The sequence below is a fragment of the Telopea speciosissima genome, chromosome 1 (assembly GCF_018873765.1).
Source record: "Telopea speciosissima isolate NSW1024214 ecotype Mountain lineage chromosome 1, Tspe_v1, whole genome shotgun sequence".
Classification (NCBI taxonomy): Eukaryota; Viridiplantae; Streptophyta; class Magnoliopsida; order Proteales; family Proteaceae; genus Telopea; species Telopea speciosissima.
In genome coordinates this window covers 16,438,784-16,573,620 of record NC_057916.1, presented here as the reverse complement: position 1 = coordinate 16,573,620, position 134,837 = coordinate 16,438,784, and the positions used below count along the sequence as shown (strand labels likewise).

The 134,837-nt window shown below is 38.9% G+C and overlaps 3 protein-coding genes and 1 non-coding gene across 6 annotated transcripts; 2 read left to right on the top strand and 2 right to left on the bottom strand.

Moving 5' to 3' along the window:
- The first annotated feature begins 2,144 nt into the window (after positions 1–2,144).
- LOC122644563 (probable methyltransferase PMT23) lies at positions 2,145–17,158 on the top strand. The gene is made up of 9 exons (XM_043837944.1): positions 2,145–2,875; positions 9,265–9,414; positions 10,112–10,382; positions 10,517–10,627; positions 10,871–11,042; positions 11,499–11,744; positions 15,605–15,799; positions 16,339–16,544; positions 16,910–17,158. Exons 1-8 carry the CDS (start codon positions 2,342–2,344, stop codon positions 16,541–16,543), a joined length of 1,884 nt encoding a protein of 627 aa, XP_043693879.1. The 5' UTR covers positions 2,145–2,341; the 3' UTR covers position 16,544; positions 16,910–17,158.
- Positions 17,159–20,461: 3,303 nt separating this feature from the next.
- TRNAA-UGC lies at positions 20,462–20,534 on the top strand. Its single transcript has one exon. It is a non-coding gene; the product is annotated as a tRNA-Ala (tRNA).
- Positions 20,535–25,724: 5,190 nt separating this feature from the next.
- Positions 25,725–26,505, bottom strand: LOC122660042 (protein LIGHT-DEPENDENT SHORT HYPOCOTYLS 6-like). The gene has a single exon (XM_043855220.1). The coding sequence runs from the start codon at positions 26,503–26,505 to the stop codon at positions 25,840–25,842; it is 666 nt and encodes a 221-aa protein (XP_043711155.1). The 3' UTR covers positions 25,725–25,839.
- Positions 26,506–46,134: 19,629 nt separating this feature from the next.
- Positions 46,135–129,842, bottom strand: LOC122671490 (rab3 GTPase-activating protein catalytic subunit). 3 transcript variants are annotated; one of them, XM_043868737.1, is made up of 22 exons: positions 129,707–129,840; positions 124,291–124,334; positions 124,134–124,197; positions 121,117–121,231; positions 120,956–121,023; positions 120,351–120,448; positions 119,815–119,986; positions 100,988–101,210; positions 100,026–100,152; positions 88,591–88,700; positions 88,410–88,502; positions 87,188–87,322; positions 86,905–87,038; positions 85,808–85,879; positions 85,612–85,685; positions 72,415–72,589; positions 72,242–72,313; positions 69,195–69,234; positions 54,694–54,959; positions 48,098–48,275; positions 47,784–47,995; positions 46,135–46,522 (listed from the first exon to the last, which is right to left on the bottom strand). In XM_043868737.1, the coding sequence occupies exons 1-22, from the start codon at positions 129,761–129,763 to the stop codon at positions 46,232–46,234; spliced, it is 2,820 nt and encodes a 939-aa protein (XP_043724672.1). In that variant the 5' UTR covers positions 129,764–129,840; the 3' UTR covers positions 46,135–46,231. The 3 variants fall into 3 exon arrangements, with proteins under 3 accessions (XP_043724672.1, XP_043724681.1, XP_043724689.1); XM_043868746.1 differs by having other exon boundaries at positions 124,291–124,342; positions 129,707–129,793; XM_043868754.1 differs by lacking the exon at positions 47,784–47,995 and having other exon boundaries at positions 46,347–46,522; positions 129,707–129,842.
- Positions 129,843–134,837: the final 4,995 nt, after the last annotated feature.

The following is a 134,837-nucleotide window of genomic DNA, read 5'->3' as shown; positions in this document are numbered from 1 at the left end:
ATGCAATAAGGATCTAGATCCATCCATGTAACCAATTCTATTAAGTTGGGACAAGGCTGAGTTTATCGTAATGTTCACGTATGTAAGCGTACGTAAATAATTCACAGTCATTCAGATGAAATCTATAATGTGGGAATGTTCCATCTGAACGACTGTGAGTCGTGTGAGTCGTTCACATACAACGTGAACATTCACCCGTTGTAAATAAGTACATGACAACTGTCTACCCAATCTCCCGAGTTTGGATCCATATCCTCTACTTCCAAAGTTCGTACTTCCATCCTACTTCCATCATCTCTCACTGCGCCACCTGGCCTGACAACCATCCAATGGTTGAGATTAAAAAATCTCAAAATATTTTGAAAATTTTATGACATCCTACTTGAACCACCTTAAACCTCAAACCAACCCCACCCGATCGGTTCAAAACAAACCAAACCGAAACCATTTCACTCAAACTCACACTCATTGGCTAGGGTTTCAAATCGATTTGGGCCATCGCCTTCTTCCTCCCTCTCAGCTGCTCTGCTACAAGGTTTCTCCACCGAATTCACGGATGTAGAGCACTGTGGTTAGACTTTAAAAACTAAAACAAAATCAATAGGGTCGTTTTCCATTGAAAGAAGGGAGAGGAGATTTCAATTTTAATTTGGTCTAGATTTTTCAACAATCTCCTGCTACGGTGAACAAAATAAGTAAAGAATAGAGGAGAAAGGAGAAAATTGGGAGACTCACTCTTCACTCTAGTCTCTATATATCTGTGTCTCAAAGATTTCTAGCAGGTACAAGGCCATGACTCTCTTCACTCGCATTGAATACCAAAAGCAAAGTATTATTACACCACCAAGCCATGAATATGAAACCCAGAAGCCTCTTTTCCCTTCCTCTACTCGACTGCTCCCATAACAACTCAAACCCACAAATCATGAACTCAAATAGAGGGGAAAGAAGTATCTTTATTTTTTTTCAGTCGATTTCCTTGAAAGAAAATTAAAACATTAAACATGGAAAGAGAAAATGGGAAGAACACATTTAGCTTTTGTAGCATAGACTGAATAATGGGAAAGACAGGAAACAGAGGAGCCAAAAGAGAACAAAAACGGAGATTGAAACCCATTTTTGTTAGGGTTTGGGTTTGGATTTTTGGGAAATGCTGGGTTGGGTTTGGGTTTGCAAATTGCGAGATGAAAGGTGCCATGTTCCACAACGTCCTTCGAGCTGTGATTCCCAACACCCCCACTCCAACACATATGCCTGCAAACAGGCGCCAAGTACTACCTGGGCTCCTTTGAAGATTTGATTCCAGGCACTGCTCGTCCTCATGATCCTCCCTTCGACGACGATCTCCCTCGCCTGCCTACCCTAATTTCTACTACACTTTAGAGGATATTCTCTTAGAAGAGGTCGAGAAAAAGGACAGCTTTACATGGTCTGTCCTTCGCCCTGGTTGCATCTTCGGCTTCTCACCTTTCAGCTTGATGAACATCATCGGAACTCTCTGCGTCAATGCCACTATCTGTAAACACGAGGGTAAGCCTCTCAGGTTCCCTGAGACTCGATCTGCTTGGGATCTTTACTCTGAGGCTTTCGATGCCGATCTGATCGCTGAGCATCACAAAAGGGAGCGATGGAGAGGCATCGTCGGCAGAGAGGAGCGATGGAGAGGTTCAGATTTGGGAATTTGCATAAACCCAAGCAGATGAGTGAAATGGATTCGGTTTGGTTTGTTTTGAATCGGTCGGGTGGGTTGGTTTGGGGGTTAAGGTGGTTCAAATAGACCTCATTTGCTTTTTAAAATAATTTGAATTTTTTAAATAACAACCGTTAGATGGTTGTCAGGCCAGGTGGCGCAATGAAAGGTGAAGGAAATAGGATGGAAATACGAACTTTGGAAGTAGAGGAGATTGATCCCCCGAGTTTCACGGTAGCTCTTCTTTGGAAAGCGTGACGAGCATGACGAGTGTCACGAGCCTAACCCAAAGTTAGAGTGAGTTCAATTTCCTTTTAGTCGGTCATCTCTTCTTCAGCAATTCAGTTATGTGATCGTCACTTTAACGACATTTCAAAGTCGCCGCCGTAGCAGTGTGCCCCAACTCTCTCTTTACTTCACTGTCTCCAACTCTGGTATGTTCTTGTATTTTTATCACCGACAATCTCAAGTACTATGCCTCAGCAGCAGATTCGGTGGTGGAACAATCTCTGATTCATCAGTTTCTTCGTCCGTGGAGTCAAGGACCCATGCTTGAATCTTGATCTTTATCTCTCCCCATGTTTCCTGCTCTTCCGCTCTGTTTATTGAGAAGAGAAGCTAAACGATCCGATCTTTCTTCAAAGAACGTGAATGATGGAACCATCGATTCAGAGTCTCATAAAGGAGAGGAAATACCCCTTTCTCTTCGCTTTCTTTGTCCTTCTCCTATGCGTCTCTCTTCTTCTTCTATCCATCAACAACCGTTTCTCTTACCTATCCGTCACTGATCTCCAGAAATCTAGTCCGATCTCTTCCTTTTCTGATGATGCCTCGAATGCATCTCCTCCACCTCGTCGTCTTCCTTCTCCTCCTCTTACTCGCACCTCAAGCTCTGACAAGAAAGAGAAAGCACGAGACGGGCCAGCAGTTCCTTCTCCGCCTGATCGGACTTCCAACGGCGATAGAGGATTGGGTTTAATGACGTGGGAGCTATGTAAGATTGAGGGATCGGTCGCTGTTGATTACATACCCTGTCTTGATAACATGAAGGCAATAAAGGCGTTGAAGTCGAGACGGCACATGGAGCACAGGGAGCGCCACTGCCCCGATCCTAGCCCCCGCTGTTTACTTCCTCTTCCCCAGGGTTATAAAATACCCGTTCCCTGGCCGAGGAGTAGGGACATGGTGAGATTGCTACTTTGGTGAGTCTGGGTTACTGTATTGTCATAGTCTTCGGTTTCGTTTCTTTGTCTCTTTTCCACCTCCCTTTAATCTATTGAATTAGATTATTTTTTGTCGAAAATGCTTTGGATTTTAAGAAACCAGAGCAGTTAACTAATCAAACCAACAGTTTAAGTTTTTCTTGTTTGGTTTCTGATTTAATACTTTCCCGGACTCTTTATTGGTTTGAAAATGTGATGCATTATAGCCTTTCAAGATCCTTGATTAGATCAGGTTAATCATCTGCAAATGTACAATCTTAGAAAGTATTGCAACACTCACATTTATCACACTGCCCGAATATGAACAGAAATGTCTGAACTTTGTATGAGTAAAAAATACGAAAGAGGATGAGATAGATTACTCATTATTAATAATTTCTGTTGCGGAAGCAACATGAAACATGTTGTAAAATACTTTGACATAAAAATGTTCAGAAAATTAAAGTTTATATAAAAAAGATCATTGTTTTGAGGGTCAGTTCATGAATTCATGAAATGTTCTTTCCATTCTCAATAATCTAGGGTGGTAGAAGAGAGTCATGCTCCAGAAACTCTAACACTGGGCTAGGAAGCCTTGAACTGGCTGTCAAATGGATAAGAAAGCTTAGAAATTCAAATGAACTGATCCTTTGAGATTATTAAGATTTAAGCAATATAAATTCAATATTTCTTAAATCAGACATGGTAAAACAAATTACCATCTGAAGTGGATGGCATGATTTTGATAGTGAATTTTGAGGATTTATCAAGCATTGCATTTGATCATTAGTAAAAGTTGTATAAACTAAACTCTTGTGTCACCAGGTTGATTCATTTTGATATTGTAAATTAGGAGTTGCACAATGAACACTCTCAAATTATATACAAATTGTCAGGGATTGCTATATGATGAATTCTATTTCACTAATTACAAGATTTACAGCATCAAAGCAAAGATTAGAAAACCAGGAATAGTAGCCATACAAAGAATTGCGTTTTTCTACCAGCCATTTTAGGCCATACTGGATTTTGCATATGCATTTAAAGAGAATTTCATATACTCCCGCCGATAAGGAGGGGAGGGGGGTTGTCATAACATAGTAGGCCATCCACCACTGTTTTTGGATCCCTTCCAAGCAGACCTGACAACTACTTTTCAACATCAAAGTGAAAATTACGGAACCTAGAAGAGGATTCACTCAAGGTATAGTCTGTATAAATGTGAAGTCCTAATTTCAGAGGAAATCGTTGCACAGAAATTGGATGTCTTATATATTAGACCAATCTGCTCCAATAAGGGTGTGCACAATTTAGGAGGCTTTCCACCAGCATTTTTGAATCCACTCCAATTTCAAAACAAACCTGAGAAGCATCCAAGATTTCTGCTTTATAAACCCAAGATTCTGCTGCTTAAATGGAGCATCAAAGAAAAAGTTTTCTTTGAACATGATAATCCTTCCATAGAGTTCTTGACAAAACACCCAGAACTTGTCATGCTTCCGTTTGAAACTGAGGCATAGATATTCTCATAGAATGTTGACGTGGAGGCTTCTATTTATATGTTTCTTTCTTGGATGGAAGAGTTGGGGGGGGGGGGGGGCTAGTAAGAGTTCTAGTCCACCAAAGTGCTGGATTTTGCTGCAGGGAAGATTAAGAAAGACTGTGATTGGTTGCAGCTGAAATGGCATCAAATGGGTTGTTATAATACCATTGTAAGTTGTTCCTTTTCTAAATATACCCAAGGATACTATGTTCCCAAAGGAAAAATGCAATGTTCTGAGGGTGGGTTAGACCTCTCAAGGAGGTGGCTGAGATTATTACTGTGTGGTTGCTAGGTGGGTGGTTACTTTGGAGGCTTTCAATGGATACCAATTGACTATATTATGAGACTTTGGTCTTCATTTGCTTTCTATACAAGTGGCTATGCATGAATCACGAGTACATTCCCTCCCCCCCCCCCCCCACTTAATGGCATAAAAGTAAATTTTGATGGCATTTCAGTGGCCCTAGTCTGGCTGGTATCTGAGGTGATTTAGAGACCAAGTGGTTATTACTCTGTGGGTCAAGTGTGGTGATTAAGGGTGCATTTGGCGTTGGTCATCGAATGGTTGAACTTGGATTTAGGGGGTCCTTGTGTTGCATAGAGGTTGTCATTGTTGGCAACCATGTGCAGATCAGTGATGAGGTGGTCAGTTCTGAGATGATGCGGCAGTTCACAGTGTTCACAGGCTTCAAAGATGGTTGCGCAAGTGTTTGGATGTGTTCCATTTTGTTTGAGGGGTGTTCTGCAGTCTTGGCAGTGATTAGGGGTATTTTAGTCCATCTACAGTGATCAGGGACAGTTCAGAATTTAGCGCACCAGCAGGTCCAATGGCCATGCCACTTGAAGATATAGGAGAGAGAAAGAGGAGAGAGAATATGGAGGTGGGCCCATGGTGCCACGTGGCATGGTAGAGCAGCACAATGGCTGAAGTGGCAGCCACATGGCACGGGCACATATTGAAGTGATATGATGCTTTGGGGCTGGCTGGCAGGGTATTGTGGCCAGGCCTACAGCAGATGCAGCCACGCCCGCAGCATGGTATGGCCATGGCTCTAGGCCATGCGGGCACGCCCACAACAGGCCCCCAGCCGCACGCCCATGCGAGTAGGGCCATGGCACATGGCTTGATCTTGAAGAACTTCCCATAGTGTTTTTGGAAGCCCAAAATCCTAAAGAGCTACTGTGAGTTACTTAAACTTTCAGGGGTTTTCAATGGTGATTATTAAAGACTTCAGTCTACAGGGGCATGGCTTTATTGGGTTGAGGGCCTCAATACAATTAATGTATCTTTATCACTGCACGAACCGCATTAAATGGGTCGTTTCGAATTTCGTTTAATTCCAAATGGTGAAATCTGATTGGCCCTCCAAAAAGGCGTTGCGTGCACGACTACACACGACATCTCAAGCCCTGCGAAGCTTTGTGCGTTTGTGCAGCGCATGTACACCAATGCCTGCTCCAAGATTCCAAAAGTCGGTCTCACATTCGCCGTGATACCTTCTCACATCTCAGATCATAATCCAAGGGTGAAGGGTTTTTCCCGCCTTACCTGATAGCATCAACGGCTCAACGCATCTTGTGTCGTAAACAAATGAGAAGCTGAAACGTCACCGGACATACTGTCGGGTGACGAGACGACTTTCATGCCCGATTGTCTCTATGTGACGCACATGCATACCTTCTTTGAGATTTCAGAAGCAGAAACCTCATTGGCCTGTGCCCCACACCTTTTAGGTTTGACGCGGTTAGACTGTCGGTCTGACGACCAATTTGACGGCCACTAAATGGCCACACAAATTTATTCAGATCTGACGGTCCATGAGATTTGAGAAGCCCGTGCACCCTGTGGTCCCTATGTTACAGTGTTGCATGCATACATGTACACCACCATCGAAGATTCGATTTCTAATTTTCTCGTTGGTCAAACTTTAATCGGCCTTATCTTGGCCGTCCCATGTCCATTTGAGATGAGCCACATATAAAAAAATTTCAAAAAAATGAGAACAAATGATCCATATATCAAAATTCTCAGAAAAATGAGAACTTTACACCTGCAACAAGAGAAGATACTGGTTATGCACGGAAAATTTGGAGAAAAACCAAGAAGAGGAGAAAGAGAGTGTGTGTGCTTGGTGAGATGCATTGAATACCATCCAACTAATCTTGTGGGATTGTTTGAAGGCACATTGAAGTGCATATGTTGGTGGTTGAGCTCCATTGAAGAACAAGATGATGCAGTGAGTGAGTTTTGTTTAAGAAGGACAAAAAGGGAAGATAAGGAAGGAGAAGAGTATTGTGGTCCCCCCATTGCAATGTTTACTTGAAAGCTCAAGTCTCTCCATCAAGGTCAGAGTTGATAGTTCCGGTGGGTTCAATACATCTCTGGGACATCACAGAGCAAGGGTTGTAAGCATTTCTTCACTGTATTTTGTTTCAAGTACATCCCTATTATAGTTGTATGATACAAATAGGTGGTTTATTGTTGAAAGACCTATTCTAGCTTATGCTTAACTGTAGGGCATTGGTATAAGCCCCAAAACCTTCATTATTGTAAGGGTTATTCAGTGGGTGCTGAATTCTGGGAGGGGGTTCATTTTTAATGCCCTCTCACTTCTATGTTGAGTAAACCTGGGTGTGGGTGCTCCCAACTGTAGGTGCAGCAAAAGTAGAGCATTGAACAAATACGAAACCCCAGTGGCATTGCTCCATGGATGTTGGCAACTTGCCGAACCATGTACATGTTGTGTTGTGGATGTGATTGCTTGCACTGTGTATGTAACAGATTGGAAGTGTGTGCGTTGTAGGATGGGTGTACACACCTGGTAGAGCCTTTGACAGTCAGGCTGGGATGTGTACATGATTGTGTGATCATCAGATAAGCTCCTAAAGTGCATACCAGTTTCAGTGTGGGAAGAAAATTGGAAGAATATTCAGTCACTGATTCACCTCCCTGTCAGTGACAGCCATCAAACAACACCTTGGAGGTACATGCTTCTAATATTTTAATCAGGATAGTTAAGTCCCTCAGAAGGCCTAGGAACTTGACATTTAAGTAGAGGATGTGGTTGGCTAATGCATTGGCTGATGAATTACCTAAGGCGGGCGTTGGTAGACATCATCTTTTTTTTGGATGAATTGGTAGACATCATCTTTATTTGGGGCATTATCTTGTTTTATAAATGTTGGGGTTGTGTGGTCTCTTGTTGCTTTTTTCTTTGGAGAAAATGTTTCTTGTTTTCTTGATATTTGAAAAATTCATACTTATCATTGGGATGTTTTCTGGGGTTTGTTCCCATAGATGGAAGTTTTGTTCTCCAATACTGGGGAATTAGGCAATATTGCTGAACGATGGCTTATACATGTGGTGTTTGTGCTCAGTTAGAGGATCTAGCGGCTCTAAAGTTCTTGTTGGAACATTTAAAACATTTGTTTCGACGAAAATATTGTAGAAATTAAGTCCCTATATAAGCCATTACACATAAAACCACATTTCATTTTGAGTTGACTATGAGAATAACCCCACATGCTCATACATACCCTCTTTGTAGTTTTCATTTGGCGTTACTTTTCTACATGTATGTTTAGATGATCTGATCTCGATTTATTAATCCAAAGTTGAATTATGAACAATCACTGTTCGGAATGATAGTATTAGTTGGATTGTTGTGAAATTCTTTGGGATGGAAATTAACCATGGCATGATGATTCCGGAGGAGGTGCGATTGCCTAGAAATCGAAGTGCTTAAGTTATCTGCTATTCTTCTTATTCCCCACCCCTTTTTTTTACTATTTTCTGGAACTTTATATTTATTCCCTTGCTATTCAATTGAGTTCCAGGTTAAAATATTCTACTGATCTTGAATTCTCCATTCCAAAGCTTAGCCCTAGAACCAATTATCATTGAACAGTATAGACTTAGAGAACTAATTCAGTGGCCCTCCATTTCTGGTTTTCCATATTGCGCTCAGTAGATTTTGTTCTTGGTCATCACAACCTTCTTAAAATTCCATCTTTCCCTTGCCACTTTCAATCATTTCATTTTATCCTATTCTACAACTATTGTAATCCCTTTATCATTATCCAACCTAAAATCTCAAATACCATCCATTGACCTTAGCCCTTCTTTTCCCTATCTTTGCACATCTTTTCCTGTTCGAATTTGATTCACATATTTTCAAATACGTATTTCCATTAAACTAAACTTTAGTTTCATAATTTGATAGAAGATATGACATTAGTTTGTCTATGTCAACTTGGTTTGCCATTGCTTTATATGTTTCAGATTATTGCTCTACTTCCCTTAACCTTATTTGTGTTCTTCTATCAATATGATGCTACTTGTCTATTTTTATGGACATGATGATATTCTTGAGTTTTGATTACATGTTTTTGTTTTTTGTGTCATTTAGATTTATGATTAGCTGACGTGGTATATTAGTTAAGAAAACAAAACATTTTCTATCTCACTTCCATACAGTGATTACTCTGTTATGATTTTTTTTTTAATTTTAAATCTCATCATATGAGCTCTTGATGTCTGATTCAACGATAGTACTGTGTCTTCTATCATATGCTGACAAATTTTTTTTTCCTCCTATACAAAAAGTTAATTGTGTTCAAAAAAGTTATTTCCAAGCTTGTATAGTGCTTCCAAGATAGGTAAGTAGAAGACAATCTGAAAGTCATTTGCTTCAAAGAAAGCTTTGTAGTCACCCCTCACATGGCTGGAGGCATGAACTCCCTTAAGGAAGTTATAACTGTTGAACTTACTCTCTTCTTTGCTCACTTGCCTAGTAGATATGGTTGACTGGTTGCTTTCTTTATTCCAGATTTGGTTTGGCAACGTCCCTCATCCTAAACTTGTTGAATACAAGAAGGACCAGAACTGGGTGCGGAGGTCTGGTGATTACTTTGTTTTCCCTGGAGGTGGTACTCAATTTAAAGGAGGAGTGAAGAGCTATGTTGAGTTTATAGAGAAGGTAAATTTAATATTGACTCTCAACACCTGAAATGGTTCCTGAAAGACTACATATAAAATTTCATCCAATGGATGTCTAGATGGGATGATAAGTTGCAGGTTTCCTTGTGACAGTGGGTGAATGGTGATTTTTCATCTGGAGTAATTCATTACTGGTGTAGCTACTGGTGTTGGTTTTTCCCCCTATAATTTCTTGTTCTAATTGGACTGATCTGTTTTGGTGCTTCTTTTGATTTTATCATTTCAGTGCTAATGAATGAGAGGAAAAAGAAAAAAAGAAAAGAAAAAAAAACCTAGTTGCATTACATCTTATATCATGTAGAAGATTGAAGAACAACTTTTGTGTGATCCTAACCTTGGTAGAGCTAGTGTTAATATTTGTGTTTGAGACATATACTTATAACTAGTACACTTCCAAAATAATAATGGTTTCACATGCTTTAAAAGATATTTTGATACATCTTTTTGTAATATTTTATTATTAAAGAATTTAATTGAATAAGGAGAAATTAAGAAGGCACAGAATAATGTATGCAATGACAAGACAGGTCACACTCAATTGATCAGAGTGCAATCTTTTTCTGTAGTTCTTATGAATAATTGTGCTTATTGATTTACTTGGATGGCATTTTGCTTTTAGTTCCTTTGATATTTGGTGGTTTTTATTTGAGTTTGAACTGGTCTATTGATTTCACTAGACTCTACCAAGTATTGGATGGGGAAAACAAACAAGGATTATTCTAGACGTTGGTTGTGGTGTTGCAAGCTTTGGTGGCTACTTGTTGGAGAAAGATGTTCTCACCATGTCATTTGCTCCAAAGGATGAGCATGAAGCTCAGATACAGTTTGCTTTGGAGCGGGGTATTCCTGCTGTTCTTTCTGTCATTGCGACGCAGAGGTTGACCTTTCCTGATAATGTCTATGATTTGATTCACTGTGCACGATGCAGGGTCCACTGGGATGGAGATGGTAAGTTATACTTCCTCATTTTTACTTGGGTAACCATGGTATCTATATGTAGTTGTACTTGATATGGTCACTTTGTGTCTGTTCCTTTAGTTAATTATGTGAAAGTCTTGAGGCTTTTTGGGTTAAAATTATAGGTGGAAAGCCACTAATGGAGCTCAACAGAATCCTTAGGCCTGGAGGATTTTTTGTATGGTCAGCTACACCTGTTTATCGTGATGATTCAAGGGACCTGGGTGTCTGGAATTGTAAGATTATATCTTTTTCCTCTATCTATAAAATAGTATAGACCTTCATGTTCACTCCTCCCACACTTAGCTAAGTGTAAGTGTTGGTGGATGCTTTTGAAAGTTGAACTGTTTGGTCCAGCTCCCTTGATATTTCAGTTTTTATTCCCCTTATAAAATAGAACGTCTAGTAGAAATAGTTGTGAAATTGTGGGTTTTTTTAGCATGATAGTAAATTGAGGTTTAATTTGGTGCTTCTTGCAGCTATGGTAGCTTTGACAGAGTCCATCTGCTGGAAAATGGTAGCTAAGACTGTAGACTCAGATGGAATTGGGCTTGTAATATATCAGAAGCCTATCTCGAATACTTGTTATGAGGAACGCAAAGAAAGTGATCCCCCATTGTGTGATCAAAAGGATATTCAAAACACTTCATGGTACTTTTATTCAGTGAAACTCGATTTCCACTACTATGGTCATTATCATCATCATTGATAGTATTAGCATGTGTAAAGTTTCACAGGTCCCACCTCCACCGTATGACTCACTTTGTTAACTTCTACTCTTGTATCTTCAACGTTGAACTGGAGGTGCCCAAATTTGCCGAAGTTGAATTTTCAACAAATTTCTAAAGCCTTGTATCTCCATGTTGGAGAACTGAATTCAGCTGAAACTTGCCTGATTTTATTGATTATAATGGATATTTGAGAATATTTTAGTGATAATGAATTTACCACATGGCTGATATTTTGGCCGTCATGAGACCATCAAAACTTACTTTTTTCCATACTATCATCATTACCATTTTTATTGTTATTCTCAGGTTGTTGGTGTAACTAATTTCCTTTACTTTTAGTTTTATCGTGATGCTCTTGCCTTTGTTTGTGAGGCAGGTATGTACCCCTTCGCAGATGTCTTCCCCCTCTTCCGCAAAGGGGCTCAGATAACTGGCCCACACCCTGGCCTGAAAGGCTCAGCAGTATATCTCCAAGGCTATCAATGGAGCCAAAAGTTGAAGAAATCCTTTCTGAAGACACAAAACACTGGTCTTTACGCATATCAGATGTTTATTCGGGTGGCCTGGCAATCAACTGGTCAAGCACACGGAACGTAATGGATATGAATGCTGGTTATGGGGGGTAAGATGCATAGCTAAATGAAATTTGTTCATCCATGTTCAATTTCCTGGTTTTGTAAGGTTTTTTTGCTTTTCATTTTCCTTTAACATATATGGGAAATTAATAGAGGGCGGACCTCGGCGCAACAGTAAGGTTGCTCCATTGCGGCCTAGTGGTCATGGATTCGAGTCGGGAAACAGCCTCTCCATGAAGTGGGGGTAAGGTTGCGTACATCATGACCCTCCCCAGACCCCGTAGTGCCGGGAGCCTTGTGCACTGGGTAATGCCCGTTTCATATATGGGAAATTAATAACTACTAGTCCACTTTACTAAGCTTGGTTGGCAATGGCCCTTGCTTTTGAGCCATGTGGAGGGATCATGTGGTTGCTCAACTGATTGAATTATTGGATATGTGTCTCTGTGAAATAGACAATTTTGGTGGCCCTCCCAGTTGAATGGCCTGCTGTATACTGAAGTTTCTCCATAATATGGGTCGATTAGCCCTTTTTTTTTAATCTTTAATAGAATATTGGCTTTTCAACCATTTTTTAAATCTTTATACCACCATGTGATGAACATGGATTTTGCTTAAAACTTACCACGAGTAGGGGGTGATTTGTACAACATGTATACCTTGTTTGGGTGCTTGCTGAGGTTCAGCTTAGCAGATTTTTCGTTTATGTACTTGAGCTTGGCTGTATGACTTGGGTTGTACAGTGTTCTGCTATTTGTGTTGGACATTGTGTTGGGGAATGTTTCTACACGTTCTTGCCTTTGATAGGTTGGTTCCCCGTAAGATGGAAGTATTGAACATGAAACAAGATTTGGGGCCCATCTCAACCGTTTGACATTCAATGTATTTAACTTCTCTTCTTGTATTTTTGGTCATTATCTATCCGAGTTGAATCTCTACCATTTCTTAGAACTTGAAATGGCCACATGAGAAAATATGTTTGGATTGAGATTTATGAGCATATAATAATATATACAATGTGTCCATGCCCAAAAATTGGAGCATCAAGCTGTCACATGTCAGTCTATGAAGCAAAAATGCTTTGATTTGATGGGGCTTTAGTGAGGTATTCTAATCACCTGAGGATTAGGTTTTGAAAACTTCATTGAATCCAGAATTGTAGGTGAGTTAATGAACCAAAACCGGCAACTGAGATCTAATTAAATATGGGAAAGACAAGTCTGACTTGGTCAAAATTCTGGTTGAGTGAGCTAACAGGGAAGGAGAATAAACCCTCAAAGTTTGAAATGGTCAGATTTGAGCTTATTATGAGATTGCTAAAATAGTAAATTCTTGGAAAATTGGAATCAGATTTAGAAACATTAGTGTAACAGAAACTAGAGAGGGCGGGCCTTGGTGCAACGGTTAAGGTTGCTCCATTGTGACCAAGTGGTCATGGGTTCGAGTTTGGAAACAATCTCTCTGCGAAAGCAGGGGTAAGGCTGCGTACATTATGACCCTCCCCAGACCCCGCAGTGGCGGGTGCCTCGTGCACTGGGTACACCCCCTAGTGTAACAGCAACTAGAAGTTATAATAGCAAGAGAAACCAAAATAGAATGTGAGTTAAGGATTTAGTAACTAGTGAACCAACATGGAAATTGAATTTAGAAAATTGAAACTATCAAAACAAAATTAGAAACTAGAGAACATCAGTAAATAACTCACAGACTAGCAACTAGAACCAAAATAGAAACTCGAGAAAGGAATTAGAAAATAGTGCAAACATAATAGCAAGTGTGGTGCAAAATAGTAACTAAAAAGAATGCTAGAAACAAGGCAAAGAATGATGCTGCCACAAGATTCAAACTATGACACAATACTGCTATGAATGAGGAAAAGAGAAGAAGATTATATAAGATAGAAGATGAAGGATACGAACTAGGCTTCCTACCTAGAACTTGACTAGCTTCTCACCAGTCCAACTTGCCATCCCACCAAGGGCTTCACTGCATCTCACAGCAAAGGAGTTCTGAATCTCATAGAAATCAGCAAGTGCATAATAAATTGTTCAAATCGTTGGGGTAGTGTGATCCCCTACACTTTATTTATATGTTCAATGAATAAGCAAATAGAAAATTCCTACGTATGATGGGGAGAATCCCTTACAAAATAAAAACTACAATTAAATAAAATAAATTTGACACTAATCCCGTATAGGACTCAAATCCCTAATATTTGTGCTTATAGAATTTGCACATTACAATAGAAAACCCAAAAATACTGAGCCCATGGCCCATATAACCCATTGGACACTCAAAATTAAACATATTGGTCCATTGTTGGTCCAGTCTAATGGCCTGGTTTCTTGCTGGCCATCTTGTTCTTTTGAACTGCATCATTCTTGAAGGAACTATTTGCCATAGAAATATTCCATGTGGCAGGCTAGTCTGGTGGCTCCGAAGGGCTTCACATGTTGATCATGTCAGCCTCTAGTTGTGGTGTAACTGATATGGACAAGGGAGCGTTCAAAGTAGGATTCCGGAACACAGGGACTACACATAACTTCATTTGAATATTTAAAATTAATTTTCTATCGTAATGTTATTAAATGTTGTCATAAATAGAATTATAAGCCTTGGAGTACTTATGTTGACATGTCCTGACATGGTATGGATATGGGATGTGTATGAGATGCACCCAAAAGTCAGACACTTGGACATGGGCGTGAAGAAGAGGATTGATCCCATTTCTTTTGATACATAAACCTGCATTCACCCTCAATCTTGGAACTTTTTGCTGAGTCCCCGTACCCATATGCATTTTTGGAGGGGGCAAGTGGATCTGACAACACCACAAATACCCATATCTGATTCCCTTAAGGGAAACCATGCAACATAGGTTACAGGAATAAGACCCTTGCATGCTTGCAGCACTGAGTCCCAGAGGTCAATATGCTATTGTAAGCTTGGGTTGCGAGCTTGGTTTATAGCCAACTATGTAATCTAACTCAGTTCAGCTTGGGTTTTCTATTTTCTATGAACAGTTAGTGGTTACAGTATTTGAATACTAATTGTGGAAGATTCAACTCAATATTGTTATCTAACAGCACTTAAGGATTAACTCTTTACTTCATTCATATTACTCTTAATTCTATGGGACACCCTTTAATCTTTTTTCCTTACAAATGATGGGATCAAGGTAGATATGGTGCTGTGAGGCATCTCTTTGCTACTGATCGTGACTATTCTCTTCTTTCTACTCTTTTCTTAATTTAAATTGCATCTTTATACTTCTATAAGCTAGAATGTTGTTTGCTTTTGTCATGATGCTTCTTTTAATCAATCATGGAATACACTTAGAGTTCTCTATGCCATTGATTAAAGTTTCCAAAGGTTTTCCCAGGGTCTTTGAGCATATAGGGTTGAAAAATTGTTAAATACAATGTAAGGATTATCCTATCAATTAATATTACCCTAGAGAATCTTGAATTTCTGCATATTGATGAGAGGCCAGATGTGTTGAAATTTGAAATGATGTGATACACCTTCAAGGAGTTCGTGAAATTTAATGTAGCAGCTGTTATTGTCTGATGGATAAAGTTTTGTTGAATTTGATGAGCCTGCTTCCAGAACATATAAAATGTCCAACCAAGTTTTCTGAACTCGCACATCCAAAGCAGTATTCAAACTTTAAGACAGTTGCTTCTTGATCTGACATGATTCATATGGACCTGTTAGATGCTTTCAAAATCTTATGTATGATGTGTTGCATTGTGGGATTCAAAGTCTCTATATGCAATCCCCAGTAATGAGTTTGTAACTCTAAATTCTATCCATTCCATTTGTTAACTGTATATTATTGGAAGTCTCTTATAAATTTGTTTCCGTCCCTCTCTGGATCTTGATAATGAGTTTCTGCAACTTGCAGATTTGCTGCAGCACTTATTGACCAACCTCTTTGGGTGATGAATGTTGTACCCATCAATGGACCAGATACACTAGCTGTAATTTTCGATAGAGGGTTGATTGGAATTTATCATGATTGGTGTGAAGCTTTCAACACGTATCCTCGAACTTATGATCTCCTGCACTCCAGTTACTTATTTGGAAATCTAACACAGAGGTAGGACCAATATTTCATCTAAATCAATACTTGTTAAATATGGAGACTTTTCATGAACTAGTTGACCATGGAATATAACACCCATGTGGCAGCCTAGTCTGCAGCCCATAAGGCCACAGGGCAAATGAAGCCCCTTTTTTTGTTCTTATTTTCATTTTTCTGAATTAAAAATAGGAGAGGTTTTCTTGGATGCCCACTTAGGAAGGACTTTTTGTATGGCCCAAATATCTAGCATGTGGCAGGGTGGATGGGCTGAAATTTTGTGGATGGCTATATCCAAGGTTCCTTGCTCACATGTGGAAGTTTCGGACTAAATGGAGTTGGCCAAATGGCAAAAAGGAAATTTGACGATCTGGTGGAAAAAATGGAACTTGTGAGAAACGATTAAAAAGGAATTGATGGCTGAAAATACAAGGGACAATGCCAATACATTGGAGGGTATATGATTGAATAGAGTTTGAAATTTGACAACAGTTTCCACTGTTTGTTAACCTAGTACTCTACAATGTACCTGAGCTTTTGCTTCCTTTTTTGGTCAGGTGTGACATTGCGGTGGTGATAGCGGAGATGGATCGGATATTGAGACCGGGTGGATGGATTTTGGTTCAAGACAAAATGGAAATGATTCACAAGCTGATTCCCATTTTTAAGTCGCTGCACTGGGAGATTACTGCACAAGAGGAACAGTTCCTTGTTGGTAAAAAGGGTTTTTGGCGTCCGGTGGATAGAGGAGCCAAAACATGATTTGAGGTGCCTCTCCCCTCCCCTCCAACCCCTCAAACCCACAAAGCACAAACTTGCACGTAATCTTTATTCTTTTATTAATGTTAGAAAGCATTAGTTGGCCTTGTTTTACGTAGCTCAGTGATTATCAATTCACATTTATTCTTTTGCTTGTTGAGAGTCTGAGAGTCTGAGAGTCTGGAGACAGTTTCAAATAACTACAAAATGGTCCTCTTACGGCAAGTTGTGCGTGTGTATGTGCAGATGCTGTTGGCTAAATCTGGGAATATTGATCATACTTGAAGGATTATGGTTTTTGTCTTGGCTGGTAATTACTTTATGTAAACTGAATCTCACAGTGCCATGCAATTCAGGGAGACCCACAATTTGATAAAAGTCATTCATGGAACATCTTGTAGTTCAAATGCCAGTGATATGGAACAATTACACCCGAAAAATACATGGCCTGTTTTTTCACCATTGCCCCGTTGAGTTATGATTTGTTGGGTGTCATCTCTCAGCAGGACTCCTTGGATGGTACCTGCATGTGGGCCATATCACCTTCCTCCTCTGTTATTGATAAAGGGTTAATCCTGAAAGTTGCAGAATCAATTGGCCGTGGCATTCTTTATGTAGCATAAGAAAAAAGCATCCCAGTGCATGAGGCTCCTGGTACTGCAGGGTCTGGGAGGAACAAATGTGTCCAGGCTTACCCTCAGGAGAGGTTGTTTCCAAGATTCACCGATTCCTGTGTGTGTGTGTGCCGGAGGGGGGGGGGATGTCATGGAGTTATTCTGCAACTCCGATGCGACAAAAGGAAACTGATTACTAATCAGTGTTAGTTTGAGAAATTCGAACCGATTATAAATGGTTCGGGTTTGGTTTATGTTCATTTCATCTTGAATAGAACCGATTTACATCCTTAGTCCCGATTTTTCTTAGAACAAACATATAATTGTTAGGACCCAAGGAAAATGATTTACAAAGAGCAACCGCCCCTTCCGCCTTCCCCAACACAAATAAAATAAAAACGAAGGAAGTAGATGCTAACAAATCACAATGGGACCTAACTGGCCCAAACTCACTCAACGTAGTAGTACTTGTATCTACAATCTCTAAGTTATTAACTAAGAAGGGCGAATAGATACATTTATTTAGTTTTACATTCCGTGCACTAATTATATACTTAGAATTTTTAATTATAGGTTTCGGTTTATAAGTTGTAAGATATCTTTACAATTTTTATAATAATAATAGGTAAAAATATTAAATAATTTAATCAAGGTATTCATTCTATGACAACTTTCAACTTACCCTCAATTTTTGTGCCTTTAGTAGGCCAAGTATTTCCAGCAATTGCAATGGTTTCTTTATCTCTTCATGTTCAAAAAAACAAGATTGTCTAGGTACAATGGACAAAATATCATCCATTTTTCTTTTTAAGACTTAGATCATAATACAGATATCTATTTAGTGGAATATGGGACAAGATGTGGCTTCGCTTCCTCCTAGCACAAAAGAAAGAGCCGTTACAATGCCACCGTTAATTGCCATTGTTCCCTCTATATATAAATATACAACCCACCCTTGTTATCAACAATAATTTATTTTAGGTGCATCTTGTTATAACTAATGTGGTGAAAGAAATTGTAACCTTCTTTTGATTTTTTCTTATTGTATTTCAAGATATTCTTCAAGTTATGGGTAACAAAAGGTTTTCAAAATAATTTGGAAGTGTTCTAACCGGGATGTTATTTCAAGAATTGTCATTGCCTCACATGTTTTTTCGCACACGTACTGAGGTTATGATTGGATGCTAAGAAAAAAAAAGAAACATATTCAGAAAAAGAATTTGAGGAGAGAATATCAATCATTGCATCATCAAGATTTTTATCTTATTATGTTTTTTCTATTCTTTTCTTAGCATCCAAACATAGCCTTATAAATTGTAAGATTTTACTAGAAGAAAAAGTGCATTATACTAAAAGAAAAAAAAAAGACAAAAAAAGAGATTACAAATTATTTGACTCCTGAAGGGGTATCAATAAGAAAATCTCTTTTATAAAATACCAATGTTTTATATTTCATTACAATATTCGAAGGAAAGATGAGAGAGTGTACATGAAGACAGGTCATAGTTTAGGGGGTGTCCCTATATTTTTCCCTCCCAAGTTTTCTGACCAATCTTAGACACACACCCACGATAAAAGAAAGTATTAAAACTACAACAGAACATTTAATGAAATTTTTGGATATTATTTGTTATAAGATAGAATGTATGAGGGAAAAAAATGTCCATTGATTGATTATTTTGTAAGTATGTTTCATGTACAAGAATACCTTAAAATGCATGGTATGTATGCATCTTCCCTATTGGTTGCTAAATTTGTCCGACTTTAATGACAATTTGCATTTAGGTAACTGGAACTATCATATTAAACATTGAGATAACTTTCCAAAAAGATTTCTACCAAAAAAAAAAAAAAAAGAAGTAAAAAATGCTATAAATTGAGTGGAATCTTTCCATCATAAGACTAGTGTGGATCTAGGCAAGGAGTTTTCATTCTTCCATAATACTTGGTGGAAAATCGCAAAAAACCTTGCTATTGCGGTGGCCGGTGGAGTAAAATCTCCGGTGGCGGTAAATCCTCTCTACCTTCGCACACCTTCCTTCCTCAGCCAAATTCAAAGATGGAGCCAACAAGTTTCGTCCACTCTCTCTCTGCACTCTCTCTGCAATCACTTCGTATCAAATACCCCTCCACTGCTCTCCAAATTACGTAGCTGAACCGCTCTGCACTCTCTCTGCAATCACTTCGTATCAAATACCCCTCCACTGCTCTCCAAATTACGTAGCTGAACCGCTCTGCACTCTCTCTGCAATCACTTCGTATCAAATACCCCTCCACTGCTCTCCAAATTACGTAGCTGAACCGCTTTGGAAAATTGGAGGGTTTCTGAAGGAACAAACTACCCGGTTGTGATATTACTTGATTACCCTTAGGATATAATAAAGTAGATAAATTTAAATTCTAGTTCATGACCTTGGTCCAGAAACTCCATTACTAGATTACAAAAGTAACCCCATATGTCATCCACCTAAAACATTTATGTAAAGGACATAAAAGTCCGGTTAGATATTAACAGGCAATACACTGAATGATAAATGATAATGACATGTAAAAAGTGCAAGTGGGAGTGTGGGACTATCATCTGACAAATATTTGGACTGCCAATCATCGCTCATCTTTAGAATTTTGAATATCAATTTTTTTACTGAGCAACTCCATCATTCTGCATTCGGATTATGTTGTTGCTATGTTCACTAGAGGAGAGTGCTAGCATTTCAAGGAGTGTTTAATTGAATCGTTATCACCTTCAATTCCCTCCAATTTTTCACATAGGAGTGGAAATGACCATCCTACCTCTTGTTTGAACACACTGTCCAAGGTGGGGTAGGGTGATCATTCTGCTCCTATGTGAAGAATTGGAGGGAATTGGAGCGGACAATGAATTGGAGGTGATAAAAATTCGTGTTTAATTAGGGTAATTCAACCATTCAGTTCCCATTGATCAAAATAGCTTTAGACTCTACTTGTTTCAATGTAAAATTTTCAGGGATAAACTAAAGTTAAAAAAAAAACGCTAGCACTATGTCTGCCTCCATTCTCTCCCACGAAAGAGTCTCTCTGCCTCTTCCATCCTAGTCCCTCATTGGTTGAGCCGTTAACTCTAGGAAAACTAGTGACGTTAAACTGCAATTCAACACCCCATATGTTTGTTTTCGATGAAATTATCTCTATAATTAAAAAGAGAGTTTTACATTCTTCCCTTAACTTCGCAATTTATGAAGGTTAACCTTGCAGTGTGCAACCTAAAGGATCTTTTCATCTTTTGCCATCACATCCTCTCCCTACACAAACAACAACAACTTCAATTGGGGATGTAGCTCAAATGGTAGAGCACTCGCTTTGCATGCGAGAGGTACAGGGTTTGATCCCCTGCATCTCCACGATTTAGTCCTAGTAGTTTTCTTATTTTTGGGGTTTTTTTCTTCCTTCAGGCTTAGATCAACTACTTTTGAGTTGTAATTGTTTTCTTTCTTTTTCAATAAATTGATATTACCTATAAAAAACAACAAAAATAAAAATATATTATTATCATCATAAAAGTTTGTTATTTCTTCAAATGTCACAAAGTATCTACTCTACCACGTGGACAGATGATATATAAGCCCATTTCAACCATTGGATAGATCAGACATGATTTAGATTAACCATATGTCAAATTTTATAGTCTAATTCAATTAATGGAAAGGGTTGGAAATGATACCCATTTTTTGTAAACTATTGGCATGCACCAATCACATGGCTTGACACAGGAGGGTAAAGAGTCTTTTCCAAAGGGAGATAAGGGAGGGTGACACATGTTGGGCACCCAGGTGGCATGCTCAACCTTTTCCCTTCAATCAACCATGCTCTTTTATATTGACACACGTCCCATGTATGCCCATGCATGTCTACTAATACTCTAGAAATTACCATGCACTCACTTGATTAGGAACAAACATTTTAAATTAAAAAAAATAAATTGAAAAAATGAATAGCTCAAGTTTATCTTGCAATTTTTCAAACGAAAACATCACCTTCCATTGTTATGTGGATACTAACCTAAAAAAGACGCACGAAAGGTAAAATGACTCCTCCCCCTACCCCATCCAAAACGAAAAATCAAACTTGTTGGATTTCCCTGCATGATCTCATTGGTTTCATGCTGATTCAAAAGCCACACAGCTTGGCTACAATCCCCCTCCCAATACACTTTCATTGGTACTCAAACTGGTCCAGATTACACGACCAAACAACAATCTCTTACCCATAGTACTAATACAATACCACAAGAATCAAGTTGTCCAACACTTGTTTCTTTTCTTAAATTTGTTTTTGGTTATTGAAAACTAGTTAATTCTGAGAGAGATGGATTTTCATTTATCCATCTATGTACAAGGCTAGGCCTAGACCTAGCTGCTATTTTAATTCTAACATATTCTCTAAAACCATGGGCTATTCCATATTATTTTAGTAAAAAGTATACCCTCCTCCATTGAACTATAAAGTATGTGATGTCTATTCATAAAAAAAAACATAAAAAAGTATGTGATGTCTGATGTCACAAAATGCATGATGTTTTGTGCCATTTGATCAAGGCCAAACAAATCTTTGGCTCATTGAATTGCCCCTTTGGGGCTTTTTCGCGCTAAAAAAAGTGGAATCGGTCCCACTATTTGATCCAGATCAAAATCAGAATCAGTTGGAATCGGTTAAAATTGGATGAAATCTGTTCTAACCCCAAAATTTTAGAAAGGGATTGGCCAGAGTCACTCTTGAATCCAAGCATTTGATACAACTCTCCACAAGATTCAAAATGTCCAGTGAAGGCATTTTTTATATTTTTTGGCGATCAATGAAGGTATAAAATTATCCTCTGTTCTTTTTGGCATCCTTCCAAATTTGGTGCACAAATTCCTGTCTACGACCTTAATCTCTCCTTATGGGTGCAATCGGGTGTATGCGAGTAGGCCTCTAAGATACAATAGCCTAGTAATTGGTTTTCGGTAGTAAAGTGCACTCCGCAACTACAGATCCCATCGAGAACTTCAGAATAGTACTCGGGCCACACAAGTATGCAATGGAATCACGGAAACAATATAGTCATATTTAAGTGAGAGAGACAGAGAGAGAGAGAGAGAGAGAGAGAGAGAGAGAGTAGCATGAATTTTGGCATTGGTTTTAAACTTTGAAGGCACCCACTCCTTTATTTATAGACATGGATGCATCTTTTCAAGGCACCCCATGAAATGGATGTGTCCATTGATTTGGACGGATTGGATTAAAAGATTCCAATCCATGTACTAGGAAGTCAGTGTCCTTTGAAGGTACCCAATGGAGTAGGTGTGACTCTTGGTTCCTACGGATTGGATTACAAGATTCCAAGCCATGTGCTAGGAATGTATAGGGTATGTGTTTATGTGTCTACACGTATGAGTATGTATTCCTTGTCTTATGGGTTTTGAAGGTATACACTTCCTCTATTTATAGAGGTGGATGCATCCCTTCCAGGCATCCAAAAAAATGAGTGTTTCAATTGATTTGGACGAATAAAATTAAAAGATTCTAATCCAAGTACTATGAAATTAGTGTCCTTTGAAGATACCCCATGGAGTAGATGTGACTCTTGATTCCTATGGATTGGATTATAAGATTTCAATCCAAATGCTATGAATGTGTGGGGTATGTGTTTATGTGTCTATACGTATGAATATATATTCCTCACCTTATGGGGTAGACCCATTTAAATCCAAAAAAATAATTAACATCGTCAAGCCCAAAACTGACCCAACAATTAACCGAAATGATAATAAGGGTTGGCCACCACACCTCGCCATGACCAAACCAGGAATGACCTGACTCAATGGGTGTGTGTGTGTGAAAAAACACCCCAAACCCTCCGAACACATGAGTGAAAAGAGAGAATCTCTTCTCTAAGGGGCCTACACTCCTATAAAACCATATTATATATCTATGTATATATATATATATAAACACTCCACAACAAAAAATGCAGTGCCCTGCCCAAAAAAAAAACACGTGAAAATAAAAAGTGCAAGACCAAAAATTGTGAGAAGCTAGACTGTCGCCCAATGTGTGTGGCGGTTTGGGAATTAGCCGGAGGGAGGGAGGGAGGGAGGGAGGGAGGGTGCAGAAGGGCTATGAAAGAGACGGATCGGAGAGGGCAAGATTCCAGAGGTTGCAGTGGGAGGATGGGTGAGAGAGATAGAGAGAGAGAGAGATTTTTTTTTTCAATTTTCAAACTTTTATTAGGTAACTTATTGATTTCGGAGCCAATCCCATAATAAAGTGGATTGGTTGGGGGTGAACCGGTGAAGCGGCTGATTCTTGCCGATCTTAGAAGCTTGTGTGTGAGGCCAAATCAGGTCATTCGGCCACAAAAGATTCTGATTTAATGACTTTATACCTTATGGTCAACTGACTTTTCTAGTCTTTCCCTTCTTTCTTCTCAACACTGACATTCATTCATTCCTCTCACATTACTTGCAAGAAATGTACATCAATCATAGGGAGAAAGTTTCCTCCACATAAGGAAGAATCTCTTCAGCCACCAATGCAATCTCATCACTATTTTCGCTCCATTGTTGAATGTCTGAATTGAAATACGTCTTTTCACTATTCTAGAAGTTTCATCCAAGTGTTGGATGAAAGAGAACTTGGTCCTCAATCATAAGACATCAACACAAGTTCCCTTCAGGCTTTAGGGTTATGAATCCTTGGTTTTGTATCATTTTTAGAAAAAAAAAAAGATCGAATTTCTTTCCATCCATGATGAATGGGATCTCATTCAACGAAGGATAGAAGAGGATGGGAATGAGTATCAAGAGGATATTTTGAAACATACCATCACCCTAAGAAGGGTTTGTGAACCTTAAGATGGTGGGTGAACCATCTTTTGTGGGTAGAGAAAAACTTTGTTAAAAAAAAAAAAATTTGAAAATATTGTGCATGATGGGCCCCAAGGATTTGATGAAATGCTTTGCTTAGGAGATATGAAAGGCTGCTTCTCTATTGTCATTTAAGTAAAGTAAGAAGGGAGGGAGGGAGGGAGGGGAGAGATTATTCTTTCAAAATTTCAATCATGTTTAAAGAAGAGAATCCGGATTACAGCTTATACTTGTCTTGTCATATCACAAAACAACAGCAAGGTAAGGAACATACAGCCAGGACGAGAAGAAAGGATCTTGTTCATTCAGCAGTGTCTTTCTGACTTTTGTTCTGCCTTTATTTTATTATTCTTTTGGTTTTGAAATGCTGATGACAGCATAATGAAAGGGAAGAAAACAATAAAATGGCTTCTCTCCCAAGTGTGTTGGGTGTGTAAAATTTTAAGCAAAAAACTAAAAACCCATATGACAAAAGAGTCCCAAAAAATAGTTAGGTGAGAGAGAGAGAGAGAGAAGCCATGAAATTCCCTGTAAGCTAGGATTGCTACTTGCTTGGGAGTTGGGAGTGATTGGTTGGGTTTGAGGGTTAATATATAATGGAGCTATACAATATTAGGGATTATGATGGGTGGAAGAGCCGGCCAATGGTCATTTTCACATGGTGGTGGTTGGTTAGTGAAATAAACTAAGAAAGAAAAAAAATACCTGAAATTTGTATTCTATTTTATTTTGCTTTGGGTGGGTTTTAACAGTTTTCACTTTTCATAGGACCAGAAAAAAAAAAAAAAAAACTGCTGCTTTCATCATAATAGAAGAGAGAGAGAGGGAGAGAAAAAGAGGGAAAGAGACAGAGACACAGAGGAGTAATCCTCTCAGCTCTCGCCAGTCTCTCTCTTCCTTCGAAGTCCAAAATCCAAAATCTGCCAGACCTCCAAGAATCTCCCAAAACCCAGATATCCCAAATCAGGCAGAGAGAGGGCACCTGAAAGGCTAAAAATTAGAACTGAGTGGGTCAGTGGCGCACGTGTGTTGTCAAAACTGATAAAAAGGCATACATATATAAATATATACTACCCCCCTTCCACTCTCAGGAAGGGCAGATGGTCCGAGACGGGACGGGACGGGACCATTAGTATTATAGATTGACTAGAATCCCCAGCAGGAGGTACCATACTAGTATTGCCTTTCTTGAACCAACATGCAGGGACTCTCCCTTAGTCCTCCACTGTCTTACCACTCCTACCCAATTCTTCCAGCTGCTTGAGTTGAACCCTAGAGAGCGAAAAAAAAAAAAAAAAAAAAAAAACCAAGAACCTGAGCAGAAGGAATAAATTGGAGGAGAAAATTAAATCAAATGTGATGGGTTTTTTTTTTTTAGGGTTATTTGAATGTTAATTTGGAGTCTCTATAAAGATAACAAAATAAGCAACAATGGTGGTGGAACTTTTGCTTCCTTTCAGTTATTAGTTGGCTTGATTGAGTCCTGAATGATTCACTCAAGAACAAGGTAACAGTGACCCATGTTTGGTACTGAATGAGAAATTATAATTTCTGTTTTGGTTTGATTAGTGGGTTTTGATCCAAGATTCAAAATGGATTGAAGAACTTAATTTTATGAACTATTCCAAGACTAAGAAAGAGAGAGAGTGAGAGATTGTGTGTGTGTGTGTAATCTAAGTAGTTTGATTCATGGATGGATCATGGATAGATCAAATCATTAGGGAAAATTGCCACATATAATAATAAGAAACTCAAAACTAGTAGTGAAAATATACAAAAGATGGGAAGAATTTAGTAGAAGCTATACGGTAGTAGTGGATGGAGCAACAGTAGAAGCCCCAGCTTCTGAAGAGCCACCAGCACCACTAGTACTATTATTACCACCACTATCAGCGACCCCTTGTGCCGGTGCTGCTGTGGAAGCATTCGCCGTCGCCGTCGCCGTCGCCGCCGTGGTGGTGGTGGGTCTTTTCCGCTTCTTCTTTTCATAAGGAATCCCTCTAGCCTTGGCTTGCCCTTCCCTTACCTCTCTAAGATATATCCTCACGGCTCTCGCACCAAAAGGGTTCGACTCAGGTCTTCCACCGTTCTCCTCGTAAGCCGCCCTAAGCCGTCCGATGAGAGCGTCAAGGCTGCCCCATGCTTGCTTGAGAGGACACGCGCAAGGGGCAGGTGGGTTTGGATGACCGAAGTAGGCACAGCCAGATAGGTGCACTTTTGTCTTCCCAAACTGATCTAGGTACTTGAGGAACTCGATTACGTGAGCTCCGCTACACCTTGCAAGTGTCAAAGGGGGCTTGTGGTTCTTGAGGTACTGTAGGAAAGTGTTCCAATCTCTCCGCTTCTGTGACTCATACCGACTCGGTGGCGCTGCCGACGATCCTTCACCTCCTCCTCCGCCAGTCGCCGACGGACCCTCCCCGGAGCTAGGCTCTGATGCACCACCTCCACCTAATGTTGAATCCATTCTCTTGGTGAGTCTTAATCTTTGCTATCTTCTTTCTACTTTCTGGGTTTCTAGATTTTGTTGTTGCTGCTGTAGGATAACGTAGTGTGATCGATGAATTCAGGTAGGGATCTATCAGAGATTGAGAGATTTGATATGAGTTCAAATTTTGGGATCTTATGAGAGGGAGGGGTTGGAGGTTTTGTGAGATGGCGAGGGTTTTGGGGGTAAGAAATGAACAGTGAGGTAGTGAAACTTAGAGAAGAGGATGAGTAGGAAGAAGAATGAAAGTGAGGAAGATGGCGACGTAAAAAGGGCTGTAGGGATGAATTGGAATTGGAATTGGAATTGGAATTGGAATTGCAATTGGAAGGGGTCTCTCAACTCTTTCAACTCTGAAGTGTGTGAGACTTGACTCTTCATTGAGACACAGAGAGAGAAAGAGAGAGAGAATGGTGAAATTGTAAATGCTGTCATTCACGTGGTGGCCCCTCTGAACATGACCCCGTTCCCCATTCCCTTTCTTCCTTCCTTCCTTCCTTCCTTCCTTCCATTCTCCAAAGAAAAATTGTCCTTTTCTGGTGCTTCCGTATTTATACGAAGCATATTGATATAATCATATAAGATATACAAATATAAATGACGTCATACAAATGTCAAAACGTCGAAACACGGATCCGGTACTTTTTAAATTTTTTTTTTGTTTTTTTTGTTGTTGTTATTGTTGTTGTTAGCTACCTGTGCATAAACTAACCAATTATCAAACTAGGCTCCCTATATTTTGCGAATTGTTGGTGCTGTGATGCAGGTCTTTTTTTGTATATTTGCCTTTAGGATATTTTTGTTTATGGGCTCTTATTGATATAACTTTCTAGAATGATTCATTATTTGAGTCATGAGGCAGGATGCATGATATATGGCAATTTTGACCATTGGATTGATGATAGGTCTACGGTTTGAATTAATTGATTGTCTAATTTCATGATCTATTTAAATAGCGATGGTTATTATTACCATAAAATGTATGAAAATCATTGCTATAAGAACTATTGTTCTTTTTTTTTTTTTACTTGTTGGGAATCATCGATAAACAATCAAACGGTGAGACTTCGCTACTAGTATAGAGATGTATGACAAATAAGTTTGGACTTCTGTTTCTACTTGTGGATGATGATTCCTCGTATCCTCTTTCTGCTTATAAAGGAAGGTCCATTAAATCGATCGTGTTTAGAGGGATTCAAATCCTCTACTGTCGAGTTGCCCGGTAGGACCGTTCTGTCTAGACACGGCGAGGTGTGTAATGATCACCTTATTCTGTTCAAGCGCCTTGCCTGAGTAGGAGTAAGGCAGTCATTGCGCACCTCACCATGTCTGGGCAGTACGATCCTGTCGGACCGCTCGACAATAGAGGATCCAAATTGGTGTCTAGAGTGTTTAGCAGTTGTAAATTTTAATTATCGTTGATAACAATCATATAGAGGCAATAATTACTGCCTCGAATTTCCATTATTTTATACTAAAAAATTACACATAAGGATTTACTTTTATTTGTGGCCACTAAAGTAAAGTATTTTTATTATTACTGAAATATTAGTTTTATTAAAAAAATTTAACAGCTGTTTTATATTTATCCTTCTTGATTTTTATTTGATAGATAATATCAGTTTATTAGAAAAAAAAAGAAAAATATTTACAAGCCGAGGGCAACTACCTAAGCATTCGTAGGATCATTCCAGAAGAGGACAAGGAGCACCAACACAAATCCAACAGAGCAAGAGAAGATCACAAACTCGGCTAGCCAAGAAATAGACCCCTAACTCCTAAGCAACCAAAAGCGGCATGAACACAAAGAAGAATTTTACTGCCACAAAAACGTAATACTTTATTTAAAAAAAACAAAAAAAAACCCACCTTGACACACCCCTTCCAGCTCCGGCATCCCCACCCATCTCTACTCTCTACCATGCACCCACCCCTGCCATGACCACTAGTCACTTCCCGCCGATGAAACTTCCCCCCCCCCACCATAGGCCACTACCCTACCCCACCCCTCTAGCTAGCTCTGGCACCACTAGCCCCTCTGTACCATGCTCCCACTCCTGCCACCAACACTGGACGCCTCTTGGCTCTTGCCCAAACCCCTCCCACCCCCTAGAACTCTCAGCCGTCCCCCACTACCCTGCCCTACTCCTGTTACCACCCAATCGCCTCCACCCTACTGGCATCCAACTCTTCCCGCCCCTTCTCTCCCCTTCAACATAACCCATAACCCATCCATATCGTGCCCCTCTCTCCCTTGCTCGCGCTTTTTCAGAACCCACTCAACCCACACATCCCCTCTCTTGAAGTGCCATTAATCCGGTCCCACTTATGACACGATTATGTTCATTTTGATAGGTGGATCTCATGGTTTTAAAACATTTTATGCCAAGTAAGGAGACCATAACATATACATTTTCAGACGATGTGAGATTATTTTTCGTGGTTGCATTTTCACGCTACCACCGTGGTTATATTCTCAATAGTCAAACCCATCCCTAGCACTGATACCAATGATCTCAATATTTTCTGCTTGAAAATACAATTTTAAGTGTTTAGTTCATTTATTGTACTTCATAATCTTTTTCACTACTTTCCAATAGGCAAAGCCAAAATTAATTTGGTATCTACTTCCCAAATTGATTGAATAGGTCAAATCCGGTTATGTACACTTCATAGCGTATATCAAACTACCAACTACTTGAGATAAGGTCCATTCAACTTTTCCAGTCCTTGAAGATATTGATTTTTTGACAAAGTTTTTCCCAATACAATTGGAGTTGATTAGAGATTGCTATTTTGCATCTTGAATTTTTTCAACATGGAGTTCAAGTATTTTTTTTTAACTTAAACACAACCTACATTGTGCTTTATCTCTACAGATTTAAATTCTTAGGATATAAGATGCTTCCTATATCATTTCTAATCTATTATTGAGTTTATATTTGATCTTATTTATCGTCTCTATATCATTTCTAGTTAACAATATGTTATCAACATACAAAGAGAGAATTGTAAAACTATTTTTCGTCATTTATAAAAGCTCTTTTCACATCCATCCCGTGTCTCTCTATAACCCATCGAGAACACCCCCCCTCTCTCTCTCTCTCTCTCTCTCTCTCTCCATGAAAGACAGAAACCCGCCCTAGAGATGCCAACACACTCTCATTGGCGGCTGTATACGTAACCCCTGCGCTACCCCACAGAAAATGCTCCCCCAAATATAATATCTCTTTCCAATTCCTACAAAAAAAAGGAAACTCATCTCTTCAAGTGTTCTAATGATTGCACCCCCCAAAGAACAATGTTCTAATGAAAATGAGACAGCCCTTAGTGGACTAACACAATTCAAATAACTATTGAAGAAATAAATTATTCATGTTATTGCTCCCTGAAAGTCTTGATAATGTATTCTAATGTTTATTCTTGTAATAATTATCTTGAGAAAGGTGGATGGAAGTTGATTAAAAAGGAGGGCAATTCAATTTGTGCAAGGGTTGTCAAGCAGGCCTTTTTGTGCTTTGGTGTGTCACATATTTGGTGAGAAAGGAATATGCGTAGGTGGACCATTTTCTCTCGTAATTTCTCTCAATTTTGAAGCTCTATTGACTTTGATGTTAAAACCACAGTCAGTCACCTTTAGGTTGCGGATGTAGATTGTATTAGCTAGGAATCGATATATTGTTTCTGCTTGGGGCCTTTAGATCGGCTGTTTTGATTAGTTTGTTTTGTTGTCCTTGTTTTGGGAAGGTCCTTCATCCCCCTAGTTCCCCTAGGGGGTGTTTTTATATAGTTCTTTTCATCTTAATATATTTCGGATTCACCTAAAAACAAAATTACCTTGAGAAAAAAAAAGTTATTAAATAGATTTTAGAATTTTAATATCCAGTGAAAAGTATAGAAAGACAAAAATTTGTTGTAGTGAATCGAATTTTGTGCAATTGAATCAAGGTGGATGGTTAATCCATAGAATTTACACTCAATCTCGTATATTTTCATATTAAATTTTATGTTATTTCTTTATATATTTCCTTGCAAGTATTCCTTATTTACTTTCTTTCTTTCTTTGTGGTTCCACTACCATTGATTTTTTGTTTTAAATTGAATACTTTTACTCTTAAAGTATTTAATAATTATGAACGATTGAAATGTATCAAACCTTTTGCCGGATTAGATGTTGACAACAATTTGAAAAAGAAAGCAAACATGATTATGAATGATTATATAATGCATATTTTTGTTTTTTTTTTTTATGGAAATAGAACTTTAAATAAAATTAGAAAATACAAATATCGTCAAAGACCAAGTTTTCCTTCAGTTATTCCCATTCACCGAGGATCTTTAGATGCGTGTGTTAGGAAGGTATATTGGAAAAGATACTAGAATATACTAAAACTCTATAGGGGTTTATGAACCCTAAGATGATGTGGTGAAGGAAAACTTTCTCCTATCGTTAGCATTCTCTATCTTACGACCAAGATAGCCTTAAAGTCCTAGCTGAAGTAGAAAAAGTATATAATATTGTTAATGCATATTTGAAGTTCATTTATGCTGGCCTAGTAAAAAACTAGAGGATGCTACACAAGGTTTTTGTTACATTGTTTAGTATAATGATGGCTTAATGAATAATAATTTCACACATAAGAGAGAGAGAGAGAGAGAGAGAGAGAGAGAGAGAGAGTTTGTTTTTGAAGCATAAATAAACATTATTATGATTGATTTAAGTATGGAAACCAAATATTCGATGGCATTCTTCCCAACGATTCTTTTAGTTGTTAGGAACTTATAAGGATGGCTCCACACTTAAACTCATCTTAGCGTGGCATTTTGCCTTTTAAAAAAGAGAAGATTATATATGTTTTAGTTTAACTTTCAAAAGATTAACTTGTGAGATTTTATTCTAAACCTAAGACGACCCATTTATTAATTTCATATTTGCTATTAATTAATTAATTCATTCCTAATATTTGATTACAGCAATGTTGGCGTGATGAAATGAACAAGCACAAGCACCATAAACATAGTTGTATGCAATTGGTGCTTCTATGGTTGGAAAGATCCCCATTTGATGGGTGGGTCCCTTTTACTTTCTTTGTTTTTTTATTTTATTTTATTTGATTTGAGATGTAATGGGCTTAAACCGAAATCAAATTGATTATTGATTGGTTGTAATTAAGTGATTATCAAAACTAATTATTAAACGGTTTCAACAGTTTTGAGGAATTTGATTTATAAACATCAAGATATCTATTTATATAAGAAGGTCATGAAGAAGGAAAACAAAATAAAACTGTAAATGAAATGAAATAAGAAAATAAAATAGAAAAGTAATTATAGTATCCCCTAAATTGTGCACACAACTTTGGAGGCCCGTTGTTATACCCTTTTAATTAAACATGTGAATTTACTCCGAATTAGATGATCACATGACTCGAAGTGTCGTCGTATAGAGCACTAGCTAGCTTTCGGATGGATTCTTTGGACAGTGAAGATCGAGAGTAATTCTTTCACCCTCTAACCTTTATTGCTGTCGGAATCGGATGGATTCTTTAAAACAGCAATTCAATTTTGGACTTCTCATACAATAATGGAGGGACCCTCGATTCTCTTCTCTTTTACTTCCCTGACTTTTTTTTAATCTTGTTCCTTTCTCTTTTACTTATTGCCTTCCGAACGAGGGAACCCTCTCTGCCTTTTGTGTTTCCTGAAGGCGAAGGGAACTGTTTGATCACTGATACGTGTCAAAAGCAGATTGATAGAGATGACCCTTTCTTATTGAAATGACACATTTAGGCTTAGGAGATTGTTCTCAACTTATTTCATGCAAATCGATCCTTTTATAGCAAAATTTCAATGAATTCTGCATGGAACGTAATAAAAGGTTTGATTTATAATTTTATGGGGTGATCCGATGTTTTTTGTCTGGGAGCATACGGGGATGCAAGACACATGGAAGGGACAGGATAGTCATTTTAATCATTTAGGGGAGTAGGGTGGTCATTTCGCCCACCCTCATGTGTCTGGGAGCGCAACCAGACCACATTTTCCCAGCTAATTTTATATCCAGAGACATAAACCATTTGCAGCAATCATTGGAGTGAAATCCTTTGCTTAAATACTTATCATCACCCTCCCCTCCCTCTTGTCTGTTTTTATTTGGCATATACATATAGTCAAAACTTTTTAACATGTTTCACTGTTATTTACGTCAGTAATTAACACTTTTGTTTGTTTAAATAATACTTACCCACTATGGAAACGTATTAGTTAGTCACTTAAGGGAAAAGTTAATTTCATGGATTAATGCTATGTGTCATCATCTTTTTGTAGATGCCTCCTTATGTGGATGGCAAAGTCTATTGGGGCGAGTTTGGTACCATGCACCTCTTGCCTTGTTTGTGCTTCTTATTCCATCACCCATGATCGATCTCTCTCTCTCTCTCTCTCTGTCTCTCTCTCTCGTCTTGTCTTGTGAGGCCTAGCTACACTCTAGCTTAGGTTCCCTGGTGGGCGAATCTTTCTTAGAAAAAGAATATTACATCTGATTATAGGTTATTACTTTTTTATTTTTTTTGATGAAAGGGAAATCACAGAAATCACACACCGATCTCAAAAGGTTAACCCACTATTAGGATTTTGAAATGTCGGATATACACAACACACACCCCCGATGTGGGACGAAACCCACCCCAGTTTTTTTTGATGAAAATGTAATCACACCAATCTCAAAAGATTAACCGACTTTTAGGACTGTGGAATGACGGATACACACAACACACATTCTACGCATACACCCGTTGTGGGATTAAACCCATGCACCTAGTGCACACACCGCAAATTTTTTTATTTTTGATTTATTTTATGAAATGTAATCACACCAACCACACACCAATCCCAAAACGTTAACTAACTTTTAGGACTGTGGAATAGTGGATATACACACCGCACACCACACACACGCACCTGAGGTGATTCTAGGTTATTACTTGGATCTTATAGAGATTGAGCTGAGATGTGTTTGGGAGGTCAACTATAGGATATCCTCCCATGGAGCGATCAAGCTCCTCTCCAGGGAGTCTAGCGCCTAGGGAGTGCCCAGGGGGCATCCAATAGTTGGGCTATGCCGCACGTATCCTGATGGCTGACTGGGCACATGTCGAGATGTGTGCGGACACAATCCAACCCTTGAATGCCCCCTGGACACGCCCTGAACAATGGGCTCCCTAGAGAAGAACCGGAACCCCCTCGGAGCTATATTAATAAATTCAAATCATTTATTAAAAAAAAAATTACTAGAGCAGCAAGAGTTGCCTTTTTTTTTTTTTTTGGTGGCTCTTTCAGGGTAATCATAGAAATGGTGGAGAGCACCAGACAATTTGAGAAGGACGATCTGGGTCTCTTTCAAAGACACTGAAAACTTAACTCATTGTGCCTTAAGTTACAAATTATGAAATGAGGCTCAAGAGACGTATCCTTGAAGCTCTTTTTAGTGTTAAATCTTTTATCTTGATGCACAAGGTTTACAAAATTTTATTCCCAATCTATCCCTTAATTAAGAAGAAATAAAGAAAGGACCAATCGATTGTTTAGGAGTGTACCCAGATTGTCCTCCCTAAGAGATTACCCATCACTCTTTAATGCTAGATTCCAAAACTTACGAGGAAATGTAATGGTGATTTTCATCAAATATAAAGAAAACAAAAAACAAAAGGTGATGATGATGGTGTTGAGATAATTAGGTCCATTAGAAACAAAAGCCTCTCAAATGTGACTTTAATACAAATCTGTCACTAATTTTATTGTTCAAAAATTAAATCATTTTTTTTTGGAGGGGGGGGGGGGTTGTTTAATCAAATTTCATTCATAAGAATATGGAGAACACACAGTTGTTGAGCACTATGGCTCCTCCAATCATCGGGTGAAATTTGGTCAAACAGTCGTACACGTTATTAACTGGACCTTTTTTTTCTAAAGAGTCGGCAACAGAATTGATCTCCTTAAAAATACAATGAAAAGAGCATGTTCTAAAATAAGATGACAAATGTAAAACGTCTTTCACAATTAGTTGAACTAGACTATTGCCATGAAGAATGTTAGTTTTACCTAAATACATGTAACTAATGTAAAAGATAGGTCTAAAAGTAAAGATTTAAGCAAAAAAATTAACTTTTTGAGAAACAAACCTTTTTTTGTGGAATTTTTCTTCAATGAATATATGAGCATTGATCTAACCAAATTGCAGTTTGTTTCCTTAATTTGATTCGTTTTTCAGTAAGAAATCAAAGTCCTAAGCATTAAATTTGACAGAAGAGATCACAAAATTGAAGTTTTTGGAATCACGATTTTGAAATCATATGTGCCTTTTAATGTGTTTAGCCCAATGTATCGATAGTATCGTGCTGTATCGGCCGATACAATGAATTACATACTGATACTTATAATATTTTTTCAACCCCTAAATCAGTTGTGTCAAGAGCCTCATATCAAGCCGTATCAACCGATACAATGCGATACTAATCGATACCATTTTTTTTTCAAAAAAATAGATACATATCAACCTAACTCTTATCACAAAGTTGTGATACTAATACATATTGACTGATACGACTGGTCAATACTTTAAACCATGGTAACTAGGTGTAAAAAATTAGCCGCTGGAAGCTTTCTTTCTGTCGTAGATGCCCGTTTTTCTTGTAGTTTCTTTTCCAAACATGAGCCTCCAAATAACAAGAGTTAGGAAAACATTTTCCTTTTAATACCCTCATCCATAAAGCATATCCCTATTATGTAACAATATCCAAGACTATAGAGACAAAAGAGCGAAATTAAAGCACCAAAAATCCCCAAATCCCAATCCACCAACTCTTACTTCTACAAAATTTTTATCATTTAGAATTTTTTTTTTTATTAGATCCATCTCAAGGGTGAATGTTCACTTACGTCACAGTCATTCAGATAAAACATTCTCACAGATTGGATTCCATCTGAACGATTGTGAGCCGTTCATGTACGTAAACATTCCTTGCCCTCAAAGACAGGGAGACTAATTGCAACAACCTAGCTTAATCATGATTTCTTTCCCAGGTAGAGAGAGAAGAGCACCTTTCCGGCCAACTAATTTATTATGTACACATTCCATAATACTAGAAAATCCTAACTTCTTGGACTTACTAAAAGCAGTGGGGAATATCGAGATATTTATTACCATGATTAGTAACCTCCCTTACCCTACGCAGTCTAATGTTTTGCTTGAAAATAGGATTAGTATTAAGGCTGAAACTAACACTGGATTTACCAACACTAACTTCTTGGCCAGATACCAAACTGTAATCATGAAGCAAATCATAAATAACTTGACATTCCTTCGCCTCAACTTTAGAAGAAAAAAAAAATCCACAAAGAACAAGTGAGAGATACTAGGGCCATTCTTACTAGTTTGAACACTAGAAATAATAGAGGGAAGGTTCACCTTGGTTGAACTCATTAGAAAGGATTACTTGTCATAATATGAATAATAAATAAGGACTGAGAGGACATCCCTGCCTAAGTCCTTGATGACGAGTAACTTGTCCAAAAATACTGCCATTAAATTTGACATGATATTCTACAAAGTGGTGACACACTGCATAATCCAATTTATCTAAATACATAAAAACTCAATTTCGAGTGAGCAAATGCACTCTGTATTAATATTATCGACCGATTCCATATCATATCATATCATATAGTTAATGGAGGATCTATGATACCCCCCCCCCTTGTGTAATTAAGTATCAACTCCAAACCCATGACTTAATTGGACCACATTAGACTTTGAGATTTGGACATTGTGGTCCATCCTAAACTGCCCATGTTTTATAAGCAAATTATAAGACCAATATGAATTTAAGGTTCTCAAATGGTGTTATCAATTAGTTAATTAGTCTAAACCAATACAGTTTTCCTTTTATGTGTAAAGATCTAAAAGATATTATTTTTATATCATTGAGTTCTCTTTATATTCTTTTTGGAAGCCAATGAGAGGAGGAATATTCCCCAAAATGTCTTTAACTATTACTTGTATGAGTTTGTTAGATGATCAATATATAGAGAGATTTCATGAAGCTAGCATTTTTGACACAACACCCTAACTAGCTTCAAACATCATTAGGAGTTTGGTACAGCTATATAAAATAAGGCAAAGGGTGGGCACCCCGCTCTCTTAAGGCACGCTGATGACCTGGACCAACAAGCAGGTGGCATGGGAGGGGTAGGGTGGTCCTTTTCAAATGGGTAGGAGAGAGACAGACACAAGCTAAGCACCCAGGTGAGGTGTCCAGACTTTTTTCATAAAATAAATTTAATATTGTAAATGATTCCCCCCCCCCCCCCCACAAAAAAAACTGAAATTCTTTAAAAACTTTCCCACATAATGTCAAAGTGCAATTTCCTTCTTACATGAATTTTTTATTATTTTCTTTCATCTGTACTGAATATGTGGATTATACTTTTTTCAAGAAAATCATTGGTGTGGCGTGCAAATGTAAGTTTAAACTACTGCAATTTTTTTTCTAGTTAACATGTATCCATAGAATCTAGACAAGATTTCCAAACTGAAACTTAATGTATGTTGAAATTTTTTATTTTTTTTTGTAAGAAATAAATATTAAGAGGATATTTTGAAATATACTAAAATCCTAGGATGGTGGATGAACTGTCCTCTATTGATGGAGGGAAAAAAAAGAATTTCCCATTAAATGCATTATCTAGGATTCTAGAAACTATTAAATGCACTATCTTATTGAAGATGCCAGAGATAATGAATCCTTGCAGATGATCGAAGAATTTGGTTCTTCACACTGAAATTATTATGTCCCTCAGAAAAATCATTTATTAAAGAAACAGTGATGAGTCTCGTGATCATAATACAGGGGTAGGCCAGTGGAGTGATCTCAAATCATGACCGAATTGCTTGCCCGTACGTACCACAGGTGTTTGAAAAAAAGACTGGTACGTGTGCATATATATATATATCTGATTTAAAGCTTTGTTTGGGAATGAAAAAACTGAAACAGAAAAGGGGGAATACGATCGAAAGGAAAAACCCCACCTGATCTGAGAAGGCTCCTTTATATTTATCTCTTTCTTCGTCTAAGTTTTGTTTTTCTGTCCCACTATAAAACCAGCCATTAGAGAAAAGCCGAAAAGCCCATAAAAGAAGAATTCCATTTTCCATGTCTTGTTCACTCACTGTCCTTAACCATATTCTTCTGTCGCTCTCTCTCACACACATTAATAATCTCAACCATCCAAATCTCTGTTGAAAGCTCTCTTTATGTTCTCAGTGTACTGTGTACCTACCAAATTCCTTTTGATGATAATATGTAGTCTCTTCTCTTCTCCCGAGAGAGAGAGAGAGAGAGATACAGAGAGAGACCCTACATTAATCATGATGATCCTCAAATTCCCATTGGATAACCCATACTAGCTTGCTGCATTCCATGACTACAAAATTAATGGTCTTGCATTTCAAATCTCTCATCAGTTTTGAATCCAACTCCAAACCAAGAGTAGTTATATTTTTCTTTTATTGTCTCCCTCACTCACAGGCCAGCTGATGGGGTGCACTGTCCATAAATTTTACTGGGGTAATAATGGTTTTACATTTGTCAATCAAGTAGAGGATTTGCATTCTCTCTCTGTATATATATAAAAAAAGACAGAGTTTCTGTCCACTTGCGGGGTGGGAAAGAGTATTGAGAGGCTATTTTGAAACATACTAAAACCTTAGGAGGGGTTTATGAACCCTAGGAAGGTGGGTGAACTGTCATCTCTATGGGTGGAGGGAAACTCAGTCCTTGAAAAAAAAACGCTGAGGATTGAAGGTAGAAGTTTTCCTTAACTTATAGGGTGAAGATTTAAGAATTGATGATGTGAGATTATGACTGTCAAATAAAGTGGGATAGGCCACGAAATTCCGTTTTATGATTTAATCCAAAAGCTAATTAAGTTATTAAACGAAAGTTTTTCTAAAATCATGGGGTGAAGATTTAAGAATACACTAATCATTGGTAGGGATATAAATGAATAGTCGAAATCTGTTTCTGTATTCGTGTCCGTATCCATTTAGCACTATCCAAATCCGTCCAAAAGCTTAACAGATGTGGATACGGATAGGCTATAGCTATTCGCAAAGCTATATTTACATGTAAACAAATAAAATATCCACTCTGTATCTGTGTCCGTATCCGTTTAGCACTATTGGAATCCGTCAGAAAGCTAATCGGATGCGGATGCGGATATAGCACTATTTGAGCTGAATCTGATCCATTTACATCCCTAATCATTGGTGATGTGACTATTAAATAAAGTGGGATAATCCATGAAATTATACTTAAGGGTCCAATTCAAAAGCTTAAACTATTAAACGAAAGTTTTCCTTTACCAGTAGGGTAAAGATTTAAGAATCTACTAATCATCATTGGTATTGGTAATGTGACTGTTAAATAAGGTGGGATAGTCCACGAAATACCTCTTGAGAGTCCAACCAAGAAGATTAAACTATTAAGTGGAAATAGCCCAATGGTATAGGGGAGAGGCTGAGAGGGAGGTGAAAGTTTTCCTTCACCCATGGGATGATGATTTAAGAATCGCCGCACCAATTGATGATGTGATTATTAAATAAAAAATGGGATAACCACGAAATACCATTTGGAGTTTTAGCCCAAAAACTTAAGCTATTAAATGAAAATAACATAATGATATATAAAGATGCATCCAAGGTCCAGCGAAATGATATGAAACTATACATCTATAACTCCCAATATCTCAGCTGCGACCATGTAATGTGACTCATATCTTATCGTAAACTCTCACCTTACATTGTTTGGGTCAATACTATCCCTCCCCTTGATCATCCGATGATACTGATGTCTACAATAAAACAATTCTTCCTTCACCATGGACGAAAGTAAACTCGATTAGGGTAAAAAAATCAACTTGACATTCTAAACAAATTAATGGAAGGATGGATTGATTTGAATGTAATGGAAGAAAATTTTCAGGAAAAGGACTGGCATGATATAGTGGCAATGATAAGGCCTCTTTACCTTGTTATAAAAATATTTCATTATCGTCAAAATGATGACCCACTAAGGTGAGTAGCGTAAGGAGAGATGGTGGTTACATCGTATGGCTCATGCAATCCCTTTGGATTTTTTTTAATTTTTTAATATTTATTTATTTATTATTAATTATTTTAATATAATTAAGGCAATAGAATCCTAATGCCTCTTTCACCAACAATTCCCCCTAACCCTCAAAACCCAAAACAAAAGATGTCAATTTCACAAACCCACAGAAAAATTTCCCCTCAATTTTCTAAATTAAAATTAAAATTAATTTATACCCAATAGACCCTACCATGACCAATTCCTTTCAATCATTCAAAACCTCAAGTAATCAAAGCTATAACTAGGATGAATAAATAGGTTATCAATTAATAATGTATGCTTTAGTTTAATAAGCAACCCATTTTCTTTTAATTAACTATTCAACTACTTTAATAGTATATATATGTATCACAACCATCTATTCCATATTGGAGTCAGACATTGGGTTAATGGGTTTAAAATATTTATTGAGATTAAGCTCATAACTGTCTGGTTAAGATAACCTTGTCTGTTGTTCCAACTTCTCTATGCTTTATTAATGGCAGATTAAGATTGGAACTTGGAAAAAAGGCTTCACCTCTGTGTTCTAAACTTCTAATTGAAGGTGTCAAAATCAAACGGAAATCGTTATCGAAATCGAATCGAATCATTGAAATCGAAATTAAAAAATCACTTATTAAATGGTTTAATTTTAATTTAAAAAAAATCATTTAAGAAATCGTTCGGTAACAATTTTTATTGTTTAAATTGATTATATAAGTGAATGTATATAATCATGTAATAAATGAGAGATTTTATAATACTATAATGGGCAAGAAACCGTTGCTTGGTCGTGTACGTAGCTCTTGCCCCAACACGGGGGACCAATGAGAGTGGTCACAGGGGCATCGACACAGATGAGATTTTTTTATTGCAAGAGGGGCTGGGCGATAATTTCTTGTGCTCTTGTGTCTAGGTGCAGGAACCACACAACCAAACAACGTTCTTTTTCCCTATTATAATTTATATATGTAATATGTAAAAGCATGTGAGTGAATATGGGCAAGAGATCATTGCTTGGTTGTGCAGCCCCTGCACCGGCTCTTGAGCCTAGATACATAAGCATGTGAAAGTATCGTGTTGCCCCTATGGAAAGGCGAAAATCTCACCCAAGATGATGCTTGCGTGCATGCTCCCATTGGTCAACATGCGCGTACAAGCTCTAGAGGCCCAAAGAGCGTTCTTTCTCTCATAATTTTTAATATACTAACACAATCCGTCAAGATAGTGATTAGTGATATGATCAATAAAATATGAAGAAAAGTTCTTAATTTGTGGAGGAGTGTACTACTAGAGGGGGTGAAATGATCGCCTCGCCCCCATGAAAGACGGAAATCCCGCCCCCCTGTGATGCCAACGCACGCACTCTCATTGGCCCTGCGCAAATGTAGGGGCCATGCTCCCCCACAGAGAATGCTGACCCTAAAATAATTAAAGGTTTTGATTTCGAAATCTGAAACTATTTAACAAATGGTTCAGTATAAGGCTTCTATCTATTTCACTCTACACGGAACCGAATCGGATCGTACAACCATGTATAAACTGTTTAACACCCTTAGTTCTAACAACACAGATCTTCTACGACGCGCTGCCCTGTCCTGCCTATGTTGCACAGACCTAAGGTCACGTGCAATGATCGCCTTACCCCCGCTCGGGCAAGGCGCTCGGGAGAGGTAAGGTGATCAATTTGCGCCACCTTATGTCTGTGCAACACGGCAGGACGACCAGCCCGCACCATGGAAGATCTGGATCCGTTCTTCTAATCCCTAATATCGAATCGATGTTTCAGAACGAGAAGGGTTTGATAAATGTAGCTTGCCCTACTTTTTGTACAAATTATTTTTATTTTTTTTGGATAACCATTTGCCTACCAAATTACTATAGAAAAGTATCCATTAAATTAATTATTTTAATTAAAAAAGATATTGAAAGCAAGCCTAAGAGGGCTAAGGGTCTAAGACCAAACCTAAGAATTAAAGATAGATGGAAATAGATACAATAAACTTTTCTTTATTTCCTAGTAGTCTTATTCAATACATGTTCAATTGCTCCATTTATATATTTATTTAGAAGTAGAAGTGACCCTCCCAAGTCCCACCAATGGAACCTTGTTGGTACCTGATCATATATAGCAGAAAGCATGATGGTGAGTGGGTTGATTTAATATACTAAAACCCTCTTTTTACTGATAACCCCCATGATGAAGAGATATTTTATTAGGCATTTGTGGAGTGTAGCAGTTATAATTATGTAACTTGTACCCTAAAACTTAGAAAATGAGTTGGTATATCCCAGGGAACAAGGGAGAGAAGTGAAGGGTGGAAGGGTGACAAGGGGGTCAAGAATAGAGAAATAAAGCCACTAAAGTCTTCTAGATTTTATTTGGTAAACAATATATGTTAAAGCTAATTAATGAGTCTACTGTTCTTAACAATTAAGCATCTCTATTCGAGGTTGGCCAAATTGCAATCCAAGAACATAAAAGTGAAGCTTGAAAAGAAAAAGTCAAAGTAAATTGATACATGAAATATATCTTTTAAATAATTACAAATATATGAATCTCCTAAAATTGTCCATGTACCACTAGTTCTTGGAGAGACATGATTTTATACCACTCAACATGCCAACGTCATTATTGGCAAGCATAATATCATCTATATATAGAATTAGAAAGATAAACTTGTTCCCACTAATTTTCACATATATATATATATATATATATATATATATATATATATATATATATATATCTATTGGAGGTATTTTCATTAAATCCAAAAGAAATTATTAAATAGTTAAATTTAAGGGACTACTATCTGGGAAAAAAAAAACTCTCCAATTCCCTAAAAATGCTAAATCCAATGGTGCCGAGTTCGATTAACCCAATTTTTTATTCTTTCTTTTTTCTTTTTTTTTTGTCGAGCTCAGCACCATTGGATTTAGCATTTTCCACGTGTCAGGCTCTCATTCCCAAACTGCACTGCACTACACTTTTAGGGAATTGGAGAGAATTTTAAAAGTGATGAAGTGCATTTAATAGATAGGAATATCAAAACTGAGAAATCATTGATAAAGGTGATGAAGTGCCTTTCACAAGTAATGCAAAGACGGAATTATCCACAAATATTAGTATGTTTCAATTTCAGAATTAGGTTACTATGTGTGGCACTGACCTTGTTTTAAATTGCTTTCCCCTAATGTAATTTATAGTTGAAATCAATGAAATCTAGAGTATTTAACACTCATCCTCTCACTAATCTCTCCATTATTTATTTTTACAAACCTATACGTCGATGCCAAAATTTTGAGAAATATTCATTATGGATTTCATGTTTTAATCCAATATTCACCTGCAGGGTGAAGTGAGATTTCTCAAATACGGAGTCCAAATTAAGTCTATAAAGATCATCACATAAATATTCAATATTAATTAAATTATTATCTTTATAAACACAATAACTTTATTTTCAAAATTAAAATCATACTCTTCACAGTCAAGTTTAGATAAAGAAATCAAGTTAGTTGAATAGAACAAATAATGTATGTATAAGGTCTAAGTGGAGTATGGTATCCATGTTAAGTTTGTATGTATCGATTACTCAAACTTCAGACTCCATCCGGTTCCCATGTAGATTCTATTCTCACTTTCCTCTGGACTTTGGGTTGTAAGAAGTACCCGCATGAAATTGAAAATATGGACAGTATTACTCGAGTCGATTCATCTACTATTACATGAGACATCAACTAAATTTGTTTAAAAACATACACAAATGGAATCATTACCTTTCTTTTCGAACGAATTTTTCTTTTCTGATAATATTTCTGAAGGTGTCTTGCCTTTTTATAGAAGAAATATTTCTCTTCGTCAGTTTTATTGTCCATGTTGTTCTATGGAGGATTCACTTTCTTTTTGGGTGGTCATTTCTTGCCTTTAATTTCTAAGCATTCTTCTTTTTCTACTATTATGGTGTGACACATAGTGAATCACTTTGTCCTCCTTGTTGGAGACATATTTTAAAGTTCATTTAGATTCCGCTTCTATATGTTTGTATCATAGTGGGTCTCGAATGGTCCAAACTTTGGAGGAAATGAGAGGAGTCGAACTTTCATGTCAAGATTTATGTTGCCATGAGTAAACACAACTAGTTTGTACCAATCATGAAAATTTGAGCCGTTCAATAATTCCAGAATAATTAGTTTGTCTTAGTAGATTTATCTTAGACAGCAACCTGTTGCATCATAACGACCTATCTTAGAGGATCAAGACTGCAACATGCTCACAATTCACTTGATGGTCGAAGGGAAATCACCCATAGAGCTTAACAATTAAGATCAACACAATCAAGAAGGATGTATACATTTGAATATTCTCATTCAAACTTGACTGTTAGTCTATCACATAATGGTCTAAGCCGGTTCATAATCATTTGAAAAATACCATACTTATCGAGCTACCAAAAAATCAATCTCATAATTTTAAACCGCAATAATGGTGTTATCACTCTTAACAATTATTTTGATTTGATATCTTCAAATTTTCATAGTCAATCCGCTATGGCAGAAAACAAGTTATTCCAATTATCTATTTTCTCCCCGAATGTGAGAACATCCAAATTAATGTAATAAGGCAATTCATAAACATTTAGACATGATAATACATGAAAACATGCTATCTATCTTAAGCCTTAATGAATTAGATTTAAGACCATCTGAAACAAGTATGGCCTTTTAAGCCCAAATGACTTTAATATCTAACACAAAATACAAGCCCATAAACAATAAAGCCAAAGGGGCTCTTTAAATTAAGTTATTAGTTTATAAGGAAGTTGGGCCAAAATAACTTAATTGGCACGGCCAATACAATAATGACGCCTTAATAATCAATAGCCATGACTGTCGATCACCTACGGGACATACTTTAAAAACTCTTCAAGGTTTTTCTCTCTTTCTCCCCTTCAGTGTATCTCAACAATGGGAGCTGTCAAGCAATACTAACATGGGATAGAGAGAGGACCAAGCCACGCAGAGTTTGGTATCAGTATCGGATTGGTTGATTCGTATCAATAAATGTATCAGCCACCGATACCTGGTTGATACCACATCGGTGACAGGGTAAAATGGTAAAAATACGATATAGTATCAGTATCTGAAGGAAAAACATCCAATACAAATCGAGACAACTAGCCAATACCCGTTTCAATACCATGAACTAAAACCCTGCTACTGATGGTCATTTATTACAAGATACCAAGGCTGTAATCCACAGAACACCAGGTCCTACCATAGAGTGGGATGGATCCCAGCAGTAAGCCTCCTAACGCGTGCGCTAGCGTTTCTGTCCATTTATTATGTCGACCAACCGTTCATGTCTGTGTTCCCCTTCCGACATGGGGTCCTTTTCCTTTTGATGGTGACCCACAAGTCATAATAAATCACAATACTTGTAGTATGAACACCATTTATGTGTAAGATTGGGTTAATCCCACAAAATGATTTTGAAACATTTGAAGATAACAATCAATCCTATCACAGTTTGGAAACTATGCCCCTGTGATTTATCTTTAGGGCTCGAAGAGCCGCAAACAGATCTGTGTTGTTGCTATTGGTATATACATATACAATGGCTCTGAGATGACAGATATGGATTACTCGTTGCTCCGCAGAGTTGATCCACCCTTCTGTATATATATAACTCAAATGTATATATATCACAAAATGGAGTCAATTATTTATTAAACTGTGCAAACCAAATCCTCTAAATCCAGGCAACAGAGCAGGGTTGATAATCCCAAACTTTCCATGCAAGGAAACAGAATAAAGAATAATATGCTCAAGACAATGACAAATTCAACTCTCATGCTTATAAATATAGATAGGATCAGAGTATAGCTCAACAAACTGTTGATCTTGAAAGGGTTACCTTGATTCTGAATGCTAGATGATATTAGGCAGGTTTCCATAGCATTGCTCTAGTTGTTCTCTTGGTAGTTTTCTTCTTCTTCTTCCCCTTTCATATACTTCAACCTTCAGGTTACAAGAGCTTCACTGGACTCCAAAACCATCTGGATGGAGGTAAGGTCAGTGACCTGCTGGCACCAAAACTGGGGATCGAATCCCCACCTTCACCCATCCTCCCCTCTCCTATATCTTGTCTCACGTTGGTAAATAAGAGACCACAACTTGAAAATTCAGAAACACTCTTACTTCAGTATGAGAATTGAAGCTTATTGAAGCTTATCCCCTACATCATTTGTAGATCTTAGGGTCTACTAAAAAAGATTAATTGTGCCTAGTCCTGACTCAATAGAATTTTTATGCTTGATTCAAGGCTTTGCACTGCATCGTATTTACTTTTTTTTTTGTTTGTTTTTAATCTTCTTCGGTCTATATCTCAATTAAGCAAACATAAGAATTAATCTTTAAAAACCTTCTCCAATATATGTCGACCAAATAAACTTAAGAATCAAATCTCCCAATAGATAATTACACAAGAATGACAATAAGACATGCTAAAAAGATTAATCACATGAGGTGACAGAATGTGCTACCCGGAGATCATTGGATGTTCCACATATGTACATCCGATGTGTCTCAATATCTTCGTGAGGGCTCCTGCGATCCGCGTAGTGATCATGGCTCATGCTATCCTGTATGAAGAAGATGATTTCCCTCACAACCGGCTCATGGCCATTAAGAAGATTGCCCATGCTTAAAACTTTTCTCCATGACTGGTTGGCAGTGGGGGGTGTAAACATATTCTCCACAACCCGTCTCTCATACCTCCGTACCTGTTGCTTCATATTGAACTCCTACGAAAGAACCATAGCCACGAGACAATAAGTCCTATTTTTTTAAGATGGACAAGCACATAGACTATTTGGTCTTAGTTCTCAATGGTCTGATGCAATGGTTGAAAGCGACATCCAGAACACCCATCCAGGAATTCTTGGAATGACTGAACCGTCCTGTGTTTTTAGAAATCACTGGTCTGACCATTTGGATTGGAATGCTGGTCCACAACATGGCAAGCAATAAATAATGGGTAAACAAGAATAAAGAAGAAGTGTTTGGATCAGATCGTCCAGTCCATTCATTGGAATAGACAGCCATTAACCTAGTTATTTGTTAATGAATGATTTTGGTCATTCAGGAACCATGGTCCATGGGGCCAGTACATCGGACACTACTACAAAACTTCCTAAACTTTTTTGTGATCAAGGGATGTACCAAAGCCCCCTTCACCTGCTGAATATGGTCTGTAGATACCACAGATGCATGGTGTAGCATTAGTCAAACTTAATACCACAAGTCAAGAATCTATTTGATGAGTACACTTCTCTGGACCTTTATGATATTATTTAGAAAAAGAGACTGCAACCCGGTGCAGTCCTGCTTTCATGGGATCCTGGGAGGGATGAATTGAGTCATCTTTGGATTTTTTTTTGGGCAGAAGGTGCCAGCCTTTAGAGTTGAACCAGCATCACCATGCTGGCTGCCCTCATGACCAACAAAATAATGCTACAGTTCAGATACTTCTGATCGCTCATCATAGTTGTCAAGGCGACCCAAGGTGTTGGAGGGGCATCTAGGTGTCAAGGCACCCACCTAGGTGCTCTAACATGCAATATATGTAATATAGCAATGATAATTTTATATAATTATGGTTATATGTAACATAGAAACCATATCTATGCAATATGATATAATTACGCTAATAATGACCTAATATGAGGAATACAAGATATAATAGACAAAACATATGATATAATATAAGTATATTCATCAAAAATCAAAGTAATAAACATAAATTGATGTAAACTCGTGAAGTGTCAACAAGGCATATGTTGTCGCCTTGGACCCAAGAAAGAGCCTAGATGCCTAGGCAACACCCAGACACCTATGCCGCTGCTCATATTAGAATAATGCGGTTGATCTCCTTAATGGAACCTAACATATGATTGGTTCCACTCAGCATATAAATCTGCACTCTTCTTATTGCCTATAATACAGCCCCATAAGATGGGAGTGCAAAGAATCCCCTATCACCAAAGATACTTGTGTGGCATTTACCTTTTGAATGTTGCTGCCTAATTCGCCTGCTCCCATTCTTGGGCTATAATAACTGTAACAGTCAGCAAAAATTGTTTCTGAAAGACGTGGTGCTTGAGATAGCCTACGATGCATGGAAGCTGCAAGGATTAGTAGCTTCTCCACATGTTCAAAGATGACACATAATCTCCTCAGGTCACCTACCATCTCAACCTTCTCAGGCATAACATTTGCTGTTATACGCACATAAAGCAGTAAAACTCAGAAAAGCTCGCACTTTGTGAGAAATACCAAACTGCAAATAAGATACAGATAAATGGGAAGACAGTATGCACCTTGCAAAGGCTTCAAAATGGATGCTATTGTCAGGTACAGCTGATCCATTCTGGTCGTCATCTGTTTTAGACCACCAAAAGAGGTCTGGCTTAGAGTGTCAGCAGATGCTTTGAAGGCAGTGGACACCATTTGCTCAAGCAGCTGATGTGGTCTTAGTGTTTCCAAGTAATGGAGGACCTAAAGAAATCAATGTATTGCATTCAGTCAAAAATTTCAAAGACTTAACCGGTCAAAATACGAAAAGAGACTTATACAGCATCTTGTAAGAAAGAATTCACTTAATCATTTTTAGTATGTATGCTGATTAAACAAAATAAGAATGTATGCAAGCTGAGTTCATATCTGTGGCAGAAAGGTTCTCTTGATCTCTTCCCACCTCTCCTTCATGGGAAATTTGGATCGTAATAATCTAACTAGCCGAATTGATATGTTTTGGCATTTAATTCAGCAAGAATAGTACAGCTGGCAGATCAAATTCCAAAAAGATGCGATCAATTCCCGCATCATAATAGCAATCAACCCCAAGAAGGCAGACTTGATCCAATTGCTATGTAACTTAAACATAGCGAATGGAAATCAAGCAATTACTTTCTGTTTGGACTTTCATGATTCAAACTGAACCGAAATGATGAGCAATTCCAGTCTTTACAATCAAAGGGCATAGGATAAAACTCAACTAGTGAGGATTCAAATTAGCATAAGGCATATAATATATATATATATATATATATATATGATTATATTCTTAATTTATTTTCATATTTATCTATTTTTAATAATTTAACTTCGCAAAAGAATTAATTTGACACTCATTAAGCAGAAATATCATTACCATCCTTGCAACTAGACTAGAATAAACTTAGAAATTGTCGCAGGAAACAAGATTGGGTTGGCCAGCGATCTCAAATAAAACTAGTAAGAAGTCTCCCTAATGTTGGTCTAGATTGCATTTTTAAGGAAGGTGGTGGCAGAACTGTCACTAGGCCTAGCAATATAGGTGGCTTCTAACTGCTACATGGCACCTGGATTGGCAAACAAATAGGACCAACTCTTCTACACCCATTGCATCCGAATTGGTGAACAAATAGGTGCAACTCTTCTATGTCCACCTGTCAAATTTCAAGGCAAACAACAAACAAAGCCTTGGAAAATAGTCAAAAAGTCAAGAAACAGGTAAGGCAGTTTAACTGAAAATACAAGGGGAGAGTCCAATAAAAGGAGCGCCATATGGTTGCGCTGGACCACTAACTTTGACATGTCACCAGTCAAGGGGTACCCTTTCTATCCAATGCTTCAGATTGGCCCCTTCCATTAATGGCAACTCTAAAATTGCTTGTTGCCTTCCTGAGCTCCTAGCTAATAAGGCAAACCTCTGGTACAACTCCTTAGTTGGCCTTTTATTGGAAGCTAGCCACCTTTTAACATTGTGAAGCAAAACAAGGAGAACTCAAGGGCATTTGGAAATTTACCTGTTAGATAACAGATTTTTCTTCTTCAAATTTTCTGAGGAAGGAGACAAACTTCGAGTCCTTGAAGGTGGCCCATGGTGAGTTGGTTGCAAGCCGATTTTCCTCAGACAATGGGATCGTCGCCTGCAGCGTCACAAAGTTGACATCACCTCCATTCCGTTGTGGATATCCCTTCCAGGGCTCCCCTTGCAATACTGTTGCTTAGACAGTCTGAGTTCTGTTGGCTCAATTCCGGGCACCACACTATTTTCAGATGGTAGAACAAAAAGGAAAGACCGTATGGCCTTTGCCAGGAATTGTGTCGACATCTCAGCTGATGAAAGCCCCCCCCCAATTCCATTACAATCTCTGGCAAAGAAGGATAAAACTTGGAGCAAGAGGTAATTTACGATTGGAGACCCCCTTATTGCGTTGTGTACCAAGTCTTCAGCCACAGCTTGACTCAGTGTCTGCCTAAAGACCCTGCTACTGACGAATGCCCTTCTCAGCTTGGCCTTGCTGAAGCTCCTCAAGCTCCCCTCCCCCTTTGCCTCTGCAACTTCCATCCATCCCCATACCATATACCCTGCTCCTCCCATCTAATGTAGTCCTAGGTTTGAATAATCAAACAAGGAACCAATAACCAGGATCTGATCTGAACAGGTAGTTCGGCTAGGTCAAAATAGGTGATTTTGGTCAAATTAGGGTAAGGGTTTGATGGTAGGGTTTGGTTTAGGCAGAAAGTAGGAGTCTTCCAATGAAGCTTACATTAACCGTTCACAAACCAATGATTGTTTATAGGCTCGGCAGCAAGGTTTTGTGGTTAGGGTTAGGGTTTTGTTCAGATTCAACTTAATTGGTTATTGAAGAACAAACTTGGAACAGAATTTCTTTGTTGATGTAGAACAACTCTTGAAACCAGAACTTGAACAAGAACTTGAATGTAACAGCAATGGAGAAAACAAGTAACCAGTTCGAACCACCCGGGCTTCCCACCGCAAGGTGTCAATCGGATCAAACACCGATTCCTTCAAACGATCCAGTGGGCTTCCTATCGCAAGGTGTCAATCAGATCAAACACCGATTCCTTCAGCCTTGATCAAACACAAGACAATTCTCCTTGGAGAAGAAAAGCAGCAAAACATTTTTCATTAATCAAAATTCGTGTCCAATGCTTGGCCCCCTTACAACCTTATATAAAAGACTCGAAAATAGACTCCTACACTAAAAAGGAAATGCTTAACCTAATCTTTAACCTATTAGTTAACCTAAACTGACTAGGAAAGTGAAATAACAAAGGAAACAAAATCAAAACATGGCTGGACTTATAGAGTCCTAATCCAGCCCAACTTACAAAACAATTAAATAATCACATGAGTACTTAACCAAGACACATGATCACTAATTACATAAAAATAAAACTAAGGAATTAAAATAGCTAATCCTGTATGCAACCCTATTACTCATACTTTAGGGATCAAAGGCCCAACACGCATAGAACCCAACTCTAATGATAAATCTGCACCACCATCCCTCCGTCTTCGAATGGTCCTTCCACCTTTCCCTTGCAAGATTGTCAGAGAAGTCGGCATCAATGCTCTAATCGACAAAGAGATCAACCCGCTTCTGATTCCCCAATCGGTCACTGCAATGCACCCCCCATCACCCATCGATCATTCCCTCAGCTAGGACCATAGTTTGAGAACTCGCGAGATCTCGACCAAGATCTTAGTTTTCCAAGGGGTCGAGACAAAATCTCATACGAGTTCTAAAAGTGCAATTTCTCGGTCGAAATCTCAACCCAAACTCCGTTATATGAGTACCAGATCTAGAGATCTGGGCGTGATCTCAGTGGGAAATCTTGGTATACAGACACTTATTTATGCCTTATACCATTTAAATGTTTTTGTATTTGTATTTCATTTACTTAAGATATTATTCATAAATAAACAAATACCCCCCCTTTGAATCCAATAAAAATAGTAAAAAAAATAAAATTCCAAAAGGATAAAAAGTCAACCCCCCAGTTCAAGAACAACTGGATTTTCGACGGTAGGTGCAATTTTCAACTTTCTAATGCTGGGGTTTCTCTCAAATCTAAAAATTCCATAAATCTTAATATGGTAAAACATTGCTAAAAACCAAAAGTGCGGTAAAATATTCATTTGTTTTGATGTCCAAAAAAACATTTTCATTTTGAGCGATTTTGACAGCATTCGCGCACACCAAATTAAGTTTGACCGGTACATAACTCCTTCAATATAAATCAGATTTAAGCAATCTTGGACTTGTTGTAAAGCTTTCTAATGCTTATTTAAGTTGTTTTACATTAATTGAATGTTTTGCTTGCTTTCTATTACTAAATTATGTGTATAGTAGGGTATTTTAGTATGTCATCGCCCATCAACCTAGGGTCCGAAGTCCGAAGTGAAACTCCTATTTGGACTTTGTTTTTGCAAAATCTGATAGTGCCATTGTGTTTAAATGGCCTAAAATAGGATGAGTACCAAGTTTCAGACCCAAACTAGGTCTAAAACCCACCGAAACCAGGTTTCGAGTTGGAAAAAAAATGCACCAACTGGACCGAGATCTCGGTTTTTCCTAGGGTCAAGTTCCGAGTTTTAGTACTTTGGCTAGGACCGATGGTCCCAGTGCCTGCACCCTTCTGCACCCTATTGGCTCTCTCAATGCTCTTGTAGACTCTTCTCCCAACGTCCAACAGCGCTCCCAAGTCCCCCGACAAGTCGCTTTCCCTCAAATCCTCCTACCGCCATGATATCTCTACTAGGATCCTCATGTTAGAGTTTGTGTAATAAGGGTACTTTAGGAACTAGATTGTTGTTTTTTTTTTGGGATGAATGCAGGTATCGATCTAGATTGTTGTTTAGTTGCCTTATATTGTAATTTTCTTTTTTTTTTACCTTTTACCGTCCTAGGGAGGTGTATGTAACTCATTTCTTATTATTAGTGAAGTAATATAGGTGTGGTGGAGTCACACAACATTGCACCATCATCTCTCTTCTTATTAATAGTGAAGTAATATAGGTGTGGTGGAGTCACACAACATTGCGTCATCATCTCTTCTTCTTCTCCAACCTTCTACTTTCATCTTTCTCCTTGTTCTCCTACATTCTTTAGCTTCCAACTCGGTATCAGAGCACCCTTCATCTCTGGTTTGAGAGTCGTCCTACAAGCTCTCCACCTCCTTTCCCTCTCTTTTGGAATCCTAGGTTACAAAGGGGTTCCAAGGAAGGGGCTGCTATGTTAAAACTTTGAAGAAATCATGCCATATCTCTTGATGAAGCTTATGGAAGCACCAAGATAGGTCTTCACGTGAAGACTTGGCTGTTTGAAGCTCAAATCAAAGAAAGACAACCCAGAATACTGTTCTATGAACAGTAACCCAAGAAATTACTGTTCTATGAACAGTACCCCGATTGCTAAAACCCTTTTTCTGAAACAGCCCTTGTTCTCCCTCACCTTGGCCTTGTTGAAGCTTGGACCTAGCCCATTGGAGTCGCCCTAGGGTCCCCTTTCAAGCCCCCAAAACATTGGTTGCAAAGGAGGAAAGCCCATGGTCTGCAACTCACTTTTTGTGCTGCTGCTACAGTAACTCCGCCAGTTCTGGGAAGTTCTTGTTTTCTCCTTCATCCGAGGTAAGTTGGAGATGAAATCAGGTCCTGTGGAGTCGCTTTGGAGTCTACTTTCAAGCCTACATAGGCTCCGCTGGTGATATCTAGCCCTCTTTCTCTGCAACTCCAAACTGTGATGCTCTATAATGCCACCAGTTGTTTGAATATGGACTGTTTAATGGTGGTGGTGGTGGTGGTGGTGGATGTTACAATTGCAATGAGATAGGGCACTTGGCTAGGGATTGTCAGCAGGGAGGGGGAAGGTATGGTGGTGATGGTGGAGATGGTGGAAGAAAGAAGAAGAGACAAGAAGAAGAATAGGACAAGGGCAAAATGGTCATTTCCTTCCAAAACTAACAGAGTTAATACTCAGGGGTACAAAAGTAATTTTTGAAATCAAGGGTGGTAGATGTAATAGATTCAAACTACAGGGGTAGTAGACGTAATTTTCCCTAAAATAAAATAAATTTCAAACTAACTAAACACTAACTAGTAATTAAAAAACTAATATCATACACCCATTTAGAGCCCCACTTTTGGGCTTTATATTTCAGCACATTACAATTAAAAACCAAAGAATTAAATCCCATACCCCATAGATATAAAAATAAGACCAATTTTTGTAGAACAATAGAAATAACAACACTTGAAGAGGAACTTGCAGCTCCTTGTCTTCAACTCAAACAAAATTCAGAATATGAAGCTTTGACCGCATACCCTTGTTTTGAAACATGTAAAGAACAAAATCATGATATGGAAGTATGAAACTTTTATTGCATTTGGATCTTTCACGAGTCATTTTTTGCTCTGAGGGACTGAACATCCTCGGTACGCTCAGTAGAAACAGCAAGTTCTTCATCTTGTTTGGCCTCTTCCAACTCCATTGTGGTTGCATAGTTGATGTTGCTTCGATCGACTTTAAATAGCTATAATGTTGCAACCCATTGAAGACACTAGTTTGTTCTAGATGAGAGAGCTTTAACATACATAAATTTGCTTTGGGATCAAGACACCTTGTCAAGCTTCAATCCATGACTGACCCACTATAATGGCTTGTTTAGAAAAAGGAAACATGCGACATTGTGCCCAATCAAGATAAGAGTAAATAGAGAATTCAACAACAATATCATAATCAGGATTCATGATAATTTCACCAGTCATAGACAATATATCTACCACTGATTTTGAAACTAGACTTTCACTAAGCCCTTCAACTATGATTAGAATATACTGTCTTTCCATTAAGCAAATGAATCTAGTTTAGAAAACAAAGGTATCCATGGCCAAGTTAGGCTTTGACACCAAACTGATGCAGGATCGATCAAAGTGTTGAAAACATGCTCATGCATTAACTTTTTTTTTGGCTTTAGGCAATTGTCTTTACATAATGGTCTGAATTGACCAACTGGTTGGACCATGCCCCCATTTACTGGATCAACACCAACCCCAGGTTTTAAAAGATTAAGACTGATAGAATAATATTGGAAATACACATAGCGAAAAGCAAACATGTACCTTTTCTCCTTCTCGATCAGGATCAAGAAGAGGCTTCTGCTCAGAAGCTGGCAAAGGAGGTGCTTCATTCCAAATTTGCCTCCATGAATTCCCATTTTCAGACATTCGCTCTGAAAGCCTTCCGCGAGGAGGCCATCCATCTGTTAATCTTTCTCCAGATGTTCTTTTCTCTTCAATTTCCTCATTTTCCCAATCACCAGGTGAGTGCCATCGAATAAAATCTTCAAAAACAGCATCAGGGTTTGCTGCCTTGAATGCTGACATGTCTATTCCAATACATTAAAAATAATAAATTAATAATGTAGCATAATTTATCAAAAAGAAATCAATCTTAAAGCATATAGAGAAGAAAGGCAATCCAAGCATTGTGCAGAAGCTAATGGAATGTTTACATCAGAGAATAAAAGAGAAACTCAACTTGTGTGCTAAATGTCTTGAAGGAAGATGGGGAAAAATTTATCTACCAAGAGACATTTGTTTGGTCCTCACAAGAATAAATGGCAATATGTAAGCTCAAGGATCAGTTACAAGAACTCCTTGACTTAGGTTTTAACCGATCTAGCGGATCACCATGAGGAGCACCAGTACTGTTTGTGAAGAAGAAAGATGGGTCTATGAGATTACCGGGAATCGTTACTTTGAAGGCAAATTTATAAGCTGGAACACTGCAAGTTTTAAAAACAATGTTGCAGCTTTGACTTTAATTGCTCTGACCAAACGCCACCAAGGTTTGAAACAATTAGCAAAATATTTCACTTTCGAGTTTTGATTGAAACGAAATGCTATACGCATCAGGAGGATTACATGTTTTCGACTGAAATATCGGTTAAAATGCCGAAATGTGGGTCATCGACTGGGGAGAAGTCGTAACAAGGTAGCCGTAGGAGAACTTGTGGCTGGATTGAATCCTTTACGATGGAAATGCCCTCTTCCGCACAGAAACATATCGGCTGCTTTAGTAAAATTTCTCATTCCCATGTTATAAATACCTCTCATTCCAACCAAACTTCTGATATTTCGACTTTTACCTGCGTTTTGACTGAAACCTCTGTGGAGTCCCAGAAATCCAGATTTTTGGCCAAAAATGCTTCAATCCTTTGTTGTATCAAGGCATTGTGGAGTAGTACAATGCATCTACATCAATCATCTGCTGGATTTGACTGAAGATATAAGCAAAATTCGAATTTGAAGGAAAACCTTTTTCCCCAAAATTATTTTCGCAAAAATAAGGTAAATATGTATTGGTTGGCCTTCAGTTTTTATATGTTAGACACGTAGGCTGATCTCTAAATACACGGAGTCGGATTTAATTTTCTTTTTTAATTTTTCTTTTAATTTTATGGTTTGAAAATTACTTTTCTTCAAACAATTTTTTTGAAGAAAAAAAATAGGTTTAATATATATTGGTTGCCTTTCAATTATTTGTATGATAGACACCGTGGGCCAATCTACTTCACAGAGTCAGAATTTATTTTCTTATAACTTTTTTACATTTTTGGATTTTTAAAAATCCAAAAAAAAAAAAACAAAAAAATATGGGAAATTATTATGACAAGGATTGAAAAATCAAGAAATTTTATGAAAATATTTGTTGATGTGTTTTCAACTGATAGTGATTATTATTTTGTTGTTCTTTAATTAATTTTTTATTATTAAGTAATTACTATTGAAAGAAAAAAATATGACTTGGGGAAAAATTAAGAAATAAGTTTATTGTTGTTTCAGAAGTCTTAATTGATGTAGTAAAAGCTAATAATATGTGCATTCTTGCTGCAACAGTGTAGGAAGGTTGCACAATGGCTGATTAGAGAAAGATATTGCATGGAGGGATGGTACACCCATTAGTAACGACAAAACTAAGTCATGATGTCATTATAGTGGGAAGAAAATCATGGGAAATTTGCCCCAAGACTGAGGTGGCATCTGGCTGGTGGTCACACGAATGTGGCAAAATACCCTAGGGTCCTGGTGAGGTGCAGAAGGCCATGGCTGCCCTCATGAAGGGAAGAAGACAGAAGAAGTTTGACAAGAAGGCTAGGGAGGAGTTTCAGGAGGCAGTGCTTGAGAGATACCCAACACCAAGGGATGCATATGATAGTAGTGATTAGGTTATGTCTGCTAATGGGGATACGACTTGCTATGATAGCGAGCCAAGTTACACGTTGGCAGGAGCAGGATAGAGGCAGAGAGTTCAGGGGAGGAGCTGGTCCCTCTAAACCAGCCGCACCAGAGGCTGGTGGTAGTGGTTCTACACAGGTTAGGGATGGAGGGAGGAAGAAGAAGCAGATGGAAATTCCCAACAGGCGGTCATAGAAAGTCGGAGGACCAGTAGTATATGAGGATGTCAATGACATCTTTGAGCAGGATCCTGCCACACAGGATACCAGGCAAAGGAGGCTGAAGCACATTTGGTCTGACTGGAAGGGCCAAGTGGTTCTTCTACCATAGTATCCCACCAAACACCACAGAGGGACCATACTACCAGAACATGTTAAACACTATAGGGAAGGCCGGCCCAGCAGTGAAGGGGCTCATTACATATGAATTCATGAATGTCTATTTGCCCTATCAAAGAGAAGAGCTCGAGTATATAGAGGGCTTGAAGCAGTTGCGGCCAAGAATTGTGTGACTCTGATGTGTGATAGTTGTACTACACCCACTAGACAGTCCATCGTCAACTTCATGGTCTATTGTGATTGTAGGACAGTATTTCTTAAATCAGTGGATGCATCCAAGGAGATGAAGGATGCAAAGTAAATATATAAGTTGTTGAAGGAGGTGGTACAAGAGGTGGGGGTACAGAACGTTGTCTAAGTGGTGATGGAAAATGGTAGCGCTTTCAAGAAGGCTGGGGAGAGATTGATAAACAGTAGGTACCACCTATTTTGGATCCCATGTGCAGCCCACTACATCGACCTCATGTTGAAGGACATGGGGAAGAAGTCCATGGTACAAAGTGTGGCCAAGAGGGCAAGCCAAGTGACCACATTTGTATACAACTATTGACCTACTCTACAGATGTTGAGGAGCAAGTGTGGTGGGGACTTGGTGAGGCCCAACATTCCTTGATTTGCCACATCCTAACCTACATTGCCCTGAAAAACTTCGAGGGAAAGATGTTGGACTTCAGTTCAGTCCATGTTTGCTTCAGAGGAATGGTTTGGTTGAAGGAAGTCAGGTTCTCCACAGGGTAGAGCAACTCAAGCAACCATTTCTACTATCTAGTGACCAGTTCTGGTGCAACCTGAAGGTTATTTTGATACTTGAGCCAGTGGTAAAGGTCTTGAGGATGATTGACTTAGAGAAGAAGCTTACCTTACCCCACTTGCATGTGCAGTCGAGATGATGAAAGGCCATGTGGCAGGAATAATACCATGTGGTGGCCAGAGCTACCTTCATCATACAAGATCGCTGAGAGAAGCAACTTATACATCCACTTCTGAGGGCTGGTGAGTTCTTATTTTAACTACCTAAGTCAAATTACTTTGAAATAAGATCCTCAATAAGCATTATCTGAAATGAACTGCACAAAAAATGAGTAACAAACCTTATCTTGGAAGGCTGCTTAATCTCTTTATCATTGGCGAATCACCTCATCAAGGCTCTAATAGTTTTGTGCATGTGCATATAATCCACTACATGTTTTCCATCATCAATAACTTCCCTCACCCATCTAACAAGCTTATGGATAACCTATAGGAGCAAATTAACCCCATGTACAACACAATTTGTCCTATATATTTGATGTCGATTTCCCGTCAACTTATCACCACAAGAGTTATAGTTAGAGGCATTATCTAAAATGAACTGCACAACATTTTGTGGTCCAAGCATTTCAACGACATCAGAAATTTTTCTAAACAAAAATCCTACTGATATTCTATTTGTACCACAGTCAATACATTTTACAAACACAGCACCCTCAAGAGATCAAGCAATCACATTGACCCACGACCTCTTCTTTAACTTGATCTAAGAATCAGACATAATTTTGCAACCTGTGGTACCCCATGTCGACTTTATGTCATAGTTATCAAGGCGTCGCCATGGCGTCCTGGCGGTTTTCAAGAGTCAAGGCGTTTAGGCGCCTTAGTGGAAAGGCGTTAATTTATTATTTTTATTATTCTATTTGCATTTTATTCTATTTCCTATATTTTTATTGGTTTTTTGTATATTATTTTCATACACTGTGATACACCTAATCATTTAAAAATAAAACAAAATTAAAATATGTAGAATTTTTTCTATTTCTTATATTTTCATAGGTTTGTATACCTTATTTCTGTACATTGAGTTACATGGAATCACCTAAGCCAAACAAAAACGAAACAAAAACGAAAGTCTTAGACAAAATGAAACTCTCGACTTCCTACTCCAGACTCTCCTGCTCCTGCTCAACGACTCCAGTGCCTTCGATGATGATGTTTCACGACCATGACGGACTGCGACTTCGAATCTTCTCCCGTTAAGTTTCTGCGACCTTGAATCTTCTCCTTAAGTTTCTGTTTCTTCTTCGTCTTTAAAGGAGAAAATAAAACCCTCGACTTCCTTCTTGTTTTCTTTATTCTGATTGTTTCATTTATTGTTCAGCTCAAGCTTCAGCTCCTGCTACTCTGGCAAAGATGAAGTCGAAGAGAAAGAAGAACTGAAGGGGAACTCGATGGAGCATGACGCTGCTGCAACCGACGAAGATGACGCAGATGCTGCTGTCGAGTAGATTCTTTCAGGTATGTTTCTTCCTCCGCCTCCTTTTTTTCCTTCTTCGTCTGCTTTTCCTCCTGCTCCTCCTCTGTTTCTGGCTTCTATTTTTCTGTTTCTTTTTCTTCTCCTTCTTCTTCCGGCCTCCTCCTCGTATTTAGTTGTTTCCTTTTTTTCTTCTTCTGGTGTCCTCTTCTTCTCCTTCTGGTTCCTGGTTTCTTTTTTTTTCTTTTTTTTCTAATGCTTCTTCGGATACTTGAGTGGCTCCTCCCTACCTCATATCCTCCTTGAAACCCCCTCTTCATCTTTTCTTTTTCTTCGGACAAGGAAACCCTCTTTTGTCTGAAACCCTCTTTCTCCTTGAACGTCTGAAGCTTCTTCTCCTCTACCTTCTTCTTCTAGCTTTGGCTGCTGCTGGAGTGGCTACTGCTGTAATTTCTGCGATTCAATGTAAATTGTGCATTTCTTAGTTTAATTTATGAAATGCATCTGTTATTATAAGTTATGCAATCTGTGATTAAGTAACTATTTATTTTGTGATTATGTGAGTCTGTAATTCTATCATTATGTGAGTAAGTAATTATGTGATTCATTGAGTTTGTAATTATGTGATTATGTGATTCAATGATTTTGTAATTCTGTGATTATGCTATTTTGCAATTCCCTGATTGTGTAGTTCAATTCTTTCATATTTATTTAGTATATAAGTAGCATTATACAAAAATTAATATGCTATTTGTGCCTAATAAAATGGTTACATTAAAAAAATAACACTAGAACGCCTTGTTCGCCAAGGCGACGCCTTGCGGCCGCCCTATCGCCAAGGCGCTTAGGAAGACCCTCAAACGCCATGCCGCCTTGATAACTATGTTTTATGTTGCTAACATACTCCATGACCTCTGTCTTTGTTGTAAGAATCAAATAGGTACAAAGAGTTGAGCACTGTTGGGGTATTCTACCTCTAACTCCATAAGTGTTTTGATGATAACAAACATGTTAGAAATGGTCTTGTGTGTATCTTTGTGTCAACAGGACAATAAGTCACAAAAGTAAGAAGGCACAAATTAAAAGAAGTTCAAGAACTAACCATTGAAGTTCAAAGCCTTGAAGACGTGATAAAGCTTGTCAAAGAAAGAAAATTTAAAAAGAGCTTTTGAAGATTGAAGAACGTCGACGTGAAGCAAGAAAGACAAGATGCTCGTGTGCACATACTTAGAACACTTACACTGCATGCTTGTATTGCATTTGCATAAATTAAATGAAAAATCACTTGCATCATTTAGAGACCTTAGGAGGTTATAAATGAACCCTCTATGACCTTAGAATAGGTTAAAATTGATTGGAAAAAGTCCCGGACCAATCCCCTCTGTCAAACGGTCAAAATCTAGCTAAAGCTAGGATCTGGACTGAGATCCGGTCGACCGGATCTCAGGGTATGGATTGACCGGGCTTCACAGCAAGCTCACGGGTACGTTCCCATAAGTGATCCGGTCGACCGGATCAAGTGGGACGATGATCCAGTTGACCGGACATCGACCGGATGCCCCTTTAGCCTTCAAACGGATAGTTTCTCCAACGGCTATGATCCAGTCGACTGGATCAATCTTCAAGTCAACCGGATTGGTAAAAAATAAATCCGTTAGAGCACATTTTGCACATGTTCTAAAGGCCATTAATGAGCCTATAAATAAAGAACATGTCAGTCCTTTTCACCTATCCACTACAGTCCAAAATCCAACTTTTGAGAAAGGTGAAAAGTGATAATTGCTCTCATAATTGAAGTCTTGTCCACATCAATCAAGAATTAACTTCAAATGCTAAAGGACCTTCCCAAGCTTACTCTCTAAAAGAATAAATCTCAAAGAAGGTCTGCATTGTGCAAGCATCTCATTCGCATCATTTGGCACTTGCAAGGAATAAACATCACACTCCTTGCTTAGGTATTCCTACCTTTATTTTTCTTTGTAATTAGTTTATGCTTTTAAGTGTATAAAGCATTGTTTGCATTAGCCTAGACTGTACTTAGGCATTGTAAGGATCCTCTTATCTGTAAAAGATTCGGATACTCTTATCCTTAAAAGATTGGGATCCTCTTATCCCGTGGAAAAAGATTGTAAAGGTGTTCTTCCTACCTATTGTACTGAAAGGAAGTAACTAGTGAATTCCCTCAAGGTTGAGAGGAGTGGACGTAGGCTAAGTTTAGCCGGACCACTATAAATTTTGTGTCATCTATTTGCGAATTTTATCTCTATCTATCTTGTTTAATTTCAAGAAAATTTAAAAAGGACATAAATTCACTAGTGATAACCTATTCAACCCCCCCCCTCTAGGTTATCTAACAAGCACTAGGTACAACAAAACTTGGCCCATACTCACTTGCAGCCCTCATCATGACAATAAAAGAATTAGTTTGAATAACATTGAAGGAAATGTTATTATTTATTAATGACAAAAAATTCTGTTAACCTCCTTTCCAATGACTTCTTGTCCTTCCTAGCAGCCATCTCTACCATCATGATTTGATTAATACTCCTACTACAGGAAGTTATGAAACCAATTCCACTTTCCATAGTTCACTCTTTCTCTTCCTATATATACTCAAACTTATTCTGCATGGGCTTCATCTTGGATGTGGTCAGGCACTTTGGAACAAATTTAAACATCATGGCCAGATATGCAAGCCAAATGAGCCTTCACTCATGTAACACTCCCAGAGAATTGAAGTGCACAATAATTACATTGAAAACGGTTCAAACCAAGTTTCTCTACATGTTCCCTAACCATCTTGTCTAAGCTCTCAAAACTCTCAACTACCTACATATTACAATCCAACCATCCACTCCAATCTCATAATCAAAAGTTAAGAAGTTTGTTTGAATTGAACACATCAAGTAACAATTATCAAGCGACAATCAGTAATTTTGACTACTAATCAAGTAAGAATGATGAAGGTGATGAGAATGTAAACCACATAAGAAGATCTTTGATGCCAGCATACAGATTGCAAATTTCCTGATAAGCTCAGGACCTGCAAGAGGTTGATTCAGTACACTCTATGATTGGAGAAGCTGCAAGAGGCTGGTTCAATAACCAACCATGAATACCCATTCTATCGCTCCTTTGAGGAAATCATTTGATATGCTCACACTCCCACTAACCTAAGCTTACCCCCAAACAATATTAAAACAAGGGATTCACATTTACTGTGGAGCACCTGAAATTTCACCAAAATCTCAGAAGCTCTCAGAAACCCAGGAACCCATAAGGCCCTGTTTGTTTGACGGGGAGGACGGGGTGGGAATGTTGTGGAATGGGTCCCACAGTGTAGTGGATTGGGGAACAAGAGTGGGATTTTAATTTTCCCATAAACAGTAACCAAAGTCCTTTGTTTTTTGTGGGACTTTGGATAACATAAGGGTGGGATTTTCAAGTGCCACGTCAGCAGACAGCATTTAATGTTGTTTCCTGAGCTTTTGTAAGTTCACCACCCCAGGTTAAACAAACAAGGTTGAGGTGGAATTTTGAAGTGCTACATCAGCACTTCCCCACCCCAATTATCCCAACCCACCCAAGTCCCATCAAACAAACGGAGCCTAAGGATTTTCATTTATGCAAAAGCTCTTAGGCTCTTAGAAACCCAGAAAGCCATGAATACCCGGCATTTACTGTTGACCACTAGGATTCGCCTTTACTCAAAAGTGCTCGAAAACCCAAGAACATAAGAACCAACCCCCCCCCCAAAAAAAAATGCTATAACAACCAAGGATTTAACTCTCGGTGCGTATCGTATCGTCTCGGCCGATACATCTCGGTATCGGCCGTGGTCGATACGATACAGGCCGAGACGTATCTTTTTTTTTTTTAAATGTAAATGTCTCGACTATATCGAGACGTATCGACCGAGACGTACCGATACGATACGATACGATCGATACGTATCGATACAGCCGAGAGTTTTTTAAAAAAATTATTTTATTATACTTAAAAAACGATATGTATCGAGACGTATCGATACGTCTCGACATATATGTATCGTTAACTTAAAAAACACATGGCCATTTCATCATTTTCACCCAAAACTCGATTTCTAGCAGTCCAGGCGGAAAAAAGGTCTTCCCAGCTTTGAGAAACCCTTCCAAAAACACATTTAAACTTGCTTTTTGGGTAAGATTTCTTGAGGGCTTTCAATTCTTTGCCAAAAACGAACTTAGAGGAGCTGAAATCACATCATTTGGTGGATCTAACAGCCTACATTCGAATTCAAAAGCTGTTCTTGAAGGGTTAGGTAAGTTTTTTGAAAAAAACTTGAATCTTTTGCTTTAATCTTTGATTATTGATATGTTTTTTGGTATGAATCAAAGAGAATATGTTAAACAAACATAGAAATTGCATTCTTTGTATGCATTTACAAAGATTTGGTTTCAAATCCATGTTTCTTTGACCATTTTTACCCAAAACCGAAAATTCCTTCTTTAAAATGAAATTTTTTTTTTTTTTCTTCTTAACTTTAAAACAAATGGTAATGTTTATAAGATATGGAGTATATTATGTATAGATGTATGACATCCCAAGAAGATTATACATTTACCCTAAAATCTGTTTTTTTTTTTTTTTTTTGGGTATTTTCTGAATTTATAAAATACTTAAAAAAATGTAAAAAATCTGATTTTTCCATCTATACTCTTTCATTATAGTTTGATAAAATGTATAATTGGCTGAAATAGAATCAAAGACTTAGATTCATATATGTAGTACATTATGTCATTTTTTTAAATTATTTAAAAAATTAAATAATGTGTAACTAGTTGTAGAAAATATAAAAATGGTTAAATATTGTTTATGGCAACTTTGCTAGGTAGTAAATAAAAGAAGATGATGCAATGCATGACATGCATCATAATGTGTGTCTATACTTGTATAGTTGTATAAATAATAAATTATTGATGTGTGGATTTGAATATTGTTTAATATATATCTTATATAGTTATCTACTTTTGTTTGGTATGTAGGACGATGCCACGACAACAAGACATTGGGTGGTCTTATTGTACCAAAATAAACAATAATAGATTACATACACAGTGCAACTTCTGTGACACCCAACATCTTGGAGGTGGGGTAACTCGGCAAAAAGAGCATATGGCAGGAGGATATGGAAATGTTTCCAAGTGTACACAGTGCCCTGTAGAGTTAAGCAGGGCAATGCAAAAACACCTTAGAGATTCCAAAAAAAAATCCAAGCAAGCACATGATGATGTTGATGCATTGGTGAAAAATTTGATGGAAGATTTTGAAGATTATGAAGGATCGGATATGGAAGCAGAGGAGGACCCAGAGTTGGCATTGGCGATGAAACAATCAAGACATGAAGCAAAAGAGCAACAATGGAGAGCTGAGCAATTGATTAGAAGTCAATCAACTCGACCCAGCCAGGGCCCTGTAGATATTGGTGTTGGCTCCTCTTGTCGTCCATCTCTAAGTAAGGGTAAGCAGCCTGTTGGCCTTAGTAGAGCAACCAGTGTGAAGGGGATGTTTGACCGGTTTACAAAGAGTGGTAAGGGTAAGAGAAAGAAGAGCCCAGATATCAGAGACATGGATCCTAATGTCTATAGAGCAAGGGATGCTAGCCAACAGAGGATTGAAGAAAGCTTTCAACCCAAAACACTTAGTAAAAGGATAGGCAGAGCAATCTCCAGATGGTTCCACAGTTCTATGATTCCACCACATAAGGCCAAAGATCCCCACTTCAAGGCCATGGTAAAGGAGATTCAGCGGTGCGGGAAAAATGTTAAGCCACCCACACCTCATGAGATTGCTGGGCCTTACTTGGATGATATTGCCCAAGAGGTGCATGAGTATGTAGAGAGGTTCAAGGAGAAGTGGCCACTATATGGAGTGACCATCATGTGTGATGGATGGAGTGGACCAACAAGATTATCCATCATCAATTTTCTTATCTACTGTGATGGAAGGACGATCTTCCACAAGTCGGTCAATGCATCTAGTGAAATCAAAGATGCCAACTACTTGTACAAGTTAATGGATGAAGTTGTGGAGGACATAGGAGAAGAAAATGTTGTCCAAGTAGTAACTGACAATGCAGCAAATTTCAAGAAAGCTGGTCAGTTGCTTATGTTAAAGAGGCAACATTTATTTTGGACACCATGTGCAGCTCATTGCATAGATTTGATGTTTAAGGACATAGGAGAATTGCCCAAGGTCCAAAAGTTGGTTGGTAATGCAAGGAAAATCACCAACTTTATTTACAACCATAGTTGGGTTTTGGCATTGATGAGGAGTTATACACAAGGGGATTTAGTGAGGCCTGCAACAAGAAGATTTGCAACAAATTACATTGCAATTGATAGCCTCATTTCCCAAAAGCATGGGCTGCTACAGATGTTCACCTCTACTGAGTGGTTGACGAGCAATTATGCAAGGTCTAAAATTGGGAGATTTGTTCAAGATCTTGTTACCTCCTCAAATTTTTGGGCTGCAATGGGCCGACTTTATAATGTTATGATGCCACTCTTTTGTCTGCTTTGAGAGGTTGATGGGGATAAAGAGCAGACCATGGGTAAGATGATAGATGCCATCGGATGTGTGAAGAGAAAAATACATGAGAATAATCCAACATCAAACAAGAAGTATTTGAAGATTATATCCGATCGATGGGAAAATATGTTGGTTCAAAATGTTCATTGGGCAGGTAATCTTATAAGTATATGACTTTGGTTTCATTTTAAACACTTAGTAGTTACTAAGTTGCTATTTATTTATTTATTATTAGAATTTCTAGGTTTCTAACCATCCATTACAAACCATGTGCAGCATATTATTTGAATCCGGATATCCAATACTCCAATGATATAGGGTGTAGATCGGATCTATTGCGTGCCCTAAGGAATGTTGTGAACAGAATAGAGCCAGATGTAGCGAAGGCCACACTTGCCATGGATGAGGTTAGAACTAAATTAGTTGTATAAATGATTGAAACCAAGAATAGAGTGATTGATGGAAGTGGAACTAATATATATATTTTTTTAATACCTCTCTAGGCTAAGCATTTTGGGGAGGCCACTCGTGGTTTTGCTGATAGAATGGCTATCCATGCTAGGAGCACACAACGCCCAGGTAAGTTAGGTTTACCTAATTTATTATATCATTTAAAATTTGTTTTAAGGTTTTGTCTTTTAATATTTCATTTATTATTGTGCAGTTGATTGGTGGCTCAATTATGGGGGTACTAGTGCTCCACACTTAACCCGAATTGCAATTCGAGTATTATCCCTGACGGCATCCTCTAGTGGCTGCGAACGTAACTGGAGTACATTCGGGTTGATACACACCAAACCCCGGAATCGTCTCAGTTATTCAAAGTTGGAGAAGCTAGTGTATGTCCATTACAACATGAAGCTGAAGCTTAAATATTTAGAGCTGGAAAGAGAAGGAGATGATGTAGATGTCAACCCAATCGACATCAACCACCTACTTGACGATGAAGATCCAGTTAGAGCATGGATAGAAGATACCGATAAGGTATTGGTAATGGATCAATTAAGTGAGGATCGCCAGACAACCAAACCTGATCCAGTGATAGAGAGCATCATTCAACAGATGGATGAGGATGCAACACAGCCACCATCACCAGATCCTTGTCCTAATGTTGAAGAAAATGAAAGTAGCTCTGAAGAAGGTTTAGTCAGGAGGACGAGGTCAGGTCATCCGTATGGAGGAACTCAACAACATGTTGATGATGATGACGATGATGATGATGGTAGTGGTGGTGGTGGCCATGGTGCTGGGGGTAGTGGTGGTGCTGGAGGTAGTGGTGGTGGCCATGAGGCTTCACAACATCGTGCTGGGGTTCAGTTCACATGTGAGGCAGAATACACACATACTACCCAAGATATGGATCATGGTGCTGAGCCTGCTGGCCATAAGACTTACTCGCGGAAGCCGCATAAGGGCAAGCCTGCCAAGCGCTCCCACAATCCATATGATAGTGATGTGCTTATGAGTGGCATGGAGTCACTTAGCATTAGTTCTGATTATGCTGGTGCTTCATTAGGCCATGGGCATTATGCATCGTTCTTCTTGGCTATGGACATGGGGCTTCGTAGGGTATGGAAGTTATGGATACGGAGAGAATCAAGCACAATCACAACCTAGTCTTGTCGTGACATTAGCCACTCCGAGCAGACACACGATTCTACTATGAGTGGGAGAGTCACTACCATCGATATTTTGACTGGGCTCGATGTTGTGCTTATGTTCGGACAGATACACAACATCATCCTAGTCGCTCCTATTGTTAAAGACCCTTACGGACATGACTTTGATCCACCCCGACATTCTTCATGGCAATAGAGTGACTCTATATGTAAAGAATTTCATCATTTAATCTTTTATAACAATTTCAAAGTGCTGCACTTGTCTGGTTATTGATTATTCACAATTCTTAGTATATATGCATGATATATGACACAAATTGCTTGTTTATATTGTTTTTTGTGTCCAAAAGTGTATTTTCATGTGTATTTTGATCATTTTCATGCGTTTCTGCACCGATCGATACGTATCTCCGATATGATACGATACGATACGATACGTCTCTTAAAATCGCCTGACCGATACGATACCCGATACCGAGACTTAAATCCTTGATAACAACAAAACCGAAAGAATTTAATACCCAACAGTTTGAGATGGAAAGAGGGAGGGAGTTTTCAGATTTCTAATCCTCTTCCCGCGGCGTCACTGCCAAACTCAAAGTTGACCGCTGGTGTTGCTCGGCTCCACAGATGGAGGAGGGAGAGCACGAGAAAAGGAGTCGAAGGAGTGGGGGACTAAGCGAGGAGGATTGGAGGAATAAGGGTTTTGGGGGAATTGGCGAAGAAGGAATTAGAATTTAGGGAATAAGAGAATGAAGATTTGGGGGGTGGTTAGTCGAACAATCAAAGATGGGTAAGTGTACATTTTTTCATTTAAAAAAAAGGTGATGTGTTTTAAACGGTTACTTAAACCGAACCCATTGTTTGCCATATCTATCAGCTCAAAACAGCAAATGGCGAATTAATTCAGGTACGCTGTTCTGCTCGCCTTTTAACTAACAAAGCTCCTGCCTAGTCTTGCTGTGCTCTAATTTGGGCTTATCCACTATGAACCATGCCACTTAATGGCATTTAGTTGCTTCTTTCTAGTCTTCCTATAAGAAGTACTCATAGAGTATCTCCACATTCTTAGCACCATATGTTGGCTCAATACATAAATAGGGGAAATTAGTCCAGTGGCTGACTAGAAGAAATGATCTAGTTCTGCCCTGCTTCATCCTGGGTGTTTTGGTTTTGCAGGTCAGATTCAAGTAATCCAAAACCATACGAAACCCACCATACTGCCATCCCTTTACTAACCTCCATCATTGGATCCTAAAGGTATTGCTTGATGAACCGGCCCAAGATCGTAGCACAAGAAAGTTGGTCAATATCATATAGACTAAGGTCATGGCTTTGTGACTTTCATCCATTACATGTAATCCATCAGGCAGTTTTCTGTCTGAAACATTTCATAATTTCCTGCAAATCATTCATACAATAATACCAAATCTGCTCAGCCGCATTATGCATACTCATTCACACATCTCCCGGTTAATGAGTGTTCTTTTCCGACTACCCAGAATGACAATACTGGATTATATTTCATTCTTGTCTTAACAAAAAGTTATACAAAAAAATACCAAAAATAAATTAAAAGGATAACCAGTGAGTAAGGAAAGCATCAAATCAAGAATTCAAGCTTATTACCTGAAGACAATATATCTCTCTCCAATTGCGCAGAGAAGCTCTGTAATGAAAAAATGTAGGTTAGTCAAAAAAGGAAAAATGCACAAGAATTTATCCGGTGACCTTTCAACTGAAAACCATAGTAGGAAGTATAAGTAATACAATTCAGATACAATAATATCAAAATCCAACATATACATGACAAATGATGTTACAAAATAGTTGTCCAAATAACTACTTAGCATGTAATTGCCACCGATATGGAAAAAATTAAATGCAAAGTACCAGAAATCAGTGGAAAGTAGATCATAGTTCTCTCAGCTTATGAAAGCTAGTACGTTCATTAATTTCAAATGCCATTACATTTTATGAGTGTACCAAAATGACTTCCCTTTTCCTTGTTACTCAGTCCCAAATTATTTGTCCAGTATTCAAACAAAGTAATGGGCTTTTAATGAATTCACTACCAGATGCAGGAGCTGTTCCATGAGCCGGGCCAAACCCGTTGGGGGATCCATATGAAGATGAACTGGGTCCAATTAAGTTTTGGGTTTAGTACGAAATTTTTGTTTTATTAGTTAGGTTTATCTGAAACTGGGTCGATTAGGAGTTTGAGTTATTAATAATTTCCTTTTATTGCTATTGATAGAGTTTTAGATAGGACTTTATTTCAGTTACCAGTCTTAGGTGAGAGTCTTTATTTATTTCTTTAAATACAAGGTTGTAACCTGCAGTTTCAGATTTGAATAATGAAAATTTTGGGTTTTGTTACCAGATTGGTACAAATCAGTTGGTGCGACCCCTTCTCCCTATTTCTCTCTCCCTTCCCTGATATTTCCTTCTTCCTTCTTATTTCTGTTCTTTTCCCATTACTGTTCTGCCCTAACGACACCAGTAGCACTCTTTGCAGGATATCGATCTTTATTCCCTCTCTCTCTTTAAACCTCTCTCATCTTTCTCTACTCCTCCATCTTCATCATTATTTTTCTCACGTCCCTTTTTGCCAAACTGAACCAAAACCAGCTTTGTTGGTTACTTTATCCCTGAACTATTGTGCTTAGTATTCTGGGTATAAGTTCCCCATCTGTAGGCATACCTACCCGTTGGGTTTCGTCTTCAAAGAATATCCCTATTGTGAGAGTCTAACCTGCAACCATAACCAGAACCATACCTTCCGCCCCTTGTGATTTCAGGATATCAATCTGACTAAATTACCTGGCCTTCGGGGTTGCTGTTGTTTGGAGTTGACAGCCCAGGAATTCAGGAGCTTATCCTTAAATTCCCAAGGAAATCAAAGTCTTGGTTAGGGTGCCGTAGCAATTGCTTTGTCTTCCGCTGGGTTTCTTTCCCATATCGTGAGGTTGAAGAAGATGGTGACAACTTTCTAACTGTCACCATATCTCTCCCTTTTCTTAAATTACCCTTATGTTTCCTATTATTCAAAGCCAGTACATCCCCTATAATTACTTCCAAATCTGTCCCTATCTAATATATAGTAATCCACTTTGTGTCCCTTCTTCTATACATGCCTAATTACCCCTTGGAATTTCTGATATATTACGATACTGTCATCCTATTATAAACTTCTGTTTATTTACAATTCTGCCATTGATTATATAAACTTCCACATATTTACAAAATTGTCATCATTCCTTACTATTTGGCTATTGCATGTTTTAGTGGGCCCACAAGCAATCCGATTTGGGTCTTCTGAACCCTGGAACTGCATTACTACCATATTTTGTATTTTGAAAACTAAGAAGAATCTCCATATGGAAAAAAAGTAGGGAGGGAAATATTGGAAAATAAGTGGGTCTATAATACTTCGACAACTCTTCAAATTTTGGATATTGTCAAACAGGATAGCCATTATGGAGGGAGAACAAAAAATATCATTTGCATACACATTTGGGGTCTGCCCACTAGTAATCACGTGAATCTACGCAGCAAAGCACTTCAAAAACTACAATGCAAGTCATTGTAAATCAACATTCAACAGGCCAAAATTATCTAGCATAATACGATTTGAATGGTAAGGGGCACTTTCTGGAGTCTATCAGTGATTTTGGAAATAGGTAAACAGCAGAAAGTGAGAATACAGGCTAAAATATTCATGGGAAATGAGAAGTAATACGCAATGTGGTTGCAAAGAAAAACGATAGTAGAAACGAAAATGAAACAATGACAAAAGCAAAAGAGAAACAACAGAGAAATCCTTAATCTTTCTTGCATGATAAATATAAGTGCAGCATTCTCCAATATGTAATGCATTCATCAAAAGGCTAGAATCACCTCATCAAAGAGACTAGCTTTTCCTCTAGATTGATATCTTGTTCAACCATTCTCCAATACTGGTTCAGTGAGATAAACAGCTCTTTTGCTACAATTGAAGCCTCGAGGAGGCAAGAGATGGCAATTCTGAACCTAACCTGGCTTAAACCATCCAAACCTAGCCCATTTTAAACCCGATTATTAAACAGGTACGGTCCCTCTGGACCCAGCAGTTATTGCACCCATGCTCAACCCACTCGATTATACATTTATACCCACTAGATAAGGTTGCAACTGTTAGTTGAGCTATTGCAAGATTGCGGGTTCGAAACATGGAAAAAAGTTGGAAACAGACTCTCTGTGAAGAGGAGATAAGGCTGCGTACATTTGCCCCTCCCAGACCCTGCAGTAGCAGGAGCCTCGTGCACTGAGATGCTCTTTTTTTTTTTAAACCCACTAGATAAGGTGACAATTGTTCAAAAGGCTTTGATTAACTTTGAGTTAGCTTCAAATTTGCCTGAACCTGCCAAATTACAAATGGTTTGGGTTCAGGTAGACGTCTCATAATGCATATTACAATCAGGTAACAGAAATTCTATCAGAATAATCAAATATCCAGAAACACCAATGCATCTAATATTTACTGAATTATGATACCTAGTCTCTTATTATGTCGTAATAGCGGGATAACCTTAGAAATAGACACCACACTTCTGATTAATTCATATACTAGGATAATTAAGTCACATGAAATTTAAGAAATTGATAATCCAAATGGTAAGAGAGACTATTCTTACAAATGCACCACCAAGGGCTTCAACTGCACGGAGTCTTTCTTCATGCATATCTTCCGTCATAATTGGAGGATCCTATAATTTTTTTACAAGAAAATAATGAGATATATGATGATATATTATAGATATTATGAAGAATAGAACATAAGATATAATGGTCCAGAATGTAATAAAACCTGGGTAGAAGGCGCATGCATCATCTGGTGTGAGTTCAAAAGCATCATTGACCCCACAACACCAGATGATCCCCTCCTGATCTGATCAGGTTGTGGACATGCAGATCCCACTGCATTTCCAGGCTCAATACAAGATCTTTGAACACTTGAATCAGAACCATCTCTTCTTAATGAGCTGCAGAGAAGAAAAAAACATAAAAGTTTGAATGTCAAAAAATTCATGGGAATTGAATCTTCAAGGTTTTAGAAGTCAAAACAAAGAAAGGAAACTATTAAGGATAGGTTAATCAGACCAAAGAAGCACAACATAGATATAGTGACCATGCAACGACACCAATATGGTTTTCCAAGAAACATAAAGTCGCCCACATAAGTAGACTCCGAACGGGTTTGCAACCTTGCCAGCCAAGCCACGCAACATCATTATTAGGAGAAACCAATACCGAAGGACATAGTCTCCATCCTCTGATAAAAACAAGCTTGATAGTGCACGCAAACATGAGGCATAGGGTCAGAGATGAGCCAACCCAGCCCGCAAGTTTTCAGGTCAGGTCTGGGCTTGGACCCAGAAGATAGCAGAGGCAGGCCAAGCTCTGATTCAGTGGCCCATAAAGGGTTTTATCAACCACAATACCACATAACATTATAGGTGCTATTAATATAGGATGGGTCAAACAATATTACAAGCTACGCCCTTAAAGCTGCAATGTTTATGCTTTTTAAATGGGTCGATTTATACCATATGTTCATTCTTCATAGTTAGACAGGTGGCTGGGACAATGTCAGCCTGAGTGCAGCTCATAACTTTTGGGGCTGGGTTGAGCCAGACAAATCAAGCTAATTCCAGGGCAGACCTGGCCAAGTTACATCAAGGCACAACATTGTAACCCCAGAAGTGTTGCCTTTTCTCTCTTCATATGTTTTCATGTGCAAAGAGAATGGGGAATTGGTGGACGTTTCTTAAGTATTCCTTTTCCAAAAGGATATGATTCCATTTCCATTTTGTGTTTAACCTGGATTGGAATTTTTCCAAATGATGGGTGGGGCTCTTGGGGTTCTGGCAGCAGACCTCATTTGGAGGAAGATGGAAATTTCTGCCATAAGCTACTCTCTTGGCAGGTTTGTGGTGTATTTGGTTAAAGAAATGCTAGACTGTTCCCGAATGAGTTTGCTTCAGAAATGGTGGTGATTGGAATGGTGAAGTGAAGGTACATTAGGTCAAATATTCCAAGGAAAAGAAAAAACAATTCCTTAGACCCCTTCCAAATGGGTTGGACAAACTGAATTTTGACGGGTCTTTGATAAGCAAACCAGGGCCATCTAAGATGGGAGGTGTCATCAGACTGTCATAAGGAGCAGTATTTAAGGCATGGTGTTCTGAAGGAGCAGTATTGAAAGCATATTTGGTTGGTGAAGGGAAATCATCAGAGCAGATTTTGTAACACCCCGTATGCATGTCATGATTATTATTTTATTGTTATTTTAGATATGCTTGAATATTTAATGTCTTTGTGAATATTTAAATAATATTTGCATTATAGTGGGTGTGCATTACTGTTTTTATTATTATTTTAATGATTTTATATGCATTATTTTACTAATATAAATAAGCAGTGGCATGGTTGTAATTTTCAGCATGGACAATGGCATTGTAAAATGAGTTATGTTAATGTATTAAATTCTGTTTTAATCATTTTTTTTATTATTTTACTGGGAAGTGTATTATTCTATATTAATTGAGTAACATAGCATTTTATATTATTGTAATGCAAAGCATATTATTTTATTATTTTTCATATAAGTCTTACATATTATAAGATTTTATTGTAATATTATAATATACTAAGGTCATGTGTACACTATGGTATGTATGTGCGTGCGTGTGTGTGTGTGTGTGTGTGTGTGTGTGTATATACATACATATAGTTATATAGTTATATAGTTATAGTTATATACTAAATGAATAGAGCTTTGGTGGGCTTATGTCATCAACCACTATACCATGATGTTAGTGGAAGCTGAAGTGGCAGCATGAGGATAGTGGGGTTTAGGAGGTGGAGCTTGTCCATTAGAGGCTGGTGGGTGGCATTAGGTGGTTTAGCTACCTAGCATGTGGTGTTGAGGTGTTCAACAGCTGAGTAATTGGACACTAATGATGCTTTGACTGAGGTAATGATGGTTACGTGTGTTATATAATCAATGTTACTTGGGATTATTAAATCTGGGTTAGGAATGGAATTTGTATATAGTTGGGGAAGTTAGAAGATGATGTGGAGTGCAGAACTCAATTCTGAAACTCTGTTTTAGAGGTATGTTAACCCAGAATTTTAATGCTGGGACTTGGATTTTGTTTAGGATTTTGATATTAACAAGGCTGCCATATGATTTGAGGGGTTTGTCTTAACCTATGAGATCCGGAGATGAGCAATGAAGGGTTTGAAGTTTTAATTCGAAAGAAAACAAAGAAGATTTGAAGAATTGAATCAAGAGGATACCATGAATTAAGTGCGACTAAAGTGAATCTGTCAACAATTAAGAGGAAATCGAACTGGGTTGCAGCTGGTTAATGAAGGTAAGTATGAACAAATTTTTAGTTGGATGAATTAATGATAAGAGTGTTGATTCAATGAGGTAATTAGTCTATTGATTAAAATTGAAGGATCATACATCATTTGAGGCTAAGGTTGAGTATTTAAACTGCTGGAATATAGGAGTTGCAGAGAGGTTTCAAAGCTTACAATGAAACAAGGTAAGTCGCTGAATTTAAAGATTGTCATTTTAATTTGGAATCTGATATATGGCTAATCTAATATTAGAATTAATAATAAAAATGTGTTTTTTTTAAGGAAGTAAGTACTGATGTCGGACAAAACATGAAGAAAAAGAGTCCAAAACACTGTTCACGTGAACAGTGTCACAGCCCCTTATTTTGCCTTGGTGGAATATTATTAGAAGATCCTATGGGGCCCAAGACCAGATCATGTGAAGACTTTTTAGAAGGGTCCATTTTGTCTATGTGTGCGAATTTAAAAGTTTAGTTTAGTTTCTAATTTTACATTTAGAAAGTAGGCTTAAGTTTCTATTTTAATTAGACTTAGTTTCTAATTTTTTACCTTGCATGTTGCCTGAACTATAAAGCCTAGTTTCTATTGTCATTAGGTTTCTATTTTTAGTAGTTTCTATTTTCCTTTAACTTGAGGTGTAAGCATAGCCCTGTATTAATTGTAAGGCTATTGTAGCCATTCCCCACGATTTTAAGCAGATGAATGAATATGAGTTTGCCTTGAGTGCAACTGAGTTTTTTATCCTTGTGTGGATGAACGGTTGAGAAACCTGGCTCTGATACCAAATAATGTAGAAGGGGTTCTTACTTGAACCCCTTCTCCATTAAGTACCCTAATCAAAGGGTCTTGGGAGATTGATAAGGTGTTAGAAACTATTGGAAGATTCGTGTAATTAGCTCGAGTTAATCGATTGCTGTAAGAAAGGTGATGTAGTCCTAGATTGGTAGATAATCCAACTACGAGCCAGTAACCAGGATCTGCTATGAACTGGTAAATCGGGTAGGTCAAAATTGGGGTTTTGGTCAAATTAGGGTTAGGGTTTAATGGAACCTAGGGTTTGATGGTAGGGTTAGGCTAAGTTGATGCAGGGGAATCTATCAGTGAAGGCTACGTTAAGTTTTAATGAGGGGAAAGTATGCTGGAATTGAATTGCAGCAATTTAGGGTAAGGTTTCTAGGTTTCTGGAGAGAGAATAATGATGGAATCTAGGGTTTAGGGTTGTCTGTTGGGGCTCTAACAAAGATCGAGTTTCCCACGAGGTGTGAGGGAGATTCGGTCCAAGTTTGGGTGGATTTTGATAGTCTGACGTGAAGTTATGGTGAAATCACATATTTAGAAAGTAGAAGAATGAAAATAGAAACTTAGGTCGTGTTTGGTTGAAGGTGTCAGACGAGTCAAATTCTGATTTTGGATCTGCTTTATACGAATCTGTTTCATGTGAATTTGTAGTTGAGAAAAAAAAAAAACTGTTTGGTTACCCTGAGTCTGTTAGATGGAATCATCCTGAATCCATGTATAAAACTGTTTGGTTACCCTAAGTCTTCAACCAACCAAAGAGATTAACGTAGATAAGAAGCAGAGAGAGAGAGAGAGAGAGAGAGAGAGCACATCAATCCATTTCTCACTCACACAAGTAGAGTAAACAAGAATGTCTGTAGATCGAATGGAACATAAAACCAAAAAGAGAATCAGAACCCACCGGAACAGCAAACCCAATTTTTCGGGTTTTATCCTTAATGGAAAAAATTAGGAGTTTTTCATAATGGAAGTTTTAAAAAAAATTTGGGGGGGGGGGGGGGGATGGGAGTAGAAGAAGATGAAGATGAAGTTACCTACTGGTTATTCGGTTTGCAAATAGAGAAGAAAGGGCTTGGATTCACAAGCAAGCTTGAACACAGAGGAGGAGGTTGCTAGCGAGAGAGGAATCTCCAGGAGGTACGCAGGTGAGCTTGAATGATGTAAAGAGGAGGTTGCAGACAAGCTTGAAAGCCTTGATCCGGAGTTTGAAGGCGATCTCTTGAGGTTAGGGTGATAGATTCCTGGAGAGGTTGAAGGAGACCTACGCGAACGACGGGTTTTGGAAAGTTTCGGTCTCGATAGGTGGACTTGTGTGGCTTCCTGGCTGAATTCACCCCTTGGGGTGAATTTTATTGGTTTCTCAATTTAACCTTAAATGTGGACTCGCATGGATCTGAGGATTCGAACACGGTGTTCCGTGTTCCGAGAAACCAAACAGGACCAAAAAAAAAACAGAATCCAGACTCGACAGGATCTGACTCGTCCGACACCTTCAACCAAACACGACCTTAGGGTTTCAGACAAACCAGTAACCAATTGAATATCAGATCTAAAATGAGAAGACAAGATAATGCTTGCAGGCTGTGCTCCAAACCCAGATTGAATAACTTGAAATAAAACTTAGAAGTTGCAGCAGCAGTGCTTTGAATGACAGGCAGATCGAGCTTCAATGGAGAAACCCAAATTCCCAACAGAACTGTGATCTAAATCTGCTGCAAACAGTGATCGAATAACCCTCTTGGATGGCATAAACTTGCTATCAGATCTGTTGTTGATGTTCTTGAACCAGCAAAGAATTAAAATTGAGCAGTACACCAACATAGAGTGAACAGTACTTTGAAGAAGAAAGAGAAGAAGAATGGAGAGGGAGGGGATCGAGTATAAGGATGGGAGTCTCACCCTTCCATTCACAATTGCACTAAAGAAAATTCTGTATTTATTAATTCGTGGGGGGTTTCAAAAGCTCTTACATATTTATAGTATCATGGCTGAATAGCAAGAAAAAAAAAACTTAAACTAGGACTCAAAATAGAACTAGGACTCCTAATTAGGATTCAAAAGTTAAACTAAGAATCCAATTAGGATTACAACTTCAAATAAAAGACCAAGTAATAACCTAATCCCACGATTTTTGCTGGTGTAGGGAAGAACCCTACACCTACCTTATACCAACACTACTGCTGGTGTAGGGAAGAATCCCTACACCTGTGGCTGGTTTTAGGCAGCCGATTTACATCACAAGGTGAGCGAAACATGACTCTGTATTATATTACAATGTATGAAACTATGAACGCTCGCTGCTCGCTGGCTCGTTCAGGCACTTGCTCATGAACTCGCTGCTTCGCCAGAAGCGACTAGTCGCCACCTTTCCTCCGCCGAAAGATGCTTAGCCAGAAGTGACGAAGGGGAGGGGATGGGGAAGGCTGACGACTACATGAGGGGAAAGCAGTTGTAGAAGCTTTGCCCCTTGCTTTACAGAGATCCCCTTATTAACTTCTCAGATCCTATTTCCTTCACCGTCATTGAACTGACATTATGGCGAAGAAAACAACCACGGTAACCGAAGGGTTGAGGACCTGGTTATTCGATATATTTGTTGACTCTGTATTATATTACAATGTATGAAACTATGAATGCTATGTGATAAAAGTGAATTAATACTGTTTGATTTTTGAGTGTTATTGCATTTACTAATTTGAATGCTACAGAAGTTAGTAACTTAGTATATGGATGATTAATGATGTAGCTTATGGAAAGGTTATATGAATTGATAGAATGCATATGTTGGAAGAATGTGGAATGAGTTTTGTTATGTGCTATGCAAATGACCTATGTATTTTTTGGGAATGATGTTATATGCTATGTCTAATGAAAGTAAGAAATGAATATGAAATGAAAGAGAAAGAAAGAGGAGGAAGAAAAAAAAAACCATGAATGAAAAAGAAGCATGTATGCATGGTTATGGTAATGTGTAAAATACCCTGTGGCTACCACCCTTTTCCAGTAGGGGGTTACATACTGGACAAGGGCCTTATGATGAGTAGGACCACATCCATCCCAGGGCTTCAGTGCTTGGAACAAGGTGTAGATGTGGCCTACTTATGTAACTAGTGCTTACCCTCCCCAGGGCTCCAGTGCCTAGAACAAGGAGATAGTAAGACTAGTAGATGTTGTGATCTAGAGCTTGTCCTCCCCCAAGGCTCCGGTGCCTAGATACATGGGAGTAGATAAGTCTAGAATGATGTTTAAATAGACGAGAGGTCCTCCCCCAGGGCTCCGATGCCTGGACACATGGGAGTAGAGTGCATCTATAATACTCACCGTATCATCCTCCTAAGGGTTGCAGTGCTTGGGAACACGAATAGAATAATGATACGAGGTCGACTACCACCCTCAACAGATTGTGCACTACGGTAGTTCACTAAATGGCCAAGACCAGACCTAACTAAATAAAGAATGAAACTCTATGCTTTGTCATTTGTCTCTACTCTATTTATTGGTTTGAATGCTTTTGTATATATGATCATGTGTACCTCACTGGGCGTAAGCTCCCCCTATATGAGTTGATGATTTTTAGATGAAGAGAATGGAGAGAAGAATTTACAACTACAGGATTCGAGGGTGGAGAGCCTGGTTTGGGATTTAGAATATCTGGAAGCTATTTTGAGGACAACACTTATTTTGGACTCTTAATAGTATGTGGATGATGGAACAGATGTATATGTTTGTATGTAACTTAAACAGCTATGTAATTAATCTTTTTGACATGTACCAGACTCTAAATATTTATAGCCACCAGTGTATAAATAAACTTGTGAATGTTTTGTATATATAATGTTTCTAAAACTCGGGTTTCGACAAAGTTTCGAACCGAGATATGGTCAAAACCTGTGCTTTTTCCCCCAACCAACTCGAGCTGATGGTTTGGAGGCCCAGAAATGCTTTTTTTTTATCCGATTTTTTGTATACAGCCTATTATTGACATTCTAAACACAATGCATGAACTATATAAAAAAACACTCAAAATGGTATTTGTGGTTTTTTACCCATGTTTACTAGTGTACACACAGTGTACTGAGAATCATAGCTGCCAAGACAGACATTTATTTATGCCTAATATCATTTAAGTAAACTTATGATTTTATTCATAAATGAGCAAATACCCCCTATTTGAATCCAATAATAAAAATAGTTAAAAAATAAAATTCCAAAAGGATAAAAAGTTAACCCCCCAGTTCAAGAATAAAAACTGGATTCTCGGCAGTAGGTGAAATTTTCAACTTTCTAATGCTGGAGTTTTTCTCAAAACTATAAATTCCATAAATCTTAATATGGTAAAACATTGCTAAAAACCAAAAGTGCGGTAAAATATTCATTTCTTTTGATGTTTAATAAAGTATTTTCATTCAGAGCCATTTTGATAGCATGCACGCACACCAAAGTTGTCAAGGCGTTGCCTAGTCGATAACGCCTAGGCGCCTTGCTCTTGCCTTGAATTTTGATGTCGCCTAGTCGGTGCCTTATTGGTGTCGACTTGCTTTTAACCTGCTCGCACGCCTAGATTCGCCTAGGCGCCTTAACAACTATGGCGCACACCAAATTAACTTTGACCAGAACATAACTCATTCAATATAAATCAGATTTAAGCAATCTTGGATTTGTTACAAAGTTTTGTAACAAATCCAAGATTGCTTAAATCTGATTTATATTGAAGGAGTTATGTTCCGGTCAAAGTGAATTTGGTATGCGCAAATGCTGTCAAAATGGCTCTGAATGAAAATAATTTATTAAATGTCAAAATAAATGAATATTTTACCGCACTTTTGGTTTTTAGCAATGTTTTACCATATTAAGATTTATGGAATTTATAGAATTGAGAAAAACCCCAACATTAGAAAATATAAAAATTGCAGTTACGGCCGAAAATCCAATTTTTGTTCCTGAACTGAGAGGTTGACTTTTTATCCTTTTGGAATTTATTTTTTAACTATTTTTATTGGATTCAAATAGGGGGGTATTTGCTTATTTATGAATAATATCTTAAGTAAATATTCATATACTTAAATGGTATTAGGCATAAATAAGTGCTTGGCCTAGTTTCTAGCATAATAAGTGCTTGTCCTGGTTCCCATCTAGGTTTCCTCAAGTTTCGATGGGGTAAGTGACACTTATATAGGTATTCAGGTCAAAACTGGCAAAATATGGTCGAAACATGGTCGAAACCGGCAAAATATGGTCGAAACATGGTTGAAACCATGTCAAAACCATGAACTATTAAAAACTCCCTACTTAACTCGTCTCAGTTTCTTGCGAAACCAAGGTATCTCGGTGGTTTCGGTCAATTTCAACCGAGTTCTTTTTCCATGCCGCAGGCAGTGGAGGGGTGCTTAAGCGCTTAGGCGACAAGGCGCCCAAGTGTTATTTGTTATTTTCTGTCTTTTCTAACATTATTTAGTATACTACAGTATATACCTTATATCATCAAAAATCCACAATAAGCAACATCAAGTCATCACAAATCGACATTAAGCCACATTAAGTCACATCAAGTCATCAAAAATCAATATTAAGCCACATCAAGCCATTAAAAATCAGAATAGAACTAGAAGACTGCAAAACTGAAGAAGCAAGCTATTGGAAGTTTGAAACAATCAAAACAAACATTTGGTTTATACTGTTCTTGGAATTGGTCATTTTCCTGGTATGCCTAGTCTCACATTTGGTTTGTACTGTTCTTAGAACATATGATCTTATCTATAAGTAATTAAACTGCTCTCAATTTTGAGAAATGTTCTTATTCTCTAAGAAGTTTGACTGGTCAAATGAATTTATTTTTACATGAGAATTTTTGTTTTAGAAAGAGCACAAAACAAGTTTTACAACAAATCCAAGATTGCTTAAATTTGATTTATATTGAAGGAGTTATGTTCCAATCAAACTTTATTTGGTGTGCGTAAATGCTGTCAAAATCGTTCTGAATGAAAATATTTTTTAGATATCAAAACAAATGAATATTTTACCGCTCTTTTGGTTTTTAGCAATGTTTTAACATATTAAGATTTATGGAATTTTAACCCCAGCATTAGAAGATTGAAAATTTCACCTACCGCTGAAAATTCTGTTTTTGTTCTTGAACTGGGGGATTGACATTTTATCCTTTTGATTTTTTTTAACTATTTTTATTGGATTAAAAAAAGGGGGTATATGCTTATTTAGAAATAACATGTTAAGTAAAATGAAATAACAAATATAAAAACATTTACTTAAATGATATTTGCATAAATAAGGGCCAAACCTGTTTTGATACCACTAAGGTAATAGTTGCCTAGACACCCAAAAATCCGCCTTGACCAAAGCAAGGCGACACCAAGTAGGCGACCAAGGTGCCCAAGTCGGCCAAAGCGCCTAGACGCTTAGGCGACGCCTTGACAACTATGTTATACGATGCCTTGAAAACTAAGCAGAAGAAATTTTATTGATATAGAAAAAGAGAAAAGGAAAGGAACAATCGAATAGAGGAAAAGACAAAGCCCATGACAACTAATACCAATTTGATGGCGGATCCTAAGGGATTTGCACATCAGGATCAATTCTGGAGGGCAACCAAATCAAAATCAGGCTGTGTAGGACCAAAGTAGGGTAGGCTAATAAGACTTGAAGATGAAGGGTGAGGCTTTGAAGAGAAGAAGAAAGCAGACGTATTTGAAGGTGGAACGTGAAGAGTCAGGTTGTGCATTATGAAGGGTTGTTGATGGTAGATGGATAGTTGGATAGGTGCAGCCTAGAGTCCCACTGGTTGCCAACCGTCAGAGTCCCACCGAGGTCACGATCGAAGGAGTCCCACCTTGATCCCGCTTGAGTCTCACAAACCTTTTTGCACCTCACAAGGAAAAACTCTCACAAAAGGAGCAGTCATATTTCATATTTTTCTTGGATGATTGAGAGCTCACCAATGATTTTAATTTATAGATGAAGGAAGCTGAACCTCAATTGATTACATCCTAGTCAACATTTGCAATTCCCAAACAAAGGGAAGAATTCCCAAGGCTGGATACATGAACAACTAAAACATTAAATGGTGTTTTGGAATTCCCAAGAGATGGGGGGAGGCTTCCAAACACAATAACTACTTCTAGGAAAAACACAAACAAAGAGGCCTTGAGAAGTTGAAGAGTCCAACAACTCATTCATCACATAAGGAGCCTTGGGGAGAGAAAGATTCAAACATCCATAGCCCATAAATTGGGAGGTGAAGGGGCTGGCTAGGCTGGAATTTAAAGGGTGTCAGGTCACGTTGCACCAGCCAGGGGGCTGACCCTTGGTCCTCTTTGCTTGCAATGCTCCTACATCACTTTTAACATCCACCATATCATTTTTTAAATCCTTATCCACTCCTATGCCCAATCCACTTCTATTATTTTTATCCCCCCGTATACCAAAGTTTAAAGTCATCCAACTCCTTAGCTTTTTTACCCTTCCATCTAGTCTCTTGAATACAAGCTATGTTAATCCTCCTCCTCATAACATCTATCAATTCTAGGCTCTTACCCGTCAAGGATCCTATGTTCCAAGATGCTAATCTAACCCTATGCTTTTGGAGTAGCATCTTTACCCACACTTGTTCATAGTACGAGTACTCTTAAGTCTTACCTACTTTTCACTGCATCCGGGTGCCAACGCGGCGCGACACTTCTAGGGGGCGCAATAGCTAACCCTTGCTTACTATTTACTACACTCAGGTCAAAGTGTATCGCATTGCTTCAAGGGGACGCCCTAGCATAAGGTCAAAAATATAAGGTTCTAGGATCCATATAAAAATGGTTTGGCTAAAGGTTTTTTGGTGCCAGCTGCCTACGTGACGCACCAACGCTCCTCCTTTATCTGGGCTTGGGACTAGTAGAAAAAACACTGGCAGAATTCTATTTCACTCATTAATAACATTGTTATTTCTTGAAATAGCAAATGATATGAACGAGAGAAGCCAAATAGCTAGACCATAATTAATGAACCAGACGTATTTACCAATGGATGTTCTACACCTAAAAGTATCACACAGCTAACCTAATGATTTACAGATTCTAAAATTAAATAGTTAATCAACCTGTTTGTCTCCCTGATGTAGATCAAAAGCTGAAGAAGAAGAGGCCAAACACTGTTCACGTGAACAGTATCACAGCCCTTATTTTTGGCTTGGTGAGAATATTCCTTGAAAATTTGTGGGGGCAGATTAGTCTTAAGTATTAGTTATACAAGTCCGCAAGTGAAGGGAAATTTAGTCATTCTTCTAAAGCTAATCAGTTCACATGAGGACCACAGGCTGGAGATTTCGGCTGCAACAATTAAGTCATCCAACCGGGTCCCACAAGGAGATTTAAAGACTTCAGAAGATTTTGAAGATTTTATTATATTTCCATTTTTTATATCAGTCCTAGTTAATTAGAGTAGTTTCTAATTCTTAAGATTGAGTCAATAAGTTAATTTCTATTTCTGTCTTTTCTTGGGAAGCAAGTATTGCTTCTATTTATTGGTAAGGCTGATATAGCCATCCCCACGATTTGATTATGATGAATGAAAGTTATTTTCCTGCTGCAAGCATGATTATTCTCAAGTTTGCTTGTGAACCTTGAAGGGCAGAGGGCCTGGCTCACTAGCTGAGAGAGCAAGGGCTGAAGGAGCCTTGCGGGGAGAGCTAAATCCATCTATCCCAATCCCTCCATTATCACCTTTCTCCAATCTCTGTCATCTCCATTGAGCCAAGGTTGCTGTGGTCTTTCCCCTGCCCAGAAAACCAATCGGGTGTTGCTGCTGCAGCTGCTGCTGTTGCTGGAGACATCCTTTCTTCATTGTTATTGCTGCTACTGACTGTACCTTCGATTGGGGGCTGTTGCTGCATCTCTGCAACTCTCGTCTGCAACCTTCCAATTCCATAACACCTCCCATTGTCCACCAACCCTGCTGGGTTTTGAAACACTGTTTTCCCCCTTTCATTCCCTCCACTCGATTGTCACTCCCACCTCATTCCACAGCCTGAAACTCCCAAATTCCACAAACCTTCTATTTTCATTCCACCCCCATAACTTCATTTCTAGCCATCAGAACTTCATCAAACTTGCAGCAGAGCCCTCTCTCCATGGAACCTACACTTGATCCAAGTTTGATCACCATCACATGGCTAGTTTGGCCTGCAGAGAATTTGTTTCTATTTTGGGAATTGCTGTCATATCTTCCATCTCAACCATGAGAATCAATTGAAACTTTCAGCAGTGTTTCTACCCTATACAAGCATCATTCGATCCAAAACTGGAAGAATTCCTTTGGCTGGTTTGGTTGATTTCATATACTTTCTAATTCTGCCTCTTGTTTCTATTTTGGATTTATGGGTTTATCGATCCTACTGTAGAGTGGTTCTTAGCTGAACCTCTTCTACATTATTCCCCCAACCCCACCCCCACCCCCACCCCCACCCCCTAATAGTCTTCCCCATATGTAGGCTTTCTTCTACAACTGAATCTTCTCAAGAAGCACAACACTCTTTCTCTCTCAAAATGCAATGATTATGCTTCTCTCTCAAAATGCTTTCAACAAAAACCCAGGTTCCACCTACAAAGATCATTTTACTAATTTGGTTCATTAATTGGTTAGGGCCTCCAAAGTCCAAACACATTAGTAAGGTTGGTAAAAAATTTGGAGTCCTTGTCATCACAGTAAACAGAACATCTTGTTCTAGTCATTCAAATGGATCACAAGGTCAATCAACAATGTCGAGTGGCAAATAATTAGTAGGGCTAACAATGTTGAACTGAGGGAAACTAGGGTTCTCACATGCTTATTTCACCTGTCATGTTTCAAATCAAACTCCTCAGTCAAAGCCCGCATTTGAGTTGGCCCTGCCGCTACTTTGCCATCTTCCTGTGTTCAAGTAAAAGAATTATCACTCACCCTCACATTCATAGAGAAAAAAGACAACTACTAGTCCCTACAGGAGAAAATTTATGAGCATTGGAACAACAAAATAATAGAAAATTCAATACCTCAATATGATCAGAAGCATGATCTTGATTACTTTGATTCAATCGACTCCTCTTTTCAATGCATATTGAAAGCTGAAAAGCAAAGCAAGTAGTGAAAATAATATTGGTAATGTTGGACAGCCAGGAAGAGACACAAGTCTTGATACAACAGCAAAATTACATAAACATCTCAACAATCATAGAAGAAGAGGAGGAAAAAAGAATAAAGAACCCAATGTACCGCATGTGGCAAAAAATTTACTGCAGAGATGTTCCCAGGAATGTTCTGAGAAGGCAATCAAGCAGGACTTCAGGGTTCTTGGGCTCCACAACAACAACAACTCAAGCCTTATCCCAACTAAATGGAGTCAGCTACATGGATCCTTACCCTCCAATCAGCTCTATTCAAGGGCATACTTGCTACAAGGCCTAAACTATGCATGTTTCTTCTCACTACTTCTCCTAGGGCCATTTTGGGCCTTCCCCAGCTCTTTTAGTTCCTTCAATCTGAATCAAATCACTCTTCCACACTGGAACCTTGGGCTCCACAACAACAACAACAACTCAAGCTTTATCCCAATTCCCAACTAAATGGGATCAGCTACATGGATCCTTGCCCTCCAATCAGCTCTATTCGAGGGCATACTTGCTACAAGGCCTAAACTATGCATGTTTCTTCTCACTACTTCTCCTAGGGTCATTTTAGGCCTTCCCCAGCTCTTTTAGTTCCTTCAATCTGAATCAAATCACTCTTCCACACTGAAGCATCCCAAGGCCTCCGTTGAACACGGCCATGCCACCTCAAATGACTTTTTCGAAGCATATCATGAATCGAGGCAACTCTCAACTTAGCCCTAATATGGTCATTCCTTACTTTATATTCTTAGCCATTTATACAAACAGTCCCAAATTGATACCATTTATCAAAGCTTTACAACACCACATGTCAAAATCCTTTTAGGCTTAAACTTAACATATGAGTAGATAATGATGCTGACAACAAATACACATATTTTTGGCATGAAATAAGCTGCCACATGGCAGAGTTTCCAGTTTGTTGACAAAATTTATAGTGGCCAAGTATAACTTAGATACTATAGAAGAGATGTGAAGAATACCATTTGTAGTTTCTGGTGGATTAGACATGTGGATAGATCAATAACACCATTGGTTGGCATTCGGGGTAATGGTTGTGACTCCTCCCAAAACCAGCGGACTTCTCGAACAAATTCTATCCAGAGAACTGCTATAGCTGATTACCACATAATTAAAAAATAATAATAATAAGCAACGTGTCAGTATTGCATTGTTATTATTAAGGGATTTGATATAGCAAAAATCCTAAACAATAAATATGTAATAAAGAGAATAACTGACAGAATCTTTGTAGTTCATACATACCACGTATGTTGCAGTTGCCAAACCAAAGACAATTCAAGCAAAATTGAGCAAAAAGGGACTCAAGTGGTGCGCCTTTAATAACACGTGAATTTTTGTGTTCGCCCTTAATGTAATCTGATGATTGTGCTCCTATATCTGAAACGAGGCCCTTTAGTAAAATGATAGCAAAGAAAACCAGAAAATAATGAAACAGATTTTTTATGAGTACAACTTCACCTGGAAATAATGGATGCAAAGAGAATTATTAGAGCAGGACCAAGTGATAGAATATGAAGAAAACAAAAAAACTTGCCAGTTCTAAAACTAAATACTGTGCCCCAAATAGACACCTTTTATAGATATGTCTTAGTGTTTTACTCTAACCAAAGAAAAATAATGGTTACAGAAAATACAGAATGGGCATCAAACTGACTAAGGCCCTTGATAAGTCCAGGTTCAGTTTGGCTTCATAAAATGTTTCTATCTCAATTGAAGAAATCTCAGAAATATTAACATATATTTTTTTACCATATTTCTATCAAAACAGCAAAATGTTTGCAATAATCTAGCTAAGTTTGCTCATTTCAGTAACAAAAATGGTTGATGTTATACTTTAATATGATTTCAACAAAATAAGGGGATTTTGACCAAAAGCTGCAAACCTCAATAGGAATTTATTAAAAAAAAAAAGAAGAAAAACTTGCATTTGTTTTTTTAAAGAAAACTAGAAAACTTCATTCTCACTAGACTAAACCTATCTGCACCAATTAAGGGACTGATTTGAAGAGATTGACCAGGTATTTGGGGTTTTATGACTCAAAATAAGGTAAGCCAAATCTTAAAGAATGTTTTAATCTTGCCAAGGGGTCCAATCAGTCTACGAACCAAAATTGAAATCCTCGAAAATATTAGTGAATAGGTTGAAACAGAATAGATCTGGTCATCCAGACATGTTACTCAATAAACTCCCTCACCCACCAGTGGGTGGTCCGCATTTTTAATCAGATTAATAAGAATATCAGGTTCAGGTAGGGTCCTTGGTTGCAGCCCTTCATGGTGAACCATCTAAACACAATCTTTAATCACCCCTTTCAATATGCATAGGCAGAGTGGGAAATAATGATCCCACCCACCAATAGGCAATAGCATAAATGAAAAAAGAGAATAGTGAAGGCCCAATCAAGACAAGATGTTAATAATGACATGGTTGTACTTGGATAGAGAAAAGTGCAAATGTCCATACCTTCATGAAAAAGATCTTTGAGTACACGGTCAAGAACTGTTGGAGGTGGTATGGTCAGTGAGGAGTTTAAATTATCAGATGCAGAGTTTTCAGCTGCCACAGATCAAAGAGAAATTATAAAAAACCACATATACCTCCCCATTTAGTAAGGGGTGTGTGACATTAACAAGTTTCTCCAAACCTGATACAAAATCTTCCATAAACTGAGCCTCAAAGGACGCATCCAATGCATTCACCAAAAGGCGCAATTGCGAAGCAAACCCAACTGTATTTCCTTTTGGTTCATCAGTTCTGATGACACAGCATAGCTCAAGAAGTCATCGTACTTATTAATTTAAAATAATTAAATAGTACCAGTCAGATTGACTTGCAGGTGAGAGTAGGATATCTAAATTTCTTGCAAGTGAAAGGAAATCTAATACCATGTTACATAAGAGCAATAAAAAAAATATTCCATCTTACAGCAAACAGATTTTAGAATTCCTTCACTTCAAAAAAATAAATAAATAAGAGCCCATCTTTATCACTAGCCTGCTAATGTCAGGTGTCTCTTGTTCATTAGGTTGTCTCCAGCTTCTCTTACACATGCTTATTCCCCCCCACATGAACTAAATCATTGACTAGGCTTCTTCCTATCCACAACTGTCTTTACCTTTTTCTTTGGCAAGGTGTGTTTCTATAGTGTGGGGGGGGGGGGGGGGCGGCGGGGGTGGACTTGGCATTTATTTGGGTTGACTGTCAGGCATAGTCATAAGATTAGTTAGGCAAATGCAGATTACAAGCGATTTCATTTTCATCAATAGATTAGAAGCTATTTATTTTTTAACTTGACGTTGGGTTGCAATGATAGTTCTATAATTATTCACACTGTATGGAAGCTGATAATATTTTTACATTTTCAGGTCATTTGTAGTTTGCATAGATGTTAGGAGTACCTGGCCGAACAGCGAGCTTAGCTGCTTGTCCTTTTATTTTCTCTGCTTTCGATTATGTTTTTCAGTTTTTTTAGTAGTGTATTTGAAACCAGAATGTCTAAGGCCACATTTGGTTGCTTTGGGAAGTGTCGCAGGAAGGGACAATTGAGATAAAATCAAAATTTTTTATTGCATTCCTAGGGAAAACTGTCAAGAGAAGGGGGGAGGGATATTACTTTGGAAACTTCATACTTCAAAACTTGTCCACCCATTCTAAGACAAAATTGTAGGAAGGAAAAAATTTGTGGGCATAGAAAGGTTTTCCACTTTACTTTAGTTTTCTTTTCTTTATTTGCATAGGAGAGTAACAAAATGCAGCCTAAGTTCTACTAAAAGGCAGGACACACAAGGATTTAAGTATCGACATTGGATATCGTATTGGAGGGGTGGTTCAAAAATCCTGGTTCGGATCGCTTATGGGCATAGTTGTCGCGGCGTATAGGAGACCCAAGACGTTTGCAGGGGGGCATGGAAGCAAGGTGAAACCAATAAGGCGACCAAGGCAACAGTGTGGCCTTGATTTTGGACCCTCTCCAACGCCTTGGGGAGTTGGGTCACCTAGATGCAGTGACAACTATGCTTATAGGCCCACCCAAGTGTTAAATTACTCAAATAATATGATTGGTCGCAGTTTTGTAATTTATCTCAAGTTTACAAAGGGGTGGCAAACAGAACCTTAAAGGCTAAGGTCTATGAATAAGGAGGGACAAGATTGGGTTTAAGAAATAATGGAGCGTAAACTTGGCATTAATGCAAAAGAGGGATAAATGGGGAGGCATATTTTAGGAAATACAGAAAGTAACAATTGAAGTAGCTCAAGATAAGAGGTTGTCTTCAACCTCTAGACAGCAACCCAATTCAATGCCACATTGAAAATTCTACGGAGTGATAATGGCAAAGAATACATGGAGGGTCAGTTCCAATCCTATCTGGCTGAGAATGGCATCCTCCATCAGACCAGCTATGTAGACAGTCGCCGAAAGAAAAAGCCGGCACCTTTTAGAAGTGGCTCAGGCCATAATGTTTGCACGACAAGTTCCTCCTCAATATTGGAGTGATGTTATTCTCACCACTGCCTACCTCATCAACCGTATGCCTACCTTGGTCCTTGATAGTCGTACTCTTGTTGACCTCCTTCAAGGTTCCTCCTCTTTTGTGGTTCCTCCAAAAATCTTTGTTGTATGTATGCTTGCAATCATCATCTTCATGGTAAGCTTGATCCTCGGAGCATTCGTTGTATCTTTTTGGGCTACTCTCCTACCCCGAAAGGATACAAATGTTATCATCCACCTTCTCGGCGTACATTTGTTACTATGGATGTTGTCTTCCATGAATCCCTGGCATACTACTCTCTGCCACGTCTTCAGGGGGAGCATGACTTAGTATTTGAAGATGTGCCTGATCTTTTACCAACCTCAATTCAAGGGAAACCTTCTTTAACTCTTCTGGCTCCTATTCAGGATAAGCCAACTTCAGCCTCTCGGTCTCGCCCTAATCAGGGGGAGCGCAGACCTGTGAGTCAAATTCCTATTGATCAAACCTACACCAGGAAGCACAAAGAGCAGGTTGAGACTACCACTACTGTACCACCTCTTCAACTGTCCGCACTTGATCCAGATCCAGATTCCGATGCATTACCTAGTAAGGATCCCCCTCTTGATTTACCTATTACTGTCCGTAAAGGCGTTAGATCTTGCACCCAACATCCCATCACAAGTTTTGTTTCCTATGATGCTTTGTCTCCTTCCTACCATGCATTTGTGTCCTCTCTTTCCTTTGTTTCTATTCCTTAGAAATGGCAGGAGGCAATGGAAGATCCAAAGTGGAAAGCAGCCATGTTGGAAGAAATGATGGCCCTATCCAAGAATGAGACATGGGAGCTGGTGGCTCTTCCTTCGGGCAAGAAAACATTGGGCTGCAAATGGGTGTTTGTTGTCAAGCAGAAGCCTGATCGAACAGTGGACAGATATAAGGCTAGACTGGTGGCCAAGGAATTTACCCAGACCTATGGGATTGATTATCAGGAAACATTTGCTCCAATGGCAAAGTTGAACACTGTTTGGGTCTTGTTATCATATGCTGTCAATCTTGGCTGGGATTTGCAGCAATTGGATGTTAAAAATCCTTTCCTTCTTGGAGACCTAGAGGAGGAAGTATATATGGAGATCCCTCCAGGTTTTTCTTATGACAAGACTCATGGAAAGTGTTAAAATTATCGTGTTTAGTTGTTTGGGGTTATTTATGTCTTTTGTGGTTCTTTCTAGGTAGTTCTAATTAGTTTTATGTCTCAAGGGTATTTTGGGTGTTTTCTATTATAATTCACTTAAAATTTGATTATAAATAAACCTGCCTCTCACAATTTAGTCATTCAACTAAATCGTGAGAAGTCTTCTCTCTCTCGGTTTTACTCTTTCTTCTCTTCTCAGATCTTCTTCTTTCTTCCCTGCTTTCTTCTTCTAGTTGTCTTGCTGCAGGTTAGTTTTTAGCTTCAATTCGGTTACATGGTACCAGAGCATTGAATTCTGATCCACGAGATTCTCCTTGCTGTTGCTGTTTTGAAAGTTTTTCACCTCTTTATTTATATCGTGGTCTACAGCAACCATATGCTGCTTATATTGATCTGAACTCTAGTCATATATTCATGAAGGACTAGAGTTCTCTGCTATGCTGCAACTGATTGTGTATTTTTCCTGCTGCTGTTCGAAGCCCTTGAAGATTGGTTCCTTGCTTGCCCCTAAAACCCTGACAATCGATATTCCAAAACCCTGTGGAAATCGATTTGTTTTTCTGGGATCTGTTCTCCATTCTTGCTGCTGGATTTACAGCGATTATACATCATTATTGCTGGTTATCATCAAAGATTATACTTCTATATTAGGGTGTTCTGCACTACTCTTCAAGGCTATCGATTTTACCCTGATCAAGGTTTTTGTTTCTTTTCTTTTGGGCTGTTATCGACATTGGTGTTTGCATCTATTAATTTCCCTAATGGCTGATGCTAAGTCTTCTACCGACAACTTTAACATTCAGATTACCAGTGTGAAGCTGAATGGTGCTTCTAATTATCTACTTTGGTCTCAAGCCTTTGAGGTCTATATCACTGCTCGCCGGAAGATGAAATACCTTACCATGGAACCTCTAACATCTACTAATGACAAATATGATGATTGGAAGGCTGAGAATGCAACCCTTCTTTGTTGGCTTTGGAATAGCATGGAACCTCCATTGCTTCTAATGTTATGTTTCATAAAACTGCCAAGGGTGTTTGGGAAGAACTCAAGCAAAGCTACTCTCAAGATACAAATCTGTCCCGAATTTATGATCTCTATGAGAAATGCTTCTCTTTTAAACAAGATGGAAAATCCCTTGGTGAGTATTACAGTTCATTGAAGGGGATGTGGGAAGAACTTAATGTATACCAGCCTATCTCTACTGATGCTGCTGTAATTAAGTCTCAACGATCTGAATTTTTGGTTGCCAAATTTCTCTCTGGGTTAGATTCTGATCTTCAATCCGTCAAAAGTCAATTGTTGACTAGAGAGAAGATCCCCTCTATGAATGAAGCATATTGTCGGTTCCAGAGAGTCGTATCCCCTTCAGTGGTGAAGTCTGATTCAGCTCCTACCAACAAAGATAATTTTGCCCCTTTCACTTCTACTGGAGGGTGTGGCTGTGGTGGTGGTGGTACCTCTTCTCGCGGTCATGGTTCTACTTTTGGGCGTGGTCGTGGAGCTGGTTCTGGAGGTCGTGGGACTATGTCTAACACTACTGGTTCTGGTTCTGTTGATGCTAGTTCTCGATGGTGCACTCATTGTAATCGGTCTAATCATACTATTGATAAGTGTTGGCTCAAACATGGCAAACCATAGTGGGCCCGTGAGCAATTTGCAAACTTTGCTGTATCTGATGGAGGGGCTGCTTCTGTGCACTCTTCCGACAATGCCCCGGGATCCTTTACTAATGGTAGTACTTCTTCTAATGATTTAGTCTCTCAACTCTTACAACGAGTCCAGCAGCTTGAGGCTTCTTCAGGTACTACTGCTTGTTTCGCGTCCTCATCCTCTCCGTGGATCATTGACTCCGGAGCATCTTCTCACATGACCGGTAAGCCTAATTTGTTTTCATCTTACACACAGCCTTCTATGTCATCTCGGATATCTATTACAGATGGATCCTCTATACCAGTCACTGGTCATGGGAAAGTTTCCTTGTCTTCTTACATATCTTTAACTAATGTTCTCCATGGTCCCAAGCTTCCTCTTAATCTTTTGTCTGTTAGTCAATTAACTAAAACTTTGAATTGTTCTATAGCCTTTCACCCTTTTTATTGTGTCTTTCAGGATCTTGCAACAAAGATGAAGATTGGTGGCGGGTATGAGAAGGGAGGCCTCTATTACTTTGATTTGGGAACTACATCCACTGCAGCAGTTGCTACTTCTCCTGGCGTATCTCCTTTACATTGGCACTATCGGCTAGGACATCCTTCTGTATCTTAGCTACAGCACCTTGTTCCCAGTTGCAAGTCTGTCTCCCGTATCAAGTGTGAAGCTTGTGAGCTTGGCAAGCATCATCGTATTGTTTTTCCTTTGAGTCCAGAGTCTAGGAGTACTTCTTTATTTCAGTTGGTTCATTCGAATATTTAGGGTCCTTGTAGGGTCAAAAGTCGGTTAGGGTTTTCTTATTTTGTTAGTTTTATTGATGATCACTCTCGGATGACATGGTTGTACCTCTTGAAGGATCGGTCTGAATTTATGTCTGTCTTCAAACAGTTTTATAATGAAATTCGAGCTCAATTTGGTGTTCCTTTAAAACTTTGCGTACTGACAATACCCTTGAATTAATTCAGTGTGAGGTCTCTCATTTTTGTTCTGACAATGGCATTCTTCACCAAACTACTTGCTCTTATACACCCCAACAAAATGGTGTGGCAGAGCGCAAAAATCGCCATTTGTTAGATGTCGCTCGTTCTTTGATGTTTCATATGCATGTTCCCAAACTCTATTGGGCAGATGCGGTGTTGACAGCCTGTTTTCTGATTAATCATATGCCTTCATCTGTTCTAAATAATCAAATTCCTTTCAAAATAGTGTTTCCTAATTGGGCTGTTTTCTCTCTTCCTCCTCGTGTTTTTGGTTGTTAGTGTTTTGTTCATGTGCTTCGCCCAGGGCTTGATAAGTTATCTCCTCGGGCTGTTAAGTGTTTGTTTCTTGGATATTCTCGTACCCAGAAGGGGTATCAATGTTTTGACCCTGTTACTCGCCAACAGTTTATTTCTACTGATGTTACCTTTTTCGAGAGTTCCCCTTATTTTGTTGGTTCCTCCGTTGATGTTACTCTTGATGAAGTTGGTCGGGCTGCTGCCCCTGCTCCTCTTCCTCCTCTTCCTCTGCCGATAACTGCCCCACCTGTACAGGATTATGTGCGTCGTCACCAACAGCAGCCGCTGCTCCCACTTCAACCTATTGCGGCCACACCTTTACCGCCACCAGCTGATTCTTTGACTGCAGATCCTACTGTTGGTGTTGATGATCTCCCTATTGCTCAGAGAAAAGGTACTCGTACTTGCACTAACCGTCCTCTTTATTCTCTAGCAAATTATGTGTCTGTTTCTCATTTTCCCCTTCATTATCGTGCTTTTGCTACTGCATTACATTCTACTTTTATTCCCACTTCTTATACCATTGCTATGTCTCACCCTGACTGGAAAAATGCTATGGATGTGGAGATGGAGGCTCTCATCTCTCGTAAGACTTGGTCTTTGGTTGATCTCCCACCTGGTAAGGATCTTGTTAAGTTTCGTTGGGTGTACACGGTGAAGTACAATCCCGATGGTACTGTGGAGCGGCACAAGGCCCGTTTGGTTGCCAAGGGGTTTACTCAGACCTATGGGGTCGATTATTTTGAGACTTTCTCTCCTGTTGCGAGGCTGAATTCAGTTCGTATTTTGCTTTCTTTGGCTGTTAACCTTGACTGGCCCCTTTTCCAGATGGTTGTGAAGAATACTTTCTTATATGATGACCTACAGGAGGAGGTGTATCTGGAGCAACCTCCTGGTTATGTTGCTCAGGGGGGGATAGTGTCCGAGTTTGTCGCCTTCATAAGGCAATTTATGGACTGAAACAGTCTCCCCGTGCCTGGTTTGATAAATTTAGCAGTGTTGTTGCTGGTTGTGGATTTTCTCAGTGCTACTCTGATCACTCTATCTTTGTTAGACGACAGGGGTCTAATGTGGTCATCTTAGCAGTATATATTGATGATATTATTATTACTAGTAATGATGCTTCTGGGATTGCACAGGTGAAGACATATCTACTTGACAATTTTCAGATTAAGGATTTGGGTAACCTCCGGTATTTTCTTGGCATTGAGGTTGTTCGCAGTTCTCGCGGTCTAAGCTTGTCCCAAAGGAAGTATGTTCTTCATTTACTTGATGAGACAGGTATGATGGGTTGTAAACCTATTGATACTCCTATGGATCCACACGTCAGGTTTGGTGCTTCTGATGACACAGACTTTAGTGATCCACACCAGTATCAACGCCTGGTCGGTAGACTTATCTATCTTACAATTACTCTTCCTGATATCTCTTTTGTTGTGGGTGTTATCAGTCAGTTCATGCAGACGCCTAAGCAAGTTCATTGGGAGGCTGCTTGTCGTATTTTACGTTACCTTAAGGGTACTCCTGGCAAGGGGCTTGTCTATCGCCGTCATGGACACACTAGCATTGTGGGATTTTCTGATGCCGATTGAGCTGGTTCTGATGGTGATCGTAGATCTACTATAGGTTATTGTACTTTCTTTGGTGGAAACTTGATTACTTGGAAGAGTAAGAAACAGACTACTATTGCTTGTTCCGGTCGGAAGGCAGTCCAGCTATGGCTCACACAATTCTTGAATTGATGTGGGTTCGTTCCTTTACTCATGAGCTTGGTTATTTCAGTGATCAGCCCATGGAGATGTACTGTGATAACCAGGCTGCTATCTATATTGCCAACAACCCTGTGTTTCATAAACGAACCAAGCACATTGAAGTTGACTGTCATTTTGTTTGCGATGCTGTTCTAAAGAAGTTGATTACTACTCCTTTTGTTCGATCCCAGTTTCAGCTTGGAGATATGTTTACCAAAGCTTTGTTTCGACCACAGTTTGCAAGTGGCTGTTCCAAGCTGGATCTTGGTGATGTCTACGCTCCAGCTTGAGGGGGAGAGTTAAGATTATCGTGTTTAGTTGTTTGGGGTTATTTATGTCTTTTGTGGTTCTTTCTAGTTAGTTCTAATTAGTTTTATGTCTCAAGCGTATTTTGGGTGTTTTCTATTGTAATTCACTTAAAATTTGATTATAAATAAACCTGCCTCTCACGATTTAATCATTCAACTAAATCGTGAGAAGTCTTCTCTCTCTCGGTTTTACTCTTTCTTCTCTTCTCAGATCTTCTTCTTTCTTTCTTGCTTTCTTCTTCTAGTTGTCTTGCTGCAGGTTAGTTTTTAGCTTCAGTTTGGTTACAGAAAGGTTTGCAGACTGAAGAGGGCGTTATATGGGCTGAAGCAATCTCCTCGGGCTTGGTTTGGCAGGTTCCATATGGCAATGATCTTTGTGCGGTACAAACAGAGCAATGCTGATCACACCTCTTTCATCAAGCGGAATGGAGATAAAGTTACTCTTCTCATAGTCTAAGTTGACAACATAGTGGTGACTGGCAATGATGCAGATGAAGTCTCTCACCTAGAGACTTTCTTGGGACGAGAATTTGAGATAAAGGATCTAGGGCAACTCAGGTATTTTCTTGGGCTTGAAGTTGCTCGTTCTCCCAAAGGTATCTTTCTCTCCCAAAGGAAATATGTTCTAGATTTACTTTCAGAGACTGGTTTATTAGGATGTCACCCATGTGACACCCCTTTGGAGGCTACTACTCGTCTACAAGAGAAGGACGGTGATCCTGTTGATAAGGGGCGTAATCAAAGGTTGGTGGGAAAACTATTCTATCTCTCCCACACAAGACCAGACATTGCATTTGCTGTTAGTTTGGTCAGTCAGTTCATGCATGATCCCTACTCCACCCATATGGTCGTTGTTCTTCATATTCTCCATTATTTGAAGTTAGCTCTAGGGAAAGGGACTATCCTATCTCCACATGATCACCTTCGCATTGAGGCGTACACAGATGCTGACTAGGGTGGTAACCCAGACAGAAAATCCACTTCAGGTTATTGTACCTTTGTAGGAGGTAACCTTGTCACACGGCGAAGTAAAAAGCAAAATGTGGTGGCTAGGTCTAGTGCTAAAGTGCCATGGCCCAGGGCATATGTGAACTATTGTGGCTTCAGAGTATACTCCAGGATATTGGTTGTTCTGTTCATCGTCCAATGATGTTGTACTGGACAACAAAGCAGCAAGCAGCATTGCTCATAATCCAGTGCAACATGACCGTACCAAGCATGTGGAGATTGATAGACACTTCATCAAGGAGAAGTTAGAAAGTGGGCAGATTTGTATAACCTTTGTGAAATTCGACGATCAACTTGTAGATGTGTTCACTAAGGGTTAAGTGGAAAGTTATTTCACCCTAGTCTAGACAAGTTGGGCATGTGTGATATTTATGCACCAACTTGAGGGGGAAGTGTTGAGTTATGTAACCCGATAAGGGTATTTTGGGTGTTTTTTCTTTCTTTATTTATTCCCCTGATATAAGCATGTTGGCTATACAGGGGCAGTATTGTATTTCTGCTCATTAGTAAAAGAAATAAATGAAAGGACTGCGAGTGAAGGAAACACACTCAAGCCATTCTCCCATTCTCTGTTCAGCTAACATGCTGAAACCTAGTTAATGAGACAATCTCCACAATACTGCTCCCCTCTCCCCCAAAAAAACAATAAATGAAGAAGTTAAAGCATACTTTTTGAGCATCTGGGCCATTTCTTTCTCAAATTCACTAAGCTCCTAGCTGATGAAAACCATGAGAATCAAACTAATGCCGAAAAATGTGTACTGTATCACATGGCTAAAAATTAAAAGGGTTTTTGTCAAATGCCCCCTGAAAATATCCATTTGTCCAAATGCCCCCTTACAACTTTTCTAATTGTAAACTCCCCCTTATTTTAAACAAATTGTAGCATTTTGGTCCTGTCCGTTAATTTGGGACGTTAGATGTTAGTTTTAGAGAATGTAATGACCAAAATGCCCTTGTGACAAAAACCAACAAAAATTAAAAAGTAAAGTGACCAAATTGCCCTCATCTTCCCCAAATGGTTTAGGGTTTGAAACTGAAACCCTAAACCTAATTGATTCAGAGAATTCTTGATGAATTCTTCACCACCAGCAGCACATCGATGGTTCCAACATCATTCTTCAAGCACCATTTCATCAGTCGCTAGATCTTTGCTTCCTATTCGCCATAGACTCCGTCTTGATCCCCGCAACAAGCTTTACTTCCCCTGTACGTTCGAGCTCTGTTTCATCTTATGTTCGTTGACTTGCGTTCTGTAGTTTCCAATTTTTTCTTCGTTGATTTCCACTGATCTGATGGATTTGAAGGACTGGGTTTTGTTCATTTTGCTAGTATTTGATGTCCGTCGTTTTCGTTTTCTGTAGGTGGGTTGTTTTAGTTGGCTTAGGGATTTGGGTTTTGTTTCTATTTCCTTAATTTGTTCAATTTTTAAACGTTGGGTGCTTTTCTTTTCTTTAATTATTTTGACTTGGTTCCTGCAGGCCGGGTACTATGATTATTTTAATTGCTTTGGTTTTCATTTGAATTGGATTTCTACACTTTTGACATTCTGGTGTTTTGGGTTTAAGTTCTTTCACAGTTCCTTGAAGCATTTGGACACATTGCAGAAAATCCCGTTTTCTTTAAAAAGGGGGGGGGGGGAAGTTTCAATTTCTTTCCTATATGGATGGTTTTATTAGTGTTTAAGATTGTTGATTTTTGGTATACCAAAATCTTCTCATTCTCTGTAAATTATTGTTTCTCCATATGGAAGAATCGATGAGATTTGCAGAAGATAAACCAAAGAAGAACTGAAGAGGACCGAAGACAACGAAGAAGAGGAGTTAGATTAGCTGGATCATGTCAGAACAAGACCTGATTCACACTAGTGTTTGTTAATATTGTCCTTGTTATTGATCGCAGGTACCTGAATCTTCAAGCTTTCTTCGCTTGATGATTACTGTTTTGTTCGGATACTTTAAATTCTTGAAGATTTCCATGCTCTTTGTCTTAGAATATTTAGAAACTTTCTTGTTTAATTCTCCGATGCTTCCTCCATTTGTCAGTTTTTTTTTCTATGTTTCTCTGAATCATATAGGTTTAGGTTTTCAGTCGATTTGGTGAAGGTGAGGGCAATTTGGTCACTTTACTTTTTAATTTTTGTTGGTTTTTGTCACAATGGCATTTTGGTCATTACATTCTCTAAAACTAACGTCTAACGTCCCAGATTAACAGACAAGACCACAATGCTACAATTTGTTTAAAATAAGGGGGAGTTTACAATTAGAAAAGTTGTAAGGGGGCATTTGGACAAATGGGCATTTTCAGGGGGGCATTTGACAAAAACCCAAATTAAAAACCATTCAACAGCATGCACAGAGATAAATAAACAGTTTGAATCATTAATCATGAATTTTACATGACGTAAGATCACTTACATATTTGGAGACAAGATAGGAACAATGAACCATTTCTCAGCCTCATCTGATGAGACATTTTCTAATTCAGCCATCTGCAGAGAGTTCTCAACCACCTTATTTGACCATATGGTAATCAACTCAAATCCTGAATAAATTGATGAAAAGAAGGGGAAATGCAAAAATAAATAAATCAGAATTTCATCACCAAGTCATAACTGATACAAGTAATGAATTGCCTTCCATCTCATAACGTCTCGTAGAAATACTGGACCTTCAAATGGTTTATATTCAATGATTCAAAAATACTGCCAGGAATCTAGAAGCAAGAATGAATTAAGGTTATCCAAAAAAAGTTAAAATCTTAAACTATAGATATAATTTTGTTTTCACAAGTTTTGGCCAAAATTTTGTTGAAATTCTGGCCAGCCCAATTACACTATCATGGGCCCAGGGCTACACATCAAGCCCATAACTGATTCTTCACTTGGCCCATCTTAAAAACATGTTTATTAACATTGTAAAGTATGAATCAAACCTAGTCCCTCAAAACTTACAAACTAGCACCATAACCACTAGGCTACGGCCATTTGTTGGGATAACTGTATTAACATTTAAATATATATAGTTCACTGAAAAGTTAGACCGAAAAATCCAAACAAAATGTAAAATATACAAAATTTTTGTATCTGTCCCCTTACTGAAATGGTCACCGAAATGAAATATACAACTAAGTTTAAGATACTAGAAAGTATTTCTTAAACTTTATCCAACTGGTATACATTGACCCATGGTGGGTGGTGGGTCAGTGGTTTCCATGGACAAAGGTGACATGTCCTTTTGGCAATGGTGCAGTCTGTAAGACAACCTCATTTATTGTCCAAGATTGTTGAAACACTCGAAGATCCCAAATTGTCAATGGATTGACATATTACAATAACCCAAGGATAGAATCAGAATTCTACATTCATAATATAGTATACCTTTTACTGGGTCTTCTGCAGAATACCATTCAGTCCAAGGGCAATCATCATCCCATTGTGTTTTACCACGGGTGTCAACATCTGGATCTGCAGCAGATTCTGCAGTTTCAGGATCAGCTTCTGGTGTAACATCATCCTCATCGTGGGGAGGTGTTCGGTAGGTTAGCCGCATTGTAAAGTTGACTTGGAAAAGGTATGTTGAGACATCCACCATGAAGAAGGACTTCAATATCAAATACAAGATGTATAAGTCATGTTACTGAGCATGCTGTTGGAGCTCACAAGATTCAGAAAGTGAATTGCTGAGAACCATCCTAAATGCTGAAATAAAAGAAAATATAATTTTCTATATGTATTACAATAAATCACTAAGAATCAGAAATCAAACAAGGTACACAGACATGGATGTAGAGATTAACCATAGCATTGGCTGGATGAAACAGGAGGTTTTATCACTTAAATAACAATGCAGGGAACATAAAAGGAAAGTAACAGAATATAATAAAGAGCTTTCCAGGCCAGCAAAAGAGCATGGATCTACATGCAGAAAGAGAGGAGATTAGGTCAATCATTTGAACTTTTAAATTTTCATAATAAGTAACTTCAATTACATTTTAAGCAATATTAAAAGTCTTATATAACAATTTCTTTCTTTCTTTCTAGGCTGCGTTTGGATCCTTGAAGTCAAACATGCAACCAGGCATTGCCTGATTCAAAGTTAGGTCAAATTTTCCCATATCAGGTGCCTTTTCTCCCCAATTGAAATCACATCCAGGATTTGTAAGCTTCTCCTCATCCCCAACCCCCCCCCCCCCCCAATTTGTAAAAATAAACAACTTCCGTAGACAAGCAATGGAAATCCACAAAAAAAAACAAAAAGTGGCTCCAAAATGGTTTATATGTTTTGGTGCTTATTTGTTATTGAAAAAGCTATTTGCTCTTCCAAGTGCTGTAATGAGTTTCCAAGTTCCAAGCATTGAAGAAGTGTGTCCTTGAATCCAAGCATCAAAGTGGAGACATCAAGCTGTTCAAGAGATTTTGTCATGGAGTGGTGGAGCATAAACTTGAAGCCAAGCCATCCATGTGCTTCAAGCAACTCGAGCCAAGACTCGAAGACATTCCAAGTTTACTTGAATGTGTCCCTAGGATAAAGATTTTATTTTGTGATTTTATAGATGATCCTAGGATGTAAAGATCCAAAATGTTCAAGCTCATCTAATCACCTGCCTTTTCTCCCCAATTGAAATCCAGGATTTATAAGCTTCTACCCCCCCCTCCCATCTTGAAAAAATAAACGACTTCCGTAGACGAGAAATGGAAATCCCAAAAAAAAAAAAGTGGCTCCAAATTACTACTCAAGGCCCACTTAAGTTTATACAAAAGAAACACCAGCAATCTTTAGAGAGGGGGGGTACACCCCATTTATATAGACATGATAACCATGCCCGATAAATTTTTACAATTTGTGGAGCCCAAAATTATATGTGACCTTTATCCATAGAGGCAACACTATAAACTGGTTCTGCATGGTTTTCAAAACCATTATTAGTGTTCCTTCCAAACTTCCCAACTGATTGCCAGCAGGATCAAATTCCACAGTTCCCAGCCCTCACCTCCAAAATTCAAAGTCCATGAATTCCCTTGGCATAATACAACTGAACCCAAACTCCCTAATGAGTAATGACCTCTGTATACACAATAAAGTAATAAAAGTGAAAAACTCTCAGCTACATTGAAGTAAAGCATAAAATGCTAGTAAAGTAAAATCTGATGTGGGAGAGTCTCAATATACCCTAATGGCACAGAGTAATGGACCCAGTCATATAAATTTTAAAATAACAAGAACATTAATTATCAAACAGGAATTAATAAGAAATCAAATGTTCCACAGAATTTAAAACTCACTCCTTAAATCATACTCATGGGTTTCTCGAAGACTAAGTGGTTAGGTTTCAGAAACTCAGTTAAACACTTAAACCAGAAACGTAGTTGTTAAGTTGTGTACCACGATAGGGGGAGTGTCCCAATCATGAACTAAGTAGTTGATTTTATTTGTTATTTCCTTATATTAGGTTGTACTAGGTGTTAGTTTGCTTTTTCTTTATTTGGGTTGTTTGCAAGATGTACTTAGACTAGGATTGTCTTTCCTATTCCAGCTATGATTGCGACTGATTTGGTTTTATTAATACATACGTTGGAGGGAGACTGCAATTATCGGTTGCCTCTCTCTCTCCTTGCAGGTACTGGTTCCAGACTTTGGGTATGTCAGATGGTATCAGAGCTGTAACCAGTACCTGATTTTCTCCTTGATAGCCGTTTTGAGAGTCATTTTAGGTTTCTGGTTTGAAGGAGGAAACCATAGTTCATAGAAGAAGACGAACTAGGGTTTCATATACTGATTTCATATGGGTATGAAGAACATACCTACTGCTGTGCTGAAAATTTATTTCTGAACATCGATTTACTGCTACTGCTGATCGATTCCTCTTTGCTGAAGCTCTATTCCTGCTGCTATCATCACATATTTGCTTTATTCATGGCTACTACTGATAACAGATACCGATTGCTGATAACTCAATTAACTGCTGCTATCTTTCTTACCGAATTGCTCCCATCGATTTGATTTTCTGATTTCTGATGGAGTAGATGGCTTTTGTACTGAAGACATGGGTGTCTATCGGTTCTATCTGCTGATACTGCCTTCGTTGAAAATGAAGGCCGAAGAAGACAGTCATGTTACCCCTTTTAAGTCTTTCTTTCCCCCTTTTTCTTTTCTTTTTGCCCCTAACTATTCCTCTTCTCTTTTTTTAATTATTTGAGTTTCCATTCATGCCCCTCCATCTTCCTTTATCCTCTTTTGTCCATACTTTACATACTCTTCCTAGTTTGTCTCCATACAACAACAACAACTCAGCCTTATCCCAACTAAATGGGGTCGGCTACAAGGATCCTTTCAAAACAAAGTAGGGAAAACTGAGGTCCTCACAAAGGGAAAGGAAGGTAAGAGGAATGAAGAAATGAGATAAGAAAAGTGGGAAATGGAAAATGAAAGTAAGAGGAAAGAGGATAGCCCAGAAAATCGGGAAAATCTCAGCTACTCTGTTGCACTTTGTTCAATCGGAATAAAGACTATGTGGCTCATTCTGTGCTGCGATCTGGTATCTCGCGAACTTCACGAATCTCTTATATTTACCTGTGGCCCCCTCTGCCTTATTAAGTAATTATTTGAGCCCTGCCAACTTTAGATAATTACAAACGTAGCCCCTTTGATTGTTAATACACTTCCATAGCTACTGGAAGTAAAATAGCTCGAAATTTTTCTAAGGCAAGAAAGAAATGCCTTGCTGTGGGAGTCATGCACCCAGGCCCAGCTTGGCCTAGCCATACGCAGAGAGACCTCTGCGGGCATGCTGCCCAGCGTGCATGGGGGCCATGCCCCTTGCCTGTGTGCAGCACCATGCTGCCCATGCAGAAGCCAATCCATGCAGCCAAGAGGCCCTCTGTTGCCCAGGTCACTTGGCCTTGTGACCCTTTGCTGCCCATATGTGTGGGGCTGGCAATGCATCCAAGCACCATTTGAACCTCTGCTAAGCTGCAACTCCCAAAGCCATGTTGTCACGGGCATATTTTTAGCGGAATCAACATCCCCATGTGGCACCTCGGCACCTTGGACAATGCTTGACCAAGGCCAGCTAAGACCATTCCAGTCCTCTTGATGATCACCTCATACAATTTCACAACAACTGACGGAACATTGCTAGTCGAGGCTCATTCGACCTCCCTATGATTCTTCACTACTCACCCAACATGTCCCTCGTCGTGCAGCCCAAGTTGAAGCCACACCAAGCCAACCGTCATACTATGCCCAAGGTGTAGTAACAGCTCCACACAATAAATAGTAATTCCTTACATGTCCCATTGCTTCTTTATTTACCAATGGCCTTTGAAAATTTCTGGATATTTACCAAAACTGCCATTGCCCTTTAAATACTTAAAAGTCTAGTTGACTGGATGGACCCATAAGCAATCTGAGCCGCGTTTTGGAACCCCGGATTGCAGTATTTGGTATATTTGCTTGGGTGTTTCCATTGGTGAGGCCAGATATTACAGAACTGCCATTGGACTTGTATATTTGCAATTTTTAAAAAAATTGGTACTTGAATGGGTGATGGTTGTAGTTCAGAATCAGAGGTTGAGGAATGATGTAACTTGTCATTCATGACAGATGCCCTCTTTATTTCTAATGTAGTTACAAACCTAAAGGGGTAAAAAGGTAAAAAGGGAAATAAAGTAAAACCTTAATGTAACTAATGTGAGGTGCTAATGTTCTAATCCCACGAATCTCAACACTCCCCCTGAAGTTGGTGCAAATATATCATACATGCCCAACTTGGAGACCAGTGGATTAAACACCTTACAATTCAAACCCTTTGTAAATACATTGTTGTGGGGATTGGAGTGTTGTGTACGCTTGCAGCATGGGTGTGCACAGTCTGGTAGATCTAGCCACTTTGTGGTAGCGGGGTGGATGTGCACACGACTATGTGTGTAATTGTGTGCTCACTCAGGTTAGCGGGGAATCTGTTAGACAAACATTATCGAATAGCACCTTTTGATGAGAGATATGAACAAGAGGTCTCGAGAAAACTAGTGTTTTGGAATTGGTAAAGCACCATTAAAAAGGCCAATTCTGTGAAAATCTTAAATTCTATTGCCCCCGGCTGGTCCTTCCTCTCCAATTACCCCCACCATCCTAATGGCCGATTCTGGTTTCTTTGGGACCCCAGCAAACTCTCTATATCTCACTTATCCTCTTCACCTCAATTCCTTCACCTTTCCTTCTCGGGCTGTCTGGGCGACTGGGCCACTTCTCTTCCTTTTTCACTGTGGTTTATGCCCATATTCCACAATTGTCATTCTCAAAGGATTTCTTTATGGACTGATCTTCGATCAATTGCTAGCCAAATTGGGCATCACCCATGGGGCTTGGGAGGTGATTTTAATGTCATCAAGTACAGCTATGAAAAACAAGGAGACCACTTGGATTTGGAAGCAATAAATTCTTTCAATGAGTGTATTGAGGATATTGGAGTGAATGACCTGAGGTGGTCTGGCTTTCCCCTTACTTGGTCCAACAAAAGGGCTGGTATTCATCGAATCTCTTGCAAGCTGGATAGGGTGTTGGTCAATGAAGATTGGCTTTCTGCTTTCCCCTCTTCTCATGCTTCCTTTGACAATCCAGACATATCTGACCACTCCCCCGTCTCCCTTGTAATGTAGTCCTAGATAGGTAGGAGACCTACTAGGAGCCAGGTAAATCAGAGTTTTAACTATGCTGGTCGAATGGGACAGAATAGATAAACTAGGGCAGAATTACGGTTAGGGTTAGGGTTTTGAGCTAGGGTTTTATTTGGTAATGATGTGCAGGTTTTTAGGAGTCTATTAATGTAAGTTTGGTTTGATTTGGATGAAGTTGGAAATCTAGGGTTTTGGGTTAGAGGCCTTGTAAAAATTGGATGTTTTTAGAATCTAGGGTTTAGAGATGGAATCTAGGGAAAGTGAAATAGTCGAGTGTTAATGGCAATATGGGGAGTGAGAAGAAAATAAAAAGATCAGATTTTGATGGGTGGTTAGGTCTAGGTTGAAGTTAGGGCTGTAGGGCTTGATTAGGATTCATGGGATTATAAGGCTGCAATGGAGAACTGAAATTAGGGTTGTTGTCGAGTAAAGTATGAAGGCTGTGGATGAAGTTTAATGATGATTGATGGAGGGAATAGGCTAAACAGTGTTTAAGTGAAGTTAGGGTTAGGGGGAATCGATAGATGGGTTTAGAGGATTACGAGAAGAAGGGTGATTGCTGAAACTGTAAAGTACTTACTTGAACACTGATCTTCAAAGGCAGCAGCTTTGAAGATGAACAATGGGGTCTCCCAATCTACAAAATGCAAGGAGATAAGTAGCAGCCCTCCCGATCTTCACGATGCAAGGAGTCGATTGGAGATCCACAAATCCCTTCCACCTTGATAAACTCACAAGGATGCAACACTCTCAAGGAGCAACAGTAGCAACAAAGGCAGCAAGCATAAAGCTGAGTTTTTATTAATCAAATTCGTATTCAATGCTGGCCTCCCTTACAAACTTATATAGAAGACTCAAAACTAGACTTAGACACTAAAAAGGAAAGGCCTAACCCAATCCTTAACCTATTCACTAACTTAAACTGACTAGGAAACTGAAATAGACTCAAAATAGAGTCCTAATCCAACCCAACTAAACAACTAAAAGAAAAACTAATAAAATCACTTAAATTAAACCATTGGTTGAACCGGTTCAATTTAAAACACCAAATAAAAAGCTAAGTATGGAAATAAAACTAAGTATGGGAGCTAATCCCGTATGCAACCTATTTACCCATATTTTAGGCCCATAAAAGCGGCTATTACATTAGAAACCCATGGGATCAAAAGCCCAATATATATGTAACCCAACCCTAGACTTATTCCCAATGAAACAAGCCCTATTTGGTGATGAATCTGAATCATCTTGCTATTCAGCCTTTCATTTCTTTCGGTCCTAAGCCCTTCAAATTTTTCGACACATGGTCCTCCCACCCCTCTTTTTTATCCACAGTGCAAGAAGGTTGGGACAAACCTGTTTTTGCTTTCTCTAACCCCCTCATTGCTTTCTCCAAAAAGCTCCGAATGTTTAGGCTGCCCTCAAAGATTGGAACATCAACACTTTTGGCAACATTTCCCAGCAAGTTTCTAGATTGTAAGGATAGGCTTGCCTCTATTCAGCTTCGGTTGCAGTCTGACAATTCCAATAGTGCTTTAGCTGAAGAGGAAAAAGAGATTTCCTTTGAGCTCTCCTCCTTGCTAGCCCAAGAAGAAAGTTTCCTGAAGCAGAAATCTAGAATCAAGTGGTTAGATCTGGGTGACTCCAATACTGCCTATTTCCATCTCTCTTTGAAAGCCAGAGTCAATTCTAACTCCATTGTTCAGCTTATAGCTCAGGATGGTTCTATTGCTTCTACAGTTAAAGATATTAAGGACTTGGCTGTTCAGCACTTTAAGGGAATCTTCAAATGCACTCAGGTGGACTCTACTCCCATCCCGAATGACTTACTCAACAAGTTCATTCCCTTGGTTTACCTTGAATCTTTCAGCTCCATTCCCAAAGAAGATGAGATTGTGGCAGCCATCCATTCTCTCAAGGTGTCTGGTGCTCCTGGTCCGGATGGGTTTAGTATGGGATTCTTCTTAGCTACTTGGGACATCATCAAATTGGACCTTAATGCAGCCATTGAAAACTTCTTCTTGAATCCTAATCAAGTCAAGGGTATTAATCACACTTTTCTCTATCTCATCCCCAAAAAGGAGGGTGCATCTGCTATAAATGACTTCAGACCCATTGCTCTTTGCAATCTACTGTACAAGTTCATTGCCAAGATTCTTACTCGAAGACTTAAAAGTGTAGTGGATCTCCTTCTCAGTGACAACCAATCAGCCTTCATTCTAGGTAGAAACATCTCGGACAACATCCTTCTTTGTCATGATATTGTCAGAGGATTTGATAGGAAAAATCAATCCCCCTCTATTCTCCTGAAGATTGACATCCATAAGGCTTTCGATTCTCTAAAATGGGATTTCATTAGGCAAGTGATAACCATGATGGGGCATTCCCAGTGATTTTTGTCAACTGGATTCAGGCCTATATCTCCTCCCCAAAGTTCTCAGTGTTAGTTAATGGCAGCCCGGCGGGGTACTTTGATGCTTCAGTGGGAATTCGGCAAGGCTGCCCCCTCTCCCCCTACTTGTTCACTTTGGCTTTGGAAGTCCTCTCCAAGAAAATCCAAATTAGCACAGATCAACAGCTTATTACTCCTTTGCCAAAGTGTAAAGCTCTCAAGCTAACTCACTTGGCTTTTGCAAATGACCTGATGATTTTCTCTAAGGCTTCCATTGCCTCTCTAGAATCTTCTTTGCTCTGTCTTTAGCATTTCCATGAGTTATCGGGCCTTTGCATCAACCCTACAAAGTCTCTTTTGTTCTTTGTTGGGGTTTCGGAATTGGACAAAGCTACGTTTATTGAGAGATTTGGTTCCCAAGAGGGTCAATTACCTGTCAAGTACTTGGGTCTCCCTTTAATTCCTACTAGGTTTTCAGCTCATCACTGTACCCCGATGCTTGATCTCATTCGCAAAAGGCTTCAGTTGTGGAAAGGCAAGCTTCTCTCTAATGCAGGCAGGTTGGTGCTTATAAGATCAGTCTTGGAATCATCCTATATCTACTGGTCCGGCATTTATGGTCTCCCCCAAGCTACTATTAAGTCCTTAGAAACTCTTTTGGCTTCCTTTCTCTGGAAGGGTATTGATTCTTCAAGGTTCCTTCATCCCCTAAGTTGGGTTGTTGTGTATCTTCCTAAGAAGGAAGGTGGCTTGGGTATTAGAAGAATCAAAGAAGTGAATTCAGCTGGAATCATCAAACTTATTTGGAAGATTGTCTCTAAAAAGAAAAGCATCTGGGTTGATTGGATTTACTCAGGCCTCCTTCATCAGGACTCCATCTGAACGGCTTCAGCTTTGTCTGATTCTTCTTGGGTCTGGCGCAAGATCTTAGACTCCCGCCGCCTGGTGCTTCACAAAATACACTCTCAGATTGGTGATGGTCTCTCTTCCTATCTCTGGCTTGACCACTGGCACCCAAGGGGGATCCTAGTCCACTCGATAACCCCTCGAATCATATATGCTTCAGGTCTCCACAGGCTCTCCTTGGTAGCTGACATCTTAGATCAAACTGGCTGGTCCCCTCCTCCTACCTCCTCTCCGGAGCTTAACCTCATCTGGAATGACCTTCCCTCCATTTTCAGGAGGCGTACGGGTAGAGGTGACTGTGTTACTTGGTTGGCAAGCAATTCCAATGCCTTCTCCTCTAAATCGGCTTGGGATCTCATTCATCAGAAGGGTCAGTTGGTCCCTTGGAGAAAACTTCTTTAGTTCAAGGATCACATCCCCCGACACTACTTCACAACTTAGAGGATCTTCTCTAATTGTCTCCCAACTCAGGCCTTCCTCTACCATCGCCAGATTCCTGTTTCGCCCTCTTGCTGCCTCTGCTGGAACAATATGGAAGACACTGATCATCTCTTCTTCGAGTGTCCTATTGCGGCAGCAATTTGGAAAGGTATCTTGATCAAATGCTGGCCAGCACCTAGAAGAATCCTTCCTTTCTCCCGCGAGTGGATTTGGATTGATATGACCTTTGCCGGTTCCTCTATCTGTGACATGGTCGGAAAGCTTGTTTTTTGTGCAACTCTTAACCATATTTGGAAGGAACGTAATATCAGGAAATAGACCTCCAACTCTAAGTCTTATCAGCAGATTTGGGATTCCATTTCTTTTGAAATTAAGGCGAAAATATCGTCAACTCCTCCCTCTTCTAGCTTTGACACCTAAAAGAACAAGCTCATTGTTGTCTTCTGGGGCCCATCTTCTGTCTCTCTTGTTGCTCCTACCTCTCATATCTGAGGCTTTGGCTTTTGATTCTTTGCTTTGTTGCTTCCCTTTTGGGGCCCTGTAATTTTTTCTCTTTGGTAATGAATTTTTTTATTCACCCAAAAAAAAAAATTGGTAAAAAGGCCAACGCCAACCAATCCATGTGTATTAAACATGGACGATTGTGCCAAGTACTTGAGAGCCAAAGAATTCAATGAGTGAGTTGAGAAACAAACGAGTTGAGTCAATGATGTAAATTGGCTGTCTAAAACCAGCCGCAGGTGTAGGGATTCTTCCCTACACCAGCAGTAGAGTAGGTATCGGGTAGGTGTAGGCTGAAGTTAGGGTTTTAATTAGATTTTTATTTGCTATTTTAATTAGTCTTTTATTGAGTTGAAATTCTAATTAGGATTCCTAGTGCAAGTTTGAATCCTAGTTAGAAGTCCTAGTTCTATTTAGAGTCATAGTTTGAGTCTATTTTCTTTTCAGCCATAAGGCTATAAATATGAAAGAGCTGCAATTGAGCCCCCATGATTTTATGAATAAAGATTTTTGCTTTCTACAACAACACCATCCTGAGATAGGCTGTGAGGGTGAGATACCCAGGCTGAGATAGCCTTCCCTACCCCTCTCCATCGATCTGCATTAAAGTGTCATTCCAGCTTCAATCCTGCCCTGGCCGATCTCTTGAAGACTCACAATCAGTTGCTGGAATTCTTCTGCAAGGTTCAAGAATAATTCAGTCAGCAAGTAAGTGCATCCATCATCCCAACCCCAAACCCTTCTCCTAATCCTCCAAACCAAACCCTAGTACCCCTCCATCTCTGAACATCATCCCCATTACCTAAATTTCACTCAGACCAAACCAGCCATCAAAATCCCACTTTTATTGGTTCGAACTTTCCCTCTCACCATAAGGGAAACTCGATCTTAGTACCAGCCCTAGGTGACCACCCTAAACCCTAGATTCCCTCTCCTTCCACTTTCTGAAAACCCAGAAACCCTAAACCTAATCTATTGCTCATTCAAGTTTACATACCGAACCTCATCAAAACATCTCAGGACCTTTAGTGGAAGACTCCCATACATCAACTTACCCTAACCCTACCATCAAACCCTAACCTTAATTTCACAATTTCACATATTTTGACCTAGCAGATTTCCACAATCCATAGCAGATCCTGGTTATTGGCTTCTAGTTGATCTCCTACCAATCTAGAACTACATTAGTCAAGTTTTTGAATGTCACTGATTCACCCGCCCCCCTCCTCTCAATGACATATTGGGACCAACATAAATCAGAAACTAAGGAACATATAAGCTTCTGTTCATAGAATCTCAGATCTGGAATTAAAAAGGAGTTGAAGAACAGAAAATAAATATTGACCTGATTGATATTAGAAGACAGAGATTTGGAGAATAACTTGAATGATCGATGAGATCACCAAGCCCCTTTATTTATAGAATGAAAATAATACAACTAATAGTCCTAGTCACAATCCTAGTCATAGTCATAACCGACATATGACTAGGAATCAACTAGGAATCAAAAACAGAATTACGAGCTTGCCCAACTTGACTAGGCTAGGATGAAAGACCCGTCCGGGCAGTCCCTTGGTGAATATATTAGCAAGCTAGTCGGCAGACTTCATGAAAGGAACACAAATAAGGCCTTCCTCCAATTTTTCCTTGATGAAATGCCGATCCACCTTAACATGCTTCGTGCGATCATGCTGTACCAGATTATGTGCAATACTAATAGCAGCCTTGTTATCGCAATACAACATCATAGCAAGGTGAATAGCAACGCCAAGATCTTGTAGCAATCCTTTTAACCATAGTAGCTCACAACTACCTTGTGCCATAGCACGAAATTCTGCTTCAGCACTAGAACGGGCCACCACATTTTGCTTCTTGCTACGCCAGGTGACAAGGTTACCACCCACAAAAGAACAGTAACCAGAAATGGACTTACGGTCTGGGGAACCTGCCCAATCAGCATCAGTATATGCCTCAATGCGGAGGTGATCATGGGGAGCCAAGAGAATTCCTTTCCTAGGAGCGGACTTCAAGTAGTGAAGAATCCGAAGAACAGCCTCCATATGTGAAGTGTAGGGATCATGCATAAACTGACCGACAAGACTAACAGCAACAGCAACAGCAATATCGGGACGAGTATGAGAGAGATAAATCAACTTCCCCACTATTCTTTGATATCGCCCTTTATCAACTGGATCACCTTCTTTTTCCTTGAGACAAACATTTGCATCCATAGGAGTATCTGAAGGACTGCATCCCAATAAACCAGTCTCAGTCAGTAGGTCTAGGACATACTTTCGTTGAGAAAGAAAGATGCCTTTAGAAGATCTGGCAACTTCAATTCCAAGAAAATACCTTAGTTTTCCTAGATCCATGGTTTAAAGTATCCACCGATACGATACGATACGACATGGACCGATACAATACGATACAAACCGATACGATACAACATCTGTTGATACCGATACGATACATACTGATACGTCTCCTTTTTTTTAAAATGAACTATCTCGAATTGTATCGGAATGTATCGACCGATACGGGCCGATACAATACGATACGACCGCTACGTATCGATACCATCGATACATCCAGTAAAGGGTTCAGTGGGTGGTTTAGTACGTATCGATATGTATCGATACATATCGGCCAATACGGCTCGATACATACCGATACCATCGATACATTCCATAAAAAAGCCATTTTCACTCATAGACTCTATACAATTCCTAATCAAACGAAAAAATGAAGGAAAACTCTCAACCAAGAGTCTAAAATCTTGCATTTAATCTTGGTTTTTCACACTTTTAAACTAAAAACGAATCAAGGAGTGCTACAACATCATCCTTTGCATCATCCATTACTCTTCAAGGCCATAGACGATTACAACATGTGAGAAACTTCATCTTTTATAACAATTTCAATTTAATGCACTTGTTTAGTAATACATTATTCACCATTTTAGGTTTTATGCATGACACTTATTATATATTGCTTATTTATATTGTTTTTTGTTCCAAAAATGTATTTCCATGTGTATCTTGGCCATTTCTATGCGTATTTGTTTTGTTCGATACGTATCTCCGAAACGATACGATACGTCTCTTAAAATCACCCGACCAATACGATACCCGATACCGATACTTTAAACCTTGCCTAGATCCTTAATTTTGAACTCTTGGCCAAGAAATGTCTTCAACCTGCTGATCTCAGCACTATCATTGCCCGTGACCACAATATCATCAACGTAGACTATCAAGATAGTGAGTTTTTTGCCTACTCTCTTGATAAAGAGAGTGTGATCTGCATTACTCTGTTTGTAGCCTACAGAAACCATTGCTTTGTGAAAACGGCCAAACCATGCTCGAGGGGACTGTTTCAACCCATAGAGAGCACGTTGCAATCTGCATACCTTTCCTCGATTGCTGTCAGAAGAAAAACCTGGTGGAATGTCCATGTAAACCTCTTCATCGAGTTCCCCATTGAGGAAGGCATTCTTCACATCAAGTTGTTGTAAGTCCCAACCAAGATTAACTGCACAAGATAGTACTCGGACAGTATTCAGCTTAGCGACAGGAGCAAAGGTCTCCTGGTAATCTATCCCACATGTCTGAGTAAATTCTTTGGCCACGAGACGTGCTTTATACCTATCCACAGTCCCATCCACCTTCTGTCTCACTACAAACACCCTTTTGCATCCGACAGTTCGCTTCCCTGGTGGAAGAGTCATAAGCTCCCATGTGTTATTTTTTTTTCAAGGCGTCCATTGCCTCCATCATTGCAGCCTTCCACTTTCCATCTGTAAGAGCTTCCTGCCAATTTTGAGGAATACAAACAAAAGAAAGCGAAGAAACAAATGCACGAAAAGATGGAGACAAAGAATCATAAGAAACAACATGAGATAAAGGGTGCTGAGTGCAAGTTCTCACACCTTTGCGAACAGCAATGGGGAGATCCAAAGAAGAAGTATTACCAGGTGAAGAAGTATGTTCCGGATCCGGAGTGGGCAACTGGACAGGAACAGGTGTCACAGTGGATTGAAGCTTCCTAGTTCTGACCTCATTCCTTGAAAAAACCTTCAAATTTGTCGCATCAATCCTTCGCTGAAATTCACCAATGGTTCTCTGGACAGGAGTTACCTCCCCTTGAGCAGGAATTGTGGAAACCTCCTCCTGAGTAGGAACATCTCCCTGAAGAAGAATGGAGAACCTCCCCCTGAGTACGAATATCTCCCCCTGACATAGAGGGAAGAGTAAGGGTAGGTATACTCGGAACAGCAGGGACAGTAGGAGTAGACTCCTCATAAACATGCCTAAAAGGTAAAAGGTAGGTCTACGGTCAACACATCTTCACTAGAACTCTCCCCCTGAAGAAGTGGGGACGAATAATAGGAGAGGGATTCGTGAAAGACAACATCCATACTGACCATGGTACGGTGGGTAGGAGGATAATAACATTTGTATCCCTTTTGGGTGGCAGAGTAACCTAGAAAAATGCAGCGGAGACTACGTGGCTCAAGTTTGCCAGGAGATCTAGTATCCCGAGCATAACAGACACACCCAAACACCTTGGGGGGAACAATATAAAAGGAAGAGTCATATAAAAGCTCAATAGGGGACTTGGAAGCAAGAACCCGAGTCGGCAACCTATTAATCAAATAGGCCACAGTAAGGATAGCATCCCTCCAATAAAAGGATGGAACATGACGGGCAAACATTAGGACCCGGGCCACCTCCAAGAAATGGCGATTTTTCCTCTCAGCCACACCATTTTGGGCTGGAGTATCAACACAACTTGTTTGGTGTAAAATGCCATGGGCAAAGAGGTATTTTTGGAACTGACCTTCCATATATTCTGTCCCATTTTCACTTCTCAAAATCTTGAGAGAGACATTAAACTGGGTCTAGATCATGTTATGAAAATGCTGAAAACAAGAGAAGATGTCACTCTTGTTATGCATGAGGTATACCCAAGTGAAACGAGAATGATAGTCAATGAATGTAACAAACCATCGCTGGCCACTAAGAGAGGCCTTACGACTAGGACCCCACACATCAGTATGAATTAAGTGAAATAGGGAAGAACTTCTTTTATTAGATATAGGATAAATGGATCGTGTCTATTTAGCCAAGACACAAGGCTCACAATAAAATTCTTCCTTATTACGATTTTTAAACAAATGGGGAAATAAAAGAGATAAAGTACCCAAAGAGGGGTGTCCTAACCTAGAATGCCATTGGTGCAATTCAGAAGAAAAAGAAGATGACTGGCATAATTGGGAAGGTAAAGCTTGTGGCGGTCCATCATCGAGGAGATACAATCCACTACGCAGCCTACCCGATCCAATCGTCCTTCTCGAGTCCAGTTCCTGAAAGACACAATGATTAGGAAAGAAAGTCACTTTGCAATTCAAATTCTTGGTAATACTACTAATAGAGAGAAGGTTAGTAGTAAAACGTGGAATGTGCAAAACAGATGATAGATTAAGGGAAGGGGTGCAGCTAATGGACCCCTTGCCTGAAACAGAGGAGAGGGAACCATCAGCCACCCGAACTTTATCTTTGGCAGAAGAAGGGGAATATTTATGAAAAAGATTAGAAGAACCTGTCATTTGATCAGTGGCACCGGAGTCTATAATCCAGGGAGCGGAGACAACCGATGCACAGTGACCAGCAAAAGGGATACCTGAGCGGGCAAAGTGGGAACTTGATGGTGTAGAGTAACCGGCAAGAACAGAAGTAGTGGAAGACTGTAACATAAGCCGGAGAGCCTGGAACTCCTCCTGGGAGAAACTATTTTCAACAGTGGGTGCCGGAGCTACACTTTCAGTGTGATTGGCTTTGTTTTTAGGTTTAGCACAGCCACGTTTAGCCTCAAAATCAGCAGGCTTCCCATGTAATTTCCAGCATTGAGCCTTAGTGTGATATAGTTTATTGCAATGTTCACACTTGACAGGCTCCTTTGGAGGGGTAGCAGCAGTAGCAGTGGCAGTAGTAGTGGAATCAGATGAAGGGCCTTTAGAACCAGCAGCCTGTAGGGCTGATCTTTCAACAGAAGGACCCAACATCATGGCAGCCCAACGTGTCTCCTCAGTAAGAACATAAGAGAAGGCTTGCTCCAATGTAGGGAATGGCACCCTACCAAGGACTTGCACACGGATGGGATCAAAATCAGCATGACCGGCCAGGAAGTCATACACACGAAAATTATCCACATAGGCGGAATAAGCAGTAACATCAGCAGCTGTACTGGGCTGAAATTATCCACACGTCGGGCATAGTGATCCAATTGCTGCCACAAACTTTTTAGGACAGCATAATACTTAGTAACCAACAGCTCCTTTTGGGTAGTAGAGTAGAGTGTCTTTCGAATGTCATACACCTGTGCATCATTCCCCAATTGGCCATAAGTACCCTTAGCAGCAGCCCATATCTGTGCAGCTGTGTCAAGAAGAAGATACTGGCTGGAAAGCTCCTGTGGCATGGAATTCAAGACAAAAGACATGACCATAGCATCATTGGCAGCCCATCGGGTCTTGGCAGTGCCCTCAGTAGGCTGTTTGGAAGTGCCATTAAGATGCCCACTGAGTCCCCTACCAGCCACAGTCAAGGAGATAGATCTTGCCCATATGAGATAATTTGTTCCATCAAGTTTAATAGATGCAGCATAAGAGAGGAATCTGTCCGTAGCTGAGAATCAGCTCCAGAGTTGACCGTGGTCAGATCTGAGTCTCCCATAATGTAGATAAAATAGTGGCAGCAAACTGAAACAAAAAACTTGATAGATGAATCCCTTTTTCAGCAAACTACAGGGATTAGGAATGCAGAAACAAGCAGCCCTAAATCCAGGAATCGATAAACAGGGTTTTGAGGAAAACCCTAGTAGAGAAAATCAATTGGGATGTAGGGGTCTTCAGGAAAAAATACTGCAGAAATATCTGAGAATGTTGATGAAGATGCTCTCAAAACCAATCAGCCCACGCAGAGACAGAAAAAATTCCAAATCGAAAATTGGCAGGGTTTTCCAAAAAACCCTGAAAGTAGATCGATATGGGAAGGGAGCTGCACTGCTGGGCAGAGAAAAAAGAGGTAGCAGCTGTCCAAGACCTGCAGAGATGGATCCCAATAAGAAAAACCAGCTTCAATGCCAAAGGGAGACTGATCTTCAAGAGGGAGAACTCCAAAAAAAATCGCAGACTGTAGGGCAGCAGCTATCGAACCAAATTCTTCTTAAATCATCAGTTGGAGAGGTGATTTAATTAGGGCAGCATCAATATCACAGATCACCTCATTAGATCTGCCCTAATTGGAGAAAAAAAACAGAAAAAAAAATGGAGAAGTGCGAATGGAAGTGGAAGGGAGAAGGGGATCGAGTAGAAGAGAATGAAAAAGGAGAACAATGGAGGGGGGAGGGGGCTAAGAAACAAGCACGATCAGAGAGCCTGCTCTGATACCATATTAGAAGACAGAGATTTGGAGAATAACTTGAATGATCAATGAGATCACCAAGCCCCTTTATTTATAGAATGAAAATAATACAACTAATAGTCCTAGTCACAATCCTAGTCATAGTCATAACCGACATATGACTAGGAATCAACTAGGAATCAAAAACAAAATTACAAATATAAACAAATATAAAATAAAGTAGAAAAAGACCAGAATACCCCCACGGTTTGGTATTCTGGTGATGCAGATTCATCATCAAATAGGGCTTGTTTCATTGGGAATAAGTGTAGGGTTGGGATATATATATGTTGGGCCTTTGTTCCCAAGGGTTTTCTATGTATTAGGCCACTTTAGTGGGCCTGAAATAGGGGTATATAGGTTGCATACGGGATTAGCCAAATACTTAGTTTTTATTTTGTGTTTTTAATTGAACCGGTTTAAATTGGTTGCATCCAATTGGTTCAATTGGTCTAATTTAAGTGAAGTGGTCCTATTGGCTAAGAGGTTCTTACATCCTATTGGCTACTAGGGAATCTTCTTTATTTTAAGTAGTTTAAGTTGTTTTAAGTCATTAGGACTCTATTTTGAGTCTATTTGAGTTTCCTAGTCGGTTTAAGTTGCCTAATAGGTTAGGGATAAGGTTAGGCCATTCCTTTTTAGTGTCTAAGTCTATTTTTGAGTCTTCTATATAAGTTTGTAAGGGAGGCCAGCATTGAACACGAATTTGATTAATGAAAAAGCTTTTGTTTGCTGCCATAGCTGCTGCTCTGCTCTGTTGAGTGAACCTTGTGAGTAATATCAAGGCTACCTTATGGGTAATATCAAGGTGAAGGGATTGGTGGACTCCGATCGACTCCTTGCATCTTGTAGATCGGGAGGTCCTTCTTCTAGTTCTTCAAAGCTGCTACCATTGAAGATTTAATCTTTCAAGTAAGTAGTTTATTAATTCAACATTTAACCTTCTTCTTCTAATCCTCTAACCTAAGCTCCATCTACTCCTATTATCATCACTTCCATTAATCCATAGATCCATTAGAACCCTAAAACCCTAAATCCAATTCTGCCCTAAATTGCAGAATTTTGTAACTCATCCAAACCCTAACTTCTTTATACCAAAATAACCCCCTAGACCTGCCCATTAATACCCTATAAACCTCTTTCCTAAAATCTGCCCCTAAACCCTAGATCTTACAAACAATCCATTTTCATAAGGCATCCTACCCAAAACCCTAGAATTCCAACCTCAACCAAATTTGATCCAACTTATACCATTAGACTCATAAAATTCTGCACATCATTACCAAATAAAACCCTAAGTCGAAACCCTAACCATAACCCTAATTCTGCCCTAATTAGCCTAAGCTGTCCCAATCGGCCAGTCTTGTTAAGAGATCCTATTACCCTGGTTCCTAGTGGGATTACTCCTACCTAGGACTACATTATCTGGTATATCTTAACATGGAGCTTAAAAAGTGAAGAAGGGATTTAAAAAAGGAGGATATGACCAGACCTCTCAGTTGGCCTTGATGGAATCCCACCAGCAGTATTGGAGTCTCACCAATAGTGTTAGTCGAATCCCACAACCAGTTTCTTAATTCCACAGAGAAGAGCGGCTAAAAAGCCATCTTTATTAACATAAAATCGTTGGTGACGGTTTAACCCTTACAGTAATATATAGAGTTGAGGATTTAAAACAGTAACTTAAATAGGTGGGGGAGGGCACAGAAGTAAAGCCATTGATGCGGTGAAGAAAAACTTTCCCTATAAATAAATAACCTGAGCCAGGAGAAAGTTCTAAAAACATCATAATTAAGGATTACATTCGGTAAGGAGAGTAGGAAACTCACAAACTTAGAAACAAATAGCTCGTATAACCCCTCCAAATGCATGAGTCTAACAGGAACTTGGCTGCCAATGCGATCTGCCTCAAACCTTCTAGTAAATACAGTCCCCATATTTTGGATGCCAATATATGCTTTTCGAGAAGGATCGTGGACTGGAACAAATGCTGGCCATGTACTGCAAAGTAAGAAGCATAGTAGCATACAAGAGATCATAATAGCATTGGATGTATTTCATTTCTCATCTCAGATCAAGATAATTTTAAAAAAAAATGCATAATTTGGTAATCGACAAAAGTTAAGGACCAGAATTATGGAAGCTCTTAAGCAAATTACAATAATTCTCATATTGTTAATGGGAATTCTTGTATCGACCGATAAGAGATACTAAAACTGAAGTAGGCATATGAAAACCAAGCAATCATTCTAGTGATATAGACTACTATACTAGATTGAAAGCCACACCAATATCAAATGAATCTCATTCCATAAAAATCAAGGGACCTGAATGTGTACTTCAAAATTTTTATGTTAAACCTCACCTGCCGCAGTTTGATAACGCAATTGAAACAGCACTTAAAAGTTTACTAGCCTCTGGTGCATCAAGGACCACCCCACTAGCACTTATAGGTGCAATCACCTGGTCATTTGTAAATAATAAGAATCAACGCATGAATTTAATAGATATGAAACAAAAGGATAATATTTATTAAGGCCCCATACGGTTAGATGTGAAGTCAAATAAAACTTTATTTGACAAAAGAAAAACAATTAATGGACTGAAGTAAAATTTATGTGAAATGGTATGAGAAACATGTAAGACCCAAAACATTGAGAAAGTAGCTGTATATTTCCAGAGAATGGAAGATAGAAAGTTTAGGTAAAATATCACCCAACAAGGGGGAGGAAAAAGGTATGTGGAACCAACAAAAATTTTCATTAAATCAACACTTGGAAGTTGATTTTCAACGTAAAATATATTCTACCATTGCTATTTTCACCAATTCACCTATCTCATTTTACCTTACCAATAAAAACTTTATTAATTTCGATTCACCTCTAACCAAACAGGCCCTGGGTAAAGAAATGAACATGATAATAGAATAGTCAGAGCTATATGAAATGCAAAAACAATAGTGATACACACCAAAAACTTCTTTACACCAAAAGATAACTGCAAATCATGCAAATCATCATTCCAGTCCACACTGTCACCTACAGCAACCAAAATCTATATAAACATAAGATGGCAAGTCCCAAACCCATATAAACAGTAGATGAATAAAACTTAATCAACCTAAATAGTACCTTCATTGTTGGCCTCAAAGAAGTACTCCATGAGGTAGTTTTTCATACCATACTTCATTTCAAATTTCACCTTATATAATTTTTTCGGAGTATCCAAGCTAATTGCTCCCTTTTCCTACAACCAAAATGAGGAAACAAAATAAAAAGTTAAGAAGCTCATAGGTGTCAACTAAAGAACAGATTGCATTTTACTCGTAGTGTACCAGAAGATACCAATGTGGCAGGATCTGTTTAGTATTTGAAATTTGAATTGGTCCTTTTTGTTGGAGGTTAAAAAGTCCATCTTTCTTTGGGAATTTTCTCTTCTCCTAATCAATACACAGTTGGAACTTACCCTTTAAGTTGCTAGTGGGTCCCTCAAGCTTTAGCTTCATTACAAACCAGAGCCGCAAGCTAACAACTGGCTGCCCCTTTCAAGTTCAAGTTAAAACCTTGATTCAGTTCCCCTCCACCCCCCCCCCCCCCAAAAAAAAAAAAACCCCATTTTCAGAGATAACTGAATCAATGGAACCTCAATCTAATGTAGTCCTAGATTGGTAGGAGACCAACTAGGAGCCAGTAAACGGGATCTGGTATGAACAGGTGAATTGGCTAGATCAAAATAGGGTATTTGGTGAAATTAGGGTTAGGGTTTGGATCGAATGTTATTGGGGCAGGTGTGGAGAGTTTGAACTAAAAAAGAGGGATTTTGCTGGCTGGTTTGGTCTGGGCAGAATTTGGGTTATGGGAATGTTGTTCAGTGATGGAGGGATGTTGTGGTTTGAATGGGGTAATGGGAAAACAGCTTGGTTCGAGTATTCCAATTGAGCAGGAGAATACTCGATCCAATTATATGAAGGCGTTGTTAGCTGAATGGTTTGTTAAAAATTTTGGGAGATGGGTGGGAAAATTAGGGTTTTGGGGTGGTTTGGAGGATTAGGAGAAGAATGGGTATTGATGGGATGATTCAAACTTACTATTGTTGCAAGGGCAGCTCAGTTGGTTAGAGGATCTTGAATAATTCTTGAGTTTTGATTTTGAAATTGAAGCAGAGCTTCAAAAGAACCACCCTGGCTTCACACCGCAAGGTGTCGATTGGATCAAAGACCAATCCCACCAACAGACCACCCGGGCTTCCCACCGCAAAGTGTCAATCGGATCAAACACCGAACCCACCAGCCTTGATCAAACACAAGACAAAATCTTCAATAGAGAAGAAGAGCAGCAAAAGCTTTCACTAATACAAAAATTCGTCTTCAATACTTGCCCACCTTACAACCTTATATAAAAGACTCAAAAATAGGCTCCTCCTCTAAAAAGGAAAGGCCTAACCCGATCCTTAACCAATAAGGTAACTTAAACTGACTAGGAAACTAAAATAGACTCAAAACAGAGTCCTAATCCAGCCCAACTAAACACTTAAAAGAAAGCTACTAAAATCACTTAAATTGAACCATTGGTTGAACCAGTTCAATTTATGAACAAAAACACCAAAATAGAACTATGGAACTAAAACAACTAATCCCGTATGCAACGTAATTACCCACATTTTAGGCCCATAAAAGTGGTCTATTACATAGAAAACCCATGAGATCAAAGGCCCAACATGTATATAACTCAACCTTAGACTTATTCCTAATAAAAGAAGAGCCCAGTTTGGTGATAACTCTGCATCACAATCCCTAGTCCATGCATGGTGAATTCCTTAGAGGCCCCTACAAATAATAGAAGTGTGTTTGGCACAACTAAAAGCAGCCAGTGCTTGTTCTAGTGTCAAGAACTGGTTCAAATGCAAAAAGATAGCCCAAAACTAAAAAGAGCAAATACGTGTTTTCAGACCCATTTTCAAACATTACCAAGATAGATACACCAAAAGGAGAAGTTGATTAATTCAATGGAGCAACTGAGTTGTATTAAAACTAAGACAGCACCCAGCATAACAATCATAACATAACAAAGAGCTATAACGCGTTAGTTTGGATATTTGTGGTAAAATTTGCGACCATCACATTGCAATCTAGTGAAATAAATTCATAATTTTGCCAGCTTCTGTAACCAATACATCCACATTGGCACCGACTAATTTCTTCAATGCAGGGTTTCAAGTATTGCTGTCAGATTGGGTGGATGAGCTGATCATATCCGCATCATCTCCCACCAATCCAGATAGATCCAGCTGCCCTCGCACTGATCCAATCCCTCATACAAATACCCAACTCCTTGCTTCAAGCTGTGACACTTCTTCAAAATTCGAATCCCTATAGGCAGAAATTTTCCTCTGCAATTCTTCAGCTTCATTCATTTCATTATTTCCTCTCAATGGAGTAAATCCCCTACAACAAGATTCTCCATGAGGCATCAGCTAGACAACCCCCCCCCCCCCCCATCGAAGTCAAAGAGATCAACTCAAGTCACATAAGCAGAATAAGTGGGAAAGAGAAAAGAAAAAATAAGAAAGTTCTACCACTTATCCTCCACATCCAGTGGAGTTCGCTGCTCCTGGCCGTATGTTTCAAATTTGAACTCAGACAGGAAATAACTCAAGGCCCCACACTAGGAAAGGATCTCAGTATGATGAGATATTGGTCTTGGAATCTTTTCCTATATAACATTATAACGTAACAGGGAGCTCTGATTAGTCTGAGTGACAATTCCATAAAGTTTTGAAGGAACAATATCCACTTGGCTGTTCATCCAAGTCGAACAGAAATAACTATTCAAACTAATATTTGAGCAAGCAAGACAAGCATAAAGATGGTTAATAATCAAATGGATTAGTGAAAACACACACACACACACACACACAAAGTTAGAAAAAGATTTTGAAGTATATTGTCACTCATTCAAACTTCGTTTCTGCAATATATGAGATGCATTAAACTGAAAGCAAACCTACTAAAACTGCATTGAACAGAAAGACGCTTCAATCTGAGTATGAATATTGAGTTCAAATTAGCTGCATAACTCCACTGAAGAAAGTTTAGAGTTTAGATCATGAAAATGCATATGTGGACAAACAATTTAAGAAACATACTTACCAGCAAATTCTTTGGACCATCAGCCAGCCACAACCGACAAACAGCCTCAATTTCAGATATGAACCTGGAAAATAAGAAACGCTGCATATCTCCAAGTACATGGTCAAACAAATCTTATGTTAACATGAAGAGTGGTCTTACTGAACATTAGGGATACCTTTCCCATGAAGAGGCAAGAGTAAAATCATCAAATCCTTCAAACTGCATCACTAAGTCAGGAAACCATAAGTTTGTTGCTGCCGTTAGTTTCTCTCAAATTATACTTACTGATGAAACTGGATAACTTAGACTTAAAACACATGTAAAGCAATAACACCAACAACATGAATTCTAAGAGCCAAAACCAATGTCAAAACAACTACTTAGTTCAATGATCAAAGTACCCTTCTTTTTCTTTCTTTTTTCTTTTTTGGTGAATAAAATTCATTACCAAAGAGAATAGAACAAAAATCCCCTAGAATGGGAGAGCAAGGAGCTCCCAATTGGGGGAAAGAAGTAAAATACAACCAAAAAGGGAAACAAAGCTCACCCCTATCCCCTTAGGAAGAGAGACCATACGGAAGAACCAAGGAGGGAGACAGACCCCAAGAGACAACAATGTGACTGTTCCTTGGGGAGGAAATACATCTAGAGGAGAAACCAGCCAGTTTACATTTTACATCAAAGGCTATGGAGTCCGAAATCTACTAAAATGATCTTGATCTAGAAGACCATTTCTTAAGGTTGTGCTCCATCCAAATATGGGAGAACGCCGCACCAAAAGCAAGCTTGCCCACCACGTCATTGATAGACTTGCCAATGAACATCATATCAACCCAAATCCATTCCCTTTGAAACGGTAATATCCTTCTGCTCCTAGGCCGACATTTAGATAGAAGGCCAGATCAAATCCGAGAGGAGAAGGGGCAAGCAAAGAAGAGGTGATCAACATCCTCTAAGGCATTCCAGAAAAGAGAACAGGTTGGGGAGTCTGGGATCTGCCTGTGGATAAGAAAGGACTGAGTTGGAAGGCAGTTAGAGGGGGCCCACTAGTAAGAGAAGCTGTGACGGGGAGTGCGGCCTTTGAACCAAACCAGCTTGCGCTAAGGAGAGATGGGGGCGTGAGAACGAATGTGCTCCCAAGCTGACTTGGAGGAGAACAAACCCGTTGAAGAAGGGGACGAAGAGACAATGTCACCAGAACCTGTGGGCCTTCTCCGGATGGAGGGCAAGATATTCCAAATAGATGCCAACTGAGGGGAAGGGAGGGAAGCCCAACCATCAGAGTGAAGGATGTCCAATACCATAGATTGTTTGTGAAAACCTGAAATGTAGATGTCCCTGGCACTGACAAGGGGGAGGAGCATTCCCATGGAGTGCCAATGGTCAAGCTAGAGCCTCGTGGAGACACCATTCTCAATCTTAGAAATAACAACCCCAAAAGCAAGAGACCTGAGGTTAAGAATCTTCCTCCAGATATAAGACGCATCAGCACAAGGAGCAAAAAATCTAGATGGAGTCATTACAAAGGAGCCCAACATAGATCCAATCAGCCCAAATGCTTTTCTTCTTGGCCACAATTTTCCAAACCAATTTAAGGATGCCAGCCATATTGACATCCTTAATTCTTCTCACACCAAGACCCCCCCCCCCCTCATTTAATGGAAGGCATACAGAGGCCCTGCTAACAGTGCGGGGAAAACTAGAAGCTTCAGACCTTTTTCAGAGAAAAGAAAATATAAGGGATTCTAGGACCTTGATGGTAGATTGAGGCAGCCCAAAAATACCAGACCAGTAGATGTAGAAGGATTAGAGCACAGATCTGATCAGTTCAAAGCAACCAGCATAGGAGAGGAGCTTGCCCTTCCAGAGTTGAAACCTTTTGCACATAAGGTCTAACATAGGAGTCAAGGTTGAGCAGTCAACCTAAAAGGGATAAGGGGCAGCCCAACTACTTGACAAGGAGGCTGCCAATAGAGAAACCAGTCTTGTCAAGAAGAATATACTTAACCTAATCCAAGATCCCGTCACAAAAAGCAGGGATTTTGAGAGTTTGATCCACAAGCCTGACATCCTTTCAAATTGTCTCAAGCAACACATGATAGAATCAATAGAGAGGATGTTCGCCTTAGAGAAGATCATGAGATCGTCAGCAAAGGCCAAATGGGAGATCTTTAGGGACTTACACATGGGTAATGCCGTAATGGGGAGATCAAATTCTGGTCCATACATGTATGGATATTTCAAGATAGGACTTAAAGAGCAAGAGTGAAAATGAATAGAGATAGGGGGCAGCCTAGCCGAATGCCGACAGAGGAGGAAAAATAGCCTGTTGGGCTACCATTGACAAGCACTGAGAACTGAGGAGTGGAGATGCAATGATAAGCCCAATAGACAAACACTGGGGGGAAACCCATCTTGTTCATAACACTAACAATCTAGTCCCTTCTCAAGGAATCAAAAGCTTTGTGTACATCATGGAAAAACATCTCCGTTGAAACTGTTTCGCCAGCTACCAAGACAAGATGGCCAATGACTCCAAAAAATCCCTGGTTTCGACTCATGTTGACCTGCTCTGACCAAGTTTAGACCAAAACAGTCCATATTTTGCAAGTTTCAACCGAAACAGTCCATATTTCGCAAGTTTTGACCTGAACACCTATATAAATTCAGTTACCCCCATCGAAACTTGAGGAAACCTGGCTCGAAACCAAGACGGGCTCTTATTTATGCCAAATGTATCATTTACTTAAGATATTATTCATAAATAAGCAAATACCCCCTATTTGAATCCAATAAAAATAGTTACAAAATCAAATTCCAAAAGGATAAAAAGTCAACCCCCCAATTCAAGAACAAAAACTAGATTTTCGGTTGTAGGTGCAATTTTCGACTTTTAAATGCTAAAGTTTTTCTCAAATCTAAAAAGTCCATAAATTTTAATATGGTAAAACATTTCTAAAAACAAAAAATGCAGTAAAATATTCATTTGTTTTGATATTTAAAAAAAAATTCATTCAGAGCGATTTAAAACAGCATTCACGCATACCAGATAAAGTTTGACTGAAACATAACTCCTTCAATATAAATCAGATTTAACTATTTAAGCATTTTATTAGAAAAAAACCCTAGCATTTAAAAGTTGAAAATTGCACCTACCGCCGAAAATCCAGTTTTTGTTTTTGAACTAGGGGGCTGACTATTTATCCTTTTGGAATTTGATTTTTAACTATTTTTATTGGATTCAAATGGGGGATATTTGCTTATTCATGAATAATATCTTAAGTAGATAAAAATATTTACTTAAATGATATTTGGCATAAATAGGCGTTGCCCTTGACAACTATGATTCTTGGTACACTGTGCGTACACTAGTAAACTTGGGTCACCCTTGACAACTATGATTCTTAGTACATTGTGCGTACACTAGTAAACTTGGGTCAAAAACCACAAGTACCATTTTGAGTTTTTTCATTTTTTTGTGAAACTAGTTCATGCATTGTGTTTAGAATGTCAAAAATAGACTGTATAGAAAAAATCAGATAAAAAAGAAAAAAAAACCATTTCTAGGCCTCGAAACCACCAATTCGAGTTGGCTGGGAAAAAATCCCTGGTTTCGACCATATCTAGGTTTTTGGCTGGGCAAAACAGAGTTTTAGAACCTTAGTGTAAATCAATCTTCATAAGGGTAGCAGAAGAGTGGCCAGATCTGTCAAAACCTCAAACCAGCTCATTATAGAGAAGGATATTATCTGAGATATTTCTTCCAAATATGAAGGTCGATTGGTTGTCACTAACAAGAGAATCCACTACCACCTTGAGGCGATTGGCAAGCACCTTGGCAATGAACTTATAAGGAGGTTGCATAAGAAGATGGGCCTGAAGTCTGACATGGAAAAAGCGTCTTCTTTCTTTGGGATGAAACTAAGGAAAGTATGGTTTCTTTGGGATGAAACTAAGGAAAGTATGGTTTCTTTGGGATGAGTAAGGAAAGTATGCTCTATCCCTTTGATCAGACTGGGATTAAAGAAGAAGCTGAGGAGGTTGGGATTCATGAGATCATTATGATCCAGAAAGCACAATGGGCAACCAATCAGAAAAGCTTCAGGGGATACCCTTTTGATTATGTGGTGAGGGAATGAGGAGCGGTGGTAAGATATAGTCCACATACAAAGGTGGTGTGACAATGTGACATGAAAGGGTACAGCTCCATTTGACAATACTATTAAACTGAATCTTGACAGAAGCAGTCTCGGAAACCCAGGGCCATCGGGTACTGGAGGAGTACAGCAACAACTCAGCCTTTTCCCAACTAAATGGGGTACTGGAGGAGTCTTTAGAGTAAATGTCCTCTTGACATTTTCTGGGCTAGTTGAGAGCCCGAATACAGCAGATATCACAGATGTTACTAGTGGCTGTCCATTTTCACTACTCAAGCATGGAGTAATATATTGGTGGAGGGTGATTCAGCTGTTGGTAATAAAATGGTTGCTAAAAAATGGTAAAGTCCCATGGACGCATATCTAATCAGAAGGGCTAAAGCTTTACACAATCAATGGAATATTCCGTTCTCTAGGAGGCCCAGATCTGCCACATCCTTAGCAGATGCTCTAGCTCAATAAGAGGTGGGAAGACAAGTATTGTACCCAAGGCTGTGTCCAATTGTATGGTTTGAGGCCAATATTTCTTTTTGATGATCCTCAAAAGTGTAGTTATTATGTGTTTTTGTATTGTCTCGTACTGTTGTACACTTGCATGTATAGTTTTTCGACAGGTGCCAAATAATTTGCTTGTTATTATCGATCTGTTGATTTACTTTTTAAGAAGATAGAGCCAGTGTTGCTGGGTTTATTGCAAATAAATAAATAAATGTCCTTTAATTGTTGGAACAATCCAGTTAGGTAAGGCTATGCTAGTTGACACACGGGGGAATTTACAAATCTACCAAGACAGAGGAGAAGCATTTTTTTTATTTTATTTTTTTTTGGTGGGTGGGGGGGAAGGGAGGGGGTTGTGGGGAACCGGTGTTGATGAAGTTTGAGAACGAGAACTTGTGAATGGGAAACTCCCAAACCAACTAAAACTGAAATTAAGAACTCCTGTCAGTCACTCATTCAAAGCTAACTATTGAACCTACACGAATCGACAGGATATTGGTCGGTCCCTATCAGAACTAGTCAAGTTCTTCGACACTTGGCCATCTTCCCAGAAAGTTACATCATACTTGAATACTAGATCAAATCAGCATTTTCATAAACTCACCAATTAAAGCCAAAAGCACATACAAAAATTGAATAATATGAGCAGAGAAGCATGGAAACAGCATTACCGAAACGTTCTCTAATAGCAAATCCCAGACTATGTGATTATAACGCAATCAGAATCACGCATACGGATCTCGTCGTGACCAAGTTCATAGAAATTAGTGATTTCAAAGAATGTTAACTCCTTAAGTGAAACAATATCATTTCTTTTCACAGTAAGAAAAGGAAAATAAATTAAATGAGGGGTTCCCAAGATAACGAATGTGTTAGAATTAGAACTGCGAAATGAGCAATAGAGAATAGTAGGAACTAAGAGCAGACGTGAATTACCTCATCTTCTGAGGTTTCATCTTCTCCTTCGTCTTCTATTTTGCTGGAGGACGCCATGAACGATCAGCTTGAAGGTAATTAGGGATAAAGATAGACACCGCACAAGAGAAGGAAGAAATGCCCGATACCGTGCTCTTTGAGGCTTCTTGCGAGGCTGCAATACGAGTATACGACTGCACGTCTACTCGATCCACGTAAGATTGAAATAACACATCATCTGATTCCAATCAAACGTTAGGAAATCCATCCCCTATTGTGAAACTCAACGGGAAATCAAGAGAGGATGCAGTGAGCGGAGACGTGTGGGCTACAGTTACCAGGCATTATGAATCCGTATCACCTCCTTATACAGGGAGAGTAATTACTCTCCTGGTGCACTGTATATCTGCCACGTGGTTTTCCCATAATCGGTTGCCATTCTTATCCTGTCACCATAAATTAAAAAGTAAATTACTCAAATCTCCCTCGTACTTAGGCTTAATTACACATCACCCCAAAATTTTACAAACTACACTGACCACCCTTACTTTACAAAACTTGTTGCTCACGGACCTTTTGGTTTGTCAATTGTTGTCAGTTGCTTACGTCATATGGAAATAAAAACTTAAATGGTAAGTCTACCCTTGGTAATGGACTGAACTTACCAAATTAACCTTAAACCATCAAAACCCTGGTTCAGAGCCTCGTGCACCTCATCGCTTAAACCCTAACCTTTTGCAACTCAGCCGACTTTACTACCTGAGCTCATACTCGACCGACTGAATTGTTGCTCTACACAAAGAGACAAAAACCATGACTTAGTTAAAGTTTGTGAGGGCTCTTGAACTGAATCTAGATATTTTTTTTAAAAAAATAATGCATCGACAATAGTTTATTAAAGAAGAGGAGAAGACCATCGATACAATGAGTTGAATCCTGCAGAAAGAAGAAGACTGGAGATACCTAAATCAGTGTTATAGCCACACCCAGACACATTAGAGGTCGGAATTCGGAAATGACCCCCGCATCAATAACAGAATTTTTGCCCCCGAATGTGTCGGCGTACGTGCTCTCATTGGTTGATGCACGGGCGGAGCGCATGCAGAGAGAAAGAGAGAGAGAAGTTGCTCGTGTACCCCTATCACAATTATACTTTTCAATATAATATGGAGAAAAGGTACTCTGAATATAGGGATGTAAATGGATATTCGTAAATTCGTATTCGATTAGGAGAATCCGAATCCGTTCGAAACTAATCAGATACGAATATGATAACCCCCCCTATCCAACCGATTATTATCCGATTCGTTTAGCAGTCTGATAATAATAAAATATCTGAAATATAACTCTGTGTTTGTCTTTCCTTTTAAGTTAACTTATTGGATTTTGTTATCTTATTTTTATATATTTATAAGTTAAGATAATGTGATTATTTTTCAAGATTTGCTATTGGTTTATATATATTGTTTTATACAATGTGATAAATGGAATTACATATTTATTAAAAAATCAAAAGTAAAAAACGTAAGAGAATAGAAGACTAAAAAGAGTAGAAGAAATGGTAGTTACTGAACTCTCAAGCCTCAACCCTAACCCTTATCATAAAAACGGTAAATATGTCAATGGATAGTCGAAAAATCGTATTCGATCCGTATTCATATCCATTTAGGAGAATCTGTATTCAAAAAATCACTATCCGAAAATTATCCGAATCCGTCCAAAAACCAATAGGATATTATTCGAATCCATTCGAATATAACCAGATACAAATATGATAATGCCACTATTCGACTGAATTCGATCCATTTACATCCCTAGCTGAATAGGCTACTAGCAGCCTTTCTGATGTAGCCCTCAAGATAGACTACTAAAACCAACGGATCGGGAGAAAGATATAACAAACAACAAAGAAAGCAAAATTCAGACAGAAAATTTCAGAAATGCATGACCTCAATCAAATGTGAACAACTTTCTCAATATAGATTGTATTGACATGATTCAAAATCTTACTGAAAGAAGACTCGTGGGTTAAACTTTCATAAAGAAAGTTTTCTCTAATTATGACTATAGATTGGTCAAAACAAATTGAGAATACAAACATTCTACAAATTCAAATTCTGAAATTAAAAACATCAAAGTATTTTTTGTGGGTTTTTTGTAAAAGGATAAATATGGGACTGAAACACCTCTCTTCTAGGATGTGTAACGTACAATACCAAGAGCGTTGTTGAAACTCTTATAGGATGCAAGTAACACAATGAAAAACACCAACTCTTCAAGAATGGTGAGAAACTCTTTAAGGTTTCAAAAGGGATGAACTGTTCAAGGTTCAAGAACACATCTTGGTTCAAGGGAATGCTTGTAGCAACTTTCATTCTCAAAATCTATAGTCTCTATTACAAATAAGATAAGTAAGCCTTTTATAAGGCAAAGCAAAAAAAATCTTAAAAGCTCTTATGACATCTCAGCCGTTGATTTTCAATGGTTGAGATTACATGCTTAATTCCTAAAAAAGGAGAACTCTGCAAAATAAATAAATAAAAATAAGTTTGAAGACATAGAGCTGCTCCAATGTGCCTTCATGCAGACTCCAAGGTTGAAGTGGGTGTCTCAATAGAGAATACCTTAAAAGATGTTTGTTGCTTTGTAGTCTTTTAGGAAGACTTTCTTGGACCAATAGAATTTTATAATCTTCAATGAAGACTCTTGGGAGAAGTAGTTGAAGGAGCTTGGACCAAGACAATGGTTGTCACATCATCTTCCACTATGGAAGTTGAAACAATTGCCAATGAGGATGTCACATCATCTTTCACTATGAATCTTTTCACATATCAAATCCTAGGATCTATTACAATATCTCAACCGTTGATTTCAATTGAGCTTTAATGATTGAGATTAAACCTTTTCATTGCATAATAAAGACTAAAAATGTTAGTCATGGGCTTGCTTTGCAATATGGGCCAAGTGGGCTTTGTGGGCTTGATGCAGGTAGAACTCCATAAAGACTTAGTTGTTGAGCTTTGGTGCAATTGAGCGTCATCATTCTCCCCTTGTTTAAAAGAATTCGTCCTCGAATTCTTGTTCCACCCAAAAGTACTTGATCTCCACTGGGATCAAATGGAAATTTAAGACTTTCATCAATCATGAAGTGTTTTGCCAAAAAGGGAAGACTGCAACAAGTAGTTTCCTTGGTGAGAATGGTGACATGCCATTTCAGCCTTTGATGAGTTGGCCATGAGTTGAACAATGCAACAACGCTGGTGCTCATTGTTGAGTCTCTAATGGTTTGGCCTAGTGTAAGACGAGATGAAAGCGAAAACATCTCCAAATATAAATCAGTAAACACCTTCTTCGAACTCTTGTAGCCTGCAAAAATAAGAATCTAATTCCCAATAGTGGAAAATGAATCCATGATGGTATTGCGAGCAGAATGTGGCAAGGAATGTCATTGAGTCTTTGCCATAAAATCTGTTTTGTGCTCCTCAACAAGGATGTGTTCATTGACTTCTCCTTCTGGGTATTCATCAAATAGTAGAGGTGAATTTAAGTTAATATTTGATTTCAGATCCTTGACAAACATTTGTTCTTCAACCTCTACATCTAGATAAATGTAAAAAATTGGAGGTTTGCTCCAATCAACCGGTATAGCAAATTGATCATCGGCTAGTTCAATTCTTATGGTAGGAATCTCCATAGGGACTGTATGTATAAGTTTTCCTATCCTCCAAGGTCTTGATACCAAATAATGCAATCTCTTCTAAGGGGTTGCTTGAAGACGGATAATGCAATCTAAGATCTCCTCTCCTCCAATTGGGCTGCATCACTTTCTCTCCATATCTCTCCTCATAACATGAAATGACTTATCCACCCCCATATCCGAAACCATTTCTTTGTGTTTAATTGGTGTGCTCCCTAATGCACTTGTTCAAAGAAACCTCTCCCGTATTGTTTACACCCTATTTTTTTTGCTCTATCTCGGTTAGCTGAGAAATAGATCAAAATCTATTTCAAGTTCAGATTGACCTGTCAGTAAGTGACCGAAAAAACTTATCAGTGATTGATGAACTGTCAGTGAATGGAAAAGAAAACGGTCAATGACCGATGACTAACGAATTGGCAGTGACTAGGGGTGTCAACGGGCCGTTTCTGGCCGGTTTCGGTTCTGGCTTTTCGGTTTTGGTGTGAGTTTTATAGAAACCGAAACCAAACCATTAAGAAATATTCGGTTTCGGAGCGGTTTCAATTTCGGTGCGGTTTGGTTTCGTGTCAGTTTCGGTTTATGATAACGGGTTGATATCGGTTTGGATTCGGTTTGGTACCGATTTTATATAACTAGTAAGGTCCGGTTAGTGCTAATTTTTCTTCTCTTTCTCTTTTAAGTACATAAAATATTTCAAATACAATGCATCTTTGTATCCTATGTCCTATGGCCTATGGATACAATTGGTTGGGTAATCACTAACAAAGGATATGAGGTAAAGTGAGAAACTATCACAACACATTTAGGGGGCAATGGGGCATTAGGCATTTAGTGATTTACTCATTTATCGGGTTAGGTCGGTTCGGTTTGGGTTCGGGCTACCGGTGCACCGTCGGGCTAGCCCAAACCAAACCAAACCGTTTGCCTTTATGGATCCACAAACCGAACCAAACCATTAAGAGTTCGGTCCGATGTGGTCCAGGCTCATTCAGGCTGGTTCGGGCCGGTTTCACCGGTTCGGGTTGGGCATTGACACCCCTAGCAGTGACTAATAAAATGATGGATGAATGGTCAATAATTGAACGATCATGACCGACGAACTAGCATGTCATGACTGACGAACTGGAGGTGACCGATAAACGGTCAATGATCGGCGAATGATCAACAAGGAGGTGGTTATAAGTAATAACTAATTCTCAAGGAAATGGGTAGTTATGAAACGACCTAGTAACTACAAAAACTACCCCAATGATGCTTATAAAAGATAATTTCAGCCATAGAAGAAGGGATCCCCAGATCAACAACACAACACTCTACAAGATTCTTTCTTTTATCTTTCAAGATGTAGAAGTTTATCTCTCATCTTTGTCTTTTATCTTTCAAGATGGTGTAGATCCTTATCTCCTCATCTTTGTCTTTAGATGTAGCTTTTTGTTGGAGTTGGATTCTGGC

Coding starts and splice junctions, on each gene's coding strand:
- LOC122644563 (XM_043837944.1), top strand. CDS start 2,342: ATGATGGAACCATCGATTCAGAGTCTCATAAAGGAGAGGAAATACCCC. Junction 9,415..10,111: donor ATGTTGAGTTTATAGAGAAG/GTAAATTTAATA, acceptor TGATTTCACTAG/ACTCTACCAAGTATTGGATG. Junction 10,628..10,870: donor GGACCTGGGTGTCTGGAATT/GTAAGATTATAT, acceptor TGCTTCTTGCAG/CTATGGTAGCTTTGACAGAG.
- LOC122671490 (XM_043868737.1), bottom strand. CDS start 129,763: ATGGCGTCCTCCAGCAAAATAGAAGACGAAGGAGAAGATGAAACCTCA. Junction 119,987..120,350: donor GCGTTATCAAACTGCGGCAG/GTGAGGTTTAAC, acceptor CTTACTTTGCAG/TACATGGCCAGCATTTGTTC. Junction 88,701..100,025: donor CCTATCTTGTCTCCAAATAT/GTAAGTGATCTT, acceptor CTGTGTCATCAG/AACTGATGAACCAAAAGGAA.
- LOC122660042 (XM_043855220.1), bottom strand. CDS start 26,505: ATGGATTCAACATTAGGTGGAGGTGGTGCATCAGAGCCTAGCTCCGGG.